Below are 137,144 nucleotides of genomic sequence, written 5' to 3'. Positions count from 1 at the left end.
ACCGAGGTCAGCTGGCTTTCCGTAGACAGAAACGTCTCACACCAGTTCTTCGGAGCTGCTACCGCTTGACTCATCGGGTGTTTCTTCATCAGCAGTAATCACTCTGCAAACCAACGGCCAACGGCATTGTTTTAAAAAGAGAAAATTCACGCAAGGAGAAAACACACCAGTGCAGCTCTTACCCTCTGGCAGGTCTGTTGGGATTACAGAACTCTTTTCCAGAATCAACATCAAAAGGGTCTGAGAAGGAATAATCAAAATGGTGAAGCAGTTGCATGGAGGCTCTTCGCTCAGGTGCTGTAACAAGCCCCCTCAGAAAATCAGCTCAGCACAGGTGGTCTTTCCCTTGTTCCCCCCCCCCCCCCCCCCCCCCCCCGCACTCTTTTGCACGTGTTTCTAGACCAGGTCTCATACAGGAAATAGGAAAGACAAACAAAAGGAAGAAATAATGCCATAAGCTCCACAAAATCATAGAAGACTTACTCGAAGCAGAGATGGCAAATAATTTCTCCTCTCCCTGAAATGAGTTCCTTATAGCGACTCACAGCACAGGAACATGAACTAGGTAAGAACTTGGACTCAGTCCATACAATCCATCCTCCTTTTGCCCAAGAGGGTTTGTCTTCCTTTGCCAGTGATGACCCAGAGAATCTCTGGAACAATCCAGGATATCCCCCAAAAGCAGCAGCCAACGTAAGAGCAGCCTTACCAATTTCATCATCATCTTCCGGGGTGGTGGCCAGAAATTCTCTTTCCACACTCAGAACCTCTTCTTCACAGCTGCAAGTTGCATATTTCTCTAGGAGGTCTCTGTTCAGATCAAGGAACACCATTCCCCACTTAAATGTTTCCAAGAGAGTTGTGGCAACGTCCGAGAACCCTAAAATAAGAAAAAGACAGTCACTCAACCTGCAACCGGGGCATCGCAGAAGGGCCAATGGAATTTTTTTGTATTCTCAATGTTCATTTTCAAAATAAAGTCTCTGGTCCTACTCATTGTGAATATAAAAGGGACATGCCTCTCCCTGTTTATATCCACAGCAAAAAGGACTAGTGATGTTTTAAAAAAGAATGGCAGTTGGGAATTCAGGCAAGCTAGCAGATCACGGCAACACATCATTTCCTGCACTATGGTGATCTAGCAATTGATGGTATTAAAAAAGACTGAGAAAAGGTCTCCAGGGCCAGGAGGTGGGAATGTTGGCTGAGGCAAGAGAAATAGCCCCACTGTGGGTGGGGCCAGGTCAGACAACCTGATATTTTCATGCGTCTTATCGCCTCACCTACAATATAGAAAGCAGCCGCAAAAGCTTCCACGCAGGATAACTTGCACGGCCGGCCGTAGTTCACCGGATTTGCAGCCACCAAGTACGGCAGCAGCCGGAGGTGATTTCCCCTCATCTTGTGAAACGGCATCTCGTGCAGCTTTGCCCAGGAGCCATCAATCACAGCCACTCCGTTCTGCGCCACAACCTGTCTAAAAACAGGAGGTTCAAACAGTTCTTTTTCCCAGCCTCTTACCTCGTTACCCGTCAAAATCAGGCACTAAAGATGAAGATGGCGTTCCCAGGTAGCCTTAGCGGAGCCGTATTGTGGAAACAGACACTTTTCCACCTCACCCACCTGTCTACGCTCTCCCCATGGGTGAAGCATCAGGGGCAGGTGGGAAGTTAAAGGGGCAAGGTACAATAACAGACAGAAAGGTGTACATTGAAAAAAATGAAATAGATTGTCAGAATTTGTCTCGTGATTCCCTGCCCCAAACAATCATTCCTGGGGAAAATAACTGCCGTACACATTGCATGGCATCTGGGCTATAATAAGCCATCCACAAACCACTTGTGACTCGCAGCCTATCAGAAGGCCACTGAATCAGAAGGCCACTGCAGGACCAGTGCAGAAATTGAAGGGGATTGGTGTGGTGGGAGGGGGTTCTTTGTGTCAGTTACAGCTGTTTCTTCTCCTGAGCTTCTTTGTAAGGACTCTGCAGGCTCAGTGGGGAGAAAAGTGGGACGTCACCTACGTGTGACTTCATACCCGTCTAATATCTCATTTCACATTGTTGCGCCCCCCCCACACACACACACACAGCGCGACCTCATGAGGTCGTCCAATGCAAATCTAGTCCAGACTACAAAGTTGTGCCAGGTTCCCAAAGCAGGCAGGCAGTTTGCCAGCTGAGTCTTGTACAGCTTTTTTCCCCCCTCGGTTCAAGCACGGCAGCTTCCAGCACTCTGCTGGCTTCATAGGAATCAAGTTCCACTGGTTCTGGTGGGTTTTCCGGGGGGCTGTGTGGCCGTGGTCTGGTAGATCTCGTTCATAACGTTTCGCCTGCATCTGTGGCTGGCATCTTCAGAGGTGCATCAGAGAGAGAAGGGAATGTTTAGTGAGGTATATTTTATATACACTCCCTTCTCACTGTGTGGACACAGTGTGCAACAGACTTCTCTCTGTGACACACACCTCTGAAGATGCCAGCCACAGATACAGGCAAAATGTTAGGAACGAGATCTACCAGACCACGGCCACATAGTCTGGGAAACCCACCACAACCAGTTGAGTCTGACCCTGAAAGTCTCTGACAATGCAAGGTCAATAGCTTTTTCTCCCACGAGACAGGTAACACAGGATTGAAACCTCAGTCCCTCGACTGTTGAAAAAAGCAGGCGTACGATTTCTGACGCTATTTGCAAGGCAGGGGGAAAGCATGAATTGGAAGCAGCTCCGGGTTTTCCCACTGACGGACAAACGGTGTTATTTGACCAGAAGCCGTTCCCAAGGGAGGGCCGTGCCCAGCGGAACCTCGGCCTCGCAGGCTGAGGAGGGCGCAGCTGCTGAGCAGGAGCCACAAAAGCATCGCTGCACGAGCAGCAAACGTCATCAGTGAAGGCCGGGGGTCGCGCACACGTGCATGGGAGACCGCCGGGAAGGGTCCTCCTCCCGTAGCACCCTCCGCGCCCCAGTGAAACGCTGAGCCCAGAAATGGCGGGAAGGGGGGAGGAGTCTCTCCGGCGAAGTCTGGTCGGCAGCCGGGAACTCACGGGGGTCTCCGGGGAGGAGGGGGCAGCCTGCGTGCGTGCGTGCGCGGAAGCTGCGCCCTCCTCCTCCTCCTCCTCCTCCTCCCGGGGCGGGAGGCACTGACCTGTCGGCGGGCGAGAGGCGGCGGCCGGCCGCGGGGCTGAGCACCAAGCCCCCGAAGCGCTGCCCGAGCCGCAGCGCCCGCACCAGCCCCCGCCGCGCCAGCCGCCTCCCCGTGCAGCGCCGCCGGTCGCACTGGCCCAAGTCCCACAGGGCCAGCGGGGGCCACGCCGGCCCGAACCCCCCCGCCTCGGCTGCCGGGGGGGGAGCAGCAGCAGCAGCAGCAGGCCCCGCCCCCTCCCCGCCGCCCGCCTCAGGCCCCGCCCCCTCCTGCTGCCGCTGCTGCTGCTGGCGGCGTCCCGGGGCCAGGCCCTTCGCGCCCCGGCGCTCTCGGCTGCGACCCATCCAGGAAGGTCGGAAGACTTTCCGCCCGGCTTCCGGGGCCCGGCTCCTACTTCCGGCGTGCGTGCGTGCGTGCGTGCGTGGTGAAGGCGGCTGAGCGACGGGCGGAAGGGGGCAGCTTCCGCGTCCCGATCATGGCTCTGCCGCTGCTGCTGCTGCTGCTGCGGGCGGGTGAGTCGGCGGGGCGGGGCGGGGCGGGGCGGGGCGGGGGGAGCCTCCTCGTGCCCCCCCCTCCTGCTTCCCCGTCACCCGCGGCGGCCTCTGTGTGTTTCCCCCGCAGCCTCCGTGGCCGCCGTGGGGAAGATGAAGGTGGTGGAGGAGCCGAACAGCTTCGGGTGAGCCCGGCTGGGGGGGCGGCGGAGAGGAGGGGGCTGCTGGGGAGGCGGGGGCTCCGTGGCCCGGCGAGACCCCTCGGAGCGCCCCCTCTGCCCACCGCCAGGGGTTTCCCAACGAGCCTCCGCCCTTGTCTTCCTCCCGCTCCCCTCGCAGGCTGCACAACCCCTTCTTGCCTCCCGCGCATCGCTTGCAGCCCAAAACCAGCCCAGCCCCAGCTTCAGGTGAGGACCGGGATGAAGGGGGTGGCGGGGAGGTCTTAGGCGGCGAGCGGGCTCTCGCAGACCTCCCGGGCACGGACGCCCCACATCTCCTAGACACGCAGGTAAGGGTGGTGGCTCTTCTGCCTGGACAGGCCCTCCAGGTCAGCCGCCCTTCCGCTCTCTGCCTTCCCTTTGCAGGCCCTGCCCATCTCCTGCGCCTGGCAGGCAAATGCTTCAGCTATGTGGAGTCCACGTGAGTAGCAGGGGTAGGGTTGGGTGTAAAGGAAATCCTGGATCGTAGACCCACACGCCCGCCTCCGGATTCTCTTTAGGTATAAGTATGAGTTCTGCCCCTTCCAGAATGTCACCCAGCACGAGCAAACCTTCCGGTGGAACGCCTACAGCGGAATTCTTGGGTGAGCACAAACTAACATTTTGGGGTTCCTTCACAAAGTCCAAGAAGCAAAACAATAAAGACGCACAGGAGAGTTTTGTGAAACCCAGAGCTTGGAACATGCGTACGTCATGTCAGTGCTGATTAAGAAAGGGGGCGAAGTCTTCCCCGACTTTACTTTGCGGTGATGCTGCAGACAGTGTTAAAAACAAGAAGAGGTAACACAAACGTTTCTGTCCCTACCTCTCCCGATTCAGAATCTGGCAGGAATGGGAAATCGAGAACAACACCTTTGTCGGAATGTGGTTGAGAGACGGAGACGCATGCGAAAGCAGGAACAGGCAGACCAAGGTAAAGCAGTCAGACGCTACAGAGAAGTCAGAACAGGTTTTCTTCTTCTGGGTTCAAATGGGTTTTCAAAGAAGAATTTGATGAGGGCTCTGCAAGTCATAGAGACAGTCTGTGGCCTGCTCTTTCTGTTTGGGCACAGGGAGGAGGAGGAGGAAAAGGGGCAGCCCAGGACTAATGACATGGCTGGGTTGACAAGGCACAGGTCCTTGGCACCACAGGGGAGCTAGATCAGCCTGTGCTTTCAGCAGTCAGAGCAGCAGTGGTCGAGCATGCGTTTGGGCCCAAAGGGACTCATCTCATAGCTAGCAGTCAGGTCACTTTGAGAAGTTCTCCATCATTTGCTTCCAGGTCCTCCTGGTGTGTGGAAAGAGCAACAGATTGGCTCACGTGTCCGAACCAAGCACCTGTCTTTATTCTCTGACGTTTGAAACGCCGCTCGTTTGCCACCCACATTCTCTCTTCCTTTTCTTAGGGTGTAAGGTCTTTGATGCTCCTGGAAGGGGGCGGCGGATGGAAACTTGCTAGCATCAATCAAGGACGAATAACTTGGTCTCTTGCCATTGGTGGATTGCAGGGAATCTGGCTCCATAGGCATTAGGCATGATTACCCCCTCCCACACCACACAAAATTCGGGGCGCTCACAACAAGGACTGCGGAAACTTTCCACAGCAGGGCCCCTGCACAGGACCATAGCCCACGTCCCTCATTAACCAGGGTTACGCTCCAGGTCCACTACCGATCAGGGAGGTCAGAAGTCCTACGGACCAAAACGTGGTGACACCATGCCAGAAGTTCAGGCCGAAAGGCTGCCAGAGCCCCCGGCAGCCATTTGGAGCAAGGGTCCGTTTCCTTTCGCAGCGTATCCAGCCTTGCCTGAAGCCCTGCAAAGGAAATGGGATGATCTGGAGCAGTCCCTTTATGAAGAACTGGTCACGAAACAGGTATGTCAGTCCGCTGTCGGATTAGTGGTCGCTCAACGTGAAGACGTCACACAGGTTAGCCATGTGCACCTTCAGGAACAGATGCTGTTTACACCAGAGCCCACAGCCAGACAGATTCAAACCCAAGAGGATGTTTTCACTTAAACACATAGGATTGCCTTTCACGTACAGCACAGTTTGTTTTTTAAAAGGAGAGGTTTGTTTCTTGAAGTGCAATTTATAGCATGCTTTAAGCTTAATATGTTTGTTGAAACCAAAATCTGAGTCCCAACATATCAGAACCCATCCTTTGAACAGGTGCACGAAAGCACCATGGATGTTTAGACAGAAGACACAATCTTCTCCCTCCCACAGAGAAACCCCTTCTGCTACATTTGTTACCGTGCACTTCCTCCTGTCCCAGGGGCAAGCCAGTTGTCATTGTAGGCACCAAACACCAAGGGGACATGCCATCTGCTTCACAGGCACTCTAGAGCTTTCTCCCTTGTCCAACTAGCTCATAGACAACTGTAGAAATCAGGCCGGACCCAACAAGCTTCCGCGTCAGGGTTAGACTCTTAAGTCACTCCGGAAGTTGCACTTGGTGAGAGTTGCAAGGAATTCTAAAAGGTCTTGGCCAAAACAACTATTCATATTATTTTAGGAGAGCCAGACCGAGGTAGGAACAGATCTCCGCAAAAGAGTTTGTAGAAACCACGTAGCCAACAATGGGCTAATTCCTTGGGGGGTGGGTGGGGGGAGCTTGGTTAGTCGCCTACAAATAAGTAAAGAGAGGATCTGGCTTTATTAGCTTAGCAAAGATACTGAAAAATCTGTCATGTAGACTGAGACACAGTTATGATCTGTCATTTATTTGCGTTTATATCGAGTCACAGAATCACCCCTCTTCACGGCAAGGTTGAGCTCGATTTAGTTCTGTTCACTTCTTCCCAGGGGTACGAGAAAAGGTTGAGAGAGATCTTTGAAGAAGCCACCTTTTTCAAATCTACAAGAGAGGCACAGATGGAACCCAAAAAAACCCTTCAGCGGCGGGAATTTGAGTCTTTGGAAAAGTGTAACGAGGTACAGATCGCCTATGCAGGTTCTTTATGTGTTATCCCAAAGACAGTCAGGTCCTTGCCTGTTGTAGGGTGCGGGGTTAGAACAGACACCAGAAATCAATCTGTAAAGACGAGTAGCCCTTTCTGTCATCGTGTGCATGGATTTCTTCTCTTTCCTGTATGACGGGTACAGAACTGTGTACTTTTTTGAGAGGAGCCTTTTCCCATTTGTTCCAGGAATATCAACGGCTTTCCAAAGACATACAGAAATTGAAAGACTTATTAACTCAGCACGGAGCAGCGTATGAAGTCATCACAAGTAAGCCGCCCCAATCGGGCAGCCCAAGGAAGGGAGGGGAGAGGTGGCTCCCAGAATCAGTGTCATCCACGTGAACAGTCCCCACGCTGGGGGGATAGGCAAACCCGGAGGCCAGCGAGCACCTGACAGCGGGGCAATGCCTGACCAAGAAGAGTCTGCTGCCTGCCACGCCCCTCCAGCTTAAAGGCAAACGCTGGCACAGCCGGCGCTGGGCAAGGGGCATCCTGGGGGCAGAGTTGCTTTTAGGTAGCTTCAAGAGGGCTTTCTGGCCAGTGAGAGCAGATATTATTCTCTTCCAGAAGTCGAGGCTTTCAGAATGTGAAACATTGCTGCAGTTTACAGGAGCTTTTCACTCATGAAATACCGTGACGGTCAGGGAGGGAAGTTGCTACAGGACTTATGCAAGATTTAGAGCTGTGCAGATTTCAACGTGTGGGTTTCGAGTCAAATCAGAACTTACTACCCTCAATTTTCCAGGCAGAAACAGCGACCCTAAGCACACCGTTCCAAAAGGGGCTCCAGAAATGACAGTTCAAACGGTTGAAACCAAAGTTGAGGCGTACCAGCACGGAGAGGCGGGACCGTGGAACAATTTCCAATGACCAGATTTCCCACTCAGCATCAGGTGTTTCAGAACAACTAAAAGTTATCTTGTCTTATTCTCTAAACCAAATCCAAAATCTGAAAGCAGTGGTCCTCATACAAGTCTTATGCAGCAGAATAAAGAATCTCCCCCACCCGCCAAAATAATATCTGAGTTAAAAGGGGCCAATGTAACAAAAATAACAGCAGTAATACATATCACAAAGAAACCTTTAAAAAAATCAATGATTATAAGCTTTTGGTGGGTATCTTCAGTCAGGGGAAAGAAAGGAGATGGCCATTGTACGAGAAGACCAAATAAGAACTACATTTTTACTATAGGAAGGGTGATATACAAATACAAAAGGAGCACAGAAATTACCATATAAGAAGGGAGGGGGAGAGAAATAATCTAAATTGCTGCTCTCTTTCAAAAGAAGAAGAGCAAAATGCTGGCACCCTCCCTGTGGCAGAAATATGCAAGCACAGCAGTCTTGGCTTCTAGTTCAGCCTGAGGGAGACCAGGCGTAAACCCACCATATCTGCTTACACTGGCACCCACCACCTTCACGGACCGGACTCACCCAATCTTGCTGTCCAGAAGACGAAGTCAAGAGGAGACTTTGCAAAACGCTGTCCTTCCAGGGTCCCTGCTCCTCCTCCTCCTCCTCCTCCTCGTGCTGCTGCTGCTGCTGCTGCTGCTGGAGGAAAGGGAGAATTCAGTTCAGGATCTTGTCAAGCCCAGGGCCAGTCTAAATGTTCACTTCTATTTTAGTACGTCCCTTAATAAATGCTGAATCCACCTTAAGCAGGCATGAGCCCAGAGCCTCATTTTTCGGTGAATATATCCTATAATTTAATGGGCTGAGTCAATACCTATTATTTTGAGTTTCTATGATACTCTCAGGTTTACTGGCAAAGCTGCAATTTTGTGTTTGCCATTTATATAGGGAATGCTAGTATCAATTATATCAAACATCCATGCCCAAATGGTAGAAATGCATAAGGAAAGGCTGAGCTATTGCTCTTATTTGAGGGGGTTGGATATTGAATTGGATCAACTCAGTACCTGGGTCTCATCCTTGAAGACTATGTTCCAAAGAAGAGGCTGATGTGTTCTATATGCTGTAATATACATTTAGAGTTGATTTAGAGGTCCCTCAGCAAACAAGTTGATAGCAGAACAAATCCTGGAATCCAGAAGTTTGAAAACTCACTACATTGAGAAATTTTATAGCTTTTCCCACCTTTGGCAACTACAAGACTAGTTCAGCAGGTTTTGGTTGTTGCTTTTTTAAAAACATGTCCAAGTCATAGTTCAACCAACACATTAAAAGGCAGGTGGAGAGTGACCCTGTAAAGCTCCTTGATTGCATGCAATTGTGTTTTTTCCCATCTAGGGTGAATGCAAGGCAGTACAGAGAAGTTGGCTGAAGCCTTCCATCTTTTTTCTGAAGTACCCAAGACAGATAGCACCATTAAGAAATTCCATCTCCTTTCACAACTGATTCCAACTACTCAAAACTATTGGAGACACAGCATGTAAACATCCGCTGTCCAATCTTTTTGTAATGCAATCCTGGTCAAAGCACAACTATAGGAACTGCCCATTGCTGTGTTGAGCAAAGGTGGGGGGAAAGAAATTCAAGGGCAAAGAACATAGGTGGGGCAACAGAGATGAGCTGGCGCTGCTGTTTTCTTGGAACAGATCAGCAACCGACAACCACTGGTTGCAACCTGTGCCTGCTTTATGTGATGCCCTCTAGTTCCTAACTGCCAGCCCTCGAAGCAAAGCACAGATCCACACAAGAAGCGTGGCAGCAGGTGACTTTTCTGCGGGGTGTTGGCTGATGCCATTTTGGGAACTTCTATTCCAAGCCTCGTGCACCTCTTTCCCCAGTCACAAGAATGGGTCACGGGTCCCCTTGAGAGAATAGGCCATGCATGCTCTTGTTATCACCGCCAAAGTAACAATTGATGGTGCCGAACCGAAACACTAGCAACCAGGCAGCAGCAAACCCGGCCCAGCAAGAGGGGAGGTTTCTTCAATGGAAATGGTGACAGACGCAAGAATCTTGAATGCGGGAACACTTTACTAAAACGAATGCCCCACGAAAAGCACATGTGAAACAATTTATAGGGGGAAAATTCAAAGTAAATGGGAGGCGGGCAAATAGAAAGGAGTCCTTATTTTCATTTGTTGAAGGCTGTGGAGAAATAGCTTTCCTCTCCCCCGCCCTTCCTATCTTCCCCTTTTGTCCCCAACCAGGCAGCATAGAGCGGGTGGGCAGAAGTTGCAGAGAGCCTGGTAACAACATCAGCAGGAGCCAAAAAAGGTGGGGGGAGATAAAACCAGCCCAGACCCTGTGGGTGGGTTCTTCCTGTCTTGCTGGGCTCTGGGAAGAGGGAGGCTCTGCCTGGGAGAGAAGGCAGCGGCCTTTTCCCTGCAGGCCATGTGCTGGGCCCAGTGATGGGAGCTTCCTCGTGGACAAGACCTGCTTAAGCCGAGGACCTACCCTGCTGTGCAACAACTAGTGGGCAGGGTGTGTGATAGCGACAGGGCCAGAGGGCTGGCGGTTTGCCTTTCTTTCATTCGTGTTCCTTGCTGTCTGTGGGTGCCGTGCCAGAAAAGTTCTCTTAAATGTTCTACTGTTATTAAATCTTAACTTCATTTAATCATTACCGGTAGTGGACCCTTCTCTGTACCGCGTATGTCTCCCCCCCCCCCCGGTTCGGACACGCTAGTGCAGGGGTCCCCAAACTACAGCCCGGGGGCCAAATGTAGCCCCCTGAAGGCATTTATCCGGCCTGCCAGGCATGGTGGCGATGGCTCCATTCATGTGCAGTGGGGGCTCGAGGGAGAGGAGGAACCGGCCCCAACGGCTGTTGATTGCAATTACATGATGGCACCCCCAAATCTCCATGAATTTTCTGACCCAGAGTTGGAAACCTTACACGTGGCAACTCCTGCTCCACCCTTCCCTCTCGGCTACTCCATGTGTTGCTCTCAGGCTTTCTGTTCCGCCCCACTCCCATTGGCATCAGCCAGGGCTGGTGTGAATCAGCTGCAGCTGGCTGCTAGGGAGGAAGAACCCAGGAAGATACCTAATCCTGGGTTAGATGGAATGTTTCATTGGGAAAGTTCTGCTTTTTTTTTTTTACAGGGGAAGGTATTCCACAGCCTCCCCAACAATATTTGGAGCCCACCCTATACTTGACATACTTTGGTCACTGTTCTAAAAATAGACCATGACAGAAAGGCTGAAAGGTGAAATCAAACATTTTACAATCATTTGTGCATAGGAATTTGTTCATAGTTTTTTTTTAGTCCGGCCCTCTAACAGTCTGAGGGACAGTGAACTGGCCCCCTGTTTAAAAAGTTTGGGGACCCCTGCGCTAGTGGAAGAGGAAACTGGGCGGTCCTGGCCCTTCCCAGTGGGCAGTCCTAAAACTGGCCAGGTGGTGGCAGCGTACCTGGGAATGAGATAGCCCTCTCCAGGGAAAAGGTGATAACCCTGGGAGAGGGCTGAGAGCGAAATAGGGCCTGCAAACCATAGGCAAGCCCGTTTCACCACAAAGGCGATCCGGAGGTGAGTCAAAGGTGTTTCCTTGCTGTGGTGACTTCACCAATAGCCTGAGGCTCCCTCCTCGGACTCTTAACTGATAAAGACAGTCACAAGAAGACCTGTACCCTCTGATGGTTCATGAGTCTCTTTGTGTTTTAAATCGTAGGAACATTGGAGCAGAGGGTGTAGCTTCTTGAGTCAGGCCTGGGTGCCCTCAACTCTCACATACGTGATGGAGAATTAAAAAAAAACCTGTCTGAACAATTATGACTAAATGAACAGAAAATAATATTAAAATTGTGCTTTTTTATTTTATTGCAGGTAACACTCTCTCCAGAAGGCTTGCTTCTTTATCACTGGATCATCAAGGGCTACATTCAAATTAAAATAGGCTCCAGGGCTGAGCTTTGCACCTGAAGTCCTGTGACTGATTGGAATATTACAGTCAAATACCTTAATCTAAGACAGGATATCTGCTGCCACTTTTGCTCACCTGCTCATCCATTGAAAATGCTGGGGGGAAGAATTAGGACTAATAAAAGGAAACATTTCTTCACGCAACGTGTGATTTGTGTTTGGAATATGCTGCCACAGGAGGTGGTGATGGCCACTAACCTGGATAACTTTAAAAGGGGCTTGGACAGATTTATGGAGGAGAAGTCGATCTATGGCTCCCAATCTTGATCCTCCTTGATCTGAGATTGCAAATGCCTTAGCAGACTAGGTGCTCAGGAGCAGCAGCAGCAGCAGCAGAAGGCCATTGCTTTCACCTCCTGCATGTGAGCTCCCAAAGGCACCTGCAAGTAGCAGAGGGCTGGACTAGATGGACTCTGGTCTGATCCAGCAGGCTCTTTCTTATGTTCTTAAAATGAGTGTACTTTGTGACAATGAGTGTGATGTGATTGGTAGCCGCCCCCTTCAGAAAAGAAGGAACAGGTTTGGAAAATTAGGTAAACTTTATTTACTAATTCAACAAACATTATTCAGAACACTGACCCCAAAACCCACAAAACTCCCCAAACATCCCTTCCCCACCCCCACAGAATGAACCCAATGAAAATTTACAAAAATAACTGGCATCATGATAGTGGTGCGCCCTCAGATGTGCGCCGGACCCTTGCCCAACAGCTGGTGAACATCTGTGGCTATCTCCCAGGCGAGGCGTTCGATGTTTGTCAGCTGCTGCTCCAATTTGCTAGAAGGGAAAGGGAGAGGGGTTGGTGCAAACAAAGTAAGAATCAAACAGATGAACGCTGCTGTCATTGGTTGTACGTTGGTTGTGAACAGGTGTGACAGGTTGAGGGGCTGCCAGGACATGCATTATTAACTCGGGCAGCTGCCTGTTGGGGGCCAGGCAGAAGCCTTCCTGTAGCCAGAGGGACTGGTGATAATTATGTTGTTTTTAATATAGTTTTGATAAGATATATAATGTTACTAGAATGTAGGTTTTATTTTGATTTTCTGTAAAACTTTCCTTCCTTCTGTAAAATGCATTACTAAGTCACAAGCTTGTGGGGGAAAAAGAAAAAAAAAAGATTAGATTATGCTAAAGGTGGACCCAGAGAAACAGGATGCAGACAGATAATGAATCAAGCAAACCCCTTCTGCATTTTGACATAGTACTTGTCACACACCCCCAGGATGCATAAGAGCCAGCAGGCAAACATCTGCGTCATCACAAGGACAACTATCCAGAGGTATTTCCTCACAAAAGAGAAAAGTTGTCTCGGAGGAAGAAGCTTGATGGCCCCCGATGGCCCTGTATTGTCATTGTATAGTTCAGTCTATGATGTAACCACTAGAATTTACTATAATAAGTCTGTATTTTTCAGTGTTGACAGCACTTAGCCAGGCTTGGCTGTGCGCCTTGCTTGGTGCTCAGAGAGCATTGGGCCTGTGTGCCCGTGTACACCCCCCCCCCCCCCCGAGCTGCTGACTTCACTTTCTACCAAAGAAAACTCTGTTGGACTATATTAAAACTTTATTTTTTATTTTTCAGTTTGAATTGTGTGGCTTCAATTTGCATTCAACACATTTACAGGTACTTGCTAATTGGACCAAATTTGTGTTTTGCAATCCTGAGGAAATACTGTTAGCATACCATACGTCAATGGGATCCGCTCAAAACTCCACCTAGTGTTTGTCCATGATGAGTAGGAGCAGTTAGACCCGTGAGGAAACTTACATTCAACACATTTGGGGTTTTACATGTACTTGCTATTTCAGCCAAAATTGTGTCCTGCAATCCTGAACAAATATTGTTAACATACGATAAATCAATGGGATCTGCTCAAGACTCTACCTAGCGTTTGTCCATGAGCAGTAAGAGCAGTTTGACCCGTGAGGAAACTTGCATTCAATACATTTGTGGTTTTACTGACACTTACTATTTCAGCCAAATTTGTGTTTTGCAATCCTGAGCAAATGCTGTTAACTTATCATAGATTAATGGGATCAGCTCAAGACTCTACCTAGTGTTTGTCCATGATGAGTAGGAGCAGTTTGACCCGTGAGGAAACTTGCATTCAACACATTTGGGGTTTTACTGGTACTTACTATTTCAGCCAAATTTGTGTTTTGCAATCCTGAGCAAATGCTGTTAACTTTTCATAGGTTAATGGGATCTGCTCAGTACGCCACCTAGTGTTTGTCCATGATGAGTAGGAGTAGTTTGACCCATGAGGAAACTTGCATTCAACACATTTGGGGTTTTACTGGTACTTACTATTTCAGCCAAATTCGTGTTTTGCAATCCTGAGCAAATGCTGTTAACTTATCATAGGTCAATGGGATCTGCTCAAGATGCCACCTAGTGTTTGACCATGATGAGTTGTAGCAGTTTGACCCATGAGGAAACTTGCATTCAACACATTTGGGGTTTTACAGGTACTTACTATTTCAGCCAAAATTGTGTTTTGCAATCCTGAGCAAATGCTGTTAATTTATCATAGGTCAATGGAATCTGCTCAAGACGCCACCTAGTGTGTGTCCATGAGGAGTAGGAGCAGTTTGACCTGTGAGGAAACTTCCATTCAACACATTTGGGGTTTTACAGGCACTTACTATTTCAGCGAAATTCGTGTTTTCCAATCCTGAGCAAATAATGCTAACATACCATATGTCAATGGGATCTGCTCAAGGCTCTACCTAGTGTTTCTCATTGATGGTTAGGAGTAGTTTAACCCGTGAGGAAACTTGCATTCAACACATTTGGGGTTTTACAGGCACTTACTATTTCAGCCAAATTCGTGTTTTGCAATCCTGAGCAAAAGCTGTTCTTATCATAGGTCAATGGGATCTGCTCAAGACGCCACCTAGTGTTTGTCCATGATGAGTAGGAGCAGTTTGACCCGTGAGGAAACTTGCATTCAACACATTTGGGGTTTTACAGGTACTTACTATTTCAGCCAAATTGGTGTTTTGTAATCCTGAGGAAATGCTGTTAACTTATCATAGGTCAATAGGATCTGCTCAAGACGCCACCTAGTGTTTGTCCATGATGAGTAGAACAAGTTTGACCCGTGAGGAAACTTGCATTCAACACATTTGGGGTTTTACTGGCACTTACTATTTCAGCCAAATTGGTGTTTTGCAATCCTGAGCAAATGCTGTTAACTTATCATAGGTCATTGGGATCTGCTCAATACTCTACCTAGCGTTTGTCCATGATGAGTAGAACAAGTTTGACCCATGAGGAAACTTGCATTCAACACATTTGGGGTTTTACATGTACTTACTATTTCAGCCAAATTGGTGTTTTGCAATCCTGAGCAAATGCTGTTAAGTTATAATAGGTTAAAGGAATCTGCTCAAGACTCTACCTAGCGTTTGTCCATGATGAGTAGGAGCAGCTTGACCCGTGAAGAAACTTGCATTCAACACATTTGGGGTTTTACAGGCACTTATTATTTCAGACAAATTCGTGTTTTGCAATCCTGAGCAAATGCTGTTAACTTATCATAGCTTAATGGGATCTGCTCAAGACTCTATCTAGTTTTTGTCCATGCTGAGTAGGAGCAGCTTGACCCGTGAGGAAACTTGCATTCAACACATTTGGGGTTTTACACGTACTTACTATTTCAGCCAAATTGGTGTTTTGCAATCCTGAGCAAATGCTGTTAACTTATCATAGGTTAATGGGATCTGCTCAAGACGCCACCTAGTGTTTGTCCATGCTGAGTAGGAGCAGCTTGACCCGTGAGGAAACTTGCATTCAACAAATTTGGGGTTTTACTGGCACTTACTATTTCAGCCAAATTTGTGTTTTGAAATCCTGAACAAATGCTGTTAACTTATCATAGATTTATTGTCGAAGGCTTTCACGGCCGGAATCACTTGGGTGCTGTGTGGTTTCCGGGCTGTATGGCCGTGTTCTAGCAGCATTCTCTCCTGACGTTTCGCCTGCATCTGTGGCTGGCATCTTCAGAGGATCTTAGATTATCATAGATTAATGGGATTAGATTAGATTAGAGGATCTTAGATTATCATAGATTAATGGGATCTGCTCAAGACTCTACCTAGTGTTTGTCCATGATGAGTAGAACAAGTTTGACCTGTGAGGAAACTTGCATTCAACACATTTGTGGTTTTACTGGCACTTACTATTTCAGCCAAATTGGTGTTTTGCAATCCTGAGTAAATGCTGTTAACTTATCATAGGTTAATAGGATCTGCTCAAGACTCTACCTAGTGTTTGTCCATGATGAATAGAACAAGTTTGACCCATGAGGAAACTTGCATTCAACACATTTGGGGTTTTACTGGCACTTACTATTTCAGCCAAATTGGTGTTTTGCAATCCTGAGCAAATGCTGTTAACTTATCATAGGTTAATAGGATCTGCTCAAGACTCTACCTAGTGTTTGTCCATGATGAATAGAACAAGTTTGACCCATGAGGAAACTTGCATTCAACACATTTGGGGTTTTACTGGCACTTACTATTTCAGCCAAATTGGTGTTTTGCAATCCTGAGCAAATGCTGTTAACTTATCATAGATTAATAGGATCTGCTCAAGACTCTACCTCGTTTTTGTCCATGATGAGTAGGACAGGTTTGACCCATGAAGAAACTTGCATTCAACACATTTGGGGTTTTTATTTATTTATTTATTTATTTTTATTTATTTCATTTTTAAACCACCCTCCCCCGAAGGGCTCAGGGCGGTGTACATCAACATCATAATACAAATATAAAACAATCTATAACAATTTTAAATTAATAGAATTTAAACAATTTACAATTTACAATTTACAGATGGCGACTTATCCCAACCCCATTCCCGCCCACGGGAGACCAAGATGGTATTGGGGTCAGATGGTCATCCCGGCTGGCCAAAAGCCATGGGCCCGGAACAGGTCCACTTTTACAGGCCCCCCCAAGCGGAAAGGCGCTCTGAAGGTCCAGCAGGGCCCTGAGATGCTCCTTAGGGAGCCTGTTCCACTCAGGTAGGGGCCAGAGGCAGTAAAGCCCTGGCCCTTGTTGAGGAGCCAGCCAGATCTTTTGGGCCAGGATTTCCAGCAACCGCTCCTCACGTTAGAGATGCGGAGGGCCCTAGTAGGGAGCAGTACGGGGAGATCACGATCCCACTCAGATATGCAGGGCCCAATGCTGCCCATCAATGGTCTTTAAAGGTCAAGACCACAGCACTTTGAAGATGGCCCGGAACTTCGCGATGGGCAGCCAGTGTAGATGGTATAGGACCGGAGTAATCCGGTCCCAACTAGCTGTTCCTGTAAGTAGTCCTGGCTGCCGCGATGGTTGAACGAAGTTTCAATTTCCGGATCACCCGACAGAGAGGCAGGCCAGCGTGGAGCACGTTACAATGAGAAATCCAGCCTAGAGGTGACCGTTGCATGGATCACTGTGGCCAGGTCCAGAACGGGACAGATCACGGGGCTAATTTGTCTGCAGCCTGTTGCAGAGATGCAGTAAAAGCAATTCGGGCAGTTTGAGTGACCTGGCCCCTCCATTGATAATGTCGGGTCCAAAGCCATTTAAGCCCAAGCTCTTAACAGTCGAGGTTAGATGTAAGACCCACCGGCTACGTTTAGCGACGGCAAGCAAAAAGTCCACCGGTCTCTCTCCTCGTCCCAACCACAGGACCTCCGTCTTTGCAGGGTTTAGCTTCAACCGACTTGCTCTCAACCACCCAGCTACGGCTTCTAAACAGCACTGGAGAGCTCCAGGGGCCGCAGACGGGCTGCCCTCCATTGCGAACACGAGCTGGGTGTCATCGGCGTACTGATAGTACCGCAGCCCGAAACTCCGGACTAAACTTGCCAGGGGCCGCATGATTAAAAAGCATTGGGGAGAGGATCGCCCCCTGCGGCACCCCACATTCAATGGGGTAGCGCCTGGAGTTCTCACCCCCCGATGTCACCTGCAGTCCCCTCGGTCTGGGAGGAAATGAGATGGCCAGCCAATCCAAGGCTGACCCAAGCAGACCCCGATATCAGCAGGGGTGGACCAAAAGGTCGTGATTCTACCCACGCTCGAACGCTGCGGTGAGATCTAACAACACCAGCAGCGCCCGACCCACCTTCTGTCCAAAGTGAAGCCGGAGTTCGGCCCACAACGGCAGCAACCAGCACCGTCTTTCGGTCCCATGGCCAGCCACGGAAACCCGGACTGGAAGGGATCCAACACGTGTGCTTCATCCAGAAATCTTCTGGAGCTGCTCCGCCACCGCTCACTCAATTCATTCCTTGCTCCAGGAATGGTAGATTAGAAACTGGGCGGTAATGGCTGGCCGGATCCTCAGGGATTTAACAACGGTCTTTTCAGGAGCCGGACGGACCACTGCCTCTTTTAAGCCAACCCGGGAAAGCTCCTTGTCTCAAAGAGAGCTGTTGATAATATCCAACAGGTGGCTCCGAGCACCTCCCCGCTTCGGCTTTTCACCAGCCAGGAAGGGCACAGGTCAAAAGAACATGTGGTAGAACCGTGCATAGCCGCTAGTGTTCTGTCAACATCTGATGGGTCAAGTCGGTCGAAGTGGTCCAGACGAGGACCCAAAGATGGCCAAGGGGCCTCTAATTCACTGATTGTATCAAATCCGTCGCGAGGTAGGGTTTGCATAAGAGCCAACACTTTGTCCGCGGATGAAGCCTTCGCGAATGTCTCACAGCTTACAGCCAATTTCTCTAATTCGACCCATAGCTGAGGCCGCCAATGACCGGATCACCCTAAACAATTGTGCGTTGGATGCGAAGCTAGCTTCTGCTAAAGAGGAAGCAAAAAATACCCTCTTTAAGCCTTCACGGCACCCTCGTAGGATTTCATAAACGCCCGATACGAAAGTGTCTTGTCTCCTCGGGTTAAGGGTCCGCCACCACACACGCTTCCAGCCGCCTCAGTTCCTGCTTCATCCTGGCCGCAGCTCCCTCAGTATACCAAGCGAGCCAGTCTGGCGTGGGAGCCGAGAGGGCGCTTTGGCTAACAGCCTCAATGGCTTCAGAGAGCCTGTTATCCTGTTTCCCCTCTACCAGCTCATCAAGGGTGCCGCCAGTGGGTGGGGTCTCCCGCAGAGCTTCCTGGAACCTCTCTGGGTCCAGTAGTCTCCGCGGGCGGGCTAAAATATGCCCGTCGCCTAGACAGGGGGGTATGGCAGCATCTATCCGGGCCTTAAGGACGAAAGTGGTCAATTCACGGCACTCTATCAATAGAGGATAAGCCCACATGCACATCCACCACAAAGATCAGGTCTAGAGTGTGGCCCTTCCTGCGATGTGGGACCTGCTGTGTTTCATTGCTGAGAGACTCCAGCTGCCGCTTACGGTTGCCACTCAGGATCAGCGGCTATCAAAGAGGAGGCCGAATCAACATGGACGTTAAAGTCACCCAGCACCAAAAGGCGAGGGTACCGCAACGTCCATTCAGAGACGACCTCCAAAAGCCGTGACAGGCTTTCTGCCGGCGCGCTAGGTGACCGGTACACCAGCAGAACTGCCAGTCTCTCCGGAGAGTCCCAAAAAAGTCATCAGAGCTACTGCAACGTGCAGCAGCTTCCGGTCGCCATCTTGCTTTTACACGTACTTACTATTTCAGCCAAATTGGTGTTTTGCAATCCTGAGGAAATACTGTTAACTTATCATAGGTTAATGGGATCTGCTCAATACTCTACCTAGTGTTTTTCCATGATGAGTAGAACAAGTTTGACCCATGAGGAAACTTGCATTCAACACATTTGGGGTTTTACATGTACTTACCATTTCAGCCAAATTCATGTTTTGCAATCCTAAGCAAATGCTGTTAACTTATAATAGGTCAATGGTATCTGCTCAAGACGCCACCTAGTGTTTTTCCATGATGAGTAGAACAAGTTTGACCCATGAGGAATCTTGCATTCAACACATTTGGGGTTTTACTGGCACTTACTATTTCAGCCAAATTTGTGTTTTGCAATCCTGAGCAAATGCTGTTAACTTATCATAGGTTAATGGGATCTGCTCAAAACGCCACCTAGTGTTTGTCCATGATGAGTAGGACAAGTTTGAACCATGAGGAAACTTGCATTCAACACATTTGGGGTTTTACACGTACTTACCATTTCAGCCAAATTCATGTTTTGCAATCCTAAGCAAATGCTGTTAACTTATAATAGGTCAATGGTATCTGCTCAAGACGCCACCTAGTGTTTGTCCATGATGAGTAGAACAAGTTTGACCTGTGAGGAAACTTGCATTCAACACATTTGTGGTTTTTCTGGCACTTACTATTTCAGCCAAATTGGTGTTTTGCAATCCTGAGCAAATGCTGTTAACTTATCATAGGTCAGGGGTAGGGAACCTTTAACACTCAAAGAGCCATTTGGACTCGTTTTCCATGGGAAAAGAAAACACTTGGAACCGCAAATAATTTTTGACATTTAAAATAAAGATAACACTGTAAATATTGGGGCTTTTTTTACTTTTAACTCCGCTCATTCTGAGAAGTGCATGGATGTATCCGCCTGCAGGGCGGGCAAGGATGGGGCCAGCGGGCCCTGCCCTCGGCTGGTCAGCCAGGGGAAACACTCCACCCCACCCTCAACGGAGCAGGCGCAGGAGGGGCAGCGCTGCGGTAGCGCCCAGCTGGCTGCAGGTGTTAGAGCGCCCGGCCCTGCTGCCTGCAGAGGCGGGCAAGGATGGAACCAACAGCTGCGCCCGTGGGAGCCGCGCAGTGCAAGGGCAGACAGAGCGCGATGCGCTCTTTGAGCCGCAGGTTCCCCACCCCTGTCATAGGTTAATGGGATCTGCTCAAGACGCCACCTAGTGTTTGTCCATGATGAGTAGGACAAGTTTGACCCATGAGGAAACTTGCATTCAACACATTTGGGGTTTTACACGTACTTACTATTTCAGTCAAATTCTAATTTTGCAGTCGTGAGCAAATGCTGTTAACTTATAATAGGTCAATGGTATCTGCTCAAGACGCCACCTAGTGTTTGTCCATGATCAGTAGAACAAGTTTGATCCGTGAGGAAACTTGCATTCAACACACTTGGGGTTTTACTGGCACTAAGTATTTCAGCCAAAATGGTGTTTTGCAATACTGAGCAAATGCTGTTCCCTTTCTCTCCCAGCAACAGACCCCAGGTGAGATAGGTGGGGCTGAGAGAGTTCCCAAGAACCGTGACCCAGGAGAGGAAAAACAAATCTGGTTCACCTCACTTAGGTGGAGGGTGGGGATTCACACTAGGTTTCTCTAGCTTAGAGTCCACCTGCTCTTGAGCACTATGCCACACTGGACATCTATGTACTTTAAAAAATTGCCTGTCTCTTGGAGGCAAATGGACGGTCAATGAAAATGGACCCTCCATGTCCTTACTACAGCTAAAAGACTCATTAAAGCACTGGAAAGATTTTTTTAAAAGCCTCCTGTAAATCAGCAGGCTGAGGACCATAGAATCCTATCAATATTTGAACGCTTGGCGTTTAGGCAACAATTGTGTGCTTACTTTTAGATCTTTGTAAACCATTTGTGGAAACTTATCTGTAGATCTGCCACCACTGGTGTTGTATTTTGTCTCTACTTTATGGATAACTTCCCCCCTTTCTATTATATGTAGTTGCTGGATCTCAAAACATTTTTCCTTTGTTCCTTTTTCGTTTTTTTTAAAGAAAAATTATTTTAAAAATCCCTGATGGGGAAGATTAATAACCATGCAGTTACTAAAAGGATGGAGGGGAAAATGTCAAACCCTTGCAGTAGCATTTCCCAGGTTGGTGAGTAGATGGCACTGCTGCCAAGATCAGGAGGGAGAAAATGCCTCACCCCAAACACCGGCTGGTCTTAATGAGAGTCTGTGCAGCTAGCAATCATTCATCACTTGCCTTACACCTTGATAAATGACAACTTAATCACCTTTGCACTTTTCCCTGCTATGATAATGCTGGCCCGTCCTGGTGCGAACTGTGAAAGCAACAACCCTGCCAATGTCTACGTAATGACTTGCCTTTGGGGGAAAAGGGGTGAGCCAAGCGCCTTAACCCCCCAAAACGCTCCCATACCCTGCCTTTCTGGTTTTCTCAGAACACAAGGCACCTTCCAGAAAAAAGAAAGAAACACGGCATCCGTGAAAACAGTGGGTAAAACTCAAAAGTAATAAATGCATAATCAACAAGTCATAAACACTTCTGCCTGGTTCTTACAGCTACAGTGCTCTGCGAATGCTTAGGACTGGGGGTGGCGAGGAGAGGTTTGGACAGGATAAAGAGGCCCCGTGCTGGTTCTCTTTTTACAAAGCAAGTGCTAGGGCCAGGCGCTCGTCCACTTGCCATAAAGGAATCTCCCTAAAGGGTGGCTCTGAGCTAAAAGGTTTTTGAGTCCAAAATCCAGCTGTTGAAGCTGGAACTGAGGAATAAGAAAGAATGAAGGGGTACAGCAGTCTAGATAGGGTCACAGCTACAATGTGAGCATTTTTTAAAATTGCGCAAGATCAGATTTGGGGGAGAAGTTGGGAAAAATAACACACAAGGGAAGGTGGATCCGGGAGGCAAAGAGGTGTCTCCGATGTGATCTGGATTCTCCACAGGAACAGAAGGAGGGCACCATGTTCATTCCAAGACTAGGAACGGAAGCAACCCCAGTCTCTGCCAGCTGAGCTCCTCTTGGACTTTCTCTTTTCCTTTTGGTTCTGACCCTGCCCGGGACCTTCAACCTTTCTTTGTTTGGATGCACCCGCCAAGACAACTGCTTCCGGGGCAAACTTTTGGCAGTGGAAAACTGCAAGTCTCATCACCAAGACTCTGAGAAACCAAGTGGAACATCCCAAGCCTGTACCAGAAACAGAACACAAAGCGCTTTATGTCTCCGAGGGAGGTAAAAAGCTTTATTATCATCAGAGCCATATTGATACAGGCAGAGGTAAGATTGTCAGCGAAACCCAGGGGTTGCTGAGCTGGAACATTACATTCAGATTGGTAACGCTTTTCCTTCTGCTTCCATCCTGGCAAAAAAGGCTCTACAAGTAGACAAGAGATCATCAAGTACCCTGGGAGTGCAAATTAACGGTTAACACTGCTGGCTGCTACCTAAGAGCGCACACTCACACACTCACAGAAACAAGCCCAGGGATTGAGGACATTTCCTGTGAATATTCACTGAGGCTCCAAACAAAACCTTATGGCCTCTTGATTTGGACTCTTACAGATGGAGAGTAACTATCAAGAACAACCTTGGAAATACCCCGAGTTTGATTCTGCACAGGAGGTTAACATGAGCAGGCTAGAGTCAGAAGATGGGAGGAGTTGAAAGTTGAAAGAAGGGTCTCTGCTTAGGGTGTGAATGTTCACCCTACTTCCACCTGCAATTCAAATAGGTTCTGCAGGTTTCCACCGCTTTTCATGAGCCTGCCAAACCTGTTGGACCAGAGGCTCCAAGCAAGACAAGCGTACATCCTGTAAAGCAAATCTGCTCCAGCAACTTTCTGCTCTGTTGCCTTTCTATGTTCACACCACTGAGACGATCACAAGCCCCCTAACACAGGTCAAGAACAAGCAGACCTTGAATAATACTGACAGAGCTGTGATCAATATTCTCCTGAAGATATACCTAAACCACAAAACCTAAACTGGATGAACCATTATGGGAGTCCTGGAAACAGTTTGTGGAGAATTCTCGCTCCTGGTGTGGAACTACAGTTCCCAGAGATCTCTAGAAGGACACCATAAACCGTCAAGAATATTGAAGCTGGCCGGACCATCTCTGCCCACAAAATGCTCCCTAAGGCCACAAAACCTTTTTAGACCAGAGACGATGAACAGAGAAAAAAAATCAGGCTTGTGCGACATAGGAAACGCCTCCTCGGTGCGTCCATTTTCCACTCTCTGACATTCTCCTTTCCACCTCTGAGGTAAATGTTCACAGTGTCAGGACTGATGAAGACGCAAGTCCTGGAACGCGTCCTCATTCCAGGCCCAGGAAGGAAGCTCGTGATATTAGGCAAAAAGGAAGCAAATCAAGTGCATTAGCCCTTTTCACGGTTTGAGAGGTCATGTTGTGCACAGAGCTGGTGTGTGAAGCCTGAGCAATGTGTTTGGGGATGCCAGAGCCCTCCTTCCAGCCCCCGGTGCCTCCAGAGGAGGCAAGTTGCCAGGGCAGAACCCAGGAGGCACAGGACGTTTCCCCACGACAGCTGTGTGGAAGATCAAGGACGAACCGTGTGCGCTTCTGATTTCTAGACCCCAGCAGGGATTCTCCGGTCTCATTCGGGATTTATAGAAGCCTTCAAACAGTCTACAGTTCTCAGGACAGGTGTGGGATCTGCTAATGCCCCACCTCGTGTGTGCCTTCAAGGAATCTAAAATGGGAATCAGGACCCCTGCTCTGCTTGAGCCAAAAGTGCAAAATTTACCCTAACGGCGGCTAGAGCGATGCAAACAGATGCCAGCACAGAGTGCAGCTGGCTGTCAAATCAAAACACAGGAAAGTTATAAAATCTGCTCTATGCAAAACAATTAAATGAAAACCACATTAATCCGCTCTCTCCCCACCCCCTGCCAGGACCTCAGTAGCTTACCTGCCTGCTAAAAAGCAGCCGTTCAACAGAAACAGCTTTTCCTGGCATGGAGGGAGAGGCTGGGGGTGGAAAAGCTACAACTTAATTCACGCACTTCAAGCAGCTAACACCCCTTACAGCCCTGCCCAAGGAGAAAGAATTCCCTGGAGATGCAGCATGAAGTTCCCTGGGGCATTTTTCTGGGGCAGATCATCCAGACCTTCCTCTCCCCTGGTCTCCAGAAAGGAGATTTGCAAGGGGCGATTCATACGATGATTCTGCCTCAGGAAACGGCCTCCCCGGGAGTTGGTCCAGGGAAGGGGCAGCATTTATGGGCCTCTAGAAGACGGCTTCAGATGTCACAGACTCCTCCTGGCAAGCAGCGGGAAAACAGAAAGAGGCTGGGACATGGGAAGGGGATGAATGGCATGTCGGAATGCCACACACTTTCTTAGGGCGCGTGGAGCCAACGGCCACCCTGGGACTTCAGTGTAGGGCGGGGTACGAATGGAACAAATACATAATCAGGGGACTTGAAGCAGACATGCTCGTGAAAGAGCTACAGGCCGGGGGGGGGGGGGGCTGCAGAAGGTCAGAGGGGCTCCTGCGGGCAATGTTTAAGATGACGCCCCAACATCACTAACCTGGCCACTAACCTGGATCACTTTAAAAGGGGCTTGGACAGATTTGTGGAGGAGAAGTCGATCTATGGCTTCCAATCTTGATCCTCCTTGATCTGAGATTGCAAATGCCTCAGCAGACCAGGTGCTCCAGAGCGGCAGCAGCAGCAGCAGCAGCAGGCCATTGCTTTCACCTCCTGCATGTGAGCTCCCAAAGGCACCTGGTGGGCCACTGCGAGGAGCTGGACTAGATGGACTCTGGCCTGGTCCAGCAGGCTCCTTCTTATGTTCTTATTAACATCCTCTGTAAAGATCTTAGGAACAAGTTCTTGGATAACCCTTATTATTCCTGACATCGTATGGTGGGGCTCAGTAACTAGAGCAGGGGTCTCTCCAGATGTTCATGGACTACAATTCCCATCAGTCCCTGCCAGCGTGGCCATGAACATCTGGAGAGCCGCAGGTTGCAGACCCCTGAACTAGAGACTGCTTGGTGAGGGTCAATAGCACATGGACGTCTACTTGGAAGGGGGAGGGCATTTGAGGTGCTGGCCCACCCCTTCTCCCTCTCCGCTCACAATGGCTGCCCAAGGGAATGAGTTACAGGCCAAACCCATTGCAGGACTTTGCGGAAGGGTCTGTAGCATCAGAAAACCACCTCGGGATCTAGTTTCAGAGGGCAGCTGTGTTGGTCTGCAGCGGAACAGCTAGAATCCAACCCAGTAGCACTTCAGAGACCAACAGCATTGGAGGGAGGGGATATGAGCTTTCCAAAGCACAAAGTGTCTGATGAACGCAGCGATGGCTCTCAAAAACTCATCCCTCCCAAATGTTGTTGGTCTCGACAGCTGCTACTGGATTCAAATCGAACCTTTGGACCTGAGTCGGCAGGGCGAGCGCGTCGCTCGGAACAGAGGCTGCCGAGTTAGTGTTACATTCCAGTGAAGGCCAGCACGCCGGTTGGAGCATAGCAGACCTTTGGACTTTGGTTGCTGACACAGCAGATGTGGGCCTTACTGAGAAACGGCAGTGTGGACAGAGGAAAACGGGTGGGAAGAAGAGAGCGAATAGGGTTCGGTCCGAGATGTAAGTCAAGATGGTGTGGTATCACCTGCCGCCGGTGAGCCATGAAGGTGGCTAAACAATGGTCTTGTTTCCCTTCTCATCTTCCAACTTCTGTCCTTTCAGGTTTTAAGGGCCAAACCGGTGGTTATCCCTTGACTGGTTAATCTGGAGTAGCAGCAGATAAGGGGCTTTAGAAGGCATGTGAGGGGATCTGGAAGACAGACAGCTACTCTGCCAAGTTCTTCTTGTCTGGAAACAGAGAGGAAAAGAGGGAGAGAAATCTGTGAGCAGGTCTCTTGGAACGGTTTTTCAGGAACAATTTGGCTAAATTTGCCCCTTGCTTGGGAGTCAAGCTCTGCGGAACTTCTTAGCCTGTTTACACAGAGAAGGTCTGCAGTTCTTCAAAGGACGCAAGCGGAGGCGACCAGAGCCAATCTATTACTTTAAAAAGACAAATTCTTGAAACAAAATTAATACAGGGAAGAAAATAATCCTTTGGAAGATTTTGCCATTCAGTCTTACCTACCTCGCTAACCTTAAGGGCTTCCCTACAGAATTTGTGTCTCTTCCAGATAAAATCAAAATGATTAAACTATTGAATAATTCTGAGATAGAAATATTGGAAGCTGTAGCCACGTTCCTGTTAAGAGTTTTGAATGTTTCGAAACAACGGTTCTCTTTTAATTGTAAAATTTTAAAATCCCTAATAAAGGCTTCTTTATGTTTTAACCTTAAGGGCTAGGAACTTGGTTTTTTTGTTTTATTTCTTCCTTAAACAAAACAAAACCCTTTACCAATTCTGCACTCGCAGGATAGTATCCCAGCGTTCATCCAGCCTGCCGCAGACTATTGGCTCCTTTCCATTTCCCGAAAGCGGCACCAGCAGAGAATTCTGCTGTTCTAATCCAGGGACAGAAACTAATTCTGCTGCTGACTCACCTTTTGGGACGAACTTGAGAGAGCTGCTAAATATTCAGAAGCGGGACTGGCCCTTTTTCGGGCCATCGTTGAGAAATTCGTGGCCCAGGCCGTTGCCACATTTCCCACACAGCACCTAGGAGGAAATTGAAACAGAGCCGATGGGCACGAGAAACTCACCCAGTCTGTGTCAGGGCCTATGTTCAAGTTCCAGAACGTTCCTGGGCCTTCAGACTGATTCCTAATCTCTCTGCAGTGGTGGGGGAAAGCACTCTGGGCATGCTCAGAGGCACCCCCCTGGACTCACCTTTAAGGCTCCTGGGCGTTCTTCATATTTGGAGACGCTGTTGCTGTGAATGGTTTCGGTGAAAGCCGGCCATGGGGACGAATGAGAGTATTTCGTTCTGCTGGAAAAGAGTTCGTAACCGCACCTGGCGCACACGTAGATCCCTGTGCACAAAGACGTGGAAAACTGCAGGGTTATTTGCTTGCTTACTATGTGTGTGACAAACAACAGACAGTGTACATGGGTCGAAGGGTTATTTAAAAGGTAGGCGTGAGCTATAATAATGTCTGCAGACCTAGGCCTAATTTAAACATGACACTGGATCGAGATACAAACATTCAACCTAGGACCTTAGTGCGTGCACTGTGTTTCTTGTGTATCGCAGACTGCAAAGCCAATTCACATGCCGCGTTATCTGCTTTGCACGCTCCACAGCCCAGTTTCACACCAGAGGTCCTGTGAGCGTGCAAAGTCCACAAGGCAAATGCTTTCGGCTCAGCCAGAGTCATCTTTCAACGGTGCTTGACCCGGCATGACGGCTTCGAAGTAAATCCCCAGCAAGTAATCTGGAATCCTCTCCTGGGCTGAGAAGCGGCTTTCACAACACGGCAGTTAGATTTCTCAGCTGCATCAGGCTCCTGCCGACAAGGGACTGTGGGACGGCCCAACTCTGCCCAATAAAAACTATTAATAAATCTGGGGTGCTGTGTGGTGAATAATTAATAAATAATCAATAAATTAACAAATTAATATTAATAAATCCTTTCCACCAATCTGAACTGGACCATGGGGGAATCCACCTTCCCCAAGATCTAGTGACCACCTGCAAAAGTAGGCTGGGGGGAAATCTGCCACCGCTGAACCCACCCCTCCTCCACACGCACACCTACACAACTTGCAGATTGACTGGAATCCTGCAATAAGGAGATCAACTGAAGTCAACAGCCAGGCTCATGGGGTGGGGGGGGGGGGGGGTCCCTCCTGTCCAGACAATAGGGTTGAAAAATTTCTGGATGTTTGGGGACAGAACTTGGAAGAGGGGAGGGTTTGGGAGGCAAAATTTCCACCGCTTATAAATCCCAGAGAGCCCAACACCAGTAGTCGAAAGTTGAACTGTCATTCCAGGAGATCTCCAGCCTGCACCTGGAGGCTGCTGCTGGCATTGGCGACCTTACCCTTCAGATTTAACTTAGGGGGCTTTCTGCCTCCGCAGATCCGGGAGAATTGGGGAGGGGCGCGCGACGCTGTCTACAGACAACAGGGGAGGGGGGGGGGCAGCTTCCTCTCCCTGCCAGTGGGTGCTGCTGCCGCCAATCTGCATCCCACGCTGATCCCCAACAGACAACGGGGACAATGGAGGCCCCCCTCCATCACTATGGAAACAGGGGCTTCTCCAAGGGGCTCTGCGGGGTCTCCCCTTACCGGTCTCGAAGTGGTTCTGGTAGACCTCCCCTCCGGAGAAGGAGCAGAACGACATGGCTGCACCGGCGCCGGGACTCCGCCCGCAATGCCCCCCCCCCCGCCGCCCTCGGCCCGCCTCCGGCTGCAGCTCCAGCGAGGGAGCCGCCAGGGGGCGCGGGCGGGGCGGAGCGGGCACCGGGCGGGAAAGGGGGGCGTTTTTAACGGGCTGCAACATCATGGCTCGACTCGGGGAGTTCCACAGGCCCTTCTGTCTAGGGTTGCCCGCTGGATGTCGGGGGAATTGCCGGAGATTTGGGGGCGAAGGGAGCTCAGTAGGGATGCGATGCCCTCCAGCAGGGCAGATCTGTGCCGCATGGGATTCCAGAACTCCAGGCTGCACCTGGAGGTTGGTGTCAGGCTCTCAATTTCTCTCCCTCCGCATTTACACATACTGATGCAGCTAGTTGAGTAATTACAGTTGTATCACCTTGTGGAAAATCCACCTTCTCACGCACATCACAATTTTCGCAAAATTCTAGCAAATCTTTGTGCATGTCTGGCCAAAAGAAACCTCTGTGCACTTTACCTCCATCCCCCTTAGCTTGAAGTGGAATGCTGCTGCTTTGGGCCGTGACAGGATCCGCCAAGTCAATACAGACTGCTTTGACTGGTTGTGTAGTCACAATTGCATCACCTTGTGGAAAGTCCACACTCTCCTTCAAGGGGCCTGCTTGCATCTCCAGGTATCCTGCTGTGCTCGGCTTTTCGCTAACTTCTGGCTCCTGTTGCAAATCACTGTCAAGTCCCTGGGGAATGGCATCCTTCCATCCTTCAGTAACATTGCCCTCCCCTACTAGCTCACTACAATTGGGCAAGGGCAATTCACTGAGAGCATCTACGCTCTGTTCAGGGACTCCCTTCTGGCAAAGTTGTTTCACACATCCCCCCCTGCTGCTCCTCTGGAGGGCTGGCGGCCGGAGTTGACCCTTTCTCCCCTCTCTGTTCACACAATAAGTCAATGCTTCCCCTAACCCCATCACAAAAACCAATTTCCTGGGGGTTAGTGGAAACATTCATTTGAGCATTTCTAAAGAGTAAAAGCCAATTTACCAAGTATGAAATCCTTATTACCTTTCTCATGGGTCAAAACACGAATTTTCCCATTACACTTTTTAAAACTTACATGTAATCCCACCAAATCCATTAATTTTACATCAACTTCACAAGGCAATTTAACATACATCTGCCCGCAATGTAGGGCTTCCCTTCCGTAGTTCCATGTCGATGGGGGGTAGATCCGATGCTGTCCCCATTGAGCCACCCACTTGAATGGGTTGTCCCCGACTCCACGGCTTACCTCCCATTCCTCCCATTCCCCCTCCCATTCCCCCAGCTCAGATCCAACTTTAGTATGTTACTCTTCGTATCTAGAAATAACGGAGACTGTGAAAAGGTTCTACAGCGTTTATTCTAGATATGAAGAGTAACATACTAAAGTTGGATCTGAGCGGGACGCTCAGATCTCCTCGTCTATGCTTTTTATTTCCCCACTCAGCCCTCCCCCCGTTGCAGGCCACACACCAAATGGTTACTAAAGCACGACAATACTACAACACATCAAAGGACTTGGGAACCTTTTCACACCTCTTTGAAGAGAGTGCGTAGGATAGCCGGTGCCCTGGAGGTTTCATTGAGAGAGGAAGTAAGAGAGGGACATTGCAATAGCAATAACATTTGCATTTCACTCACAGAAAACATCAAACACAGTCAGCATAATCCTGACAGTTGGCAAGCCACGTCTGGCCACGGACAGCATGCGTTTCCCTCAGCAGTCAGAGAGTCCACAGTCCCTCCCGCTGGACCGAAACTCCCCCGGGGGGGGGGGGGAAAGAGGGTGCCGCCTCCTTTGTGACATTTATTTGTTTGTTTACAACACTTTCTAAGTTGTGGACCTTCAGGCGGCTCGCAGTGCGACTAAAACAACGCTGACAAAATAGACACAACGGGCCACCATTGAACATTTCAATTAGGACTGTCAATCAATAAAAACGACATTAGTCAAATGCAGTCCCAAGTGAAATAATAAGGCCCAACCACAGGCAGGCCGAGGAAGGCACCGGCCACCCCGTTTAATGCCTTGCCTTGAAACCTTCACAATCCCGGCGTGGCGAAGTGTCCGTTGCGACTTGACAGCCAACAATTTCACACCCGCACGTTCTCTGCCTCCTCAAACGCCGCTCCCAAAAGAGTGTCAAACAATCAGATTTGAAAACATGACATAGTCACCATTAAGGGTATTTTTTAAAAACCTGGAACAAAACCAGTACACAGCAAGGGCATCATTTTTAGAATGACAGCAAGAAAGAATTATGACGAGCTGCAGCAACCCAAAGGGACCTGGAAAACCATAACTAGGCAGGGCAAACTGGAGAGAGGCGCTTTCCCGGCAGCATTTATTTTATGTATTTAATTCATCTTGTACCCTGCCTTTCCCCCAACGGGGACGTGAAACGGCTTACATGGTTCTCCTTGTGGCTATTTTATTCTTACAATGACCCTGCGAGGTAGGTCGGGCTGAGAGAGTGTGGCTGGCCCACCATCACCCAGCAAGCTTCCATGGCACCAGGGGGGATTTGAACCCAGACCTCCCAGATACTAAGCTGACAAAGATCAGCAAGGAGAGGGGAGGGGGGGAGGCTTTGCCCTCCCTTAGGCCTGGCCAATGTTCTCAGCCCAGGACGCAAGCTTCCAGGACATGCTGAGCTCTTCCTCTGGCTCTGCAGGAAACAGGAGTGGTTTGTGCATTGCTGTCTTGTGCGGACTGTAAGGGACTTGGATGCTGTCTTGTGCGGACTGTAAGGGACTTGGATTGCAACCACAGGCAAGCGGGTGAAGAAGAGGACCCTGGGACCCTGCCAGACTTTCCTTCCTATTTGCTAAAGCAATTTTGTTTTTCAAAAGGAGCACACGCTGCAAAGAGCCGTCCCCCGAAGCCCCCGGGGGGGCCAAAGGACCCACTGCCTGGGTGGAGATATTCTCAGCTGCCCTAAACTGACCCAGTGCTGCAGGAGGGGTGGGAAGGAAAGCCACACCTCTCCGCTGCCATTGGCTGCCTCTGCTTTATGATCTCTGTGTGGCGGCAGAAGTGGGGGATGGGGCTCAGCATTGGCGGGGCGGGGGCGGCGGCGGCGGGGGGGGGGCTTCGGAGGGTCTGCAGGTGTCCTTCCCACCCCTTTGTTCCAATGGCGCTGGGGTAAGTGCGGAGCCCCGGCCCCGGCCCTCTGGCCCCTCCTGACTCCCTTTGCAAAGCAGCCTGGGTTTGCACGCGTGAGGGTGTCGATCCCTCCCCTGCACGCCAGTCGCGCTTGCCGCTGCTAGGGCAGCATGGCTCTCCACCAGCCAGCCAGCCAGCTGCTGGGGATTTGTCCAAGCCCTGCCGGGAAAGCGCCTCTCTCCAGGAAGCCTCCCTTCCGCCCTGCCGCTGGACCGCTGCAGCATCAGCACCAGAGCGCGCGAAGGATGCTGCTTATCCCTGCATCCCTGGCAGGGCGCTCCTGATGCCGGCCAGCGCTGCTTTCCCCGGGCTCCCCCAGCCGGCCTCTGCCAGGCCGCGAGTGGCCGGAGCAGTGTCGTTGCAGCTTAAGCCTGGATCGGGTCAGGTGGTGATGCTCCTGCCCAGACCGGTAGATAATCCTCCGTCTCTGACAGCTGCTCTGCCACGTGAAAGGGATCACCGCCGCCGCCACAAGCCCGGCTCCGGGCCCCAGAGGCAGTGCCAAGCCCAGCGCCTGTCCGAATAAAGGAGCCCGGCAACCCAGAGGGAGCCCGGCCAAGATCTCCGCAGTGTATGTGAGCGCGGTTGATGTATTATGCAAACAGCAAAGGGGGTGTAGCTAGGATGGACCTTGGGGGTACAGGAGAGCCAGATGGACTTTGCCAGCGGCGGACGGAAGGGGACAACTTTTGTCAGGCCAACTGCGGCGGGGGAGAGGGCGAGCGCCAAGCAGAAGATCTGAAATAAGGTTCGTAATCGGTGGGCAGGCGGAGTCACCTCTTATGCTGGTCTGATGGTTTTCTTGCATGGGCTTCATGTCGTGGCTTTTCTCGGCTGGCCTCTGGAGAGGAGGCAACAGCGCCCAGAAAGACAGACAGATGGATGCGAAACAGCAAGGAAGCTGTTGCAGACAAACTAGGCGGTTGAATTCATTTGTAAGAGGATTAGCGGCTTCTTTCCCGTGGGGAGGCACACATTGATAAGGACTGGGAATCGGAGGAAGGCAGTAGCCCATTTGGCAGGGAGGTTGATGTTTGTCCCAGCGTAGGAGAGATTTGGGGGCCGGGGGCAGGGGAGCTGGAGGGGGGGGGGAGGAACAAATGCCTCTTCCTTTCTGACCAAGCAGCTTGCTCAGAGAACGTAGAAATGTGTCTTGCTCCCAAGGGACATTACAAATTGAGCCTTCTTTCTTCTGACCCCAATGAAGGCAGGGCTCCCTATTCACCTTCCCACCCCCCAACCCTGACTCTAGTGATCTGCAGTCTTTGCTGCCCACTGGCACAAGTTTGTCTCTGGCCACACACGGGGGGGGGAGGGGGGAGGGCTCCAGTGCACTGATGCTACGAAGGACCCCAAAGGCCCGTGAGCTGAAGGGCTCTCTGCTTTCCCTCCGGACTGCCTGACACAGAAAACAGGTCAGTGAGGAACCACTGCATGATGGGGCAGGCCCAGCCAACAAGGCTGGTGGAGACACATCTCCCCTGCTAGGGAGGCCGCTGCCCAGATGAAGAACTGGCAAGTGGGCAGCAGACACTGCCGGGCCCCTTCCCCGCTGGCCCCTTCTCAGGCCCCTGATCAGGTGAGCGGCTCAGAAAGTTTGGAGGTGGGGAAGGTTTCCCATTCTGGCCTGCCCTTCAGCAGAGGGATAGGAGGGGTGGGAGGGAGGGTTGGCGGGGTTGCACAAAAAGGGGACACCGGGCCGCTTAGTTTCCTGTCAGCATTAAAAGCACACACAAAGAATGGACGGCAGAGTTTTGCAAAAGGCAACAGAGGGGGTCCCGTCATTTCACCGGCTGCCCAGGGAAAAAATCCTCCAAACCACATGTTGGGTGTCCCTGCAGATTTCAAAGTGTTATTTAATTCGTTTGTACCCTGGCTTTCTTCCCAGGGGGGACCCCAGAAGTTTGCATTGTTGTCCTCGCTGTTATTTTAAATTCACGACAACCCTGTGTGGTAGGCTGGCCTGAGAGAGTGTGGCAGGTCCAAGCCGTCCAGCAAGTTTCCATGTCACGGGAGGGGATTCAAACCTGGGTCTCCCAGGTATTGGCCCGATGCTCTTAACCACACTTGGACCCACAGAGCTGAATCCACATGCACAAGTTTTAGGCTAATTTCTACCCAGCAGTGCCATCCAGGTTGTCACTGGGGCCCTGTTTGTCGCTTCAGGGGCTGATTTGTGCAATCAACAACTGAGGATGGTGCGCAAGTCTTTGGCTTCTCGCAAGGAAGCAGACGCCGGTTACCCAAAACTAAAGCCGCGTTTCTTGAGGGTGGAGCAGTATTGCAAACAACTCCACAACGTTTAGTAGCCTGTCAACAAATGTTATTATCCTGCCTGCCCAAAAAAGGCCTGTCCTGGTCACCTGTGACCTGGAAGGGGAAAGGCACCGCTACCGGGACGCTGAAACAGACTTGCCTTTCTGCTAACCGTATCCAGTTGCCAAGATCCAGGCAGGGCTTAGTCACTTCTAGGGATTGTAATTCATCTCCTGATGAATGAGGTCTGGTCCTCTGGGGGGGAAAGGCAGCTTTGGGAGGTGGGCTCTAGGGCCTCGTATTTCAGCGGAGTTCCCTCGGCTTCGTAACTCCCTCCCTCTCCAAATGTGACCCCCTCCTCCTGCCCAAAACTCCAGGAATTTCCAAACCCAGAGAAGGCTTCCCTACCAATCCATCTCTCTTCCAGCTCTCTTCTTACCTCTTCTCCTTGCACCCTCAGCTCAGCTGTTGCAACTTGCTAGGCTTTGGAAACGAGCTGTACAATCAGTCCAGACTTGGTCACCAGCGGAGGTCTTGCAAAGCTAGCCAAAATACTGAGGTGCTGGACTTCAGCTGGATCTAGCTCTTGCAAAACAACCTCATCTACCGTTGCTTCTGTGTGTGTGTGTGTGTGTTTTCTTAAAGAATCGTCAGTCTTGGAGAGAGACACGAATACAGGAGGTCTGATTTCAGTACCTCAAAGCATTTCCGTTGCCCAGAGAGAAAGAGCAGCCAGTCCAATCATACTATTTAACTTCTGTCTGGTGCCAAGAATACATTTGCTGCACTGGGCCCGGAGGTGGCCAAGACCAGAAGAACGTCCCTTTATTTAGAAGCAGTCACCCCACCTTTCCCCAAACAAAGAAGGTTTGCAAGAAGTCTGAACCCAGCTCAAGACGTTATAACATATGGTAAGAACAGCATAGAAATGCAGAGCTCGACTATCTAGCCACCTCAGTCCACAAACATTAGTGCCTTTGAAAGCCATTGTAGTATAGTGGTTAGAGTGTTGGACTAGGATCCGAGAGGCCCGGGTTCGAATTCCCGCTCCGCCATGGAAGCTTGCTGGGTGACCTTGGCCAAGTAACACCCCGTCAGTCTGACTTACCTCGCAGAATTGTTGTGAGGATAAAATGGAGGGGAAAGATGTGAGTTGCTTCGGTCCCCACTGGGGAGAAGGACTGGGTATAAATGAAACAAGCCAATAAATAAATGTCTTAGCTCAGTTGACATAACCTGGCAGACTGCTCCATGGTGACCATTTTGAAGAAGCCTGAGGCTTCACAGCAGCTGACCAAGAAGTCTGGAGGGAGGGTATGGCCTCAAGCCCCTCTTGCGCTGAATGGAGGTGCCTGTGGGGAGAACAATTCTTCCGAGACACGGGCCCCATCAGAAGCAAGGACGCCTTGCAAAGGCAGCTCCCCGGGAAAGTCAAACTGAAAGCAGTGCGGAGCAGCCCAGTCAGATGACTAACAAAATGGAGAATCGCAGCAGAGGCCAAGGAATAACTATGCCTGTTTTGGACGGCTCACTTGCTGCACCTGGTTATCGTCCCTAGATGGGACTGTTTTCCACACATCCCTTTTCAAAGCCATCTAACTTTCCAGGCCGTTACAGGGATGCCCTGGCATTGAATTCCACCACTGAATGGCTCTGTGGAATGACGGACTGCCTTCTGTTCAACCGGACTCTCTTGCCCGTCCACTTGACTGGGTGTTCTGGAATTACGGGACAGAGAGAAATAAATCTCTGTCTCCGCTCTGTACTGAATGTCACAAACACCTCTTAGTCTCCTTCTTTCTGATCCCCCAAGCCCCAGACTCCTTCCCCTTTCCGCACAGGAAAAAAAAACCACGTGTGTTTTGACTGCTGTTTGCTGCCTCTCTTCCAGCTCGGCAACCTTCTTTTCAACAAAGGCAGAGGTTTAAAACCTATGTGACAAAGCAGACAGACCGAGGCCTCTGAGCCCTCTAGAAGCTGCTGTTTCAAATCAGGTCAGTCGTTCATCCCGGAGAGATTTCTGCAGAGCTCTCCTGGCACTCTGTGCCGTGTGGAGTTTATTATCGGTAGTAGCAGGTGCCTCTGTTGCTGAGAGGGAGCCAAGGCCTCTTCCCTTCCACCTCTGCAACACCGGAGAAGAGAGTGCCAGATTAGCAGAGAAGTTAGGGGTGCAGGACAGAGAAGAAACTTGGAAGGTGGGGGGGTGGGGCGCTCATTTAGCAGTTTTGCAGTGCATTTTATCTCCTCTGCCCCAAAGGAAGCAACAGCCGCTTAGTAGCCGGGGAGGCTCAAAGATATTTTATTTGCCCTCATGGGAACTCCCAATTCCCCTTGTTAAAATGAAAAGCTGCTAGGAGTCCATTCTCAAAGGAGAGAGGCGCTGACTGGGAGTGTCAGCTTCCTACAAACTGTGCCCTGTCCTCCCAGAGGTATACGAGTGATCACAGCACTGATGACTCATTCATTCAGGAAGGACTTTTTCTGTGGTATAGCCCTGGCTTTGGAAACAGTTTCCGGGACTCAGCCCACAGGTTTCTCAGTTAAGGAAATCCACAATGCAGTTTTCCTGATCAGGAAACTTGGCATTTTTTTTAAACAAAATCAAACAAGCAAATTCAAAAGCCACAGAATAACTGGTAAAAGAAGCAAGAAGGGAAAACGTGCTGAACAGACTTTTGGCAAATGGTTATGTCTCCAGCAGAGTTATCTTTGTCCCCTTGCCTCTGTTGAAAGCAGACATTTTTTTAAAAGTTTCACACAGTTCGTGTTAAAATGATTCCCACCCCAAGAGGATTTTGGAGCCAGGTTGTTCTTGGCAACTTCCAGGCTGTGTTTCCACACTGAAATATCGCTCAGGCCTGAAAGCGGAGGTGAAGATCTTGCTGAAGTGGTAGGAAAGGTGTTGGTATGTCCTTTATTTTTAGTTCAGGCAGATGACAAACGCTTCAGCCTTCGGAGGTGAGGCCAGATATCTGTGCCGCAGTCAGCCTTCTGGCAAGAGGGTGCAGCATCAAACGCTCCGGCCACTGAACATTGTGTTGACATCAGTCTTTGCCTTGAGTAGATGTCACTGCTTTGTTTTATAAACGCCAGCTGCTCCAACTGGATGAGACAATCCTGATGTCTTCGAGGCTGTCCACGGTACATCTGGTCCTGGATAGAATGGCGGGAATCTTTTTTAAAAATGATGCTAGAGTAGGTGCACACCCATGCCATGAAGTAGCAGGTTTTCACTGCCTTTCATAACCTCCGTTTCTGAGAGTGGGAACATATACCTCCTAAACCTGGTGCGCATGTGCATAAGTGCACATACGTGAACAATGAAAGTGCTCTGGAGCACACAACCGTACATTTCTCATGTTGAAGTTGATGAGATAACTTCCAGTTTTTCCACGAGAGCTAACTTTCAGTTTTTAACTTCCATGAGAAAGCATGGCGTTGTGGTTAAGATCAGAGCCACAGGTGCAGGCAAAACATTAGGAACAAGATCCACCAGACCACGGTCACACAGCCCGGGAAACCCACCAGAACCAACAAAAACAGAGGAGTCCAATCTGGTGAACTGAATTTGTTTCCCTCACTCCTCTACATGAAGCCTGCTGGGTGATCCTGGGCCGATCACAGTTCTCTCTGAACCCTGTCAGCCCACCTGCCTCATAAGGTGTCTGTTGTGGGGAGGGGAAGGTAAGCTGCTCTGAGACTCCTTAAAAGTTGAGAAAAGCGGGGTATAAAAACCAACTAGTCATCTTCTTCATCATGATATCTGTGTAGCTGTCATTTTGGGCACCTTTATGGCCAAAAGAACACACACTGTTAGAAACGTGGGTCCAAGGACCCTCAAAATAATCTGGACAAAGTTGGTGAAGCAGATAACAAAGCTTTTATTGGTTTACGGTCTTGCAAGATCGGGTGTCCACTCAGTAGTAGGCACACCCTTCCTTTGTTCTACAGCAGTTTATATTACTTTTTCAGGACTACCCAATCCCTCCCTCACTTCTCCATTGGCTAGGAGATGAGGGCCATAGCCTATTACAATTCATCTAGTCATACTATGTCATATACCAGGTGGTATCTCTTCCAATTAATACATCTTTATATGGTCATTTCCCTGCTTAATTAATATTTGGTTCCTTTTAACTGTCGCAACCCCGTCGGTAGTGCCTTCATGATATATATCCATGCCGTGTCTTCATGATATATATCTTCATGATATATATATCCTTCCTCTGGATGCCCTCTGGATGCACCTGCCACGTCTTTGGTTCCCTTATCTTACTGTGAAGACACCATCATATTTTACCCCTTCATCAAAAGGCCTTCTATCTTGGCACAGGATCTTAGCCTTCTATAAGCGGGTATTTCTTGGCACAAGAATCTAGGTTTTCTTGACCCACTCCCCTGCTTTGAAGACACTATCCCAAGCTTGCTAGGGGCCCTCTTATCAGCAGGTGTCTGTTTGGCACAAGAACTCATGTTCCCTTATTATTTATGACTATTGAAACCAAGCTTCAGAAGCATCTTAGAAAAAGACTTTAGCTAGAGGCCTTAAGAAGCTTCTGAATGGAGTTTCTGCTTAATAGCACCTACTGATTAGGATCTAGAGAAGCAAGCTGTTTTAGCTATTTTACACTTTAAACTGAGAGAATAACATTTATAGCAGGATTCATTACACATGAAGCATTAGGATACATATATTGAACATGAGTGATTAACATATTATTTAAGTTTCATTATTTAGTTACAATATAGAAGCATTTTAAACGTAAAAATGTATTATGAACTTTCCCCTACTAAACTCTTAAACCCTACTAACGGACTTTAAAAGAGGAGACATAATAACCTTGGAGTCAACTGGACTTCTAACATCTTTAAAGTGAACTTTATATGAACTCTACATACACTTTTATAAAGCTAAATTATACTTAGTGTTCAACAACCTTTATATTTTCTGTGAAGGCTATATTCTTTGTGACTTCTAAATAATGCCTATATTTGTGCACTAAAATATGTTTATCTGTGAAAATACTTACTATAGGCTTACATTTTAGGAAAACCCTTAATAATACCTTCTTTGTGTAAAAGCAACATTTTGCCATCTCTCACACACACCATTCTGGTTTTGAATTATGCAATCCAATGCCAGTTGGAGCTGTCTCTCGGGACTGCGGTTCCTAGGTTTCCTTGTGAAAAGAAAGGAAATTTATGCCAGTTGAACCAATTTCGATGTGTCATGTGTGGATCTGCCCTTCATCAAGGGACGAGGAGAAGAGCTCTTGGTCTGGGAACCAAATCCCTGCAGCAATTAAGCTTTCAGCAAGGATAATTAGATAAGGGAGTTAAGTCCCTTTAAAGCAGAGGAAAATTTGAGGAAAGCAGAGGAAAACTTGAGTAGAACAGCTAAAAGGAGCCACCTTAGCAAGAAAAAGGAAGGGAGGAGGAGGAGGAGGTGCCAGAAATTAAGTTTTCTGTGTGGTGTCAAATGCAAAGTGATCCCAGCAATTCTCCCAGGATTCAAGTTTGGGGACTCTGAAATAGCTGGTCTGCACGGCAGGCATTAAAAACACAATACTAGAAGAGCTTTGCGGCACTTTAAAGATTAAGACATTTATTACAGGAGCTTTGTCTGAATTAAATGTTCAGCATGTCCACCAGGTAGAAGAGCTGCAGAACTTCCCTTCTAATTGTACCTTTGGATCTGTTCCCAGGGGCTGTTGCCGCGGCTTGGTTGAAGGACACCGGGGGGCGGGGGGATGGCTCTTGGCCCATTTGCCCAGGCCTTCTCAACATGCACAGGTGGACCGATCTGCCCAGAGCCCTCTCCCCAACGCACAGTCAGCAAGAGGCTGAATTGGCTGCAGGCTGCTTTGTATTGGAGGCTCGTTTTTGCTGGGCCCAAGCAGGGATTGCTGTGATGTCATGGAATGTTTGAGCTCCTTCTGGACAAAACGAGCATTCTAAATCTGGACTGTATCATTATTGTGTTATTGATCGAGCTTTCGGAAAGTTAATAACCTCTCAGGAGATTAAGGTTGTCTTTGGATTGTTTGGAAACTGCACGACGCAAGATGGCCGAGATTGACAGCAGACGGGAGTGCTGAGCCATCCGAAAGGCAGGCAGTAATTTTTTTTGTCTCCAGACAGCCGAAGGTTAAATGATTGGAACACTAGATAAAAAAACAGAGGGGTAGGAGGAGATAGCAGATAGTTGGCGAACAGCGTTTTTCTCTTGAGAGATGACCTCTCACTATAAAGCTACTTTTTTTTTAAGTATTGCAACTGAAGAGAGAGGGAAAGTATGTAGATTTAAAAATAACACGACAATTCATGAGTCACTGATTAAAGTCAATTACAAACACGTAGGCAGAAGGCAAAAAAGAAATCAGCAATAATCTTGAGTACTCGGGCAATCGGCAGTGCTATTAGGCTATGAAAGGATAAGAAGATTTGTTTCCCATTAATCCCATGCAACTGACGACATATCATGTTGCCACAAAGCTTAGTGGTTCCCCAGTGCAGAGTATCGTTTTGGATATCTGACATGGGTTTACTTGAAAGAACGCTGATTAAAAGCACGCAGATGGGAAAGGGTGGGAAGGGAACAGTTTGGGAGGTCTGCGAGCTGCTCAAGAAATCTGGTCTATTGCTGGAATGTAGAGCGGCAGGGTGAGCACTGTGAAAAAAAGACGCATGAATGAAGGTTCATTATATTGAAAGACCACAGATGCACCAAGGTCTCTCAGCTGCAGTTCTCCAGGTCTTCAGCAGATGCTGGGAATTGAACCTGGCACCTTCTGCAGGCTAAACAGATGTTCTACCACTGAGCCATGGCCTCTCTCCTGGAGGAACTTTGGGGGAGCCCTAGCAGCCAGACTTCAGCTAGTTCCCAAGTCAACCCATCTTCCCAGACCACTGTCATTCTGTCAAGAGGATCTAAGGCACAGGTGTCAAACTTGCGCCCCTCCAGATGTTCATGAACTACAATTCCCATCAGCCCTTGCCAGTATAGCCAATGCTCATGTTGGGAGGGACTGGTGGGAACTGTAGTCATGAACATCTGGAGGGCCGCAAGTTTGACACCCCTGATCTAAGGGATCTCTTGTAGAACAAGACTTCCCTCAATTACAACGGCCAGGATTCACTGAGGTGAGGAAGTCATGGCAGTTAAAGTGAATATAGCACAAATATAAATACATAGTATAGTTAGGGGTCCTCAACAGTGGTGGGATCCAAAATTTTAGTAACAGGTTCCCTCGCCAGCCCCACCTCAGCAAAGGGGGCAGAGGCAAACCTGAGCCCTGGGCAAAACCTGAGTTGGATGCCCCCCCCAATGGGCAGCCACCCCACCACGACCCCCCAAAATTTTTTTGCACCAGGTCATTTCTAAATCATTATCACATTATAGAAAATGCCCCAACTCACAAATCTGAGCACAGCAATGGTGAAACACACAGGTTCTTTGATAGAGACTGGGGAGATAAAAGGTACGAAAGGCTGAGAATCAATGAATTGCAGGACCTGAAAGGGATTCACCCAGTTCAGGGAGTTACATTATTAGTCGCAATTGCTATATGGAACCTTCACGTTCAAAGGCAGGGTGCCTCTCGGGGAGGCGAGGGCGTGGAGGTGGAAAAGCGGACCCAATTAGTAACCCCCTCTCGGCACACACAAATAATTAGTAACCCACTCTCGGGAACTGGTGAGAACCTGCTGGATCCCACCTCTGGTCCTCAACTTTTGACCCTGCAGGTACCTTTGGTGTTCTCACACATGACAGTGGACAAAATGGCTGCCACAGGAGGCAAAGCCAAACACAAAATGGCTGCCACAGGAGGCGGAGCCTAACAGAGGAAACCCAAGTGCAGGGGGAAAGAATAATAATTTTAAAAGCTAGATTGGGAATGAGAGAGAATAGAACAAACACTGTGGCAGCAGCTGCCACTGAAATGTTACTGTAACCTCCATAGCCAATGGATCTTCAGTAGCCAGTCGGAAGCCGTGCTGGACACGAGTGCCACCTGTTTTCACCCACCTCCTAAAAACCACTCGATGGGTGCCAAGAATAGTATTTGCAGGCCCCGTGGCACCCACTGGCATCCTGTTAGGGAGCCCTGGTGTTGGGATATCTGTATACGATTACAATGGTCTTGTGGATGCATTGTAGAAAGCTTTCAGGAGCCAAATCACTTCTACTGTGAGGTTCTACTGAGTTGGAGAGATTTCTGTTCCATGGGGAGGAGGGTCCCTCTCTGAATGCGCCCCTCTCTGAATGTGCGCCTCTCTCCCTATTTTGTAGGTTCAGCATCTGTGAGGATGTGAAAAATGGCTGACAGTCCTCAAACGCCATCGAGTCCTTCTGCAGCAAAGCCTCACTCCCAAGCCAGCTCTCAACAGGAGAATGCTACTTTTGCTTCCCAAAGAGAAGGCGTGGATGGGAATGAACTGATCTTTGCCTTGGACAACGACGAGGAGGAAGCTGTTGCTGATCCACCAGAAAGCTTCTCGCTGTGTGAAGATAGCGGGCAAGAAGAAACCCATCGTGCACGGTCCGTCCTCCACGTGCCGCTCCCTCTCCCGTCCCGTCCTCCAGAGTCAGATTTCTCGCCTGCTGCACCCCTTTCCAGCTCTCCTGGTTTCTCGCCTCAGAGGTCGACTGGATTCATAAACCCACAAGGCCCCAAGCCGCTCATCAACTTAGTGAAGTCTCTCTCGACCGAGATCGAGTCCCGAGACGGCTCCTCCCTCAAGCCCCAGCCTTTGTTGAGCTTGGTCAAATCCATTTCCACGGAGATTTCCCGCCTGGAGCCCGAGGTGACTCCATCAAAATCGGACTCCAAACTCAACGTCCACCGGTGGCGTCAGATCACCCACCCCAAGGGCAAAAATGGGGACTCCAGGACAGCTCCCTCTTCACCCAGCACCTCCCCTTCGGAAAGCAAAGGAAGCTTCTTCAAGGCCCAGGAAGCCAAGTTCGAGGACACCAAAAGGCGGTTTTCAGAGGCCATGCATGAACCACTCAGCCGGCTCAGCAAAATCATAGGAGAAGAGAACAACGCTTCCCCGAAACAGAAGTCCCCCCATTCTGGCAACCAAATCCACGAGGCTCCTTCCGGTCTCTGCAGAGATCCCTCGACTACGGAGGCCAAGAGCGAAGGCCCCAGCAGTCAGCACGGGGCCACGTTAGGCCAGTCCTGCCGAAGGAGCCAAGCAGAGGAACATTTGCCCGCGGAACAGAAATGGGGGCCTTCCTCAAACTGCCGGTATGAAATCTGCTCCTACGGCGACGTCATCCAGGTGGTGGAGGTGGCTCAGGACAAAGGGGCCAGCGAGGATGAAGTGCGGACCATCAAGCCTCTGGAGGTCTTGTGCCCCACCCAGTCTTGCAGCACCGTGCCAAGCAAAGCCCTCGCCTGCATTGCCCTGTTGGCCTACAACTACTTTGTCCTACCTTTGCCCCCCTACGTCTCCGGCCTCTTCCTGGGCTTGGCCTGCGGGTTCATGTTGGGCTTCCTGATCATCCTGCTCTTGGTGCCAAAGCGTTCCTTTTCTCGGCGGAAAACACACCACCCTTGGGACAAGATTCCACTGGAGATGCTAAATCGGCACCCTCGAGAACCCAGCGCGCTTAAGGTAAGAGAACCTACCTCTGGTTTGGAGGCTGATGTCTAAAGCAGATAGTCTGCACTACTATTTCCCTGCAAACTTCTGGATTTCGACTCTCTCTTTTTCAACCTTCCTAGTAATACATGAGAATGGGTTTTTATGAAATACAGGGAAACAGGATGCTTTGCATGATGGCCGTATGTTGCTGGAAGTGCCCCGCAGACAAGGAAGTTTGTAACAATTCTAACCATCCAAGCTATGTTGATATTCCTGATACAGTTGTTAATTTCAGTCCAGAAAGAATGCTAGCAAAATTACTTTTCCTGCAGGTGGCAACTCACCCACAAGTGATGTTCCAATTCCTTTTAGCAAATATTAAAATCTTCTAAGACAAATTTCCTTGAGGTGTTTGCTTAGAAAGCTCTTCTCTATGCCACCCCACACACAAGAAACCCCCACGCAATTTTACATGACATGGAGCTGGTAACTCTCCCACACTAAGCATAGACATTTATTTCCAGGGATGGATGAATGAAATGTACTTCTATGATCCAGAGATCTATCACCCTTCCATGACCCATTCTGTGTTTGTGACCTTGGAGGACTCCTCCGTGAAGCTCTCCTATCCCAAAAACAATATCCCCCGCCGGGCCACCTTTGAAGAAGAGATCTCAGAGGTGGCTTTTGTGAATCACCACCATTATGACCTGCACGGTGCAAAGGTAAGGCTCAGGTGGACAGGTAAGGCTCAACAGTGCACGACGTCTTCTCAATGCTCAGACGTCTCCAAAAATGGCAGGTGCAGGGGCTCAGAATTTGGATAGGAAGAGGCCAAAACTACAGTTCATTTGCTCTCACTTTTACGACACCTTCATTGAGAAACATAGCCGCCTTGAACATTCAGCAGGTCAGATCACAATGTACAGATGCAAGAACATCTGGAAGCAAGGAGGGTTTTTTTTTTTAAATTACTCCCTAGTTCCCAGTTCTGTGGCATGTTATACTTCAGATTTTCAGACTTTTCTTTGTGCAGGTTTAAGGTCTAGAAACTGAACTTTCAAGGGCCTTAATTCCATAGGAGTGTCTATGTCTTGTTTAGTGCTGTTATTTTGCACCTGGAGAATCTTGCAGCGCCGTAACAATTAAATGTTGTTATTCAACAATTTAGCATTGTTATTTTGCACCAAAGAGAATCTTGGAGTACCTTAACTCATTACAGCCTGGCCTCTCGCCGCTAAAAAGGGCTCTAATCTGCAAAAAAAAAAAAAAAAGGCATGTAACAAAAACTCTGTGAGGGTGCTGTGGGTTTTCCGGGTTGTGTGGCCGTGTTCCAGTAGCATTTTCTCCTGATGTTTCACCTGCATCTGTGGCTGGCATCTTCAGAGGATCTGAAAAAACTCTATTCATCCTTAAGATGCCATCCTTTTAACACCTGCAGGACATTCGACATTTGGGTTTCAAGCTGTCCTGATGTCCCACACCTAGCTGTTCCCCACTCGTCCCCTAGGAACCATCCATGCAGTCCACAAAGGGTGGGGCTTGACATATCCCCTTGGTATTCCAGGTCTTCCTCTTCCCACCCGGGCTGGCTCGGAAGAGAATGTGGAACAAAAAATACCCCATCTGCATTCTCTTGCCAGAGCAAGAGAACCTGAACAGCAAGGGATTGGCCGAGCACAATGTGGACCACCCAAAAGAGAAGAGTGCTAAGAAGCAGCAGCCCCCCAGCCAGGAGACCCCTCAGAAGCCCCCAGCTGACCCCCGGGAAAGGACGCTTTACCTCTTTGGCAGAACAGGAAGGGAGAAGGAGGAATGGTTCCAGCATCTCGTGACGGCCTCCCGGGCTGAGCGTTCTGAGCTACACAGCGCCAATCACAGTGAAATCCGGGCAGGTAAAGGATAAGAGGTGCCAGGCATCACTTTAATTGCCCTGGCTAGGGACTAAATATTTTGAAAGTTCATTTGGTTGATCCCAGGAGTTGGACTAAATCCTCCCCTTCTTCTACAGCTCTGTGACTTCTTTTGTGTCCTGGGTAGTTTCCACGCTCCAATGTTAAAGAGAAGTCATTCCCGCGAGATTCTGCGTTTTTACGCAAATTGTCATTATTCCGTTTCTTTCTGGCTGCATTTTAAACGTGACAAACTATGAAATTAATGTGCTACATTCAAAACAATATAAGATTCACAAACACGCCTGGCATTTTAAACGTGGAAATGTGGGACATGTTAGTTACACAGATCCTCCCGGTTCTTCAGAGTAGACCCATAAAGATTGACTTGGATCAGAACCATACATGCAGGGGCAGAGTTCTAATTCACGAAGAAGGTAGGTCCCTTAGGTGATAGGGCGTCACTGATGTCCTCTTGCTATTGTAAGTTAAAGGGTAAATGAGACCTCAAGATAATCACAAGATAGACAGGATTTTACCTCAGTATGCAGAGCAATGATTTAATTAACAAATTCCAATTCTCAAGAAGATCCTCAAACTTTTTTTATCCCTTCCCAGAAACGGACACACCGAGTGGCTCTGACTGAATGGAATGTGCTGATTTTGCTTTTAAATGACACGGATGTTTTCAGGCATCCAAATTCTGAGTCCAGCCATCATTTCTGTGCTTGCAGGATGCAGAACTCCGTTCTCGCTCTTGTCCCTCTGACTTCCTGCTCCCTTTTTCTCTCTGCCGCAGGGGCCAACCAGCTCAGCCCGCCAGGGAGAGGGATGCACAGCAGCAGCAGTAGCAGCAGCAGCCGGGGCAGTGCGGAAGACCTCCCTTCTTTGGTCAAGCCCCGAGATCTAGTTGGAAACGTGCGGGAGAAGCTGCTGCTGGATTACAATACCTACATGTCCCGAATTGTCCCGGTGGCCAATGGCTCCAGCTCTCCTGGAAGTCCCTGCCCCAGTGCGGCCGGCAGCCTGACTCCCAAACAGGTGAGGAATCAGCTAGGTGGCTGGGAACCCCTGAAGTTCTCCAAAGGACGCTTGAGAGCAGGGGTCCCCAATGTCTTGCTCATGGGGGCCACGGTGACCTCTGATCCCCTTCCTGGCACCCAACAAGAGTGAATATGGTCAGGTGGGGCTTTTGCCCAGCAAGGCTTCTGACTGGCTGTTCAGTTACTGCTTTGAGCATTTCTTAGAAATATTTCTGATTTCTTTAAGTAGAATAATAATAAGAAGAGTTGGATTTATATCCCCTCTTTCTCTCCTGTAAGGAGACTCAAAGGGATTTACAATCTCCTTTCCCTCCCCCCCCCCCAACAAACACCCTGTGAGGTGGGTGGGGCTGAGAGAGCTCTGAAGAACCATGACTAGCCCAAGGTCACCCAGTTGGTATGTGTTGGAGTGCACAAGCTAATCTGGTTCACCAGATAAGCCTCCACACAGCTCAAGTGGCAGAGCGGGAATCAAACCCCATTCTCCAGATTAGAGTGCACCTGCTCTTAACCACTACACCACGCTGGCTCTAAAGTGACTTCAGAATCCAGTTTTCCAAATGGAATCAGTACCTTCTGACACATACTAAACACAATGGCAGGTCCGAATCACATACTATCAAATACTAAATAACACTTGGGTATCAGCTGTCAATAATTAAGTATTGAAATCAAATAGCAGCAGCGGCGTCAAACTATTATTTGGCCATTATCCAGGGGTCAAAGGATGACATCCAGGGAGATACATTAAAACCCCTTACCACCTAAGGCTATGCATATGCAATGGGAACTGTGTAGACTCTATAGATCATATTCTACTTTATTGTCCACTTTACACAGGACCTAGAGTCAAACACCTGTCACCTCTGCTACTCAAAAAAGAGTATGCATCTGACTTGCAAAAGATCACCTTTCTGTTGGACAGCTCCAGTAGTGATGTAAACGATGCAGTCACCAAATTTTTGGACCTGTATATAAAACAACGTTTTAGGAGCAAATCCTGAACATCAGCCTTCTCTACCTGTCCATTTATTTTAGCTTCCCTCTATTTGGCTAAGTGGATCTGTGTATATAATGTTGTTATGCCAATAAAGGTTCTTTGTTTGTTGTTGTTGTGAAAGGATGACATCCAATGTTCCATATTTGACCAGGAGAGCTGCATTCATGTCTAGCAGCACCTTAGAAGCCAACAAGATTCTGGAAGTTTAAGCTTCTGGGAGTCAAAGGTCCCTTCATCTCCATTTGACTCTCACAAGCCCATAACCTAAAGGTCTTGTATGTCTGGAATCTGGCTCTTCTAGTGCAGACAAACATGGCTGCCCTTTTGAAACTATCTGACCAGGAGGATTCGCAGGAACAAATTAATTTTGGGACTTGTGGGTGACTTATGTCTCTGCCTCGGGTGACTGTCCCCATGCTTCGGGAGTCAATGAGAGACGGCGACCAAGGATTGTCTCCCATTCCAGTGTCTCGGAGACGAGAACCTCCCCAGCGAATCACAGACAGCGTGGGTCAATGCTGTTCTCGGGCGGATGTTTTGGGACTTCCTAAGAGAAAAATATTGGGCAGACCAGGTCTCAGACAAGATTCAGAAGAAACTGGGCCGGATCAAGGTGAGAAAGAGACGCAGCTCTGTTTCTTCCCCTGGGGTACCCTTTCTCACTGGATCCTGGCGTGGGAATGAACGAGGAGTGGGTATTTCTACCTGGCCTGGCTGATTTCCAGAGGGCTTATCTTGCTTCATCCTGTTCTTTGCTTAAAGTTTGGTTCTAAGACCACAGGTGGGTCTGGAAAAGCTCCACCCCATTCAGATTTCTGGGCAGGTAGTTAGCCCCAGAGGCAACAGAAACACCCCTCTCAATGCCAGTGGCCCTGCGCGTTGCTCCCAAGCAAGAGCCCATGTCAGGCTGGCCCTGGCTCAGGTTCCTTGTTTTGGCTCCTAGTGAGGGGCGATTTCCTTCTTCATCCTTCTCTCCCCTTTTGCTCCAACCCAGCTGCCCTATTTTATGAATGAACTCACACTCACGGAACTGGACATGGGGACTTGCATCCCGCACATCAGCAGCGTTTCCGGCCCAACCATTGACCATCGAGGTAAGTCCTGAAAGCTGGCACTTTACTGCTGGATTGATTGGATTTATATCCTCCCCCCCCCCGCCCCCCTAACAAAGCAGGTGTAGTCGTGCCGCGAGGTCAGCATCAGAACGAGACGAGACGCGGTGATTTCATCTGGTGGAGAGCGCCAGCAACGGGAGCGCGGGTGTCCGTGTTCCAAGCGACTCTCCCGTATGCTGGTTCCTGGCACCTTTTTATTGCGGATGATTCTAGCGGAGTGTAGGAAAGAGGCGGCGGGCAGAATTCCGGGAGAGGCAGGAGAGCGGGGGGACTGAGAAGGTCATCATGCTTCGATGCATGATCTCACCTGGCTGCTACGTGCGGAGAGGAGCATGCGTCTGGGCCTGAAGAAATCCTCACCTGAGGGGCAAGGCCGGTATTGTCCCTTTGTCCAGGACACCCCCCCCCCACAGGACTTTTACTCCCAAAGCCTTTTATTTCTGCGTCTATGGAATTCCTTACATTGTGGCAGGAATCTTAATTCATCTATATTCTTGTGCAGTGGACCTCTTGTCTTGAGATGGAGAGGTTGAATATTACTGCGGAAGGTGCGGTAGCCCCCAAAGAGGGCTCCGACCTTTCCCTTCTGGATCTAGAGAAACCGGCAGGAGAACGGGCCTCGCTGGTGGCTCTTTCCCGTCCTCGTATCAGCACGAGTCTTCCTTTACTCCGTTGGAACGAGGGACGTGACGACGACGATGGGGACTTCCATGAGTCGTTTGGGGCGCTGTCCATGGATCGAGCGCCTGTGGAACGGATCTCTACCCGTTCTCGTGTGGATTACAAACCTCAGATGCAACCTGTCATGGAGGAGACGGGCTTGACCACCTTTCATGCGGCAACCCAGGAATCCATTGAACGATTCCTGGACTCGTATTTTGGTGATGCTCCCAAGGAACCACCGTGGCACAGCACTGGGGCCCGTCCAAAGGACACCGGGACTCAACCTGGAATTGGGAGGGGTATCCGTACCGCTTCCCAATCGGACCCCCCCCATCCCGGTCCGGCAACCGCACCTGAGGTGCCTCGGGGAGCCACCGGTGGCTACGGCGGCTACGGTGTCTCCGAGGGCTCGCTTCCTGACGACGAAGAGTCTGAAGAAAGCCTGCATTCCCAGCCGGACCGGTTTCCTCTCCCATCGAGAGAAGACTGGGATGAGGAAGTAGGGCGACTTCGAGATGCCCAAGCGGCATGGAACCGTGAACGCCAGCTATGGGAGGAGGAACGGGCACAGTTGCAGCAAGAGCGCGAAACCCTGCAGAGGGACCGGGAACAGCAACGCAAAGAAGTCCAGCTCGAGTTGGACCGTGCCAAAGACGCGCTCCAACGGCAATATGCCCAGAATCTGTCAGTCCATGATAAAGTCCTGGAACAGTCCAGACTGGATTTACAACGGCAACGCGAAAGCGTTCAGGCTCTGCGCACGCAAAGTGAACTCACTGAAGCCCTTAAACGGGACGAACTGCTTAAATTAGGGCGAGAAAAAGCTGCTTTGCATGCGCACCAAGATGCATTGACTCGCAAGGAGAGGGAGCTGGCTGCTTTGGAGAGGGAACTAAGGAGGCAGCAGACCAGGGGGCCCCAAGTTGGAACCTATGCTGTTACTGATCATGCCGGTGCCAGGGGGGCCACGTACCTGGGTCCTGCCACCCAGGCACCGCCAGCGCCCCCGATTCCGGCCCCCCCCGTACAACAGCTGCCTGCCCAACCTGCTCAACCAGCGCAACCACCTCCCCAGCAGGCGCCAAGAGCCGTCGAACGGGGCTACTTTCGGCCCCCGATACCAGCCCGTTTTGATGGGACCGCTTCCAAACTTCCCTACTTCATCTTGCAACTCAATGCCCACTTGGAAGACTATGATGATCTATACCGGTCTGAACGCGAGAAAATACGGGACATCGGCTCAGTCCTAGATGGGGCGGCAGCCGACTGGTTCGTGACTGTTTTGGATTTGCAGGATGAGGACTCTCGCACAGTGCCCGCCTTCCTCCAAGCTTTGAGAGCGCGCTTTCAAGATCCAGGCGCCGAGAATGAAGCTATCCGCACCATCAAAACCATCCAGCAAGGCAACCGCCCGTTTGCAGAATTTGTCCGTGAATTTCGTGCGGCGGCTGCTCGACTTCCTCCTGAGTGGCCTGAACGCATGAAATGCGAATACTTCTCGGATGCTGTGGATAGCAAGCTACGTGAAACGGTGTTTTTAATTCGGGTTCCTCGTACCATTGCAGATTGGATCCAGTTGGGGTCTCAAGTGGCGTCTCGTTTGGAATACGCTCGTCAAGGAGGCCGCCCACGCCCTAAAACCACTACTGTGTCCACCAAGTCAAGCCCAGCCGCTCCTACCGAAACCACCTCTGAACGCCGTCGCCGACTTGGGTTGTGTCTTTACTGCGGAGGGCCAGGTCATCTAGCCGCCAACTGTCCCAAGAAGCAAAAACCAACCGCTCCAGCTCCGCGTACTCCGTCTGCCAAACCACCACGCAGGTCAGGGCCGCCTCCCACTGGCTCGTCTAAAGCGGTGACCGAAGGCGACCCAGAGGAGGGGGAAGCAGCTGTCTGTCTTTCTTCAGCCCCCATGGACATGGGCCCGACTCCTGACGCGGTGAGTGAAGGCAGCGCTCCCATTACTGTTCAAGCATTTCTGGCCAACCCCGCTAAACACACTCGCATTATAGCCTCGGCCCTTGTGGATTCCGGCTGCTCCCACTGCTTAATGCGGCCCCAGGTGGCAGAGGAGCTAGGTCTGGACCGAATTCCCCTGGCTAAGCCCATACCATTCACCCAAATGGACGGCAGCCCCCTCGGAAACGAAGGACCGGCCCAATTCAAAACACAGCCGGTGCTCCTCCGTTGCGCCGACCATTGGGAGAAAATTAGTTTCATTTTGGCGCCAGTGGCCAAACACTCCATAGTTTTGGGCATGCCTTGGTTATTGTTACATGAACCAAAATTCATTTGGAAAGAAAGAATCCTAGAATTCACTGACCCTCCCTGCGGTGAACACATGAATTGGGAAGAAAACCCAACGTCTCCTGACACACCCCCCTCTCTGGCTTCCTCAGTGATTGCCCCCGATTCTATTGACATCCCACCTGCATATCAGGATCTAGCCAGAGTTTTTCAGGAGCAGGAATGCGATCAGTTGCCACCCCACAGAGACACTGACTGTAAAATCGTCATACAACCAGGGGCGCAACTGCCCAAGGGTAGAATCTACCGCATGAGTCCCAATGAGGAGAAGGAACTTCGTGCCTTCTTAGACAAGAACCTTGCTCGCGGTTTCATACGGCGGGCTACCAAACACACACACGCTGCTCCTGTTTTGTTTGTCAAAAAGAAAGATGGGTCTTTACGGCTTTGCACGGATTATCGAGGTCTCAATGCGGTCTCCCTGTCCAATAAATATCCTTTGCCTTTGATCAAGGACCTTTTAGATGCACTCGGCAAAGGACGCATTTTTACTAAATTAGACTTGAGAGAAGCTTACTACAGAGTCAGAATTGCTGAAGGATATGAACACTTGACTGCGTTTAATACAAAGTTTGGACAGTTTGAATATTTAATAATGCCATTCGGGTTAAGTGGGGCCCCCGGAGCTTTCATGGCCCTTATCAACGAAGTTCTCCATGATTTACTGTACAAGGGAGTTGTTGTGTATTTAGATGACGTTTTAATTTACTCCCAAACTATAGAAGAGCATGAAATATTGGTTCGAGAGGTATTGAAACGCTTGCTTGACAACTCTCTCTTTGCCAAACTCTCCAAATGCTGTTTTCATCAGACCTCCATTGACTATTTGGGTTACCGGATCTCGCCCGAGGGCTTAAAAATGGATCCTGCTAAAATTGACGCAGTCCTCCAATGGCCTGCCCCCACCAACCGCAAAGAACTCCAGTCGTTTCTTGGTTTTGCTAATTTCTATCGTGATTTTATACCCCAATTTGCTGAACTGACTCTCCCTCTCACAGACCTCTTACGCACTAAGGGTAAAGATTCACTGTCCGCCAAGCCCGGGGCCCCCCTTTTCTGGTCTGAGGAATGCCAAACAGCCTTTCAACTATTAAAATCTGCGTTTACCACCGAACCTATCCTAAAGCACCCTGACCCAGATCTCCCGTTTGTGGTTCACGTGGACGCCTCGGACAAAGCACTTGGGGCAGCCCTGTTGCAGAAAAATAAAGATGGTAGACTGGTTCCGTGTGCTTATTTGTCTAAAAAATTCTCTGGTGCCGAACTCAACTGGACTGTGGGAGACAAGGAGACTGCGGCCATCAAAGCAGCACTCTCCACTTGGCGCCACTGGCTGGAGGGGGCTAAGCACCCTTTTCAAGTTTGGTCGGATCATAAAAACCTGGCAGCTCTTTCCACCCCCCTCAAGATGTCCGCAAAACAACTTCGTTGGGCCGATTTCTTTTCTCGTTTCTCTTTTACAGTCCATTTTTTCCCTGGGAAAACCAACAAACTGGCTGACGCGCTCTCGCGCCTACCCGGGGAGGGGGGTGGAGCTGCCTTGCGAGATATTCCACGCACTGTTCTTTCCCCCTCCCAGTTGGGGTTGGCTGTCACCCGATCTCAAACGTCCACCTCTCCTCCACCCCCCATTCCCAGTCTCGTCTCTCCTTTCCTGCGGGAATTGGAGGAGGCGGGGCTGCATGAGCCTCCAGCGGCCGAAGGGGACTCCCAATTGCGTTTGGAGAATGGAGTTTGGCGGAGGGGGGAATGTTGGTACGTGCCTCCCCCCCTCCGCAAGCAAGTTCTTGAAGCTTGCCACGATGCCCGTTCGGCTGGACATTTTGGCTTTTTGAAAACTCTACACTTAGCCCGCCGGCAGTTCTGGTGGCGCGCAATGCGCAAAGACATTGAGGCTTACATTAAAGGCTGCTCGGTTTGTGCAGAAGCCAAAACCATCCCGGGAAAGCCCCATGGACTGTTGAAACCTCTCCCGGTAGCTTCCCGTCCTTGGGAAGTCATCTCCATGGATTTCATTACAGATTTGCCCGAAAGTCATGGCAACACGGTTTTATGGGTGGTGGTAGACTTATTCTCTAAGCAAGCCCATTTTATTCCATGTGCTTCCATCCCCTCCGCTCCTAGGCTGGCACGGCTGTTTATTCAACATGTTTACCGTCTCCATTCCGCCCCCGTTAAGGTGGTCTCCGACCGCGGCCCCCAATTCATCTCAAAGTTCTGGAAAGCGTTTTTGGGGTTGTTGGGGGCCGCCCCGGCCGTCGCCGCCCCCTACCACGTTCAAAGTGACGGCGAGACGGAGAGAACGAACAGAACCCTAGAGCAGTATTTACGTTGTTACACCAACTACCACCAAGACAATTGGTGCGAGCTTATTCCGTTTGCGGAGTACGCCTACAACAATGCGGTTCATAGTAGTACAAAGAAAACCCCCTTTGAAATTGTGTCTGGTCGCTCCTTCCCGCCGTTGCCACAACTACCCGCAGCAGCTTTGGACCCCCCAGAATTTCAACAATGGATTTCATCCCTAGCCGAGGGATGGAAGTCGGTCCAGACCGCCTTACAGCAAGCAAAGGACTCCCAAAAACTGCAAGCGGATAAACACCGCTCAGATTTCCCTCTGCGTGTGGGCTCCTGGGTGTATTTATCTACAAAAAATCTCAGAGACGTGCATAAATTTTCCAAACTTGGCAAGAGATTTGTGGGACCTTTTCGGATTACTAAAGTGATTAATGATGTCACTGCCCGCTTAGATTTGCCTAACTCTCTTAGTAACATCCATCCTGTCTTCCATTCCAGCTTGCTCAAAGAGGCTCCCGCTTCCGATGCCTGGCACGACCCGCCGGAGAGGCCCCCCCCCCCCCCCCCCCCCCTCCCCCTCAACCCCCCCCCCCCCCCCCCCCCCCCCCCCCCGCCCACCCCCCCACCCCCCCCGACGCACCCCCCCCCCCCCCCCCCCCCCCCCCGGGGGGGACCCCCAGCGAACCGCCCCCCCCCCCCAACCCCCCCCCCCCCCCAACCCCCCCTTCCCCCCCACAGCCGCCCCCCCCCCCCCCCCACCCCCCCCCCCCCCCACCCCCCCCCCCCCCCACCCCCCCCCCCCCCCACCCCCCCCCCCCCCCACCCCCCCCCCCCCCCACCCCCCCCCCCCCCCACCCCCCCCCCCCCCCACCCCCCCCCCCCCCCACCCCCCCCCCCCCCCACCCCCCCCCCCCCCCACCCCCCCCCCCCCCCACCCCCCCCCCCCCCCACCCCCCCCCCCCCCCACCCCCCCCCCCCCCCACCCCCCCCCCCCCCCACCCCCCCCCCCCCCCACCCCCCCCCCCCCCCACCCCCCCCCCCCCCCACCCCCCCCCCCCCCCACCCCCCCCCCCCCCCACCCCCCCCCCCCCCCACCCCCCCCCCCCCCCACCCCCCCCCCCCCCCACCCCCCCCCCCCCCCACCCCCCCCCCCCCCCACCCCCCCCCCCCCCCACCCCCCCCCCCCCCCACCCCCCCCCCCCCCCACCCCCCCCCCCCCCCACCCCCCCCCCCCCCCACCCCCCCCCCCCCCCACCCCCCCCCCCCCCCACCCCCCCCCCCCCCCACCCCCCCCCCCCCCCACCCCCCCCCCCCCCCACCCCCCCCCCCCCCCACCCCCCCCCCCCCCCACCCCCCCCCCCCCCCACCCCCCCCCCCCCCCACCCCCCCCCCCCCCCACCCCCCCCCCCCCCCACCCCCCCCCCCCCCCACCCCCCCCCCCCCCCACCCCCCCCCCCCCCCACCCCCCCCCCCCCCCACCCCCCCCCCCCCCCACCCCCCCCCCCCCCCACCCCCCCCCCCCCCCACCCCCCCCCCCCCCCACCCCCCCCCCCCCCCACCCCCCCCCCCCCCCACCCCCCCCCCCCCCCACCCCCCCCCCCCCCCACCCCCCCCCCCCCCCACCCCCCCCCCCCCCCACCCCCCCCCCCCCCCACCCCCCCCCCCCCCCACCCCCCCCCCCCCCCACCCCCCCCCCCCCCCACCCCCCCCCCCCCCCACCCCCCCCCCCCCCCACCCCCCCCCCCCCCCACCCCCCCCCCCCCCCACCCCCCCCCCCCCCCACCCCCCCCCCCCCCCACCCCCCCCCCCCCCCACCCCCCCCCCCCCCCACCCCCCCCCCCCCCCACCCCCCCCCCCCCCCACCCCCCCCCCCCCCCACCCCCCCCCCCCCCCACCCCCCCCCCCCCCCACCCCCCCCCCCCCCCACCCCCCCCCCCCCCCACCCCCCCCCCCCCCCACCCCCCCCCCCCCCCACCCCCCCCCCCCCCCACCCCCCCCCCCCCCCACCCCCCCCCCCCCCCACCCCCCCCCCCCCCCACCCCCCCCCCCCCCCACCCCCCCCCCCCCCCACCCCCCCCCCCCCCCACCCCCCCCCCCCCCCACCCCCCCCCCCCCCCACCCCCCCCCCCCCCCACCCCCCCCCCCCCCCACCCCCCCCCCCCCCCACCCCCCCCCCCCCCCACCCCCCCCCCCCCCCACCCCCCCCCCCCCCCACCCCCCCCCCCCCCCACCCCCCCCCCCCCCCACCCCCCCCCCCCCCCACCCCCCCCCCCCCCCACCCCCCCCCCCCCCCACCCCCCCCCCCCCCCACCCCCCCCCCCCCCCACCCCCCCCCCCCCCCACCCCCCCCCCCCCCCACCCCCCCCCCCCCCCACCCCCCCCCCCCCCCACCCCCCCCCCCCCCCACCCCCCCCCCCCCCCACCCCCCCCCCCCCCCACCCCCCCCCCCCCCCACCCCCCCCCCCCCCCACCCCCCCCCCCCCCCACCCCCCCCCCCCCCCACCCCCCCCCCCCCCCACCCCCCCCCCCCCCCACCCCCCCCCCCCCCCACCCCCCCCCCCCCCCACCCCCCCCCCCCCCCACCCCCCCCCCCCCCCACCCCCCCCCCCCCCCACCCCCCCCCCCCCCCACCCCCCCCCCCCCCCACCCCCCCCCCCCCCCACCCCCCCCCCCCCCCACCCCCCCCCCCCCCCACCCCCCCCCCCCCCCACCCCCCCCCCCCCCCACCCCCCCCCCCCCCCACCCCCCCCCCCCCCCACCCCCCCCCCCCCCCACCCCCCCCCCCCCCCACCCCCCCCCCCCCCCACCCCCCCCCCCCCCCACCCCCCCCCCCCCCCACCCCCCCCCCCCCCCACCCCCCCCCCCCCCCACCCCCCCCCCCCCCCACCCCCCCCCCCCCCCACCCCCCCCCCCCCCCACCCCCCCCCCCCCCCACCCCCCCCCCCCCCCACCCCCCCCCCCCCCCACCCCCCCCCCCCCCCACCCCCCCCCCCCCCCACCCCCCCCCCCCCCCACCCCCCCCCCCCCCCACCCCCCCCCCCCCCCACCCCCCCCCCCCCCCACCCCCCCCCCCCCCCACCCCCCCCCCCCCCCACCCCCCCCCCCCCCCACCCCCCCCCCCCCCCACCCCCCCCCCCCCCCACCCCCCCCCCCCCCCACCCCCCCCCCCCCCCACCCCCCCCCCCCCCCACCCCCCCCCCCCCCCACCCCCCCCCCCCCCCACCCCCCCCCCCCCCCACCCCCCCCCCCCCCCACCCCCCCCCCCCCCCACCCCCCCCCCCCCCCACCCCCCCCCCCCCCCACCCCCCCCCCCCCCCACCCCCCCCCCCCCCCACCCCCCCCCCCCCCCACCCCCCCCCCCCCCCACCCCCCCCCCCCCCCACCCCCCCCCCCCCCCACCCCCCCCCCCCCCCACCCCCCCCCCCCCCCACCCCCCCCCCCCCCCACCCCCCCCCCCCCCCACCCCCCCCCCCCCCCACCCCCCCCCCCCCCCACCCCCCCCCCCCCCCACCCCCCCCCCCCCCCACCCCCCCCCCCCCCCACCCCCCCCCCCCCCCACCCCCCCCCCCCCCCACCCCCCCCCCCCCCCACCCCCCCCCCCCCCCACCCCCCCCCCCCCCCACCCCCCCCCCCCCCCACCCCCCCCCCCCCCCACCCCCCCCCCCCCCCACCCCCCCCCCCCCCCACCCCCCCCCCCCCCCACCCCCCCCCCCCCCCACCCCCCCCCCCCCCCACCCCCCCCCCCCCCCACCCCCCCCCCCCCCCACCCCCCCCCCCCCCCACCCCCCCCCCCCCCCACCCCCCCCCCCCCCCACCCCCCCCCCCCCCCACCCCCCCCCCCCCCCACCCCCCCCCCCCCCCACCCCCCCCCCCCCCCACCCCCCCCCCCCCCCACCCCCCCCCCCCCCCACCCCCCCCCCCCCCCACCCCCCCCCCCCCCCACCCCCCCCCCCCCCCACCCCCCCCCCCCCCCACCCCCCCCCCCCCCCACCCCCCCCCCCCCCCACCCCCCCCCCCCCCCACCCCCCCCCCCCCCCACCCCCCCCCCCCCCCACCCCCCCCCCCCCCCACCCCCCCCCCCCCCCACCCCCCCCCCCCCCCACCCCCCCCCCCCCCCACCCCCCCCCCCCCCCACCCCCCCCCCCCCCCACCCCCCCCCCCCCCCACCCCCCCCCCCCCCCACCCCCCCCCCCCCCCACCCCCCCCCCCCCCCACCCCCCCCCCCCCCCACCCCCCCCCCCCCCCACCCCCCCCCCCCCCCACCCCCCCCCCCCCCCACCCCCCCCCCCCCCCACCCCCCCCCCCCCCCACCCCCCCCCCCCCCCACCCCCCCCCCCCCCCACCCCCCCCCCCCCCCACCCCCCCCCCCCCCCACCCCCCCCCCCCCCCACCCCCCCCCCCCCCCACCCCCCCCCCCCCCCACCCCCCCCCCCCCCCACCCCCCCCCCCCCCCACCCCCCCCCCCCCCCACCCCCCCCCCCCCCCACCCCCCCCCCCCCCCACCCCCCCCCCCCCCCACCCCCCCCCCCCCCCACCCCCCCCCCCCCCCACCCCCCCCCCCCCCCACCCCCCCCCCCCCCCACCCCCCCCCCCCCCCACCCCCCCCCCCCCCCACCCCCCCCCCCCCCCACCCCCCCCCCCCCCCACCCCCCCCCCCCCCCACCCCCCCCCCCCCCCACCCCCCCCCCCCCCCACCCCCCCCCCCCCCCACCCCCCCCCCCCCCCACCCCCCCCCCCCCCCACCCCCCCCCCCCCCCACCCCCCCCCCCCCCCACCCCCCCCCCCCCCCACCCCCCCCCCCCCCCACCCCCCCCCCCCCCCACCCCCCCCCCCCCCCACCCCCCCCCCCCCCCACCCCCCCCCCCCCCCACCCCCCCCCCCCCCCACCCCCCCCCCCCCCCACCCCCCCCCCCCCCCACCCCCCCCCCCCCCCACCCCCCCCCCCCCCCACCCCCCCCCCCCCCCACCCCCCCCCCCCCCCACCCCCCCCCCCCCCCACCCCCCCCCCCCCCCACCCCCCCCCCCCCCCACCCCCCCCCCCCCCCACCCCCCCCCCCCCCCACCCCCCCCCCCCCCCACCCCCCCCCCCCCCCACCCCCCCCCCCCCCCACCCCCCCCCCCCCCCACCCCCCCCCCCCCCCACCCCCCCCCCCCCCCACCCCCCCCCCCCCCCACCCCCCCCCCCCCCCACCCCCCCCCCCCCCCACCCCCCCCCCCCCCCACCCCCCCCCCCCCCCACCCCCCCCCCCCCCCACCCCCCCCCCCCCCCACCCCCCCCCCCCCCCACCCCCCCCCCCCCCCACCCCCCCCCCCCCCCACCCCCCCCCCCCCCCACCCCCCCCCCCCCCCACCCCCCCCCCCCCCCACCCCCCCCCCCCCCCACCCCCCCCCCCCCCCACCCCCCCCCCCCCCCACCCCCCCCCCCCCCCACCCCCCCCCCCCCCCACCCCCCCCCCCCCCCACCCCCCCCCCCCCCCACCCCCCCCCCCCCCCACCCCCCCCCCCCCCCACCCCCCCCCCCCCCCACCCCCCCCCCCCCCCACCCCCCCCCCCCCCCACCCCCCCCCCCCCCCACCCCCCCCCCCCCCCACCCCCCCCCCCCCCCACCCCCCCCCCCCCCCACCCCCCCCCCCCCCCACCCCCCCCCCCCCCCACCCCCCCCCCCCCCCACCCCCCCCCCCCCCCACCCCCCCCCCCCCCCACCCCCCCCCCCCCCCACCCCCCCCCCCCCCCACCCCCCCCCCCCCCCACCCCCCCCCCCCCCCACCCCCCCCCCCCCCCACCCCCCCCCCCCCCCACCCCCCCCCCCCCCCACCCCCCCCCCCCCCCACCCCCCCCCCCCCCCACCCCCCCCCCCCCCCACCCCCCCCCCCCCCCACCCCCCCCCCCCCCCACCCCCCCCCCCCCCCACCCCCCCCCCCCCCCACCCCCCCCCCCCCCCACCCCCCCCCCCCCCCACCCCCCCCCCCCCCCACCCCCCCCCCCCCCCACCCCCCCCCCCCCCCACCCCCCCCCCCCCCCACCCCCCCCCCCCCCCACCCCCCCCCCCCCCCACCCCCCCCCCCCCCCACCCCCCCCCCCCCCCACCCCCCCCCCCCCCCACCCCCCCCCCCCCCCACCCCCCCCCCCCCCCACCCCCCCCCCCCCCCACCCCCCCCCCCCCCCACCCCCCCCCCCCCCCACCCCCCCCCCCCCCCACCCCCCCCCCCCCCCACCCCCCCCCCCCCCCACCCCCCCCCCCCCCCACCCCCCCCCCCCCCCACCCCCCCCCCCCCCCACCCCCCCCCCCCCCCACCCCCCCCCCCCCCCACCCCCCCCCCCCCCCACCCCCCCCCCCCCCCACCCCCCCCCCCCCCCACCCCCCCCCCCCCCCACCCCCCCCCCCCCCCACCCCCCCCCCCCCCCACCCCCCCCCCCCCCCACCCCCCCCCCCCCCCACCCCCCCCCCCCCCCACCCCCCCCCCCCCCCACCCCCCCCCCCCCCCACCCCCCCCCCCCCCCACCCCCCCCCCCCCCCACCCCCCCCCCCCCCCACCCCCCCCCCCCCCCACCCCCCCCCCCCCCCACCCCCCCCCCCCCCCACCCCCCCCCCCCCCCACCCCCCCCCCCCCCCACCCCCCCCCCCCCCCACCCCCCCCCCCCCCCACCCCCCCCCCCCCCCACCCCCCCCCCCCCCCACCCCCCCCCCCCCCCACCCCCCCCCCCCCCCACCCCCCCCCCCCCCCACCCCCCCCCCCCCCCACCCCCCCCCCCCCCCACCCCCCCCCCCCCCCACCCCCCCCCCCCCCCACCCCCCCCCCCCCCCACCCCCCCCCCCCCCCACCCCCCCCCCCCCCCACCCCCCCCCCCCCCCACCCCCCCCCCCCCCCACCCCCCCCCCCCCCCACCCCCCCCCCCCCCCACCCCCCCCCCCCCCCACCCCCCCCCCCCCCCACCCCCCCCCCCCCCCACCCCCCCCCCCCCCCACCCCCCCCCCCCCCCACCCCCCCCCCCCCCCACCCCCCCCCCCCCCCACCCCCCCCCCCCCCCACCCCCCCCCCCCCCCACCCCCCCCCCCCCCCACCCCCCCCCCCCCCCACCCCCCCCCCCCCCCACCCCCCCCCCCCCCCACCCCCCCCCCCCCCCACCCCCCCCCCCCCCCACCCCCCCCCCCCCCCACCCCCCCCCCCCCCCACCCCCCCCCCCCCCCACCCCCCCCCCCCCCCACCCCCCCCCCCCCCCACCCCCCCCCCCCCCCACCCCCCCCCCCCCCCACCCCCCCCCCCCCCCACCCCCCCCCCCCCCCACCCCCCCCCCCCCCCACCCCCCCCCCCCCCCACCCCCCCCCCCCCCCACCCCCCCCCCCCCCCACCCCCCCCCCCCCCCACCCCCCCCCCCCCCCACCCCCCCCCCCCCCCACCCCCCCCCCCCCCCACCCCCCCCCCCCCCCACCCCCCCCCCCCCCCACCCCCCCCCCCCCCCACCCCCCCCCCCCCCCACCCCCCCCCCCCCCCACCCCCCCCCCCCCCCACCCCCCCCCCCCCCCACCCCCCCCCCCCCCCACCCCCCCCCCCCCCCACCCCCCCCCCCCCCCACCCCCCCCCCCCCCCACCCCCCCCCCCCCCCACCCCCCCCCCCCCCCACCCCCCCCCCCCCCCACCCCCCCCCCCCCCCACCCCCCCCCCCCCCCACCCCCCCCCCCCCCCACCCCCCCCCCCCCCCACCCCCCCCCCCCCCCACCCCCCCCCCCCCCCACCCCCCCCCCCCCCCACCCCCCCCCCCCCCCACCCCCCCCCCCCCCCACCCCCCCCCCCCCCCACCCCCCCCCCCCCCCACCCCCCCCCCCCCCCACCCCCCCCCCCCCCCACCCCCCCCCCCCCCCACCCCCCCCCCCCCCCACCCCCCCCCCCCCCCACCCCCCCCCCCCCCCACCCCCCCCCCCCCCCACCCCCCCCCCCCCCCACCCCCCCCCCCCCCCACCCCCCCCCCCCCCCACCCCCCCCCCCCCCCACCCCCCCCCCCCCCCACCCCCCCCCCCCCCCACCCCCCCCCCCCCCCACCCCCCCCCCCCCCCACCCCCCCCCCCCCCCACCCCCCCCCCCCCCCACCCCCCCCCCCCCCCACCCCCCCCCCCCCCCACCCCCCCCCCCCCCCACCCCCCCCCCCCCCCACCCCCCCCCCCCCCCACCCCCCCCCCCCCCCACCCCCCCCCCCCCCCACCCCCCCCCCCCCCCACCCCCCCCCCCCCCCACCCCCCCCCCCCCCCACCCCCCCCCCCCCCCACCCCCCCCCCCCCCCACCCCCCCCCCCCCCCACCCCCCCCCCCCCCCACCCCCCCCCCCCCCCACCCCCCCCCCCCCCCACCCCCCCCCCCCCCCACCCCCCCCCCCCCCCACCCCCCCCCCCCCCCACCCCCCCCCCCCCCCACCCCCCCCCCCCCCCACCCCCCCCCCCCCCCACCCCCCCCCCCCCCCACCCCCCCCCCCCCCCACCCCCCCCCCCCCCCACCCCCCCCCCCCCCCACCCCCCCCCCCCCCCACCCCCCCCCCCCCCCACCCCCCCCCCCCCCCACCCCCCCCCCCCCCCACCCCCCCCCCCCCCCACCCCCCCCCCCCCCCACCCCCCCCCCCCCCCACCCCCCCCCCCCCCCACCCCCCCCCCCCCCCACCCCCCCCCCCCCCCACCCCCCCCCCCCCCCACCCCCCCCCCCCCCCACCCCCCCCCCCCCCCACCCCCCCCCCCCCCCACCCCCCCCCCCCCCCACCCCCCCCCCCCCCCACCCCCCCCCCCCCCCACCCCCCCCCCCCCCCACCCCCCCCCCCCCCCACCCCCCCCCCCCCCCACCCCCCCCCCCCCCCACCCCCCCCCCCCCCCACCCCCCCCCCCCCCCACCCCCCCCCCCCCCCACCCCCCCCCCCCCCCACCCCCCCCCCCCCCCACCCCCCCCCCCCCCCACCCCCCCCCCCCCCCACCCCCCCCCCCCCCCACCCCCCCCCCCCCCCACCCCCCCCCCCCCCCACCCCCCCCCCCCCCCACCCCCCCCCCCCCCCACCCCCCCCCCCCCCCACCCCCCCCCCCCCCCACCCCCCCCCCCCCCCACCCCCCCCCCCCCCCACCCCCCCCCCCCCCCACCCCCCCCCCCCCCCACCCCCCCCCCCCCCCACCCCCCCCCCCCCCCACCCCCCCCCCCCCCCACCCCCCCCCCCCCCCACCCCCCCCCCCCCCCACCCCCCCCCCCCCCCACCCCCCCCCCCCCCCACCCCCCCCCCCCCCCACCCCCCCCCCCCCCCACCCCCCCCCCCCCCCACCCCCCCCCCCCCCCACCCCCCCCCCCCCCCACCCCCCCCCCCCCCCACCCCCCCCCCCCCCCACCCCCCCCCCCCCCCACCCCCCCCCCCCCCCACCCCCCCCCCCCCCCACCCCCCCCCCCCCCCACCCCCCCCCCCCCCCACCCCCCCCCCCCCCCACCCCCCCCCCCCCCCACCCCCCCCCCCCCCCACCCCCCCCCCCCCCCACCCCCCCCCCCCCCCACCCCCCCCCCCCCCCACCCCCCCCCCCCCCCACCCCCCCCCCCCCCCACCCCCCCCCCCCCCCACCCCCCCCCCCCCCCACCCCCCCCCCCCCCCACCCCCCCCCCCCCCCACCCCCCCCCCCCCCCACCCCCCCCCCCCCCCACCCCCCCCCCCCCCCACCCCCCCCCCCCCCCACCCCCCCCCCCCCCCACCCCCCCCCCCCCCCACCCCCCCCCCCCCCCACCCCCCCCCCCCCCCACCCCCCCCCCCCCCCACCCCCCCCCCCCCCCACCCCCCCCCCCCCCCACCCCCCCCCCCCCCCACCCCCCCCCCCCCCCACCCCCCCCCCCCCCCACCCCCCCCCCCCCCCACCCCCCCCCCCCCCCACCCCCCCCCCCCCCCACCCCCCCCCCCCCCCACCCCCCCCCCCCCCCACCCCCCCCCCCCCCCACCCCCCCCCCCCCCCACCCCCCCCCCCCCCCACCCCCCCCCCCCCCCACCCCCCCCCCCCCCCACCCCCCCCCCCCCCCACCCCCCCCCCCCCCCACCCCCCCCCCCCCCCACCCCCCCCCCCCCCCACCCCCCCCCCCCCCCACCCCCCCCCCCCCCCACCCCCCCCCCCCCCCACCCCCCCCCCCCCCCACCCCCCCCCCCCCCCACCCCCCCCCCCCCCCACCCCCCCCCCCCCCCACCCCCCCCCCCCCCCACCCCCCCCCCCCCCCACCCCCCCCCCCCCCCACCCCCCCCCCCCCCCACCCCCCCCCCCCCCCACCCCCCCCCCCCCCCACCCCCCCCCCCCCCCACCCCCCCCCCCCCCCACCCCCCCCCCCCCCCACCCCCCCCCCCCCCCACCCCCCCCCCCCCCCCCCCCCCCCCCCCCCCATCTCCCCCCCCCCCCCCCCCCCCCCCCCCCCACCCCCCCCCCCCCCCACCCCCCCCCCCCCCCATCCCCCCCCCCCCAAACCCCCCCAACCCCAACCACCCCACAGCCCCCCCCTCCGCCCCCCCCCCCCCCCCCCCCCTCCCCCCCCCACCCCAAAAACCCCCCCCCCCCCCCCCCCCCCCCAGCACCCCCCCCCCCCCTGCCCCCCCCCCCCCCCCCCCACCCCAACCCATCATCCCCTGCCAGCATGATGCTGGCAGGGGATGATGGGAACTGTAGTCCATAACATCTGGAGGGCTGCGAGTTTGACACCTAAGCATTCGGCAGCGGGTGTCTCCAGGGTTCCTCCCCTTTACAATTTCTCACTTCGGTTCACGCATTCCAAACTTCACCACATGAGAGTCTGAAGAAAGAATTCGGCAGAGGACTTGGTAACCTTCTGCTCCCTTTCCCTCCTACTTCTTTACCTGTCTGTACTGAGCTACCCAGTTGGGAGAAAGATGGTAGGTTAGAACTGAACCATTGATTTGTTTCAGAACTGCCTGTACTTGGTCGAAATCTATCTTAGGGAAGGGTGTGGGCATAAGGACAGAATGCACCCCATCGCAAAAAGGTATCAGCGCAGTTTTCTCTTGCCTCCCTCTGCAGGTACAGTTTTAGGATTCCCCCGCAGTTGGATTTGAAGGTCCGTCCAAAACTGGGAGAACGGGAGGTCACCTTCATCCATGTGACTGAATGGATAGAGAAGAAACTCCAGCACGAATTCCAGGTACCCGCCCAGTTTTCTCCCAGAAACCGTCGGAAAATAACCATTGAAAGAGCCAGCAATACCTAATTTAAAATTTAGTTCAGAGCAAGATCCCAAATGCAGAGTGAAGAACAGGGGAAGGGAGATGTCTCCTCATCTGAAATCTCTCTGCAGCACTCAGTGGCAGGGAGGGGTACACAAACACATCAGCTTGGTGGCTTCTTCACTTGATTCTCTCTCTTTCTCCCCTGACTCCTTTCTTCCTACTAGAAAATCTTAGTGATGCCAAATATGGACGACCTCATCGTACCTCTAATGCATTCTGGATTGGAATCCCAGGAGCCTGTGGAGGAACCCACAAAGGACTGCCTGGAAGACTGCGAGAAGAAATGCTGAGCAGGGACCCCGTCTGCCCAAGACCCTTGATGGGGTCGGCCAGGATAACCCCGCAACCAGACAATCGAGGCCTGGGAAGGAGCATCGGCCGAGGGCCAGTCAGGAGGCTGGTGTCTGGCGACATTATTGCTCCATCTCTTCTACTCTTTCCCCCTTCCCTGACAAAACAAAGTTCTTCCTGTGGGATATTTCAACACATTTCACAAGCAGCAGATGGGTAAGGGAGATAGAAGCCAGCTTTCAACCTGACTGGCCCCAGCACAAGCGAGAAGTTGTTCAGCGCCATCCTTTCTGCCAGAAGGGTCGTGGGAGAGACTGTGACCCCAATGGTTTTGTGGCGTTCCGTCCAGGTTGAGCTTCCAAACCAGACTTTGCAAAAAAACATCCACATCTAGCTGAATTTAAATGCCAGACCCATCAATATGGCTGGGCTTAAGGACTGAACAAATGCCAAAGAATATGCCTGTTCCATTCAGTTTGACGCACTCCTGGGGGAGCCTGCACAGTAGAGAGGTTAAAGTGTTGGACTAGAACCTACAGATCCTTTCTCATGGATAAAATTGCTGCGTGCCCTTGAGCCAATCATTATTTCCAAGCTCAGCCTCCTTCAGAGGATTGTTGTGGGAGGATAAAATAGAGGAGAACCCCAAAAGCCTCCCTAAATCCCTAGGAGAAAGGGTGGGGCTAAAGACACAGAGATGGAGAGGCTCCAGCTTTTAACAACCCGGGTCTGGGTTTGAGTCTATAGGGAAAGTCAGTTTGGAGACTTGAAGATCCAGAGCTTGCAAGTAGCGCCCCCTCGCTTTGCCAGCCCCAAGGAGGAAAACAGCTGGAACTTCTACAAGGGTAGCTTTCCATTTTGGAGCTGTGCTGGTTTTCTAACAGGCCCTGGGAGGCCTTCTGGAAATAATGTTGTTGCCCGAAACCAGATGTTGCACATGGAGGCAACCAGGAAGCATTATGGGGTTGGAGACTTAAAGCAGGCATAGATGGTGCAAACCAGAACCAGTCACCGGAGCACGATAAAGAGCTGGGCTGGACACTGCAGAAAGAGAACCTGATAGCTTGGAGGTGGCCCATGTGCGCTCCCGTGCACTTTTCCTGCCTGGCAGACTGTGGGGCTGGGCTGTTAAGACAGTGCTGTGCTGCTCCTAGGTATTGTATTTATCCTCCTCCTGTCTTAAACCCCTTTCCCTTTCCCATATGCCAAACTCAAGGGGCGGCATTCCGCAACAGCGGGCAATGCCGGAAGCATCTCAGTGCAAAGGAAGCTGAGCTGGCCGTTTCCAAGAGATGGCCCGCACTGCAGCATGACAGGTGACTGTTTCAATTTTCCATGCAATAATTTAAAAAAAAAAAAGCAATAGCTTTGGGCAATTTAATTATGGGTTGCGCCTAATCAAAGGGCTTTGCAAACCTTATGGTTGACAAGAGGCGGTGAAACGGGTGGTGAACGTGAAGCAAATAAAGGCTTGCATCCAGCTCCTGGGGCGTGGCTGATTTTATTTATTTATTCGTACCCATTTCATTTGTGAAAGCATCAGACTGTCCAGGTGGTTGACTGGGGAACTGCGAAGCGGCCGATCCTCCTCCTGGGCCACTATAATGTTAATCCACATTGAAACCCAGAGAAAGGTGCATGTTCCATGAAGGGTTCTTTCTTCCCTGGAGATCTCCAGCCCAGAAGCAAAAGGATGTTTCCCAGGATTTCCTTGGCAGAGGCCCAAATAAGCTTAAATTGTTTGCACACACTGATGTCTGCAATCGCTTTGGGATGGTCCTAGCTTTGCAAATTTTTGGATTTGGAACAAGATTTCGGAGGATCTCTAGAGGTGGCAGAGCCAGCAGCTGTGTGTTTGCTAAATTCTTAAGTGGAAAACCTCAGGGAAGTAAACAACGCTGGCAGTACACCATCCTCAGAATTAGGTCAGGCAAGGGTGGTGAGGAATCAGTTGTCCATTGACAAGGAAGTGCTGCTGTTAACTAGCTGCAGAGAGCCAACCCCAGGCAGGCTTTTGAATTTGCATGGGCTGACTGAAAGAAAGACTCCCAAGGCCCACAGACCTAATCCATTAGTGGTTCATGATTAACATGGCCCCCTGAGGGTCACTCAGTCAAAAGAAACCCCAACATCCCTTTGTGGGCTATATATGCAAACCACTGGGAAGCTTAGAGGCTGGCTGAAAGCAGAACAACAGGGAGTCAACAACTGAGAACAATCCTGTTAGGACGACAGAGAGATTGACAAGAGATATTTCAACATTCGCAGCAGCTTGGGGCTGGGGCTGGGTAGAGCTTTGATCCAAAAGGGACTTTCTGAGAGAAACCTCTTACAATTCCTCCTGGGCTTCCGGCTTCCCTTTCGGCAGGTGCTTCTTCTGGGGGCCCTGGAACCAAAAGAAGAAAGGAAAAAGGCACATAAGGGAAGGACCACCTCCTTCCAGAACTGTGGCAAGAGAAGTCTGCGTTCAGTCAGGCAGCTAATCGGCCACTGATTCAGAGAGCCATGCTGGCCTTGGGGTGTGGGGAAGATGGACTGAAACCAAATTGCCTAGGTGACCTTTACTCCATTTGGAACATCAGATCCACGACATCAGAGAGGGGGGCACGGCAGGAAAAAACCCTTCTCCTAGTGGTTGGAAGGGGGACACTGAAACTCACCATGAAAGCTCGCTTCTCTTGGGCCGTCTGGAAATGGCCATGGCCAAACTTCGAAGTGGTGTCAATGAATTTCAGCTCAATGGGTTCCAGGGCTTTCCGGCTGGTGTGCACCAAGAGTGACTGTAGAGAGAAAAGAGGTCAGTCAAATGAAGCAAGTAGGGACTCCGCAGGGAACCATAGGAATGAAGGGAGGGGGAGGAATCTCTAACAATTCTGATCACCCTTAGTATGTTCAAGCAACGTCATGGGTATTTTTGAAGCATCGAAAGAAGTCCTAGATCTACTACCATCTCTACACTGCTGCAAGAAACCTTTAGCACAATGTTGATTACAATAACAAGGAATGTATAATACACTCCAGGATTTCTCCACGGGAAATGGTCACATCCTACTTTCCCCCGATTTACAGAATTCATGTGACTTAAGAACTTAAAATCATAATCTAAAATCCAAATACAATAATCCCCAAATGGATGTTAATGTACATAACATTGATGCAATCTTACAACAGAGACTAAGTGCCACCCCTACCGGGACTGTTTGGGAGGGCTTCCTGATTTCTAGCCCTCTGCTGCCCCCAAACACGGAAGATGGGGTGGGGGTGGGGGCTCAGCTGCTGCAGCCGCTCCGCTCACCTTGCGCAAAGTCAAGACCCGCTTTTTGGTGCCAACCACGCAGCCCTTCAGCATCAAAAAATCATTCTTGACTTCTCCGTACTGAGGGAATCCACCCTTTGAGGGAGAGAGACAGCTTTTATTGTCCATTCATTTTCATGGCAATGCTTATTAAAAACAAAACAGGAAAAGGGCCTGTCAAAAGGGTCACGGGAGGGCCAGGGAACCCACCACATCAGGAGAGCCATAAAAGCCGTTTTTCAGCAGAGGGGGGCAGGGAAGGGGGCTCATATCAGGGGGGGTTTAAGTCTTTCCCCATGCTGTTTTTCTGAGATTCCACCTAAACTTTAAGAAGAACTCCTGACACTAAGAGCTGTTTGACAGCGGACTATGCAGCTTCAGAGGATGGTGTAGTCTCCTTCTTTTGAGGTTTTTCAACAGAGGCTGGATGGCCATCTGTCCGGAGTGCTTTGATTGCGTGTTCCTGCAAGGCAGGGGGTTGGACTGGATGGCCCTGGCGGTCTCTTCTATCTCTATGATTCTAGGCAGGTAATGGCAAACTACCTCTGTTAGTCTCTTGATTGAAAACCCTACGGGGGGTCTCCAAAAGTTTGTTGTGACTCGACATCGCAAGTGTACATGCACAATAGTCACTTTTGTTTTTACCAAGGGAGTGATGGTTTTCTCTGTTGTGTCGTAATTGGTGGACGCGTTATTCTTCACCACTTTGCCATCTTCTATGTGGATCCCACGACCGATACGGTAAATCTAGGAAAAATAGATAAAACACCACTTGTGTGTTTATAAGCTGCATATCAAAGGCAGTTGACGGAGGGGACTTGAGAATGCTGAGGGATTTTCTTTGTGCAATAAATTTAAAAAGTTGAGTCAAACAGTTGAACAAAACCAGAGATGGAGTCCAGGTTTTCTGCATTGCTGAGCAAAAAACAATCAGGGCATGTTCCATTCCCCATTCCTCCACAATCCCCCCCAAACAAATATACTGAAGACGCCATCCACAGTAAACACTGAGGGCAAATAATGCACCAGGCAGGGAGTTCTGCCCCATTCCTGTGAGATCAGTTTGGGACACTGGTGTCCGCAGATCTCTTTGCCGCACATGCGTGTGCCTGTGTGTGTATGTAGGGGAGGTTACTGCTCTGGTTCATAGCACAGAAGCGGAAGGAATTCCCATCAGCTGGGCATCATACCTTCTTATTGAGTTCGGTGCGGTGATGGTAGCCCTTCTGGCCGGCCCGGGCAATGGAGTAGCCCACTCGGGCAGGATGCCACGCTCCAATGCAAGCCACTTTGCGCAGGCCTTTGTGAGTTTTTCTCGGGAGTTTCTTGGTGTGCCAACGGCTTGTCACCCCTGCATGAAGAAGGGTCTGACAACTACAGGGAAGGAACTCAGAAAAAGAATCCATCCCTTGACTGAGACACAAGTGACTCTCTGAGCCTTTAAAAGCAAAGGCTGCCTAGAAGTCCTCTGCCACAGAAAGAAACAGCATCTTGCTTGATGGAAGCTCCAGGATCAAATAAAGAACCCATTCAATCCTGTTTCCACATGGAGACAGGTTTAAACCTTCCATATTACATTTAATATTCCATATTAAACCTTCCATATTCCACAAGGAGACAGGTTTAAACCTTCCATATTAGCTCTGTGCCTGAAACGGCTGCTGGAAGCAAATGCAACCTCAATTCATGACCTGAACCACCACCACCACCTCCCCTTTGTACCTTTCATTCCGTGCCCTTTGGTGACACCGATAACATCAATCATCTCATTCTGGCTGAAGACCGAGTGTACCGGGACCTGCTTCTCCAGCTTCTCGTGCGCCCAGTCCACTTTGTCAGCCACGGTGCCTCCATTCAGCTGGATCTCCATCACGTGGGCCTTCTTCTGACGCAGTGACAGAAGCCTCATCTGCAGCCGGGGAAGCTCAAAATCAGGCGGTGCCATGGAGATTTCAAAAACCACAGGCTCAAACCTGCTCAAAGTTCCACTTCCTGGCCCTGGGATAAAGGACCCTGGCTGCAGCAAGAGCTAGTGTTCTGCACATGCTCAGGACTGCTAATACTTTCAACCAGTTTTCTGCAGACAGAAGCCCGCGTGAAGAAGCACCCACCTGCGTGTGCACAATGACACGGATGACCTTGCAGTACTTCTTCATGGCAGCAAAGTCCTTCTCCAGCTGCTTCTTCCCGGTTTCATCCTGCCACTTTTTGCAGTACTTGGTAAAGGCCTTCTTCTTGCTCTTATGCCTGGAGAGGAGGAAGGGACACCGTTGAGAACCCTCACAAACCCCACAGCCAGATCCAGAAGCACAGAATCCCCCCGCCCCCCCAGGGTGTTATAAGCAACCTGCTGCATGAGCAACAATGCTCATGGTCCCTGAAAACCACACCTCTCTGTCTGGACTGTGAGTGAAGAGTCCACACACCTCCAGATGTGTACATGCTATGGATGGACAGAAACACAAGGATCCACAAAGCCCAGCCTTCCTCCCTGGCACAGCCTCTCTCCCCATTTGAGAATGGTACTCAGAAGAGCCACGGGTGGCGTGTCAAAGAGCCAGGCTTGTGAACCACTAATGGAGTATCGCTGAACTAGACAAGCCTTTTGACCACCTGGTGGTGAGTGGGACATTCATACAGTGATAGTTGTGACGATTTAGCCTCTGTTGAGAAAGGGCAGAATAAAAGTCAAATGAATGAAATAAATGAAATGAACATCTTGCTCCCTGCCCCTTACCAGTTCTTGTAGAAACGTCTCCTGCACTCTTCGCTGATGTGTTCCGCAAAAATGGTCTTGAGATTCCTCAGCCCTCGGGGGGTCTCGATGTAGCCCACCAGTCCGACCACCACAAGAGGTGGGGTTTCTATTATGGTAACCGCTTCCACTTCCTCCCTCTTAGAGACCTCTGGAAGTCAGGGAATGGAAAACAACACCAAACTGACTTCCAGTTCATTGCGCAAAGATGATTCAGTAGTGGGAGACACTGGGGAGTTTCACAAATTCCAGGACACCATGTTTTTTGGACCAGCCTATTTAGATGACAGCAGAGGAGAAGCCTAAGACTTCATAATGGCACAGCCCCCCCCCCCCCGCCTTGAAACTGAAATTTTAAAAAATTGTTATACAGGCTGGTGTAGATTTTCTGGGCTTTGTGGCCGTGGTCTGGTCGTTTTTGCTCCTAACATTTCACCCGCATCTATGGCTGGCATCTTCAGAGGCATGTCATGGTGAAAACCATCAGACCACAGCCACACAGCTTGGAAAACCCACAACAGCAAGTTGATTCCGGCCTTGAAAGCCTTCCACAATACAAATCGTCAGATGCATTATATGGATTGATTTATTGGATTTATATCCCACCTTTCTCAGAGAGGCAAACTCTGCTCTCCTATCATCTGTTCTATGCTCTCAATCACCCCGTGAAGAGGGATAGGATGAGAGCCCATGGTCACCCAGCAAGACACAGGCCTCTCAGATCTTAGTTCAGGACCTCTAACCACTACACAAAACTGTCTCCATAAGCCCCACCAATTTGAACTTGGTGGGTGGGGGAAGGTTGCAAACATGTTATTTTGGGGTTTTGTTTGCAAAGCGAATGTGCGCGCACACATGCAAACACACACACACTAAAGGGCTGGGCGAGGGGCGTTATGGAGCGTAAGGCAAGTAGAGCACACCTGGCCAGGAAGTTTTCTATTCTACCTAAGAAAACTGAAGAAAATTGAATTTACTTAGCCCTGGCCGGTGAACTTCCCGTAGGATATGAGTCATGCCAGCTTTGTAGCCCAAGAAGGCAGTCAAGTGGACGGGTTTGCTGGGGTCGTCTTTGGGCCACGTCTTCACCTTCCCACGGTGACGCCGGCTCCTCTTGTGAGGGAGAAAACCCAGGTGGCCATGTCTGGGAGCCGAAAACTTCCGATGAGACTGGAGAGGGGAGGGAAAAGAAAAGTTCTCTGGACCTTCTGAGCACCACTGCCCTCTGGGCGGTGAGGGCCCACAGCTTAGCGGAACATGCTCCACAACAAGAACGGTCAACCCTCCAAGTAAAAGTCATCGGAATGGCAGATTTGGAAAGCCACTGCCTGTGGCCAATACCTGTGGTGTGGCTGAATTTTAAGAACTTTTCCCAAAGGATGTCTCATACAGCAAAAGAGGGAACACTCACTTAGTTTTTAAGGCAATACAAATTACAGGGGAGGGAAACTGGCATGGTGTAGCCTGATATTGTCAGATCTCAGAAGCTAAGCGGGGTCAGTACTTGGAAGGGAGGCCACCAAGGCAGGCTCTGCAGAGGCACCTGGCAAAGCACCTCTGCTTTTCATGTGCCTTGAAAGCCCCTAGCTGGGGTCAGCATTTGTTGGCTGCTATTTGATGTTGCTTTACACCAGTGGTTCTCAACCTTCCTAATGCTGCAGCCCTTTAATACAGTTCCTCATGTTGTGGTGACCCCCAACCCTAACATTTATCCATTTTACACATGGAGAACACTGATGCAGAGAGTCTTAGGCGACCCCTGTGAAAGGGTCGTTCGACCCCTAAAGGGATCCTGACCCCCAAGTTGAGAACCACTGCTTTACACGCACACAGAAATTATAGGCAGATTATAAGCAGGAGCAAAAGGAGCTATCTATGGTGTGAGAACAGGTAGGTAAGTGGAACCAGAGACTTCCTTCCTGTTTGTAAATTATGGGAACTTCCTTCCTGTTTGTCATTCATGTAGATAAAACTGGATTGAAATGTTGTTGGCACTGGCAGCCTATCTGGTCAGTTTCGGGCTTATTGACATTTTTGTAACTTTTTTGTTATTGGACTGATAAAATCTTTTTCTATTTTCTTTCTGTATAAAAACTTTATTGCGATATTATGGAATTTGATCAGCACTGTCAGCATTTTGTCGGCCCAGTAAGGAAAGCAGAAGATACTGCAGGACAGACTTGTAGATTTCGGAATTCATGTTAATGAAAAACTGTGTACAAATATCTGTGAGAAAGGAGAGTTTACTAACAGAAAATTTACTAAAAGACATAACAATGGCAGCCCTTCCTTATTTATTATTTTTTGATTTACTTACACCATGTAATCTGTCTTAAGTCTCAGTAGGACAGGTGAACTATAAACATACCGGTAGATTTAAAAAATTGGAACAAAGTTAAACAGTGGAAAATGTCAAAGAGGGTTTCAAATTTGCTTGTAATATTGTGGCATTTTTGTACATATTTTCTAATAATTTCTTATTGTTACAACTGCTCTTGGGTGCATGTATTTGATAAACAGGAGCCTCAGGAGGTATTTGAAAGTTTTCCTAATTATTATTACTATTTATGTAGGTTTCTTGTGTTGGATAAACTTTTGTTTGTGCGGTTTTAAAAGGGGAGAGAGGGAGACGAGTAAACCAGCGTGCCTCAGTTCTGATCTGTAAAAGATTTGCAAAGAAAATTCCCAGCCCAGAAACAAAGGTAGTCAAAACGAACCCAACCACGGGACTCCATTGCTCTCGTGTGTCCCAATCGTCAGCCATGCCCCCCACTTTCCCCAGCTATCCCCAAAACACCAATGCAGTACAGACCATGATCAGACGTCTTCTTCAGCCCAGGGCGAAGGCAGAGAAAGAGGCCACCAGCAAGGGCCTCCCTTCCCTAATGCCAAAGATGTTTCTCGGCCCCCAAGACATAAATTTAGCAGCTGGCTTCATTCTGATGCTATATTCATTTCATAGATGGGCAAGTTGACAGGGGGGGGTCTGACACCACCGGCCACGGAGTGGAGAGAAAAGGTCACTTGTGAAGTGGGCGTGGGGGGGGGGGAAGAGAGGTCTCAGCTTACCACCTATGGTTGCCAACTCCAGCCTGAGAAATTCCTGGAGATATGGGGGCAGGGGGAAATTTGGGGAGGGGTAGCGTGACCTAGAATATAATTTTGCCCTCTGAAGCTCCCATTTTCTCCAGGAGGACTGAGTTCTTGTCGGGAAATCAGATGTAATTCCAAGAAAAATCCAGGCCGTGGGAAAAATTCAGACCACTCGTGCCATGGAAGCTTGCTTGGAGTAGCCCTGACGCTGCCTAGTACTTGGATGGCAGTCCTCCAAATGCCATGGGCAGGATGTGGAGGCAGGGAATGGCAAACCACCTCTGAAAGTCTCTTGCTTGGAAAACTCCACTGGTGGCTGCCATAGGTCAGTTGTGACTTGACAGCTAAAAAATAATAATTAAGAGTGGTTTTTCTGGACTGCAGAACCAGATCCCCTCTTCCCTCTGCTCTGCCTGCTAGGGTATTTCTCTATCTTTCTTCCACCCTTCCTTCAAGGAACTCAGGCTCTGCTTCTCCTCGCCTCCATCTTATCCTCGCACAACGACCCTGCGAGGCACAGTAAGTGTGCCCTGCCTGCTGAAACACGGAGCGTGCGGGAATTTGAACCCAGGCCTCCCACATCCTAGCCCAGTCCTGAAGCCATGGTAGCCCCCTCATATTTAATTTAGGGGGGGGGGGGGCAGGAATCACATAGCATCATAAGGACTGCACCCCTCAAAAGACCCAACTGCTTTGCGCATGGTGTTGGCCGCTGGAGGATATGTACATTTACATAGTACATTTATTTATGTGTTTTATGCACTCTCTTGATTGATTTGACTGACTGACTTGAGGGAATCGCCCCAACTGTCACCTCCTGTCACTCACTCAGCCAGCCAGGCCCGCCCTCTTTTCTTTCGCCGCGAGCCGCGCATGCGCACTTGCGGGTCGCCCCCGACGTCAGCCAGGAGGCCGCCATTTTGTCCTCCTGGCCGACTGCGGGCGCCGCCGCCGCCGCCATGCCTGAACAGCCGGACCGGGACGTGCCCGGGGAGCCCCCGCGCCGCACGCCGGCCCCCAACCCTCTGTCGGCCATCCCCAACCCCCTCGACCTGGTCCTGAAGATATTTAACTACACGGTCGACGCGCCGGTGACTGCATGGAGGGGTGAGCGGAGGGGCGGGGCCAATAGGTGGGGGCGGAGCTTATAGGGCGGGGCAACCAAGAGGTGGGCGGGGCGACCAACTCTGGTCCTCCAGATGTTCCTAGGGGCTGATGGGAATCGTAGTCCATGAACCACTGGAGAGGCAGAGTTGGACACCCCTGTGATAGGGAGAGGGAGCAGGCGGGCATTTGCCCTTTGCGAAGGACGGGCTGATGCTCTTCATTCGTTGTCATGTATATACCCTGCTTCCTCCACCCACCCACCCAATGGAGATCCAAACTCTTGTTTTTATCCTCACAACAACCCTGTCAGGTAGGCTAGTTAGGCTGAGAGCGTGGGACTGGAGCAGGGCAGGGACTTTGTGGAAGAGTTCCTGGTTGGCATGCAGGTTCCACCCCAGCAGCTGGTTTAAAAAGGATCTGGCAATAGGTGATGTTAAAGACTGCCTGAGAGCAGCTTCCTGTCAAGAGCACACGGTGCTGATCTTGATGGGCCAAAGGGAACTTTCATGGCAGAATGGGGATTCATACCTGGATCTCCCTGTCCAGCACTCTTAACCACAACACTTTCCCTGTATTATACTGGGTGTGATTCCTTGCTTGGTGGAGCATGCAACTTCAGCATTATATTGTCGAAGGCTTTCACGGCCAGAATCACTGGGGTGCTGTGTGATTTCCGGGCTGTATGGCCATGTTCTAGCAGCATTCTCTCCTGACGTTTTGCCTGCATCTGTGGCTGGCATCTTCAGAGAATCCTCTGAAGATGCCAGCCACAGATGCAGGTGAAACGTCAGGAGAGAATGCTGCTAGAGCACGGCCATACAGCCCGGAAACCACACAGCACCCCAACTTTAGCATTTCATACGCACTTCCTTTCCCTAGTCTCCAGAAAGTGTCCTGTGTACGCTTTTACACTTACAATAGCATTTTACAGCAACCTTATAAGGCCAATTAATTTTACCCACCCACCTCGAGGCTGTGTAGCATCAGGATTCCAAAACTCTGACATGCATCTTGAATGGGACTGAATGTTTCACTTCCAGACTTTATTGAGCGCCAGCACGCAAAGCACAAATTGTACTATTACCACCGGAACTTCCGCCGTGTTCCAGACCTCACAGAGTGCTTGGAAGAGGACTATGCTTGCTTCTTTGAAGCTGAGATGCAGTGGGAGAGAGACATGTACGTAATTTGACAATTCAGTTTTGTTGACAAATGGTATTTGTGGGAGGGGGAGAGCTAAGACTTTAAAGCTGAAATGATTTGTCAAGGTAGTTTGTGTGTTTTCAGTTATGGAGGAAAGAACTGCTTTCAACAGTGTTTTGTTTTTACAAACTATTTATTTGGTGTAGGGGTTTCTTTCATGTGCAGGTGCTGGCTAACTGTATTTCTTACACCAAGCATGTGATTACCCCCCCCCCTCCCGCTTTTGACAGGAAAGTTGATCAAGAAATTATAAACATTGTCCAGGCGAACTTAACAGCTTGTTCACATCGTGAAGGAGAGAACAGAATCCAGAACTGTGCAAAGGAATTTCAGCAGTTTAAAGATGCAGCCAAAGCCTATCAGATCAAATGTGAGTAGATTTCCTGCAGGAGATTCCTCCTTCCAGCATGTAGGAATCAGATTTCTAGGGAGACCAGGTCCCATAATAATGCTTAAGGAGTCACAAGGCATGGGAAACTATGCAGCTGTTGGATGTTTGTTTCTTTAGCTGCACAGAAATGTTGCTCTTCTTCCTAGATGGGGATCTAGGAGCCTTTGGAAATGGTCGGAAATGCTTGATGAAACAAAAGCATCGTATGATTGCAGAAAGGAAGGCGGCCAAGGCAGCCACTGAAGCCCCCCACTGAGTGTCCAGTGACAACGAGATTGAGGTCCAAATTTTCTCAACCTGCTTGTTCAGAGCTCAGTATGGTACTAGCAGTTCATACTATACTAAGCCACAAAGTTGACTTTGGTGTGATAGTCTCTGGAACTGAAATAAATATACAAATGCAAAAAGATCAAGATTTCCATTATTGTTGTTTGTATAGAGGAACAAAATGGGAAAGGACAAAACGCACACATAGAAGGTGCAGGATTTATACTTACAGGGTGGTATTTATGGTCAGGGCATACGTCCTATTAGCCCTTTAAAAAGGAAACATAATTTCTACCTCCATGCAGTACATGTTGCTCTATTTAAACTATATACTGTTTCCAGGGTTAATATAGCAATTCTGCTTTCTCTTGCTTTTGGTCTAAAGTATACCTGCCCCATCCAATGAAATACTGGCTTGGGGATTTCCAAAGCATGCTTCTACATTCTGCTTCGTTGCACACCAAGAGTGGACCAGACTCTGCCCACAGTCTGAATGCATACTGCTGCTGGGCATTCCACACGGGACGCAAGGCCTTCAGGCACATTTTTTCAACCAGCACCCCTTCAGCATCCAGCCAGCTGAACAGTTCTGAACAACTCAAACCTCTTAGGTTGTTCTTCATGAAAGGTATTGTGGGACCTGGCACATTCGAAGCAACTGCACAAACAGCCGCAATAAGTTGTAGCCCACCCCATCCACAGCACATGACTGATGCAGAAATCACATAAGAACAAGCCATCTGGATCAGACCAGAGTCCATCTAGTCCAGCACTCTGCTACTCGCAGTGGCCCACCAGATGCCTTTGGGAGCTCCCATGCAGGAGGTGAAAGCAATGGCCTTCTGCTGCTGCTGCTCCTGAGCACCTGGTCTGCTAAGGCATTTGCAATCTCAGATCAAGGAGGATCAAGATTGGGAGCAATAGATCGACTTCTCCATCAATCTGTCAAAGCCCCTTTTAAAGCTATCCAGGTTAGTGGCCATCACCACCTCCTGTGGCAGCAGATTCCAAACACCAATCATGTGTTGTGTGAAGAAGTGTTTCCTTTTATTAGTCCTAATTCTCCCCCACCCCCACCCCAGCATTTTCAATGGATGCCCCCTGGTTCTAGTATTGTGTGCAAGAAAAATTCTGTCAACGTTTTCTACCCCATGCATAATTTTATAGACTTCAATCATATCTCCCCTCAGACATCTCCTCTCCAAACTAAAGAATCCCTAACATTGTAGCCTCTTCTCATAAGTAAGGTGCTCCAATCCCTCAATCATCCTTGTTGCCCTTCTCTGCACTTTTTCTCTCTTCGATATCCTTTTTGAAATGTGGCAACCAGAACTGCACACAGTACTCCAAGTGTGGTTGCACCACTGCTTTATATAAGGGCATGACAATCCTTGCAGTTTTATTATCAATTCCTTTCCTAATTATCCCCAGCATAGAGTTTGCCTTTTTCACAGCTGCCATGCATTGAGTTGACATTCCCATGGAACTATCAACTAAGATGCCCAAATCCCTTTCCTGGTCTGTGACTGATAGCACTAAGCCCTGGAGCGTGTATGTGAAGTTTGGATTTTTTGCCCCTATGTGCATCACTTTACATTTTGCTACATTGAACTGCATTTGCCATTTCTTAGCCCACTCACCTAATTTATCAAAGTCTGCTTGGAGCTCTTTGCAATCATTTGCGGTTCTCACCACCCTACATAATTTGGTATCATCTGCAAACTTGGCCACCACGCTACCCACCCCTACTTCCAGGTCATTTATGAATAAGTTAAAGAGCACTGGACCCAAAATGGATCCTTGGGGGACACCTACATCTCTCCATTGTGAGAACTTCCCATTTACACCCACCCTTTGCTTCCTGTTCCTCAACCAGTTTTTAATCCATAGGAGGACTTCCCCTCTTATTCCTTGATTGCTGAGTTTTCTCAATAGTCTTTGGTGAGGAACTTTGTCAAGGTATTGTCGAAGGCTGAAGATCCTCTGAAGATGCCAGCCAGATGCAGGCGAAACGTCAGGAGAGAATGCTGCTAGAACATGGCCACACAGCTCGGAAACCAGACAGCACCCCAACTTTGTCAAGCCTTTTGGAAATCCAAGTAGACAATGTCCACTGGTTCCCCCTTATCCATTTGCCTGTTTACACCCTCAAATAACTCTAGTAAGTTTCTAAGACAGGACTTGCCTCTGCAAAAGCCATGCTGACTCTTCCTCAGCAGGTCTTGTTTTTCTATGTGTTTTATAAATTTATCTTTAATGATAGATTCTACTAATTTACCAGGAACAGATGTCAAACTGACTGGCCTGTAATTTCCCGGGTCCCCCCTAGATCCTTTCTTAAAGTTTGGTGTGACATTGGCCATCTTCCAGTCTTCAGGGATGGAGCCTGATTTCAGGGATAAGTTGCATATTAAAGTGAGAACATCAACAATTTCATGCTTGAGCTCTTTTAAGAACTCTCGGGTGAATGCAATCTGGGCCAGGGGGTTTGGTAGCATTTAATCAGTGGCTGCCAGAACTTCTTCCTTCGTCTACACTAGTTCCTCGGATTCGCCTCCTAAGAAGTTTGGTTCAGGTGCAAGAATTTTCCTCACCTCCTCTTGGCATTACCACTACATTTTTGCTTTTGTTGGCCTCTCTAATTTCTTTTTCCATCTCAGAATCCTCTTGCGTGCTTTGGTCAGGGGGACGATAATAAATTCCTAATATTAAACTATCCTTCACCCCTGGTATTGATATCCACAATGCTTCTGTAGGGGAATCAGCTCCCGTTGCATTGTCTATTTTATGTGACACTATGCTCTCTTTGACGTAGAGGGCAACCCCACCCCCAATACGTCCTGTCCTATCCTTCCTGCGAGCCTGTAACCTGGGATAACAGCATCCCACTGGTTCTCCTCATTCCACTAGTCTCTGTGATGCCCACTGTATCAGTGTCCTCCTTCAAAACTCTGTACTCCAGCTCCCACATTTTAGGTCGAAGGCTTCTACTATTGGCATAGAGACACCCATATACTCTGTCTCTGTCTCAAACCTGGGATTTATGTGCTTTGCCCTCTAGCCTTTTGTAGACATTATCACTTATCACATTATCCTCGCTTGTATGAGGTTGGTTTAGAAAAATCTCCCTCTCCTTCCCCATGGAGACTGTATTCCGAACCGAAACCACTTCAACTCCTGTCGGCTTTCCCCCAGGGATTAGTTTAAAAGCTATTCTGCCACCTTTTTAATGTTGAGCGCCAGCAGCCTGGTTCCTCTTTGGTTAAGATGAAGCCCATCCCTTTTGTTCAGGCCTGCCTTGTCCCAAGAGGTTTTCCAGTTCCTTTCAAATCTGAAACCCTCTGCCTTACACCACCTTCTCATCCACGCAACTTTGCTTGCCTAGCTCGCCCTGCACATGTAACAGGTAGCAATTCTGTTCATTTGTCACTTTTATTTGGTCATTTGTCACTTTTATTTCCTTGTACAAAAGAAGGCATTAGGTGGTTGCCACAGCAGCCGCCTGGGTCCTCTGCACAGAGACTCTGCTGGCGTGGGTCTTGGCCAGGTGGTCAGTGAACTCCTGCAAAAGAAGCAGAGAACTGTGAATACACTCCTCCACCTTTGCCAAATATTCACGCAAACGTTGACACGCTCATTTTTCACAATCCAACTTGAAAACTCCAGCTAAACCTCATACAACAGTATATTATTAACATGAGAAAAGTGCAGGTCAGGGGTGAGGGAGATTCTCAGATAAAATTAGCGCAAAAAATGAGGTTAAATACTTTCAGAGTTATATTTTTGCTCCCAAGAAACTACTCTTCCTTTAAAGCCCAACATTGTTTCCTGGCCCAAGGTTATCCAGAGAGCATCACCAAACAATAACACTCTCCACTCCCTGATGCTCAATTAATTTCTTTACCTGGTAGGGAGACTTGGTGAACACGGTCTCCTTCCAAAGGTCCGGGGTCAGGTAACTGTAGGTCTTTGAGATGGCATCAAAGGTGGCCTTCGCTAGAAACAGGTAAAAAAATAACACATGTGAACAAAACATCATAATCGTACACACACATTTAATTGTTGGCTCTCCAAAGGAACAGGTAGGCCACTTTTCAAACCTCACTGCCGTGCACACAGGAAACCAGTTTGCTTTCCCTCTCGAAAAACGACAGGTGCCCCACTGAGGCCAGGGGCAACTGAGCAGAGCTGAGAGAGTTTCATCAGGACACGTCCCCCAAGGGCAGCATCCTTTGTTGTCACGCATGGTACAGCCATGACTGGGGACGGTGTTATTTGTCTAGCAAGCTAATTCCACGCCTCGTGTTTTTGCCAGCCTGTATCGCACGACCCACTCGGTGCTTTCTCAATGAACTTGGAGGCAAGAGGCACACAGAGTCACCACCCTGAGCCACAGTCCACCTGGCCACCTACTAGAGCAGTGATGGCGACCCTTTTCGAAACCGAGTGCCCAAATTGCAACCCAAAACCCACTTATTTATCGCAAAGTGCCAACACGGCAATTTAACCTGAATACTGAGGTTTTAGTTTAGAGACAACGGCAGACTCAGAGGCGTGCGTTACTCGGGAGTAAGCTTGGTGGTAGTCGGTGGCTTTGCTTTGAAGCAACCATGCAACTCTTGGATCAATGGGAGCAACCATGCAACTCTTCCAACAGAATCATGACCCTAGGAGGGTTTACTCAGAAGCAAGCCCCATTGCCAGCAACCGAGCTTACTCCCAGGTAAAGGATTGCGCTTTAGTTCATCGCATGAAAATCAATGGGGTTTAACAGTGCTTAACAAGGTTACCTACACTGGCTCCCCAAAACTAGGACTTAGGTTTAATGCTAATAATCCAGCCCAGCGGCCCAGGCTCTGGCACCCGTGCCATAGGTTCGCCACCAGTGTACTAGAGAAAATCAGTATTTGTGCACGGGACATGGCCCTGTAAAGCTTACGCCAAGTCTACCTGTACCGTCTTATTTGGGCAAGTTTCCTCAGGGTGTGACAGGGACAGAGCCCCCTATTATATGAGATGGTATTGAGCCCCCTGCTAGCTTAGAGGGTGGCAGCTTACCAAAGTTGCCCAGGGTAGCAGTGCATCCTCTGGCAGAGGTATAGCAGTCGTCAATGCCAGCCATCATCAGCAGTTTCTTGGGAACGGGGGCAGACACAATCCCAGTGCCGCGTGGCGCAGGGATGAGGCGCACCAGGACAGACCCACAGCGACCCGTCACCTAAAAAAAAAAAAGCCCCATTCTCAGAGGGCAGGCACCTTGCAACCAAACCTCTTCCCAAATCTGCTCCGGAGACCTGAGCTCTGGTCCTCCAGAAGTGGGGCGCTACCTTGCACGGCACGGTGTGGGGCTTGCCGATCTTGTTACCCCAGTAGCCTCGCCTCACTGGCACGATGGACAGCTTAGCCAAGATGATGGCCCCTCGGATCGCCGTGGCAACCTCCTTGGAGCATTTGACTCCGAGACCAACATGGCCGTTGTAGTCACCGATGGCAACAAAGGCCTGAAAGAAAGGAAAGAAACCTGCGTTAGATGCATACTAATGTACATACATTCCTTTGCCCCAACATATCAGAAATCCTGAATAACCCTTTCTAACGACACAGGCAATCTCTTAAACGTGTCATATCTATACTGCTCCTGTTATGGTCAATGGGATGCTTTACTCCTGAAACGAAAGGCCACGAATCCCTGTAAGAGAAACAGCTGAAAGATTCCGCAGCCTGCAGTTCAGAGCAGTAACTTCATCAAGACTATGTGCTAAACGGGTCAAGGGGCCTAGAGGGTGTGACCGGCCCAAGAATGGTTGTGGGTCATTGGTAGAACATCTTGTTCACACCCAGAAGATCTGAAGTGCAATTCCCAGCGTGGCAGTTACAGGCGATCCAGGTTAGGAAAGTTTTGAGGAAGAAGAAGAGTTTGGATTTTTATCCCCCCTTTCTCTCCTGCAGGAGACTCAAAGGGGCTGACAATCTCTTTGCCCTTCCCCCCTCACAACAAACACCCTGTGAGGTAGGTGGGGCTGAGAGAGCTCTGAGAAGCTGTGACTAGCCCAAGGTCACCCAGCTGGCGTGTGTGGGAGTGTACAGGCTAATCTGAATTCCCCAGATAAGCCTCCACAGCTCAGGCGGCAGAGCTGGGAATCAAACCCGGTTCCTCCAGATTAGATACACGAGCTCTTAACCTCTTACGCCACTGCTGCTACCAAGGGACCTTGGTAAGCTTTTCCTCTCAGACAAGTCAACACAGGCAAGATCAGACAGATTTCATATGATGTAGCTTCACGTTCAAAGACGCCAATAAGCAAAAATGAGTAACTGCCCCTGGATTATGGTCTGAAGCTTTCCCAAGGTTGTACCCCACCCACTTGCCAGTCTGATTGATGTATCACAATAGAAATACGTTATCAGAGATCAGTAGGCCTATACAAGTTTTAAATATTATTTGGTAAGGATGAAGTAAAATTGCAGACCAGGGGTCTGCAACTTGCAGCTCTCCATATGCAGGCAGGGGCTGATGGGATTTGTAGTCCCTGAACATCTGGAGAGCCGCAGGTTGCAGACCCCTGGTATAGCACAAAAGTGTTTCGGTTAGACAGCTACATGCATTCAGTATTAAAAGAAAACACGAGGTTTTTACCGTAAGTACATTAAACCAGACCAGGGAGGCAGCCAGAAAAAAAGATGCACGAAGCAATACCTTGAACCTGGTGCGCTGCCCAGCCCGGGTTTGCTTCTGGACAGGCATGATTTTCAGAACTTCATCCTTCAACGAAGGGCCCAGGAAATGGTCGATGATCTCCGACTCCTGCAAGTGCAAGGGGAACTTGTCAGCTCCTGCAGATCACCAGCCCAAATGAGCTTTCATCAGTGACTATTATTACCACAACAAACACAAACGGGAGGCAGCACAAACCCCGTCAAGTCCCCCCCAGCAATACCTTGATCGGAAGCGAAAAGAGGTAGATCTCTTCCAGAGACTTGATTTTCAGGTCCTTGACTAGGCGGCCGAGCTTAGTGACTGGAATCCACTGTGGGAAGGAAACCAACCAGTTAAAGCTATTCAAAAATTGGAAAATATCTCCCGCCCACCCCCACCCCCTGGCCAAACAAGCATTGCTGAGCAGTCTAAACTATCAAAAAACCCACAGTGGTGCATGTCAGCGTGCCATTTCTGAATTGCTCCATGAGATACAACAACAGAGTCGTAGCCTAGACAGGCGTGGCCACAGCAGAGGATTCAAGGACAGTGTCCTGCTGTCCAACATGGCCTAAAATTCTGATTCAAGTGCACAATGTCTTAACAGGCACCTAAATCTTTGTGACAGTGTAAAACAACGAACACCAAAACAAGGAGAGAAAAGTTAAGATAATTAAGGACACCTCCAGTAAACAACAACAGGGATCAGTAGGGTTCATCTTAAGAGACCTGATGCTAGTTGCTGAATTTGGGAGGCTTCTCAGCTGACAGCTCTTGGGAGTGAATTTAGCAAGGTCAAAGTTTTGGCAAGACACATGGACCCAAAGGAGACAAAAAGCTGCAAAGCATACAACTTACTTCCTTCTCTTCAGCTTTTCCACCACGGGCCCCGCGGCCCCGTCCACGGCCTCTTCCACGCCCCCGTCCACGGCCTCGCCCACCACTGCCAAAGCCTCCCCGGAAGCCCCCTCTGGCGGGTCCACCACCACCACCACCGGCTCCTCCTGCCCCTCCCGCTGCACCGGCGTCATCCGCCATTTGCTGTGAGGAGAAAAAAAAATTCTCAGATGATGCTTTAGCACTGTTAATTGAAAAAACTGACAGGTTCAAACAGCAACTAGAAAGAGTTTCAGGTTATTTTAGTATGTCTGCCAAATCACATTTGCACTGAGATATTAGAGACATTAATTCCAGTTCACAAGAAAAAAAGCATATTCAAATATATATTTTGTACTGTACTAGAAACTGTATATATTTTGTACTGTACTAGAATCTTAAATCACTTTTTAAAATGAAACTATCGCTTGCAACGGTTACGTACATTGTTTATAATTCATGTGGCAGATCATATTCTGTTATTACTGGAACCACTTTAAGTCAGATTGTCTGCCAATTAATATGTATTCCTAAATGATAAAATAATTAAGAGATTTTTTTAAAAAATTGCAAAACAACCTTCTCTCCTTTTTTTTTGACAGAAAACCTCTGCAAAAGCAGTCCAGGAGATATCTGTAGTACTTCGCTCTCTAGTTAAAAAAGCGAGTGTTTGGAGGGGGGCCGGGGAGTTGAATTCAGGCACATATCCCCTGCTATGTATTCAGAAATTAGTTATCAGTTCTGGGTTGGGAAATACCTGGGGATTTTGGGGATGAACCCTGGAGAAGGCAACATTTGGGGAGAGGAGCCTCAGGAGTCCCTGGGCCACAAAAACCACCTGTCAAAGCAACCATTTGTTCCAGGGCAGGGGTCTGCAACCTGCGGCTCTCCGTTCATGGACTACAATTCCCATCAACCCCTGTCACCATTTGGCCATGGTGGCAGGGGTTGATGGGAATTGTAGTCCACGAACATCTGGAGAGCCGCAGGTTGCAGACCCCTGTTCCAGGAGAACTGATCCCCGCAATGTAAAGATGCGCCACAATTCTAGGGGATCCCCAGGTCCCACCTGGAAACTGGCACCCCTAGCAAAAATCCTTCCTCTCCAAAGCCCCCCCCCCCCCAGCAAAAAACAATTGGAGAAATCAACAGGGTCATTCCATCCATTCCTCCCCAAAAGCTCCCACTGCCACTCCTGCGAGGTTGGCCATTCTGCAACAAACCTCTAACACCCGGACGGCACCATGTCAGTCTGCGGGGGTGTCCGCTCTGGTGCTGAATTCTAATGACAACCATAGTCATGTTATTGCGCTAAAGAAGCGACTGAGCAACCCTTTACCCCCGACGTAACACTAAATGGAGAGGTTTTGGGTGGATTGGAGGGGTGAGGTGGGGTTAAAAGGGTATTTCCAACCTGCCAACCTCCTCCCTCATTCCAAAATGGAACACGCCACCATCATGAATGGCGGCCGGTCTAGAGCCGGGCCTTGCCACGGGCATCTCGTCAGATTCAGGAGCGGCGCCCTAAAGAAAATAGTCCCCGTCCCAGACGCCCAAAGCCGGCATCAATCACCAAAGGACGACTTCAGCCATCATATCCCCCCGCGAAGCAACCGATGGAAACGGATTCCTTCTCTATACTACCGCCTACTTACGTGTTTGATCGTATAAAGAAGGCCGAGATCTCGCCGCCTGGAGTATTTATCCAACGCAAAAGGTCTCGCGAGATTTGCTCAACGGCCGCGTGATATTTCCGGAGCGAGAGCCAATGCGCAGGCGCAGGAAGGCTGGTCTATAGTCTGCCAGTGGAGGGGAACCCCGGAACGAGCATGATTTTGCAAAAACGTATAAAAGGTGGTGAAGGGCACGCACGTGGTGGCATTTTCCCACTGGCACGGGTAAGGTGGGAGAGGGATGTAAATGGATGATGGGGCTGAGAAATGTGCGAAAAGGGTGGAAGGGATGCTTGCTAGGAAATCCAGAAAACTTTAATATTAAGTGTTTATGGTGGCTAGCATCTTCAGAGGTGTATCACAGAGAGAAATATGCTTCACACTGTGTCTGGGGCTAGTATTTAGAATTAACTGTTTGCGAAATCTGGGTTTAGTATTCAGAGTTTTGCAAAAACTTCTTATGAGGATCTAAACTAGCACTGCTCTGTATAACCAATACATACCTCAGAGCTTGCCTTGTACATTAGTTGATCTCACAAGCCTCAGGAGAGTTACTCCGGTGTAAACCCATTGATTTCAATGGGGTTAGAGTGGAGTAGCTGCATAGGGTTGCACTGTAAGTATGGTAGAAGGTACAGTCATTGTATATTTGCTAAACTCCTTGAACTCGTGAGGCTCATCTCTAAGAAGCTGAATTGTGATTTCTGTTCCAAGTATTACTCTGAAATAAGAACATGAATGGTATCTGTTTTGTATGTAGGAGGTCTAATTTATGGCTCAGATGGTGTGAAGCATCCCCACCTGAGACCTTGCTGTTTGATGCAGAATACAATGCTAACTGGCAGGCTAAGCATTTACTGGCCTGCAAGCAGGTTTAAGGCACTGACTGAAAATCATCTCTGGCCTCTTCAGTGGCCTTGGGTGAGATAATGGTGCCTACAGCAAAAGGAGCATTAAGCTTATTGTCCTTAAGTATGATCTGTGGGCAATAAAACCCATGCTCCTATACATCCCGCATACGACCAGTAATATGGCTTGCAGTAGTTCTGTTTGATTTGGGGTGCCAAACATGAGTCCAGGGGAGAAAGATGGACTGTCAGTGATATAAATACATTCGCCAAGCTCAGGCAGTCATTGTTTCTCTTGCAGCATTACCGAAGAAGAGAGCATCTTGAACAACTCAGAGAGAGAAGTGGAGAAGCTGATTCATCTTGTACTGGGAAAGAGGAGTTGGAACAGACAACGATCCTTGAGGCTGCCTTCAGATTGCAGGGGATCTGACCTTTTGTTGCTCTGGCATGCCATTCTTTTTGCACTGATCAAACAGGCTAATGTAGGAGTGCATGGGGTTCATCAAATTCTTAAATAGGGGGAAAGTAACTGAAGTGTAGCTTGGAGAGTAAAGTTTGGTAGTCTTGAATTATAAGTCTTTGTAAGGTAGTTATTCAGTTGGTACATGTGGGTGACTGATGGGAAGGACTGTCTATTATTTTACAAATAAAATCAAACTGACAGTTCACTATGCTGCTTGAGTTTTTATGTACTTTGTTGTTCTGGTAGTGGGTAGGATTTAGTCTTCAAGGTTGTGTGGGTGATTCAGTCGGCTTTTATGTTTGAAACATGGCTTGCTGGATACAGTCAGCTACGTCTTATTTTATCAACGATATATAGATAATAAACAGGATTATTCTCTCACTTCATAGTAATGGTGTAATTGCTGTGTTTATAGCAGGGGTAAGAAAGCAACCGTTCTTTCCTCCTGGCAACCTTGCTCTCTGTATTGGTTCCTATAAAAATGACCATTATGTATTTCAACTGTCCTAGAAATCTGCGCAACTTCTGGGATAAACGATATAGCTAGGAGAAAAACTGCTTATTACATTGACACTTCCCTTGTGTATCATCTGAAGAGTTCTCCTCTGTTATGGTTCTATAAGGGTAACAAAAAGACAGAAGTGGGTAGGCATGTTCCTGTCTGCTGTGTTTCCTTTCTCCTAGCAAGTCTTGCCGGTTTCTCATAGCTCTAGAAATGCTTGCACATGATCCACTATGCAAAATGGGAATTACTCAGCATTCAGTATTGAGCATCCTGAGTACCGTTCGATACTGATCACTGGAGAAGAAGGAATACTGGACTAAGGTGGGGCTATGTTGTAAAGCCGCTATCTTTTGCCACCATCTTATGTTGGATCTTCCCCATTCCCTGCTGCCTTCTTCTTTTCCTGGCATTATTGTCTTTTCTAGCAAGTCTTCTCATAATGTGACCCAAAGTACAACAGCTACAGTTTAGTTTTTTTGGCCTCTAGGGACAGTTCAGGCTTGATGTGATCTGGAACTCACTGCCATACCTTTGGGGGGTTAATGGATACCACAATGTATTGTTGAAGGCTTTCACGGCCAGGTTCAACTGGTTGTTGTGGGTTTTCCGGGCTGTGTGGCCATGGTCTGGTAGATCTTTCTCAAAGATGAGGGGGATAGTGCGCAGGAAGCTGAAAGGGAAAATCAAGAGAGTCAAAACTGTCCAAGATGCTTGGAGGTTATTTAAAAACACAGTCTTAAAAGCTCAGCTGGAATGTGTTCCGCAGGTTAGGAAAGGCAGCGCCCAGTCCAAAAGAAAGCCACCATGGTTAACAAAGGAGGTTGAGGAAATTATTAGGAAAAAATATGTCTTTTAGAAAATGGAAGTCCAACTTAACTGATGAAGAATACCAGAGAGAACACAAATGGTGGCAAAAGAGAAGCAAGTTAGCTGTAAGGGAGGCAAAAAAGGATTATGAGGAATGCATGGCTGCGAACATCAAGACCAGCAACAAACAGTTCTTCAAGTACATCAAAAGCAGGAAGCCAGCTAGGGAAGCGGTAGGCCCGTTAGATGATGAAGGAACAAAAAATGTGCTAAAAGATGACAGGGAGATTGCGAGAAGCTGAATGAATTATTTGCATCTGTCTTCACCCAAGAGGAGGTGAGGAAAATTCCTGCACCTGAACCAAGCTTCTTAGGAGATGAATCCGAGGAAATAGCAAAGATAGTGGTAGTCAAGGAAGAAGTTCTGGCAGCCATTGATAAACTAAATGCTACCAAATCCCCTGGCCCAGATTGCATTCATCCAAGAGTTCTTAAAGATCTCAAACATGAAATTGCTGATTTTCTCACTTTAATATGCAACTTATCCCTGAAATCAGGCTCCATCCCTGAAGACTGGAAGATGGCCAATGTCACACCAATCTTTAAGAAAGGGTCTAGGGGGGACCCAGGAAATTACAGGCCAGTCAGTTTGACATCTGTTCCTAGTAAATTAGTAGAATCTATTATTAAAGATAAAATTATTAAACATGTAGAAAAGCAAGACCTGCTGAGGAAGAGTCAGCATGGCTTTTGCCGAGGCAAGTCCTGTCTTACAAACTTACAAGAGTTCTTTGAGGGTGTAAACAGGCATGTGGATAAGGGGGAACCAGTGGACATTGTCTACTTGGATTTCCAAAAGGCTTTTGACAAAGTTCCTCACCAGAGACTGTTGAGAAAACTCAGCAATGAAGGAATAAGTGGGGAAGTCCTCCTATGGAATAAAAACTGGTTGAGGAACAGGAAAGAAAGGAGAAGTTTGTTTATAAATGGGAAGTTCTCACAATGGAGAGATGTAGGGAGTGGTGTCCCCCAAGGATCCGTATTGGGACCAGTGCTCATAAATGACCTGGAATAGGGGTGGGTAGCATGGTGGCCAAGTTTGCAGATGATACCAAATTATGTAGGGTGGTGAGAACCACAAAGGATTGCGAGGAGCTCCAAGCGGACCTTAATAAATTAGGTGATTGGGCTAAGAAATGGCAAATGCAGTTCAATGTAGCAAAATGCAAAGTGATGCATATAGGGGCAAAAAATCCAAACTTCACATACACGCTACAAGGGTCAGTGCTATCAGTCACAGACCAGGAAAGGGATTTGGGCATCTTAGTTGATAGTTCCATAGGAATGTCAACTCAATGCATGGCAGCTGTGAAAAAGGCAAACTCTATGCTGGGGATAATTAGGAAAGGAGTTGATAATAAAACTGCAAGGATTGTCATGCCCTTATATAAAGCAAAACAAGGCAAAACATTAGGAACAAGATCTACCAGCCCAAGGCCACACAGCCCGTAAAGCCCACAACAACCAAATACCACAATATTCATAAAATGATAATGGATACCACAATATCTAAACAACTCCCAACATTCAACAAATCCATGACCAAAAGGGACATCTCTTCACTGCTGGAAGGCTCCTGCTTTTGCTGCAATGCATCTTTTCCATTGCATTTATTTCAGTGGTTCTCAACCTGTGGGTTGGGACCACTTTGGGGGCCGAACAGCCCTTTTACAGGGGTCGCCTAACACTCTCTCCATCAGTGTTCTCCATCTGTAAAATGGATAAATGTTAGGGTTGGGGGCAGTGGTGGGATCCAAAAATTTTAGTAACAGGTTCCCTCGCCAACCCCCCCTCAGCAAAGGGGGCAGAGGCAAACCTGAGCCCTGGGCAAAACCTGAGTTGGATGCCCCCCCCCCCCCATGGGCATCCACCCCACCATGACCACAAAAATTTTTTTTGCACCAGGTCATTTCTAAATCATCATCACATTATAGAAAATGCCCCAACTCACAAACCTGAACACAGCAATGGTGAAACCCACAGGTTCTTTGATAGAGACTGGTGAGATAAAAGGCACGAAAGGCTGAGAATCAATGAATTGCAGTACCTCAAAGGGATTAACCCAGTTCAGGGAGTTACATTATTAGTTGCAATTGCTATATGAAACCTTCACGTGGAAGAGGGAAAGGGGGGGGATATAAATCCAAACTCCTCTTCTTCTGTTTAAAGTAAAAAATAAACCAGAACATAATTCGTTGTGAACTAGAATTCACAATCCATACTGCATATTCTGCAAATATTTCACATTAATTAATCCAGGATTAGAGACACAGATTAGCATAACATTCTCACATACAGGAATACAGAGCTTTTAAGTGGCCAAGCATCATGGTAAATCACAATTTATCATAAAATGAACAGAGTTCCAAAATAAATAGCCTACCAAGCAAGTAAAGAGTTCCCTGGACCCAACAGTAGTTAAAGGGTCCCTCCTCTTACTAGCCGGCAAGCTCCGGGCTATGAGAAAGAAGAAGAGAGGGGAGGGGAGGGCGTGGAGAAGGAAAAGCAAATTCAATTAGTAACCCCCTCTCAGCGCACACAAATAATTATTAACCCACTCTCGGGAAGTGGTGAGAACCTGCTGGATCCCACCTCTGGTTGGGGGTCACCACAACATGAGGAACTGTATTAAAGGGGCAAAAAAGGAAGCATTAGGAAGATTGAGAACCACTGGTTTATTTGTTGGAGTTGGATTTATATCCTGCCTGATCCCTGAAGCACTCTGGGTGGGTTACAGCAAATTCAACAAATAAAATAAATGTATTGTTGAAGGCTTTCACGGCCGGATTCAACTGGCTGTGGTGGGCTTTCTGGGCTGTGTGGCCGTGGTCTGGTGGATCTTGTTCCTAACGTTTTGCCTGCATCTGTGGGGAAGCCTGTTACACAAGTCTGTCTGGACACAGCATGTAACAGACTTTTCTCTGTGATACATCTCTGAAGATGCCAGCCACAGATGAAGGCGAAACGTTAGGAACAAGATCCACCAGACCACGGCCACACAGCCCGGAAAACCCGCCAGAACCAGCAAAATGAATAACATCTCCAAATGATCAAGAAGGCCTTGGCTCACAAAAGCTGGAATGGGAATAAATGACTTTTGAAAGTTGCTAAATGCGTGTTTTCTTCCCTGGCTGCTTCCTGGGGGTTCCTAGACGTTTGCTGTCCCCCCTTTGAGTGTTCTGTTTACAATGACGTCAATTCGACGCGCCAGAACGAAGGCTAGCTCGGCGCCGGAAGTAACCGGCTGCGACGGGAAGCACGCTTTTCTCTGCGGGGAAAGTGAGTGGATCTGGCGTGAGGGTTCACATGGCGGCGGCGGCGCCGACCCTCCCGGTGCGCTTCAAAACCAAGTGAGGAAAAAGGGATGGGAACAAAGATGGGCGCGGCGTGGTTTTGTTATGGGCTGCTGGCGTCGTAAAGGGGGCGCCTCTGAGCATGTCCAAAGTGCATTTCTTCTGCACGCCTGTCAAGAACGTCTTTATCCTCCGTGGCACTTGGGCCATCGTGTTTGGTGCTCGTTTCTCTATTCCCTCCTCAGGCTAGGCTGGGGAAAAGAGACAGGCTCTGCGAACTTCAGGGCCAAATAAAGATTCTCCCTTCATATCCCAGCAGTATTTCTTTTTGGTTGGTTGCGGAGCGAACCATATGTGCTGCTGTGTCGACTTTAGAGAATGAGAGGATAAAAGAAATGCACGAAATAAATAGGTTAATTTAAAAGAAAATGGGAATAGGCTCAAGGTAACCAAGGATGCTACGGGATTTAGACGGGATTTGAACATCAGTTTCCCCAGTCTGATGTTATAGACATGCCCTAGATTGCAGCATAAAGCATAGGTGTGCATAATGGAAATAATATGGGGGGCCTTTGGATTGGCAGTTGTGAATCCTAGACTGTGCATCGAGTCCTGGACTAAGAATCGAGTTCTGTGCATCTCCCTTTGGGATTTAAGATCTGGAATAAAGCTGCTGAGGGAGAGATGTCCTAACACTGTGTCACATCCAGGGTTTCTGCTGGTATAAAATAGCTTTGCATTGATGTAGCAGTACTGATGCAAAGTGATTTCTTGAAGCTGTCACTGAATTGGTGTGTTGTTGTTTTTTCTGCTCTTTCAGCTATGCTGTGTCCAGGAAAATCGAGCCTTTCTATAATGGAGGGCGAGTTCAGGTAAGGCCAAAGCTGACTTTCTTTCTTTATTGACTGTTTGTACTAAATAGAATAATACAGTTGGAAGTAAAAATAAGAAGCTGAGCTGCTTTCCTGTTTCTGTTCTAGATAAGCCAAGATGGGGAATATATGTTTTGTTCTTGTGGGACCAAAGTTCATGTACTATGCATAGCAACAGGAGCTCTTGTTCACAGTATTGAACAGGTAATGTAGCATGTGTTCCTTTATTTCCAGATAAAGGTCTTCGTTTGGGCTGAAGGTCTTAGTTGTGAAACAGGGAACTCCCATCTCTGCCTCAAAATCTTTAGGTGCTCTTAAACAAGCTGCTGTCTCCTGGCATCACTACTTCTCTTACCCCAAATAGCAGTATGTTTGTAATAATGGTGGTCTACTTCACAGGTTTGTTGTGAGCTAATATTTTTGAAGCACTATGGATGTTGAATATCTCCATACAAGCATTTCTTCTTGTTCATATTACACCTTTGAAAAGTACTAGAGTTCACTTAATGAGGGAGGGAGATCAATTGAGGAGTGCTATTGAACCAGTCTTGGATCAGAGGTAGCAAAGCTGTCATCCAAGGAAATTTCAGTGTTACTTCTATGACTCAAGAACCAAGCTGTGTTAAGGAAAGCATGTTAAACTAAACTATTCATTTCTTTAAAATCATCAAGACCTTGAATGACTCCTGTTTTTTCTAGGATGACCAAGAGGATATTACAGATTTTGTTCTCAGCGACGATGATGCAGTGAGTGATCATAGCATTGCCAAAAATAAATTCTACAATGGGAAGAGCGGGCGGGGGGGGGGGGGGGGGGTCATGCAAGAGCCAAGCAAAAGATGAGTGTCATGAGACCCCTTGCATCAGCTGCAAGTATTAAACTTAACTCTCCATGAATACCTTTTGCACATAACCTGGAGATGTTGCTGTGTAACTTGAACAATAATGTTATACCTAAGCCCCACACATTCTGTAAGTTGATAACATGTTATTCAATTTTGCTTGTGTTAGATCCTTGTGACAGCTAGCAAGGCACTGCTGCTGAAGCAGTGGGAGTGGCGAGAGAACACGTGCACCCGCACGTGGAAGGCGATCCACGTGGCTCCCGTGGCCAGCATGGCATTCGACTCAACGTCCACTTTGTTAGTCACAGGTGTGGCCTGGTTTCTTCTTCCTAGACCTTTGGAGGGAATCTCTGAAGTGGCTTAAATCTGAGCACACTCCTCTTGAGGGAATCATCTCTCCAGCGGTCATAAGAAGTGTCAGGTGGTCTGGCATGCCAGAAAGGCACATTGTTCCTTATATGCTCTCCTGAATACCTGGAAGGGGCTTGTGGGCTTTGGATCCTCAAAATTTGGATTCTATCGCAAACTTCCTTTTGTGATGTGGATAGTTTTCTTTTCTCCTTTCTCTTTCCAGGTGGCTGTGATAGCACCATCAAAATCTGGGATGTTATCAAACAGTACTGCACCCACAACCTGAAGGGCTCATCAGGGGTTGTTCAGTAAGGAAAACATTCATTTGAATTTGCACTTTTAGAAGAAGTTGGGTCTAGAGGATTTGTCACACTGTAATACTTTGCAGTTCTTGTTGGTTTCAGAGCTCTCATCCATTCCAGAAGAAATTGCCGTTTGATTTAGGGCATTGCCGTCTTTCCTTTTTGAAACAACTAGATCAGTGGTGGCGAACCTTTGGCACTCCAGATGTTATGGACTACAATTCCCATCAGCCCCTACAATTGGCCATGCTGGCAGGGGCTGATGGGAATTGCAGTCCATAACATCTAGAGTGCCAAAAGTTCGCCACCACGGAACTAGATGGTCTGAAATTCCGTCTACAGGATTGTTTTAAATAGATCTCAGCCTCATCATACAGTTGTAGGCAGGAAGCTGGACGAGACAGCTTTGAGACCATGTCCCCAGTATTTGGTCTGTTTTTGAGAAAGAGTCTGTTTTTAGTACTGGAAATTGCATGGTTGAAAAGACCCTTCTCTCAGGAGTGTGCTCTTTACAACAAATTGTAGTTATGTCTAAATGCAGGTGGAGTAGATCAGGTAGTCTCTTGTTCAGCATCTTGTTAGAGCTTGTGAACTTCTTTAAACTTCGCATTGGTGACCCTGAAAGAGATACTACTGACTGATATAAAAGAAGAAGAGTTTGGATTTATATCCCCCCTTTCTCTCCTGCAGGAGACTCAAAGGGGCTGACAATCTCCTTGCCCTTTCCCCCTCACAACAAACACCCTGTGAGGTGGGTGGGGCTGAGAGAGCTCCAAGAAGCTGTGACTAGCCCAAGGTCACCCAGCTGGCGTGTGTGGGAGTGTACAGGCTAATCTGAATCCCCCAGACAAGCCTCCACAGCTCAGGCGGCAGAGCTGGGAATCAAACCCGGTTCCTCCATATTAGATACACGAGCTCTTAATGTCCTACACCACTGCTGCTTACACTGCTGCATATACCTGCTTACTCTGCTCCCCTTCACAAATGGCTCATGAGCAAAATGGCGCAAAAATTCCTTTCTGAGCATGTCCCCTGCAAGGCCTCACAGTGGGGGATGCTGGGAAGCCCATGCTGGTCTTTAAGACTCTCGTGCATCTTTGATGTGTCCCTTTCCTCAGCCTTGTCAAGTTCCATCCTGACATCTCTCGGCTCCAATTATTCTCCTCCTCCATGGACTACAAAATCCGCATTTGGGACTTGCAGACCAGCAAGTGTGTTGCCCTCCTTGATAGCCACTACAGCGCAGTCACCTGCCTGGCTTTCTCTGCAGACAGAGAGACACTCATCAGGTAAGATCCCGAAAGGGATTACTATCACATTCTGTTTCCTTGTAGAAATTGGCTGGTCCTGTGATTATAACTTTTAATGTCTGTCTCATTGTGAAGCTATTAAAACATAGCAAATCTCCAAGGAAGGCCCTTATATCTGGTTGGAGAATGGGAGTAGGAAACTCAGGCTGGAAGACCATCCGTTTACCAAAGACACACAACTGGTCATGGCATAATTTGAACCCATGTCTCTTGGGTTCAGGAGTGAAGCCCTTCTGTACTGATTTGCTGTATAATGGGTGTGACATTCACTATCTTGAGACAAGCCGGTATTTTCAGATTGGTTACAAGGATTCTTCAGGACTGCTAGCTTGGATTGCTTTGCAGAGTTTTAGAGGAATTCAAGGCAATTGATCATGATGCCACCATGGAACCTCTGTTTTCAGAGGCAGTGTACCTGAATAGCTGACCTGGGAAGCTTTGAATGCCATGCCCTTTTTGTAGACTATGTAAGCATGTGGTTGCCTAGTGTGAAATACACTTTGGGACTGTAGATCCAATCCAGCATAGGTAGTTCTGAAATCCCTGCACCTGTAATGGCACTGGGATTCTTTGGTTGGAAGAGACTGATGGAAATATTGTATTTCGTTGCAGCTCCGGTCGTGATAAAATCTGTGCCGTGTGGGATCTGAACACAAGAGCAGTCAAGAGGGTCATCCCTGTCTATGAGGTGAAGTTACTTTGAATGTCCTGCTTCAGTAGGGTTTTGAGACACTGGGACCACTCAGGACGTTCTTGCACGGAACTGTGCTTGACCTGTTAAGGAAAGATGGCGCCGCTGGGCATGTTGTGAATGGTCTTAAAGTCTCTTGTTGGAGAAAATGCAGTAGATACATTTCTAAATGAATAGTTACTCCTTTGCCTCTCCCTGCCTAGTTGAGTGCTTGATTGTCTTCACACAAACAGTTACTTCAGTTTTCCAGATTTAAAAGTCCATCTTTGTGGTGTGTGCCCACACCTTCAACCCTCACTAGAGAGTCAACCCACACAGAAGTTCTTAACCCACCGTGTCTCTTTGTGTACAAACACAACTTTCATGATGGCCGAAGATCATGTTTTGCTGATCACCAACTCTTTCTCTCTTCCATCTCAGAGTGTCGAATCTGTCGTCCTGCTGCCAGAAGGAGTAGATTTCTCATCCCTGGGGATTAAGAAACCAGGCCTTCATTTCCTCACCGCAGGCAGCAAAGGTGAGCCAAACACTTCATGCTTTCGTCCACCTGTCACAGACTGCAAACTTGGCAGGGGGGGGGTGGTGGTGGTGGTGGTGTGTGTGTCAGAAAGCAGCCTTGGTTTTTGTTGCTCATGTGATTTGTGGCCCTTCTTGAATCTTGTGCTTGTGGAAAAACAGAAGCCTGAAGCGGTTCCTGAGAATAGACTCTGAGAAAACTAGCTGTCACATGGGAGATCCCAAGGGCCATCCAGTCCAATCCCCTGCAATGCCGGGACACACAATCAAAGCACTCCTGACATATGTTCATCCAGCTTCTGTTTAAAAACCTCCAAAGAAGGAGATTCCATCACACTCCGAGGCAGTGCATTCCACTGTCAAACAGCCCTGAGAGTCAGAAAGTTCTTCCTAAGGAGCAGCAGTGGCGTAGGAGGTTAAGAGCTCGTGTATCTAATCTGGAGGAACCGGGTTTGATTCCCAGCTCTGCTGCCTGAGCTGTGGAGGCTTATCTGGGGAATTCAGATTAGCCTGTACACTCCCACACACGCCAGCTGGGTGACCTTGGGCTAGTCACAGTTTCTCGGAGCTCTCTCAGCCCCACCCACCTCACAGGGTGCTTGTTGTGAGGGGGGAAGGGCAAGGAGATTGTAAGCCCCTTTGAGTCTCCTACAGGAGAGAAAGGGGGGATATAAATCCAAACTCCTCCTCCTCCTTCTCCTCCTCCTCCTCCTCTTCTTCTTCTTCTTCTTCTTCTTCTTCTTCTTCTTCTTCTTCTTCTTCTTCTTCTTCTTCTTCTTCTTCTTCTTCTTCTTCTTCTTAATGTTTAGGTAGAATCTCTTTTCCTGCACCTTGAATCCATTACTCGGTGACCTAGCCTCTGAGGCAGCAGAGAACAAGCTTGCTCCCTCTTCAATATGGCATTCCTTCAAATATTTAAACATAACTTTCATGTCCCCCTTAACCTTCACTTCTCCAGACTAAACATCCCCAGCTCCCTAAGCCTCTCCTCATAGGATTCCAGACCTTTTCCCACGTTGGCTGCCCTCCTTTGGACCTGTTCCAGCTTGTCAATATCCTCCTTAAATTGCGGTGCGTACCTCTTAGGGATCCTCCAGGTCTGGGATGCATCTGCAGCTGTTTGTATGTACGGCCAGCCACTGCCCCGCCACCGAGCGGCTTCGGAGGAGGAGGCCGGCGAGCACAGTTTGGTGCACTGCGTGCTGGTGCCAGTGAGAGAAGAGGTCGTCACTGTCAGTGCGGAGCACAACATTGTCGTCTATGATTTCCGCACACTTCAGCTCAGGAAGCAGGTACTGACTCTGCGCCTTTGGATTAAGCACCTGGGCATCGGGGTTGTGGGTGTGGAGGCGATTCTAGATCTCTCTAACTCCACCTGGGTTGGTCCTTTCACGTTGTTCCCTGCAAGTGTGCAACCTCCATCCCCTTCGCCAAAGCTTATGTCTGCACAAGATGTACTTGGAGTATTTCTGTAGACCTTGGCGGCTTTCCTACCCAGCTGGCTTGGTGTAGTGGTCAAGAGCAGATAGATTCTAATCTGGAGAACTGGGTTTGATTCCCCATTCCTCCACTTGAGTGGCAGAGGCTTATCTGGTGAACCAGATGTGTTTCCATACTCCTACATTCCTGCTGGGTGACCATGGGCTAGTCACTGTTCTCTCAGAACTCTTTCAGCCCCACCTACCTCACCAGGTGTCTGTTGTGGGGAGAGGAAGGGAAAGGAGCTTGTAGGCCACTGAGTCTCCTTACAGGAGAGAAAGGTGGGATATAAATCCAAACTCTTCTTCTTCCCCCTCAGTTTGCAGGTTACAACGAAGAAGTGTTGGACGTTAAATTCCTGGGGCCGGGCGATTCCCATATTGTCGTGGCCACCAACAGCCCCCAACTCAAAGTCTTTGATTTGGCGACATCTGACTGTCAGATCTTGTACGGGCACACAGGTAGGTGGCAGGAAAGTTCTCAGTCAGTCATGGGAGATGGGCCAAGTACAGCTCAGCATGTTTTTAAATCAGGGTCACCGTCCAGGGGTGGGGTTATTAGTAAGTACTCGCTATTATGGAAAAATGGCAACGATTATTTTCTCCTTTGGGGCATTTTCTTTTTACAAAACTAACAAACTTGGAAATTCTCTTAAGTTGGCTTTGCGTGCCAGTGGTATTTTGGAGGAAGCATCAGATGTATTGCATGATTTGACAGTGTGAAAAGTACACAGTTTTCTTGTGACAGGATGTAGAGCGTAAAGCGGGTTTGGCAACCTGAGGGCAAAAAAATATCTGCAATACAAAGTACACAAAAAGACCTGTAGGCTCAGCTGTAGACTCACTGAACTATTTTTTCCCCCTTTGGCTATCTAGTCTCGTAACTGATCTGTTTTTGAAGCTTCATTGCTTTCACTTTTCACTTCCTTTCTAAAATCTGAGTTCTTTGTCAATGCACTATTAATGACGCATTTCCATGAGTGCTTAGGGGTTTCAGTGGATATCCTTCTTTAACAACTGTGGAGCGCTCCCTTTACCCACAAGTGCCCTGAGGAGATTTTCCCTCCCAAAATCTCTATCGTCAGCTAAGCAGCCCCCTTGTCCACTTTTATAAATAAAGCAGTGGCATGAATGTGATGATTTTAAGTTGTATTTTGCTTTGTGGTTTCCCACCTTTAAAAAAATAAAATGACAAGGAAAGACGTTCTCAGTGTGGGACCCTCTCAGCCAGGCAGAACAAAATAAACCCTTTCCTGTCAGAAATATAAACTTAGGCCCTTTCCGCATGGGCCAAAAACCGCCGCCCCCAGGCCGCCGTTCGCACAGGCGGTGCTGCTGCAACGCAGCAGCGCTGACCTGACTGTGCTTCCCCCCCCCAGGGCGGCGTCAGGCCGCCCTAAACAACAACCCTTTAAAGGGTTGTTGTTGGGGGGAAAGTGTCTTCCCGGCGGCGCGGTGCGAACCGCGCTGCCGGGACGACGCTAGCTTGGTTCGCTCCCACTTTGTCCCAGCGCCTGCTGGCCGTTGAACGCTTCATCGCCTGTCCTCCCACCCCTGGAGGTCAGAGGGCAGCGCATGGGCTTCACGCCAGCAGGCTAATTTATCGACAAGGTGAGTGGGACGGGCCAGGGAGAAGAGGCGGCTCCGTGCGGAGCCGCCTGCCGTTTGCCGGCCTCTGCTGCGGCCGCCCGCATGCGTGCATGCGAACGGCCTTCGCCTCCACGCCGGCGGAATTCTCGCCAGCGTGGAGACGACAGGGAGGCCGTGCGGAAACGGCCTTTGTCACCAGAGGCTTTATAACTTTAAAAAGGAGAAAAATGAAGTTTTTGTTTACAGGAACAGAATAACAAGAAATATGAAGCAGGTAAGTTGAAATGTCGTTTTGTACAAGTTGTTGTTGTGACTTCATATTTGGTTAGAATATCGTCCAGGTCTCTAGCTTCGTTCCTCTAAGATGTTACATTCAGACTGATATATACAGATATTTACACTCAGGTATTGGTGAAAGAATATTCAGTATTCAGTTTTCCTTTCTCTTAGTTAGAAAGTCCTTAGGTTACCCTCAGGCAAGTATTTCAAGACAGTTTTTCCTTGTGTGCTGTATTCCCCCTGCAGTAAATATGGTTGAGTGGTGGAATTCATCACGTCAGTTACAGGCTGTCAGGGCTTCAGGGAGTTTTACTAATATGTCTAAAACCCAATCACCCAGGCTTCTGCTGGTTCATCAGTCAGAGAGACGAGATCGTTGCTGAAATGCCGGAAAGACACACAGTGCAATCGAACGACATTCCACTAGTTCTGAGTGGAAGATCGCAACACAACATAATTTTTCTCTGTTCTCCCTGCCCCCACAGATACCGTTCTTGCCCTGGATGTCTTCAAGAAAGGGAAGTTGTTTGTCAGCTGTTCTAAGGTAAACACCTGTTGGATTTGACTGGGGCTTCCAGGGCTTAACCCAGGAACATCATACCTTGAGGGCAGGGTGTCATATTGGACCGTGCTCCCTCTAGCCTTAGAGCTGCCTTCGGCTGCACAAGGGAATCCAGTGACGCAACATCAGCTCTTGTGATCGGCAGACAGCGTGAAGCTTCCAAAGCTTGCAGGAGAGAAAGGGGAGATATAAATCCAACTCTTCTTCTTTCTCTTCTGGATTGGCTGGACTGGGTACAAATCCTCCTTCCTGTCCCGCTCCGTTCTCCCAGCTTGATCCAGCCCCAGTAGTTGGAGCCTCTGGACTGAAACATGTGCTCTTCAAGTGTGGATTGGCTGTGACCCTGTTCTGGCAACACAGATGCCATTTTGGAGATTTTGACTCTTGAGAGAGAAGAGCGAAGAGTGCGCTGGCGTGAATTAGCCTGCAACGCCAGCCCTGCGTGTGGAGTGTCTTGTCGTTCTTCGGAAAGCCCCAGAGGCCCCCCTGGCCCTTCTGTTTGCTTATTTCAGCCCATGGCGGAGTTGGGTAGTTGTCAGCTTCAGGTTGAAATAAATAATGAGTCTAATTCAGAGTGGTCTGAGGGGCTTCCCCCATTCTTCATGTCAGGCATTCTAGCGTTTCAGTTCTTAGACTGTACTGGGAAAAGGGCACGAAGGAGTGAAGATGGCGGCAAGCTGCGGTGCGGGGGAATCTCTCTACAGCCTGCATTTGCAGGCCCCCATGTTGAGGTGGTGGACATTTGACCCAAAGCCCAGCCCCGGCACCCCCAGGGATTGTGGCCAGCCAGCCCTTTCTTTCCCACAAGTCAACTCTCCCGTCCTCTCAGAAAGGAGGATTGGGGCGGCAGCATGATAAGAGGCCTCATCACTGCGGAGGGGAAACCATCTTTCATGGAGACACAGCCCTTGCTGCTGTTAATTACCCTTCTCTGTTGTTTGGTCCCCGGCTCTCTAATCAAGGGTGTCTCATTGGCCTTCGCTCGGGAGGGCACGGAGAGCACCTGTGCATGTTGGATCAATGGGAGCATTGTTAAGGGAAGAAGAGCAGCGGAGACGGCTTGACAGGGGGGCCTGGGGCCAGGGACATTCAAAACATGACCTCCCCAGCCTTTGATCTTTGACTGGGGCAGGAATCCCCTTGATACTCCTCAGCACAGATTGTCTCTGGCTCCTTCCGCACTTTCAATCCACTTTCACAATTGTTTGCAAGTGGATTTTGCTCTTCCACACCGACAAACCGAGCTGCAAAGTGCATTGAAAGTGGATTGAAAGTGCATTATTCTGCATGTGCGGAAGGGCCTCTAACCTATTGGTATTGATGGCAAAGTGTCTGCAGCTGTCAGCTTCCACAGGCCAAAGTGGGCATCGTTTCCTCCTTAGCTGGACAAGTTTTGTGCCGTAAAGCCAAACTACTCTTCTTCAAGTGACTGCCTAGGCAAGAGATTTTGGGGTGTTCCTGCAGCACCATCCCCAACGTGTCTTGAACCCTGTCCCCTCCATCAGGGCCCCTTTGTGCCTTGTTCTGAACAATCCACCAAGCTTTTTCTGCTTTCAGGACAAAAGCTTCCGACTTTGGCGGATGAAAAAAACTGGACAGGTTGTCTGTGTAGCCCAAGGATCAGGACACGCGAATGGAGTGGGTGCGATCGCTTGCTCCAGGTAAAGGGAAGCCCCTCCTCCTTGCTTCGTGCTCTGTGTTGCTGGGCAGGAGAATGTGGGCAGCGTGGCTCCCTTTGGCCCACTCTGCTGACTTGTTGTGTCTGAAAAATACACGGCAGGATACAAACCATTGTCTGTCTTTCTTGCAAGGTTGGACTCAGGAAAGTGGGTGGCTTAAAATGTCCCCATAACTGGGCAGAGCACAGTGTGTGTTTTTAATTTCCCCAGCACGTCCCAAAGAGACTAGGAGGGGCCCCTTGCTAACCCAGGGGTCTTGTGCTGTGTTGGCCAGGGGTCTTTGAAATCCTCCTTTGTGGTGCATCCTGGTCGCATCCTGTAGACTGAGGCTCTTTGGTCTTCTGAGTCTGATGGGAAAAAAAACAACAACAGGAAGGCCAGGAACTTATTTCAGACCAAAGATCATAACAAATACTGGGCCAATTTCACCATTCTTGGGATTTTCTTGGTTACTTCACCTGCTTGAAGTCCAGAGTCTGTGCTTTCTTTCCTTTTTTTTTTTTGACCAAATAAAGTTGTGTCATTTCCTGTAAAGAATCAAAGAATTGCAGCTGGGAATCTTTCAGTGATGACAGCGCGGAAATAGTTTAAGAATCTTAGAATTTGGCAAGGGCAGTATGGGGGAAAACATCTGCTCAGTACTAGTTGGGTCAAAGAGGGTTCGTTCTCTGCACAGGTATGCGTGTGTTTGTTTTCCCTTTTTTGGTTCTTTTTCGCTTCTGACCTTTGTTCTGACTTTCAGCAATCTTCCCTCCCCTCCGCCTCTCTTCTGTCTAGAATGAAAGAGAGCTTTGTGGTCACGGCCAGCCAAGATTGCACTATCAAAGTGTGGAATCTCCCAGAGTCCCTCTGTGCCAAGGCAAAAGCAGCTGGCCCCGAAATCCTTCATGCCCAGCTCACAGAGAAAGTGCATGACAAGGTAATGCAGGGATGAAATGTGGAAGGGGCTGGGTTGTGGATGTCAGTGTCTCTCCCACAGGGCTTTGGAAACATATTGGCCAATGGCAGGTACTACTGGGGGAACAACTTTGTAAACAATTAGGGCAAGGGTTGTTTTCCAGCAAAAAAAACCCCAAACCTACTCTTCTGTTTTCTTAATTGCCACAATGTCACTCTCAAGAAGGTTGGAGTAGATTCTTGTTCCCAGGGCAAGCATACAATTTCCCAACTGTTGTTTGGAGTTTAGATGTCTGCTGTAACATTCTTCCCTTCTCAGCCTTAAGTTTCCCTCTCCCTTTTCATTCTTGGGGCCAACTGTGTTGCTGTGTGACATTTGGAACAATTCCACCGCCAACCATGGTTAACTTCAAACCAGAATTTACAACCTGGGTTAGGAGCTCTGTTTGCAAACCCTGGTTAAAACTATGCATAGTTCGCACTCTAATGTCAGAACAATCACAGAGTTGCAGGTCTCCTTGTGAATAAGAGAGCAGCAACACAGTGTCTGGCTCACATTGGGTTTCTGTACAGCTGTCGCTGTTACTGGTTTCAGGAAGCCTTGTCAAGGGAAAACGCTAGGTAAACATTTTTAAAGAACTGTTATGGCATAGTGGTTCAAATCCCTGTTATCCATAAAACTCTTTGAGTGATCTTGGGCTAGTCATTCTCCCATGTCTCTCTCAACTAAATAAAGTTCACGTGGTTGTTGTGATAGTATGAACGGTTGTTGTGATGATAGTATGAAGGAGGACTGAACCACAAATTTCCCCCTGAGTTTATTGGTAAAAGATGGGGTAAAAGTGCAGTAAAACAAACAGCTGTTTCTTTTTGGAAGCGTCCAAACCAGATAATAGAATATTAATGTTCCTCTAGGGCTGTGATTAATGTCAGTTTTTGGAAACTGCTTCCTTTATGACTCTCCTTTTCTGTGGCTTGCAAAAGGATATGGCAGCTGATCTGTTCTCTTCATCCCTGCTTTGTTTAGGATGTTAATAGTTTGGCCATTTCCCCCAACGATAAGCTGATAGCCACAGGATCCCAAGACAAGATGGCCAAGCTGTGGGCCTCGCACAACTGCTCACTCATGGGGGTCTTCTCTGGACACAAACGGGGGGTCTGGTGTGTGCAGTTCTCGCCTGTGGACCAGGTCTTGGCTACCTCATCGGCAGATGGCTCTGTGAAAATCTGGGGACTTCAGGACTTCAGCTGTTTGAAGGTACCTAGGGATTGAGAGCCAGCGTGGTATAGCAGTTTGAGAACTCCAGCGCAGAGACCCAGATCTGAATTTTCATGGTGTCCTTAAAGTTCACTGCCTGACTATGGGCGTGCACTTTCAGCCTGATCTACCTCACTGTTGTAGGATAAATGCGGGGAAGGCTTATGCCATCCGGAGCTCCTTGAAAGAAGAGGGGCGAAAAACATTTTTGGTAGATTGAGATTTTACCTATTGGCTAGAGATTTAGTATTCTGCATTTTTCAAGCCCAGGTTGTGCAGTCTGGATTGAGTCCTCCTACAGACGAATTTGAGGATGGGTTGTTTTTTTTACAATATTAATCGGAAGTTAATATTAACAGGGAGTTAATCTATTTTAAGAAAAAAAAGTTCAATAATTGGCAGATAAATTAGTTGGAGAGAAAGATTAAAAAGATATGCAGGCCTGTCAACTTCTAACGCAACTGTTTTCTAAAATGGCTCATTGATTTCCAGATTTCCCCCCGCCCCCCCCCCCCTTAGCTGCCCTAAGAACTGGAAACATGTTCCATTACATTTTTAATAGAATGGCAGCCATGCCTACAACTAGAGGACTCCTAATAACAAATGCACAGGAGAGCATTTGAGTTTTAAATCACAGCCAAGGAATCTTGATGTTTGTATTTCAGAATTTTCAAATTCTGGAAGTATCAAGACAATTTGCGCACAATTTGGCGGACTTATTTTCTCTGAAGTGCCACTTGTAAATGTTAGTCTTGTTCTTCAGACTTCTAATAGAAGTGGTGTACATCTTTTCTCCATGAAACCTGTTGTGGGAGCAGCCCCCGTTCTAGCAAAATATCTCATGAGTTCTGACAGCAAGCTTTATTCACCTTGAAAGCTGAGTTATTAGGGAATAGTGGTTAAGAATGATGGACTCTAATCTGGGTTTGATTCCACATTCCTCCACAGGAGCAGGGGACTCTTGTCCGGGGAACCGGATTTGTTTCCCTGCTCCTATATTCCTGCTGGGTGACCTTGGGCTGCTCACAGTTCTCTCAGAACTCTCTCAGCCCCACTTATCTCACAAGGTGTCTGTTGGGGGAGAGGAAGGGAAAGGAGCTTGTAAGTTGCTTTGCGACTCCTTATGGTAGCGAAAAGCAGGAAATACAAACCAGCTCTCTCTCTCCGGCTCCGTTTTATTCCCGCTGCTCCCCAAAGGTTCAGGGCTGGTTGCTCGGTCTTATTTTGAAGCGACAAGAACGTCTGGATTGGCGCACACAGCTAAGGTGCCTTTGGGGCTTTTGCAGCATCCTTTTCTTCTGTTCATGCCGGTCTCCCTTTCTCATTCCCCTCCCTAGACTTTTGAAGGTCACGATGCCTCCGTCCTCAAGATCATCTTTCTGAGCCGAGGAACACAGGTGCTGAGCAGGTGTGTTCTCTTTTGAACATTGTGATTTGCTCAGGCTGGTGGCCAGACTGGTTGCACTCTGATAACCCCCACTGCCTGTCACGGAGGTGTCCCAGCAGACTCCAAACCTCCTGCTTTCTCTTCTGGTGGAGCCTCCGGGCAGGGAGAACCCGCAGGATTCTGCGGCAGGTGTTGAGATTTTAATCTAATCGAGGTTGGAAAAATTCTCACTGAACACGTTATAGTGGTGCCTGAGACTTTTAGTATCATATTGGAAGAGACCCCGAGGGCCATCTAGTCCAACCCCCTGCAGTGCAGGAACACACAATCAAAGCACTCCTGACAGATGGCCATCCAGCCTCTCTTTAAAAGCCACCAAAGAAGGAGACTCCACCACCCTTCCCGGCATTGCATTCCACTGTTGAACAGCCCTGAGAGTCAGAAAGTTCTTCCTGATGTTTAGGTGGAATCTCTTTTCCTTCCCCTTGAACCCATGACTCCTGGCCCTAGTTTCTGGAGCAGCAGAAAGCAAGCTCACTTCCTCACCAACATGACCTCCCTTCAAATATCTAAAACAAATATCTAAACGGTTCTCATGTCACCTCTTAACCTTCTCTTCACCAAACTAAACATACCTTTTGAACAGTCCATAAAGATTCCCACTTCTACTGTATCCTCTGTGGACTAGAAACTTGGATTGACATGAAGTCTAAGATCCTTGCAATGCTGTGAGAAGGAAACCTATATTTGCAAGCGACCCGAACACAATCTTTGCAACAGTTTGCGGATCTCTCTTCCTTCACATGCCTCGCCCTGTTTTGCCTGTTAGTATGCTGGATCTCAAGACATTTTGATCTTGTTCCCTTTCCTTAAAGCGGCTCTGATGGCCTCCTGAAACTCTGGACAATAAAAACAAACGAGTGCGTGAAGACCATAGATGGCCACGAGGACAAGGTCTGGGGGCTGCATGCCAACAAGCTGGACGATTTGGTGGTGACGGGATCCAGTGATTCTTGCATTGTCCTGTGGAAGGTAACAGAGTTCCATCCCAGCTGCCAGAACTTGGGCAGAATTCTGCCTTTCCGATGCCGCCATACTAATTGCATCGCGATTATGTCTGCAAGAACAGTGCTCTAAATGTTCTCTGAACTCTCCAGAATTTTCTGTCTCAAATCTCTACATGTTCTTAGGCAAATTATGAATTTTGCAGTCAATAAAATGTACACATTCTGATTTCTTCTTTCATCCTAATATATGCAAAGTAATATAACTATAATTGTAAGTTATCCTGACCTGGATAACCCAGGCTGTCCCCACCTTGATGAGATCTCAGCAGCTAAGGAGCGTCAAGGCTGATTTGTATGTGGTCCATCAAGGAAGCCCATACCAAAGCCGGCAATGACAAACCACCTCCATTCAGGAGCAGCAGTGGTGTAGTGGTTAAGAGCAGGTGCGCTATAATCTGGAGAACCGGGTTTGATTCCCTGCTCTGCCACTTGAGCTGTGGAGGCTTATCTGGTGAACCAGATTAGCCTGGGCACTCCCACACACGCCAGCTGGGTGACCTTGGGCTAGTCCCAGTTCTTCAGAGCTCTCTCAACCCCACCCACCTTACAGGGTGTTTATTGGTGCGGCGGGGGGGGATTGTTAGCCCCTTCAAGTCTCCTTACAGGAGAGAACCGGGGGATATAAATCCAAACTCGTCTCTTCTTCCTCTCTTGGCTTGAAGTTTGCCACATTATGGCTGCACCTTTTATCCCTGGCACCTACCTCTCTGAGCACAGATAGCTTTGAAGAATGATTGGTCATTCTCTTTGGCCATTCCCCCATAGCCCCTAAATTTATTTTCCTTCTTGTGTGCTTTTGTTCTGCAGGATGTCACAGAAATTGAACTTGAAGAGGAGCAGGCAAAGGAGGAAGAGCTAATCCTCAAGTGAGTGACCCTTGAGCGGTTTTTTTCACTGGGGTGCGTAGCTGATGGTTGGAGAGGCAACCTGTCTGTGAGAAGCTTGTACACAGATTCCTGGCTGCCCTGAACACTGATGTAAACATTGTTTTCACAAACTTGTTTGCAAAGCCTACAAAAATTACTCCTTGAGAAGCCCGCATAAACACAACACAGTAGCTTAGAGACAGGGGTACTACAGCTGGTAAACAAAGAAGGAGAAATGTATTGTTGACAGCTTTCACAGCCAGAATCACTGGGGTGTTGTGGAGTTTCCGGGTTGTATGGCCGTGTTCCAGTAGCATTTTCTCCTGAAGTTTTGCCTGCATCTGTGGCTGGCATCTTCAGAGGATTTTCAGAAGATGCCAGCCACAGATACAGGTGAAATGTCAGGAGAAAATGCTACTGGAATATGGCCATACAGCCTGGAAACCCCACAACACCCCAAAAAAGGAGAAACTCTGAACTGAGCCGGCACAGGGAGACATCTCTGCTCCTCCATTCCCTAGTGGCTGTTTTCCAGCCCACGATACTGGATTATCCATTTGGCTAATGTTAGTTCTGGTCTGTGCTGGATATTACATGAAATACGGAACTGTATCCCTGGTCGTATGATTTAGCCTCCAGATCGCCGACCTCAAAGGCAAGTAATGAGCGTGCCACCTGCATTGTGTTAAATGCTGTGGCTGATTGCAAAAAAGAAAATCAGGAGAGACAAGCGACACCCATGAAGAGTGGGTGGGGGTGTGAATGTGTGGGGCTGATCCCCGTCATAGCTGGCAAGGGAAAATCAGTGCCCTTCTTGGCCTCCGACTTGCAGAACCAACATCCAGAGGCTTAGGTTGGTCTTAACATTCGTGAAGGCTATAAATGCTGTGTTGTTTTGTGGCTGCTGCTGAGCCAAACCATCTCGTTCTTGCCTTGTGCTTTCAGAGACCAGGAGCTGTCGAATTGGCTGCATGAGAAACAGTACCTCAAAGCTCTGGGCTTGGCAATCTCCTTGGACCGGCCGCACACCGTGCTGACGGTAGTGAAGGGTAATGTCTTGCTGAGGAGTGGAGGCCCCTCCGTCTTGTAGCCTCAGTGAAATTCATTCCCTCCCCTCCTCCTCCACACTGCACTTCAAGGGCCCTGGAGGCTGATCCTACACACTCTTCGTTCAGTGGGGCTTTTCCCCACACATCTGCATAGCATGGCAGTTGCCTTAGCAATTTTAGGTGGGTTTAGAGGGACAGAAATGTGATGTTTTGAAGCCTGAAGGTTAAGAGAACCTGCTTCATTTAATGTCCACTCACATCTCCCCAATTTTGTGGTTGGGCCCGAACTTGAATAAGCAGCGGAGCATTTGCAGGAATGAATTTCAAGCAATAAAAGGACTGACCCAGCTGGTCACTCTGTCCCCTCTGCAAGGTGCAACTGGACTATTTCATTTTTCCCATTCTCTCTGGGCATCCAAGCAGGAGCAGGGCTGACTTTGGGGGACAGCTAATCTTGTTTTATATTTTTTGGCGTACCCTGAAATTGATTGGCTGCCTTGGCTGTTTTGTAGCTATCCTCAAGGAGACTGGGGGAAAGGAGGATTTGGAGAATAACCTCCTGAAGCTGCGGAAGGACCAGAAAGGTTGGTTGGGTATCATGGTTTGCCTTTGAAAAGCGTGTGGCTCCGTAGGGGAGCCTCTGCCTCACGTGCGGAAGTCCCAAGGTCCAGTCCCTGGCATCTCCGGTTAAAAGGTGATGCGAAAGAGCTCTGCCTGAGTCTGTGAAGAGCTCTTGCCAATCTGAGCAGGCAGTGCTGACGTGGGTGGGCCCAGGGTCTGTTCCAGTATAAGGGAGGTTCACGTGTGTGCAAGTGCCACAGAATTGGCAGGCTGCGTTTCCCCCTTTTGCCCTAGAGCAGACAGCATGTGGAGCGGAGGGAGAGTGATGGCCCAGGGGCACTCAGAGAGCTTCTCAGTGAACCAGGAGTTGAATCTGCGATACAGAATCATACAGTTGGAAGAGACCCCCAAAGGCCATCCAGTCCAACCCCCTGCCATGCAGGAACACACATTCAATGCACTCCTTGTCAGAGCACTGATGTAACATGTGTCTGATCATCAAAATCTAACTGACAGCTGACAGGTAACACCTGACAGCCTCATTCTGAGATTGATTGGCAGTGGGCTGTGATAGGCCAGTAAACCAGATATAAGGCTGCAGTGTACTGAGGACCATGAGACACTTGTCTTCGCTTTGCCTTGTGAAGCACTTTGCTTGAGTGAGTTATACTTGTGAACTAATAAATGTAGGACCCGCTTCTATGAAGCAGAGCTGCTGTGTGAGAGTCTGACTTCCTACACTGTTCCAGTATATTGTGCTACTCTGCTATAGGGGTTTTACCCCACACCTTCACACTCCTGACAGATGGCCATCCAGCCTCTCTTTTAAAAAACCTCCAGAGGAGGAGACTCCACCACCCTCCGAGGTAGTGCATTCCACTGTTAAAGAAGAAGAAGAAGAAGAGTTTGGATTTATATCCCCCCTTTCTCTCCTTGTAGGAGACTCAAACGGGCTGACAATCTCCTTGCCCCTCCCCCCTCACAACAAACACCCTGTGAGGTAGGTGGGGCTGAGAGAGCTCCGAGGAGCTGTGACTAGCCCAAGGTCACCCAGCTGGCGTGTGTGGGAGTGCACAGGCTAATCTGAATTCCCCAGATAAGCTTCCACAGCTCAGGCGGCAGAGCTGGGAATCCAACCCGGTTCCTCCAGATTAGATACACGAGCTCTTAACCTCCTACGCCACTGCTGCTCTTAACCTCCTACTCCACTGAACAGCCCTGACTGTCAGGAAGTTTTCCCTGATGTTTAGATGGAATCTCTTTTCTTTCACCTTGAACCCATAACTCCTGTTCCTGGTCTCTGGAGCAGCAGAAAACAAGCTCACTCCCTCAGGGTATTCGCACAAGATTCAAAGCTACCTTCATCTGAGAACCAGTGTGCCATAGTGGTTGGAGTGTTGGAGTGAGATCTCTGAGTGTCTCTGGTCTGCATGCCAGCTGTTCTGTGGGAACTTGCTGGGTGACTTTAAGCCAGTCACATACTCGGCCTGGCCTACCTCACAGGGCTGACATGAGGATGAAATAGCAGATGATATAAGCTGCTTTGTGTCCCCAAATGGGGAGAACGGCAGAATTTAAATGAAGTTAATAAATAAATACCTCCACAAGTCTGGTTGGTCTCTAAGAGGCTGCTGGACTCGAATCTAGTGTGGTGTAGTGGTTATGAGTGAGTGGACTCTAATCTGGAGAACTGGGTTTGATTCCTTACTCCTCCACATGAAGCCTGCTGGGTGACCTTGGGCTGGTCACAGTTCTCTCTGAACTCTCTCATCCCCATCTGCCTCACGAGGTGTCTGATGGAGGGAAGGAAGGGAAATTGTAAACCACTTTGAGGTTCCTTAAAAGGAGAGAAAAGCAGGGTATAAGAACGAACTCTTCTTCTGTTCTACTGGAGATCAACACCGTGTTTCTCCCAGTGTTGTTGTCTTAGAAAAGCACAAGCGTGATGCACATACCGATTGGCTGTCCATAACAGGAGCAGCTTCAGGGTTTTCTTCTGCCTGCCCCTTCCGTGCTTTCCTGACTGCCCATTTGTTGCCCCTCCCCCCCTTCCCTTTCCTGCAATTCTCCAGAGTCTGTACTGAAATATGCCGTCAGCTGGAACACAAATTCACGGAACTGCCACGAGGCTCAGACAGTCCTCCAAACCCTCCTCAAGCACGAATCGCCAGAGTCTCTCTTGGAGTTTGAAGGGATCAAAACAGCCGTAGAGTCTCTTCTGCCCTACACAGGTAAGCGATGCCTCCCACACAGCGGTCTGCTAGGTGGAAAAAATTCAGGAACCTTTCCAGAGAACCTCTTGAAGGCCAGGTCCTCTGTATCCGGTGGCGGAGCTGGAAAGGGCTAGTACAGGGGTAGGGAACCTGCGGCTCGAGAGCCGCATGCGGCTCTTCTGCCCTTGCACTGTGGCTCCACGAGCCAAGCCGCCGGCCCCATCCTTGCCCGCCCTGCAGGCAGCAGGACGGGCACACCAACTGCCCACGGTCGGCTGGGCCGTGCCACGGGCTTCCCCTCTTGCCCGCCCTGTTGGAGCGGGGCGGGTGCTTTCCCGGCGGCCGACGAGGCCGAGCCGCCGGCTTCATCCTTGCCCGCCCTGCAGGCAGCAGGGCGGGCGCATCCATGCGCTTCTCAGAATGAGCGGAGTAAAAGGTAAAAAAATCCCCAATATATATAGTGTTATCTTTATTTTAAATGTCAAAAATTATTTGCGGCTCCAAGTGTTTTCTTTTCCTGTGGAAAACGGGTCCAAATTGCTCTTTGAGTGTTAAAGGTTCCCTACCCCTGGGCTAGTAGCTTTGTTTGGTGGGAGTCCAAAAAGGAAGAATTCTTTTCTGAGATCCAGACCTTGCTGGTCGGAATGAGATCTCCCCACTCCCTAGCCTTAAAAGCGTGGACCCTCGAGAGCATGCCCACTGACTGTCTCTCTCCGTCCTTTCGTTTTTGCAGAGCGCCATTTCCAGAGGCTGGGCCGCCTGTTGCAGGCCGCCACCTTCCTCGATTTCATGTGGCAGAACATGCGGCTGGCCGAGACCTCCCAACAGGATGAAGACATGAGCACGTGACTGGGGTGAGGGTGGGGAGTCATCGTTTACTCAGGCACCCCTCTGCTAGCTGCCCTGCAAGATGTGCCTCTGGGTTGGTGTTCTTGCCTGTAGCAAGTTTCTAAATGCTTCTTTTATAAATAAATGTGTGTGTGTTTTAAAATAATGGTATCAGGCATTGAGTCCTTGTCGCTCATATGACTTAATGTTTGTGCCTTTCCTTGTGGTTCAAGGCAACTTATAATAATAGTTAGGACATATTGTGCCTTTCCTTGTGGTTCAAGGCACATTATAATAATAGTTAGGATATATTCTGCTTTTCCTTGTGGTTCAACGCAGAATATAAAAATAGTTAGGAGATCCCCAAAAATCGAATAGTAAACTATTCCATCTCCCCCGCCCCCTTCAAAGATGGCTGCCATTCAAACCCCCTCCAAACTCCCAGCAAGCAGGCAGGCCTTGTGGCGCCCCCTGAAGTTTTTTGAGGAGCCCCCCCCCCCTTATTTCTTCAGAACCGTGATAGAAGAGGCTGGGGCTCTAGCCAGTGCCACCCGAAGTGGTGGGTAGCCAAGAGATGGTTGTTGCCCATGTTTGGCGTGATGGAGCAAATGGAAGGAGGCGGCCTCATTCAGACTCCACCCTTCCCTCTTTTTAGTAAATACACTGGAGTCTCTCGTGTTCTGAAAAGCTTTAACGTACTCCATAGGTGTGACTCGGGAAGGGTGTTGTGTTTGTTTAGGCAGAAGCAGAGGCCTCCGGTGAGCTGAGGCTCATTGCGGCAGGCTGACCTCTGCACCCCATTCTGGGAAACCTGCAGCGATGTCCAGGAAACGTTGTCAAGCACGGTCAGGCGAGCGTGACCTGCAGGCAGCGACTGGAAGCGAGCTGACTCATAGGGTGGAACGTGGTGGTTACACAAGGAAGGAGATGGTGGGAATCCACCTTGGGGGCTTGGAACCAGAGTGCTGGGTGCTGCACGTTCAGCTCTGGGCAAGGCCAATGGAGGAAGAGGCGAATCGGGGGGTTTGTCAGGTGGTCTTTGCCATAGAAGGAAAAAGCCGCCCTTCCACCGAATCCCATAAACACACCCCAACTGCTTGACTTCTCTGGGCTCACGTCTGTTACACTCCATCTCCCCTTTTATGCACCAGCTGTGCCCCTCAGGAAACCATCAGTTAAGCTGACCTGCCACTTAAGGCCTGGCACTGACCAAACCCTGCCCTTTCCCCATCATGGGCCCAGCTTTGTGGAACGGGTTCCCTCAAGAGCTTTTGAGGGACAATGGAATTCACTGCCTCGTAGAGTGGTGGAGTCTCCCTTCTCTGGAGGTTTTTAAAAAGAGGCTGGATGGCCATCTGTCAAGAGTGCTTTGATGGTGTGTTCCTGCATGGCACGGGGCTGGACTGGATGGCCCTCGAGGTCTCTTCCAACGCTATGATTCTGTGATTCTATGAGTCTGAATTGGCAGGAGTGGAACAGTAGAGATTTTGAGTTGATTTTACTTTGTTTTTTTGAGCTGAAAATGTTTTTAATTCTTACAGCCAAATTGTATTGAATCACAAGGAAAGGTAGGATACAAACGTGTTAATAAAGAAAAAAATAAGGGATTCTTTGGCAGGCAGGAGTCTGCAGGCTCAAGAAGAGAACGTTTAAGAGGAAAACTTGATTCGTCTGCACATAATTTATCTGACGTTCCTTTAACACAACACTTTTGAAGATATTGAAACTCATGTGTTCGAAGAGGCTGCAGGTGTTTCTGCAGGTACTCTTCCTGCAGAGCGGAATTCTGTGTTGGGGTTCCCCAGAGCTTGCTGGAAGGAGCCGGGGCTCGCGGCCTGCCACCCCCCTTCTCCGGTCTTCAGACACTCCAGTCAGACCTGTGTACAGCCTGCTCCAAGACTGAGACCATAGAGTTCCCATACAGCTCAAGGCATTGAGCCAAACTGTGCTTTGCAGGGGGAAGCAGCCCCGTTGCTGGCATTCTGGCATGCTGAGAAACTGCGTGTTGCTTCCGGTAACTGCAAGCTAAAAACTGAGCTGCTGCTATCGGCGGAAGGAGTCTAGGGAAAGTCACACTGCAGAACTGGACCGGGTGGGGGGGGGGGGGGGCATTCTCACCTCACAGGGTGTGTGTGTGTGTGTGTGTGTGTGTGTGTGTGTGTGTGTGTGTGTGTGTGTGTGTGCACTTTTATGGTTATTCTCCAGTGTAAAGCAGAGCCTGCCAGTCTCTTCCAATTTGACATTTATTTTATTTCATTTCCAAAGCTTGTCTCTCACCTTTCTCCCCTTACAACGGCTGCCAAGGTGGCTAACAGTTCAAAACATACATAAAATTACATTATAAAACACTTCGTGACTTTATGAAACACTATAAACTTTATTACGTTATAAAACATTATCAAGACCTCTCCCAAACATGCATCATCGTGGCGGTGGTGGAAAGTACCGTCATGGTGCAGCTGATTTTTGCCGACCCTGTAAGGTTTTCAAAACGAGAATTCAGAGGTGGTTTGCCGCTGCCTTCCAACCCCTGATTTGCGGTCTCTCTTCCAAATACTAAGGGCCAATCCTGCATGGTGTAGCTCGGATAAGAGCAGGGGGACCCTAATCTGCAGAACCGGGTTTGATTCCTCACTCTTCCACCTGAGCGGTGGACTCTTAACTGGTGAACCAGATTTTTTTTCTGCGCTCCTACATCTTTTCTGCTGGGTGACCTTGGGCCAGTCATAGTTCTCTCAGGACTCTCTCAGCCTCACCTACCTCAAAATGTATCTGTTGTGGGGAGAGGAACGGAAATGAGTTTGTCGGCTGCTTTGAGTCTCCTTATGGGACAGAAGGTCTGCTGATGGTGGTATGAATCCAAACTCATCTTAACTTACAAGATCAAGCTCGCCTTGACTTTCCAGGTCAGGACACATAATCATTAAACCAATTTTAAAAGGAGATAAAAACAGAGTCAAGGTACCTAAGACATAGGTTAAATACATAACAAAGCATAAAAACATTGGTTAGGAAGGAGGGAAGGAAGGAAGACCAGGCAACGGGTTTCTCCAGCATCTTTTCACCTTGCACGGGCCTCCTTCATGGATCCTTGTCCTGGAAATGTGGTTCGTGGACCACTGGTTGCCCTTTTCTCTACTCGTGGCTTGAGCCAAGTTTGACGTAGAATGTGAGTCACTGGTGACTCTGAGAGCAAGCAGGCAGAGTGGGTCTGGGCCGTGCCCCCTGCATGGCCCTTCTGGTCACAGTGCTGCACTTCTGGAGGATTTCTTGGGCCGAGGGTCGTGGGGGCACCCTTGGGCCATCAGGCACACACTCAGAATCAGAACAGAGCGAATTATCTGCACAGACAAACGGGTCCTCTCCAAAGCCGGAGTCGCTGCGCTGCTTGCTGTCAAGAAGAGGTCTGTCTTGGGCCCCTGCGGCAGGTCGGGGGATGTTCCCCAAGCTCTGGGCCTCCGTCTTCTGGGACCAATACAATCCCTGCTCACTCACGTTTCCCGAGCTATCAGACAAGTTGTCGCGGTCAAAGGCCGAAGCAGCAGCGCCTGCGGTGGCTGCGGCCCCACTGAGAGACCGAGACCTCATTCGGCTGAGAGGACTGTCTTCCCCTCCCTCCATGTCGTTGGTCAAGTGAGACTGAGTTGCATCCAGGTGGCTGCCTTTCTGCTGGTCGGAGGTTTTCCTTCGGGAGAGGGTGGTGACTTCGGAGAGGTTTGGAGTGGAGATGCACAGGCTGCTGCTGGCCAGAGTAAGGAATTTACTGTGTGGGTTTTTGTACGGCCGGAGGAACATGGAGGGGATGTACCCAGCGCTTCCGTTATACCTAAAAGACAGAGATTGCAGGAGTGAAAAAGATGCCACCTGAAGGCCAAAGAAGATCTACAGCTAGCGGGGTTTGCTGGATCTGTGCTGTTGTGTGCTAAGGATCCCATCTACCCCTCCAGCATGGTGTAGTTGTTAAGAGCAGGTGGATTCTAATCTGGAGAACCAGGTTTGATTCCCCGCTCTGCTGCTTGAGCTGTGGAGGCTTATCTGGTGAACCAGATGTGTTTCCGCACTCCTACATTCCTGCTGGGTGACCATGGGCTAATCACAGTTCTCTCCAAACTCTCTCAGCCCCACCTACCTCACAAGGTGTCTGTTGTAGGGCGAGGAAGGGAAAGGAGCTTGTAAGCTACCTTACAGGAAAGAAATCTCCTGGGGTATAAATCCAAAATTCTTCTTCTTTTCTCCAGCTGCTTTCCCCTTTGCTGATCCAGGCCAGAGAGTGAAACTCCTACCTGGAGGATAATTTTGTGTGCGCCCCCCCCCCCCCCCGCAATGCAGGAAGTAATTCTGGTGCATTCAAACAGCACTTCAGAACAGCATATGCTGTCATAGTTTGGGGGTGAAAATAATTACCCCAGTCCTGCGCCAAGACAAAACTAAGTTTTGAAGGGTATGCGTAATAATGCCAGTGCCCCACTGGCTAGCAGTGAGATGATTTCCCTGGGCATGTTTTGCAGGCAGCCTCTCTAGAGCCTCCTCCCACAAAAGGCAGCTGGAGATTGGAGGGAAAACGAAATTTACTGTAGGAGCAGGTTAATTCCAGCCCTGCTGTGCATTGAATTCATGTGATCTAGTGGAGTAGTTTAAAACAGCGGCCTCTTTGACAACTGGTGAACAGCTGATCCGATGTTCAGGTCTGTCTTGTTCCCTTTTGTATTAACGCAGCTGGCGTGCTAGGAAAAAGCCAGTGGGCCAAAGTTTTAGATCTACCTCCTTCCCCTGCTTACCAGACAAGCCACCAGCCGTTGTCCGATTTCTCCAGCACTTCCACGACGACCCCGATGTTGACAGAGTGTTCATCCTGATTCTTTGCTTTGTAGGAGCGAGTGATGTAATACAGCAGCTCTAAAAGAAAAAGAGAGAGGGGAAACTTTAGCTACAGCAGCGGTTCTCAACCTGGGGGTTGCGACCCCTTCGGGGGTCGAACTATCCTTTCACAGGGGTCGCCTAAGACCATCAGAAAACGGTCTTTTTATATTTGATATATACCAATTTTATGATTGGGGGTCACCACAACGTGAGGAACTGTATTAAAGGGTCGCGGCATTAGGAAGGTTGAGAACCACTGAGCTAGTGTGGCTCAGTTCTCAGGTCTCCCAACACATAAGCAAGAAATTATAACCCATACTGGGGAATCGCAGTAGCCCATCTTGTCTCAGAGACTGTTTCCGCACGACCATGCTGGGGGACTGTTCACCCCCCACCCCAGGGACTGTTCGCACAAAGGGTCCCGGAAACTACTGGGAAGACGGCGCTGTGCTGTCGCCTGGTCGACTCACCTTCCCTGCGACCGTCTGGTGCATCGCCGAGGCCTGGGGACACGCCCCCCTGCCCTGCGCGACCGCACCAGAGTCACAGGGTGGGGGGGGCGTGTCCCCAGGCCTCGGCGACGCGCCGGACGGTCGCAGGGAAGGTAAGTCGAGTGGGACAGGGGGGAGGGATGGCGCCTTCCAGCCGCTGCCGTGCCGCTGTTTCCCAAAAACTGGGGAGGAGTGAGGGTGGCACGGCTGCAAAGCAGCTGCGCCCCCCCATGCGAACAGCTCCCTGGGGACGGCGTTTTTGCCGTCCCCAGGGCACTGTTTTTGGCCCGTGCGGAAAGGGCCAGAGTCTACTCAGGCGGGATGTGGTTTTCCAGGGTTTTCCAGGTCCCCTTAGTCTTTCTATGGGTTGAACATCCGTTCCCAACGAACATACTCTGTTGAGCTGTGGTGTTTCTCTGGCTCCTTCCGCACATGCAGAATAATGCATTTTCAATCCACTTTCACAATTGTTTGCAAGTGGGTTTTGCTATTCTGCACAGCTGCAAAGTGCACTGAAAGTGGATTGAAAATGCACTATTCTTAATGTGCGGAAGGGGCCTCGGACTGGCTAAGCAGGGGCTGCGGACGAAATGCAAATTTCATCAAGGGTTTCCAACTGTCCCTCTCTGCACAAGGCAACATCAGACATTTCTCTGTGTAAAAGAGTCAGATTGGGTAGAGCTACCTTCCTCGTTGGCTTCTCTGGCAATCGATGTCTGCTCGGTCTCCTCCAGGTATGGAGCTGGGAACCAGGCAATTTGCTTCTTGTCATTTTCCACGAGCCACCATCCTGCAAAAAAAGAAAATGGATTAAGTTACCACCAGGAAGCTCTTTTCTCTCTCTTCACTCTCAGCTAGGACTCTGTTTCTAAGAATATGCCAGAGGGCACTCTGCACATGCCCATAGGTACTGATTGTTTCAGATGTCCATGACATTCAAAAGTGGTTCAGAAGGTCCACTCCGAACAGTGTGCATGCCACTGGTGAACAGTAAGTAAACCCATTTAGTATTTATATGCTTTTGAAGTGTTCAAAGCTTTTAACCTGCACCTTTCCAATACTACCTGAGCATGCTTCATATTGCAGATTTGGGGTGGCTACTAGGTGGATGAGAATGCTAAAACCGCCTTGTGAATGTGGAAGTAAAATAAACCAGAGTGAACATAAGAACATAAGAACTAGCCTGCTGGATCAGACCAGAGTACATCTAGTCCAGCACTCTGCTACTTGCAGTGGCCCACCAGGTGCCTTTGGGAGCTCACATGCAGGAGGTGAAAGCAATGGCCTTCTGCGGCTGTTGCTCCCGAGCACCTGGTCTGTTAAGGCATTTGCAATCTCAGATCAAAGAGGATCAAGATTGGTAGCCATAAATCGACTTCTCCTCCATAAATCTGTCCAAGCCCCCTTTAAAGCTATCCAGGTTAGTGGCCATCACCACCTCCTGTGGCAGCATATTCCAAACACCAATCACACGTTGCATGAAGAAATGTTTCCTTTTATTAGTTCTAATTCTTCCCCCCAGCATTTTCAATGAATGCCCCCTGGTTCTAGTATTGTGAGAAAGAGAGAAAAATTTCTCTCTGTCAACATTTTCTACCCCATGCATAATTTTATAGACTTCAATCATATCCTCCCTCAGACGTCTCCTCTCCAAACTAAAGAGTCCCAAACGCTGCAGCCTCTCCTCGTAAGGAAGGTGCTCCAGTCCCCCAATCATCCTCGTTGCCCTTCTCTGCCCTTTTTCTATCTCTTCAATATCCTTTTTGAGATGTGGCCACCAGAAGTGAACACAGTACTCCAAGTGTGGTCGCACCACGGCTTTATATAAGGGCATGACAATCTTTGCAGTTTTATTCTCAATTCCTTTCCTAATGATCCCCAGCATAGAGTTTGCCTTTTTCACAGCTGCCGTGCATTGAGTTGACATTCCCATGGAACTATCAACTAAGACGCCCAAATCCCTTTCCTGGCCTGTGACTGATAGCACTGACCCCTGTAGCGTGTATGTGAAGTTTGGATTTTTTGCCCCTATGTGCATCACTTTGGAGAAATATTACAATGGTGAAGTCATGAAGGCCGGGGCGGGGGGGGGGCGGGGGGGGGGCGCTGTGGGCGCTGTGCTGTGAACTGCAAAAAGAGTGACTTTGAAACAAGAACTAACTGGTCTGCATCGACCCACCCCAGCTGCAGAAAAAAAACCCCAAGAAGTCAGTTTCACTAGCAAATTCCATGTTTAAGTTCTGGTTGCACATTCTTATCTGTGGGACTGTAAATGCAATTGAGAAAGGTAATGCCCCTCACCCCAAGAATCTGCTTTGCTGTCTCTTGCAATCGTATGATCAAGAATTTGACACCTTTGGGAATTATTTTTAGTTTCTTTCTTCCACATGAGTTTGTGGCATACTCAACTCAAGGAGTGCCTGGTTCACAAGCTGTGTAAATTTTAAAAAGTTGGAGATCTTGTTCCAGCTGTAAAACGCAGATTGCACCCTTAACTTCAACCTCGGTTTCGTTTTGCTAAGTTTAAAGGAGAAAAAGACTTGAAAAACAACAACATACATTCCTCTGAAGATGCCAGCCGCAGATGCGGGTGAAACGTCAGGAGAGAATGTGACTGGAACACAGCCACGCAACCCGGAAAACCCACAACACCCTACACATTTTGAATATTGATTGCAAAATAAGGGAGCCCTATTCTAAACAGCAAAACCGAAGATGGGTGAAGGGTTAAACTTCCTCTCGCTTCCCCGCATGAATCCTGAGGCAAATTGAAGCAGCATGCATTTACCGTGGACAAAATAAGAGGTGTTAAGCTTTTTTAAAAAATAAATAAATCTCAGCCACTGTAGCCGCTCTTCCCAGCCTGATGGGTTCCTGCAATCTGTGTCTGATTGCCTCAGAGTTTCATACCTGTGCCGTCCTTCATGAGCACTTCGAGCATTTCCCCCTTGGAGACTTGAAAGGGCCTGTTCTTTGTGTCTTTGGTTTCAAAGGCTTCAATGCATCTGTAGCTCTGGGAGATAACCGGCTGCGTGATCGTTGGGTTGGATGTCTTGGGTGTCTCCTCTTTTCTCTCTCCCATTTCAGAAGGCAAGATTATGATGCTGGGGGAAAAAGATGATGAAATAAACATGGGATTTTGCCTTAAAAAACTGCCCCCTCCCTTTGAAGCCTGCCTTTTCAGTCATTAGCTATATGGTGGGGGGTCTTCTGGAAGCTCACGAAAACCTGCCGAGTCTCACAACAGTCAGAGACCAATAACTTTTCTGTCAGGGAAATTGTTTTTGGGATGACATTCGGAGGGCTCTATAAAGGCATCATGTGGCTGACCTGAGCTGGAATACTAGCAAGACAAGTCTCATCCTGCCAGTGTTGAATCATTTTAGATCATTCCTATAATGGTTTTTTAAGATCACTTCTTCCCTCCAGAGCCAGTGTGGTGTAGTGGTTAAGAGCAGGTGCCCTGTAATCTGGAGAACTGGGTTTGATTCTCCACTCTGCCACATGAACTGTGGAGGCTTATCTGGGGAACCAGATTAGCTTGTGCACTCCCACACTCTAGCTGGGAGATCTTGGGCTAGTCACAGCTTTTCAGAGCTCTCTCAGCCCCACCTACCTCACATGGTGTTTGTTGTGGGGGGGGGGGGAGGGAAAGGAGATTGTAATCCCCTTTGAGTCTCCTTGCAGGAGAGAATGTGGGGGTTATAAATCCAAACTCTTCTTCTTTTTCCCACAGTCTGAAGGAAGAAATGCTCTGTTTCCACCTGAACAGGAACAGTCTTTCTGGAAACTGAGCCCGGTGAGTGGGTCCAGGTAGCTTGGCTGCTGGTTGCAATTTTTCCAAAGGCAGCCCAAAGCTCTCTGCATGTTCTCAGAGGATCTCCTTATTATCACTACATGGGGTTGAGCTTGAGGCAAAGCAATTTAGCAACTGAGAAATCACAGAAGAGCAAGGAAAGCCTGTGCTAGATTGGAAGCCGTCACACCGTCCTGCCTTCTCACCACGCAACACTTCCAACATTGTGTCAAACATTCAGCTCAGAGGGCTGAACTGGATTTAAAGCAGGGTCAAAATAGAATCAGAAACTATCTCAAAGCAGGGTTGTAAACCTTGACTTCTGCAGAGGGGAATTTTATGTGCTGTCTGTGCAGTTTATGGAAGTTAAAGTTCCCAACCATGGTTTTCCAAGCATTACATCTGGCAGAGACTGAACTGAGCTTAGGGAGCATTTCCCGCCGGTCCTTTTAAAATATATATGTTTGTAAATATTAGTACCTGTTTTCTGGAAAAGAAGGGTCCAGGTCTCGACTCTGTGCTTCAAAGAAACGGGTCACGTCTTCCCCCTGGGAGATTTTGGCCTTTGCTTTCAGGACTTCCGTGCAGTACACCTCGAGCAGTCTCAGTCTGCCCATGCTTCTGCCCAGATTTCTGTCCTTCCTGAGCCTCAAATGTGCAGCTGTGAAGGGATCAGAGGAGGAAGAAAGATCAAGAAATTGCCACCATTCGGAAGAAATACCTGCCCCGAGCCCGAAACATCACTTTCTGTTCTTGCAGGACTGTTTGGGGGGCTGGATAAGGTTTGTTTTTGTACAGTGCTGCTGTGATTCAAATCACAACAAAATCTGAGTAGTTTGCTAGCAATTCCTTCTTATCAGGCTGCATGTTGGGGGGGGGGGGGTTGAGGAGAAACATTAAAACACTGGTGTGGGGTTTGCTGTCCAGCCAAAGTTTTGTAGACTGTAACAGTTTTTAAGATGGCATGCTAGGGACTTGATGGCAGAGTTCATTAAGTAAGACTGTGCAGAGTCCCAAAAAGAGCTCAGGTTGCGCTAGATGTGTCTGAAAATACAAATTCAAATCTGCCTCTAGCATTAATCGTAACAACATTAAAGTTTTAAAGTTGCTTATGTTCATCCCTTACCCTTGTGGCTTCTTTCCTCCTCCAATTCCCTCTTCCCACCCATGATTTCCCCACGTTGTGAGACCGCAAGGCTCTAGGGTCTGGGTATTCCATTATTGTGCAAAGCTTTAGGAGGATTGCTAGGAATCCTCAGTGTAGCAAACATCCAGTTTCGTTCTTATCCAGTTCAATTATCAAAATCCATCCCTCACCCTTCTTTTACCTTGAAACTTTGGGATGGTGCGGTCAGATTTTTTCAGGAGGCCGCTTTCGATGGGGAATTTTTTCTTCAGTTCTTTCTACACCATTGGGAAACAAGCAAGGGCAAAATTAGTGGAGTCACTCAGGCAAAGAGAAGTAATTGCTCATGAAAAGGAACAATAACCCAAAGGCCAGCAAACAAACAACAATGCCTCTTGGTTCAGAAGCAAACTTACGTGGAGTTTCTTAAACTCTTCGAATGTCCTGTAGATGAGGATATTATTGTGATCTGACCAGGACACAGAGAGCATATAGATCTGGAAAAATTGAACAGAATGCAAAACCAATTTTAATATTAGAATGATCTGTCCACGGACTACCCAGAGTTGGGTCCGCTTAGTTTCCACTAATAGATGGGGTGAGGACACTGGGACAGGAGGGCCACATATGGGCTGGTGTGTAGCAGCCCCCGGTCATTAAAAAAAAAGGAGAGCCCAAATGCATCTTATGTATGTATTTTACGCACAAAATAACGAAGTTGGCAAGGGGCACAATTGTTGAAAAGCTGAGTGCATCCTTTGAGGGAATGCTGCATTTTGCTGTGCTGATATTTTTATGTCCTTAATGTCAAATTGACAGATTCATGTATTTTATACACTTTCTACAAAAAAAACTGCTTGTGGAGGTACCCAGGAGTCCTTTTTTCCTTGACTTTCCACCCCCCTCCCCCAGCAATTAGTCAGGAGGATGAGATTTTGGCCGGGCTAATAGCAAAATCCTGGCCTCATACAGCAGTTGTAGATTTGATTGACTTCAGATTTGGCAATGAATCACAGACAAATCCTCGATTCTTGCAGGAACCTGAGACAAAAACATTGTTCAAACTGCCCCATACAATTTCCACAGAACCTGAGACATTTCTGGCTTGTAAGGCCTTAGATCTGAACTGAACTCTGATTTTTAAAATGTATACAAGGCACGTCGGGGTCGATCTTAAATTAGACGTACAGCAATATGATGTGAAAGAATTAAGATGGAAGTTTATTTCCTATTAAAATATTATGTTGGCTTATTCAGTCTTGTTACAGCTTTAATTTGGTTTTTTGTATGAATTATAAATGCTAGGGTTGTAACTATGTAGTGTAAAATGCCTGAAAGTTCCTGGGTGCAGCTGTCAGTGAACAGAAGAAGCAAAAAGCACAATAGTAGAAGTTACATACCTTTTGATTTCCATGCTTCAGCAAACCGAGTCCTTTCACCTCCATGGGAAATCTGTTAGCGCTCATCTTTTCCTGTGGTGCTTGCAGGTGTCTTTTCAAAATCTGTTTGAAGCACCTGCCTCCTGCAGGCTAAGAATTTAAGAGCTCAGAGGGGGGAGGAGTCCGGCTTTCCCCAGGGACACCGGCTTGCCTGAGAATTAGCACTTTGTTTCCTCTTACTCTTAGTAACAGGGCAAGATCCAGAAGTTCCCCACCAAAAGAAGGTTGTTCTCTGTTGGAAGGAAACTTCCTCGATCTTTTTGAGCCTGTGGATGCCTTTTGGATTTTTAAAACAGGGTGTGAGCGTAAGCACAAAATGGCTACACACACATTCAAGTGCAGGGGAGAAAGGGGGTAATTTAAAAAATACACTGGGAAAGATATGTGAGGGATAATAAAATCAACACAGGCAATTGATGCTGAAACAAGGGCTATTTTTATCTGCACAGCCTATCTGAACCAGATCTCCAGATTAGAAGCCTTGCTTGACAACAGCAACTACTGTCTATGAAAATTTGGTGGGTGCCATGGGCAGCACATTTAGTACCCTTGTCTTTGAGACATTCTCTCACTATTGTGAGAAGGCAGTCCTAGGGACCCCCCCCCCACTGTGATTTTCTCAACTCAAACATATCCAAACACCAGACATAGCCTTGCTGAACGTGCGCCTTAGCATTTCCAAAAATACAAATATGAGAAAAGAACCCAAAAGGGATGCCTTCAAGGGATTATGCCAGAGGTTTATGAGTGGGACTGTATCAGCACATCCCAGAATGTATTCCCTTGTCTTAACTGGGGCTTCAATTTTGGGCATCTTCCCAGCACTCCCTGGTTCCCCTAATCCAGACACTGCATCCCATTTTGATTCCAAGTAGAACGCAGCGAAGATAAGCAGAAATCCCACAAAACTGGACAAAGTGAAACTCAACCTAGCAGAAAGCAGTGAGGACAACATTGCGAGTACACATGAATTACTAACACAACTATGAACTTTCCATACCGTCGAATGATTGCTGTGATAACTAGACTGGTAAGACACACACACGCACACACAAACTGATTTCCCCTTGTTTTGGACTCTTCTCGTAAACACGTATCTTATTGTTGGGGCCTGAATGGAATTTCAGAAGGGTGGGCGATGTGGATCTATTCCACTCACAATAGAGGTTCTCTCCCAGGACAACAGTCTTCTGCCAACACAAGAGGAGGGAAGCAAAACTATTTTATGACACCAAAGACTGAGATGTTTATTGTAATAAAAGCTTCTGTAAATCAGAACCCATTTCAGCACATGGACTTTACGCTGTCTTTGTAGACATTTATTGTGAGCCCCCATTTGTGTGGCGATAATTTACCCCTTAGCCAAACATCGTATGTCTGTCTTTCTTTTTTTGGAAAGGAGGTATCTCAGCGGGGTAAAACGCCGTAGATTCCACTTTCTAGAGGAACTGACCTCTATCATCTGGAGATCCACTGTAATATCAAGAGATCTCCAGACTTGGCAATCCTACTTCTGCATTCGGATGTTGTTCTCTGCTATGATGTCTAATGGCTCCAATCTGAATTCTTTAGCACCATTTTTCGACAGTGAAGCCATGACTGGCAATGACAGAATACGTGTTTGCAGAGCCATATGCAAATAAGCGCTGCTTTCGAAGTGAAACAGACAGTAACAAAAACGAATGTGTACCAACTTTGTTCTTCAGTGAATTCTTGCGATGCCCGGGAAACTATGGATTTATTGACAAAGCACAAGGAAGTGGCAGGAATCATAAACTTTTAAAAATGCAGCTGGGTTAAGAGTGAGTCAAAGGGAAGTCAAAGGCCTTCTTTACGGTAACATGATGTGCGGAGCTTTATCAGTGCACCACTGATGGCCTCTTTCAAGATTTGGGGGAACCCACTGGAAGGAACTGTTTCTGACCCTTGTGGGTGTCTTGGGTTCAAAGTAAGAATGGTGGTGCTATGCCTTTTGCTCAACTTAGGGGCCAAGCAGTCACTCCTCCTTGGCACATTGTGGAATACCCGGTTGTCTCATCTCATCATAATTAATGGTATTTTACAGCGTAAGCAAAAATGACAGGTTCCAGTGCTATGTAGTTAGCATATCAAGTCTAAAAGCTTGGTACTGAAGAGAATAAAAGGGTGAAAAGGGATGCACAGAGCCCTAGACTTTGGTCTACCTGGGGTTGACGAAGAGGGCATATGTACAGCATCTAATCTGAGGAGCTGCCAGGTTCGATTCCCAGAATCTCCCTTTAAAAGGTAGGTGGTGGAAAAGACCTTTCTCTGCCCAAAGCCTCGGGGACGCTTCGCGAATCCCAAGGAGACAGCTTTGAGTGAAACAGACCAATTGTCTAATTTGGAATCAGGGAGTTTCCTGTGTTCAGTGATGAGTTAAGCCCAAGGTTGGATGCTGTGTGATGTGAAGGGATTGAAGGAAAAGAGAGAAAGAACAGGGACAACGTGGGTCCTTTTTTTGGCAGGGATTTCCATAGATAAAGGAGGCAGGAAGGCAAGAATGGCTGCTGTTGTTTGAGGCAGTGGATATCACAAGCCGTCTTGGACTAAGATATTTGGCTGTCATATTCCAGTCTGTCACAGATGCAAAGCCTGTTTGAATTTGAATGTCTGAAATGCCTGATGATCCAGCAATGGAGGAGCAAGCCTTCTGACTTATTCTCTCTGGAGGACTGTGGGCCCATTTTTGTGCGTGGGGGGAGAAGAGCGCAAGACTTGGGCCCCTTCCACACATGCAGAATAATGCACCTTCAATCCACTTTCAATGCATTTTGCAGCTGGATTTTACTGTGTGGAAAAGTGTGCGGAAGAGGCATTGGAGTGGGAGTCCGTGGCTTAACCTTTCCAGGTGTTTTTAGGAAGTGGGTGGGGCTTCTGCCTGGCTTTCAAAAGGGGCCTTTGGTCCCAGCTGCCCTCATAGCTCAAAGAGCTTTGTGGCTGACTGGAAGCCTCCTGGTGTGTCTGCCAGAAAACGTTGTTTGTTTGCCAGAAAGCAACACTGTTCATTTCAAAAGATAACCCTGTCAAACAGAGCTTCTGCCTTAAAGACAGAAAAGCCATTTCCTGGCTGACATTTTGTGGTGGGTGGTGAAGCAGTTTATGGAAGCACTTTTGGGACAGTTTTGGACAGCAGACATTTTGGGGCTGCATTCCCCTCCCCCCCCCCCCATGCAGCAGAAGTAAAAAAATAAAGTGAAGTGGAGGCAATTTAATTTTTTTTAACATGAGGGGGATATGGAACTTGCGTTTTTGAGTGGTTTTTTTAAAAAATTTACAGTAAAAACATAGTTTAGCACAGAATTGCTGTAGGGTTGAGGGGACCTGAGGGGAGGGGAGGGGCTTATCTATCCAAAACGGGGAGCTTTCAAAAAAGGCGGGAAAGCGTCAAAGGCTCCCCTTTGAAAGCACCTGAGCCTAGAATATGCCTTTTTAAAAAATCTCTTTTAATTATTTTATGCCTTTTAGTCTGGCTGACACCTCAAAAGCCACCTTTGCAAAAGACCTGGGCTGTTCATTCTGCCCTTTGTTTTGTTTTATTGGATTTATATCCCACCCTATTCCCAAAGGGCTCCGGGCAGGTTACAACTTGAAGCATTCAATAAAGTTTACAATATAAATCCCAAAGATTTAAAACCAATGAACAAAATAGCTGAACCCACCTCCTATGAGGTAAGGGTTGTGAGGGGGGAAAGGGGAAACCATCTATCCTACGTGAAATTCCTTGGAAGAAAAGTGGGATTTTTTTTTAAAAGAGTAACATGCAGGGAGAAATACAAATTCTGGCCCTTTCTGCACGGGCGGAATATGGCGGCCTGGGGACGGCAAAAATGCCGTCCCCAGGCCGCCATTCGCACAGGAGGCGCAGCTGCTGTGCAGCCGCGCCGCCCAACTGGCGCCAAGCCAGCAATTCCAGAGTGCTCTGGGAAGCGCACTTTCTTGCAAACGCCGGCTGGAAGCCGCTGCCGTGCGAACGGCAGCCGCTTCCAGGTGCTTCCTCCCCCCCACTCCCTCCCTCCACTTACCTGCTCTCCGGCCCTCTGGCGCATCGCCGAGGCCTGGGGACACGCCCCCTGCTCTGCGACGCTGAAGCAGGCGCGCAGGGCAGGGGAGGCGTGTCCCCAGGCCCCGGCGACGCACCAGAGGGCTGGAGAGCAGGTAAGTCCATCGGGCTCTTTCCCGGTTCTTTCTGGGACCGTCCATGCGGACAGTCCCGGTGTCGTCGGGTCGGCGTCAGTAACGCCGACCCAAGCCCTTCCGCCTCCGTGCGGAAAGGGCCTCTGTGTGAGGGAAAAAACCTGCCCACAGCCATTGCCTGCATTGCAAAGCAGAATCACTGGGCAATTTAGAAAACTCATAAACTCCTCACTGAAAAGGTGATCAGAATGCATTATATACCAAACATGTTCACAAACCACCCACGAAAGAGGGAGTCCATTTTTAAAAAGTCACTGTCAAGTACGGGGGTGGGGGGGTGGGGGGGGGAATGGGACACCTTTTCTAAATTCAGTTTACCAGGCACTGATAATAACAATGACATTTTAAAAATGTAGAAAAAAATGGGCATAGGGAATTTGAGCTCATTAATAAAAACAGACAGAATAGGTTTGGAAATCTTGTATCAAACTGAAAAATGTACCCCAACAGCAAACAGGGAAAGATACATGTACTTTAATGCAGCAGGAGGGAAAAAATAAAAGTGAAATGCAGGCAATTTAATTAATTTTTTTAACATGAGGGGGATGTGGAACTTGCGTTTGTTAGAGGTTTAAAAAAATTTTAAAGTAGAAAATATACTTTACTTAATTGCTATAGGATTGAGGGGACTTGGGGGAGGGGCTTATCTATCCTGAACAGGGAGCTTTCGAAAAAGGCGGGAAAGTGTCAGAGGCATTTCTGGGGCGATTCTGTCGCCTGCAGCAGCTGTTTAAAAGCATTCCTGTTTATCATGGGAAAGAGGGATAATGCTGAAAGAGGGGAGATTTGTTGACATATTGTGGTGGGTGGTGAAACAATTTATGGAAGCATTTTTGGGAATGGCTGCACTTTTGACAGCAGTCATTTTGGGGCTGCATCCCCTTCACCTCAGGGTCAGAATTGCAAAAATGGCTGGAGCCTTTTAAAAAAAAGGCTGTGGAGACCTGAGCTTAGAATATGCCTTTAAAAAAAATCTTTTAATTATTTTATGCCTTTTAGTCTGGCTTACACCTCAAAAGCCATCTTTGCAAAAGACCTTGGCTGTTCATTCTGCCCTTTATATTATTTTATTGGGTTTATATACCACCCTATTCCCGAAGGGCTCAGGGCAGGTTGCAACTTAAAACATTCAATAAACTTTAAAACATAAATCCCAATATAAAGATTTAAAACAACAAAATAGCTGAACCCACCTCCTCTGAGGTAAGGATTGTGAGAGAAAAATAGAAAAAGGGAAAACCATCTATTCTACCTGAAATTCCTTTAATTAATTAAAAAAGTGGGAAGAAAAGTGAGTTTAAAAAAAGTTTGGCCCTTTCCACACGGAGGCGGAAGGGGTCGGGTCGGCGTAAAGCACGCCGACCCCACGACGCTGGGACCGTCCGCAAAGCGCCGGAGGGCTGGAGACCAGGTAAGTGACGGGAGGGGAGGGAGGGGGGGAAGGCGCCTTGGAGCCGCTGCCGTTGAACAAAAATACGAAGTTCCCCTCGTTGACAGTGACTTAAAAATTCAATTTACCAGGCATTTCTAAGAGTGGGAAACCATTGTGGAGGTCCAGGGTTGATATAGAAAGGATGACAATGGGAAACCACTTCTTGAATGTTTCTTGCCTTGAAAAACTTGAATCAATTGTGACTTGACAGGGAAAAAAGTTTTTTTTTTTTTAATTTTGATTGCTGAATCCCTGAAACAGTGCTAGATAAAATGCTCCATGGCAGGCAATCACCTATGGCACAGAAAGATAGCCAAATGTTGACAAAGAATATTCCGCATGTGAATTTGCTTGTTCTGATTCACTGCTATGTCAACAGAAATGTATTTTTTTCCTGATGTAATCATTCCTTTTCTTATTTCCTTGGGAAAATACCTTTCCGGCTCTTAAAAAATGTAACTGCACCTTGTCAAACAGTCTACCCTCATTGGAACTGTACAGGGTTTAGTCATCACAAAATATCCTTTCCTATATAGACAAGAACGGTTTCTAAAAAGAGCTTTTTCCCCCTTTTGTTTGGCTCACTGGAGAATTGTGACAAGGGTGTGTGTTAAATTTCAGAAATTTAAAGCAGATATTGGATCTGTCAAATGCTTGTGAGGTACAGCAACCCTGGGTGGTGGGTCGGAAATGGGGTTTTATGGGTGTTTACTTAAAACTGCACCCTCATTTCCAGGATTTTGCAAGTGCCTGGTAAGAACTGGGATTTCCAGACCTGGACCTACAGCTGGCAGAACATGCTCCTTAGGTCCACCAGAATATTCAGTATAGCCTCAGCATTGCTCAATGGTGCTGTGTGTCTTGGAGTACTTTAGAAAAAAGATGGAAGGTATAGCTATAGCCACTTCCTCTGTCCTGGGTTACATTCACCCTACCCCCAAAAAAATACAATTGTATGCAATCAAGGAATCTCGCAGGGTTACTCTCTACCTGCCTTTTGGCTGTTAAAAAAAAAAGCAATAACCAAAACCTGCTGAACTAATCTTGTAGTTACCAAATGTGGGAAAAGCTATAACATTTCTCAATGTAGAGTTTTCAAACTTCTGGCTTCCAGCATTTGTTTTGCTATCAACTGGTTTGCTGAGGGACCTCTAATCAACTGTCAATGTTTATTTTACAGCATATCAAACACACCAGCCTCTTCTTTGAAACATGGAGTCTTCAAGGATGAGACCCAGGTAATGAGTCGATCCTGTTCAATATCTTCCCTCAAATAACTGCCCAGCCTGGGTTTAAACAACAGCTGTGCCTCGTTGTAGTCGTGCACGCGGAGTCACCGTAAGAACGAGACGAGACGCGGAGATATCATCTGGTGGAGAGAGCCAGCAGCGGGAGCGCAGGGGTCCGTGATCCTGGCAACTCTGCCGCGTGCTAGTTCCTGGCACCTTTTATTAGGGATTCTCTGGGGGCGGGCAAAGGGGTGGATCGGCGGGAGGCCGGGAGAACGGGAGACCGGGAGACCGGGAGATCATCAGGTGATGCATGATCTCATCGGGCTGGTACGTGCGGGAGGAAGTGTCCGTGTCTGGGCCTAATCCACACCTGGGGGCAAGGGCCCAATTAACCCTTTGCCTGGGTCACCTGGTGGCTGTGAGTCAGGCAGTTCATGACCTGTGACTCACCGGGGTTGGGGATGGGGAGCTGGTGCGACCAGAAGGCAGAAGTTGGCCAGCATGCCAGCGCTTCTGCCTACGGTGCTGCCGGTCAGCGGCTCATCCCTACATCTCCTCCTTTACGCTTTTAGGAAGGAAGCCGAATTGGTTGGGATGCCTCAGGGGGACGCTCGCCTCCACAGCACTCTGCCCGAGCTGATCGAGCTGCTTGTGCAACATGAGAACTTGGTTGCGACGTAAGGGGAAGTCAAAGGGTTTCTTACACACGTTACAGGCAATATTAGAAATACATTGAGCAAGGCAAGTTCCGACAATAGGGCATACAATTAAACCAATGCAGAATTTGAACAGCAACACAGTATCTTGCAAACTCACGCACTTTCATATGAATCAACAATAGCAAACAATCAATAGCGGCATGATTGTCTAAGGTCGCTTGATGAAGCTCTTGCTGCTCGGAGGCCAGAGCATCCAAAGCAGTCGAGGTGGAGTTGATGGACTTCGTAAGGGCGCAGGCCAGAACGGCCGATAGTCTTGGCGTTACAGGAAACAAGTCCGGGGCTCCTAATGCGAGGGAGGTCGCGCGAGAAACATACTCTGCCGGGGGAAGGGCAACCGCGTCGCTCCGGCAAGAAGGGCCGAAGGGAGGGGCGGAGCGGCGGCGGCGCCTGGGCCCCCAGGGCGGAGCCTGAGGCAGGACGATGGTAAGGCGGCTGAGACAGCAGAGAGTCCCAGCAGAAAGATGATCGGGGATGCAACAACAACAAATAACATAACTTCTAAAATCAGGGCATGCAATAACTTCAACGATCAGTTGGGTTATAGTACTCAAGGATTCCTTTGGAGGTCGGCTCCAAAGGGCATAAATGGGGCAAGGCATAAATGGAAACAATAAACATTGATAAACAATACATAAGCTAGATGATGCAAGGCAGGGAGGCAGCCCGTGGCTGCATAATTGTCCAATGCATGGCTCTTGCTGTTTGACCACCAAAGCTACGGAGCAATGGCGTTAGAGTCCATGGATTTCTCAAGAGCGTAGGGAGAGCTACTGATAGTCTTTAGCATTGCAAGTTCCGTGACTCTCACGAGCAAAGCTGTGAGAGAAGGCATGTTCCAACAACATTCGAGCGGCTGAAAACAGCGGAGAGTTCCAAGGGTTAACCTATCAGGAATGTCCCTGGCTGCGACTCCAAGCTTCAGCCAGGGGGCGGCAGAGAGGGAGAGAGAATAGCGATTGTAGATGAGGAGCAGCGACACACAGCATCAACCTCTGAGCCATAGCTGGCCCAGGCTGCTGTTCCCCTGGGGGGGGCTAGCGAGGGCTGCGATCTCCGTGGAAGAATAGGTGTGCTGGCTCCAGGGAGATCCCTCCTGTCTCGGCCCAGGCTGGGGGGCGATCGTGCCCTCTCAATAGGGCCGGCTTTCCTCGTCCCTGGGATTGAGTTGGTCCCATCGAGTTGGAATCCTGTGTGGAAGAGAAAGACAAGCAAGGCTTTTTCCCCCGGGGGGTTTGCCTTTGCTGAGTTAGTTTGGGGGGCGAGCAATTTTGAATAATTGATAGAGAATAGTGCTTTGGATATGGTCTGCTGGATGAGACCTTGATCGGGTCGTAGGCCGATAGGGCCGATAGATAGGGGGGCGGGGGGACTACTCCCCTTTCTTTCGTTTGTTTGGCCAAGATCTCCTTAAAGATGCCGTTGGCTCATTCCAGTGATCAGCTTGCAGCATTCAAGGGATTAAGAACACATAACAAAGGAAAAATTTAGATTGAAGCACAAGAGCATATATAGTACAATGAGGAGGTTCGCAGTTTTGACTGAAGATCTTGCTTTCATGAGAGCATTTTAAACAAGGCAATTCAGTTATTAATATAAGCCGGGCTGAAAAGGAATCGGGTTAGTCTTTTGTCCCAATTCTGTAGGAGGTGTTTCCAAGCTGGATCATTTTTATTGAGCATATAGTTAGAGACATATCTAAGAGGAAACGACATGAGTTTAAACATCCAGGTTTCTTGTCTTCCCCCCTCCCCAGGAGGGGGGGGGTTGGCAGCTCTCCGTGTTGCTGTGGAAGAAAAGGTCAGGTGGGGGTCGATGGGGGAATTGCACAAGGCTTTGTCCTCTATGGGCTGGATTCCAATCTGGCTCAGGCCGGACCTTAGAGGCAAACACGTGCTGGATTTCCATGAGAATGGCTACACATGGACCTGCGAAGCTTACCTTCTGGACCTCGCAGGGCGGTTCCCTTGCGGGCTGGGATTCTGCCCTTCCTGGGGCACTGACGGTTTTGCTGCCACTGGGAGCTTTGAGCTTAGGGCTTTGCACAGGCTCAGAGGCTATGAAATCTGGTTTGAACCTTAAAGCTGGAGAGGGCCAAGGGGGCTTTTTCTTCATGAAGGACTTTAGGCTTAAAGCCATTCCCCTTTCCATGCCTCATTGTCCTGTAGATTGGCCATGGGGCATTCTGAGGAGGGTTCAGAACGGCAGTCCTCTTGATTAGTGAGACGGACTGGGCATAGTGCCAGAATGTTGGCGTTCTCTTCCGTCAGCACTTCTTTCTGTTGCAATTCAGTGATTATGGACTCTGCAGAGATTTTGAAATGCGCGCCACTCTGTGGCACTGGCGGAGGCATGGTGACTTTGGAAATAGAAGGGGCTAGCAGAGCAGGAAGTATAGACGTAGGGGGGGAGCAAGCAACGAGATTTAGATTAGCTGAACTTAGATTAGACTCAAGTGAAAGCATAGAGGCAGGATGATCAGATGAACTTGGCAGTTCCTGCAGGATGTTTGTCCACACCTGGATGTGGATGGCTCCCAGGTGCGTGGAGTTGATGACCCCTGGGATGATGAACAATCCCTGCTCAGCGGCGGAAGCTTTTGGCAAGACCAACCCAACGGTCTCCGTGGGGATGGGATCACTATACTGAGCTGGAGCAGCGAAGATCTCGTGGGGGAGCTCCGGGGGAAGGGTTTGAGGTGCAGACCTTGGTTCTGGGCTGGGGAGATGCCCGGGTGCGGGCCTCCCCAGCGGGCATTGGGGGCACCCGGTCCTAGACCTCCCTGGGGGTCTTCGCCCTCTGGGGGGAGACCCCCCCTCCGTTCGGGCTGTAGGCCCCCCCGCCGGGCAGTCTACAATCCTTACAGAAATGTCCTGGTTTGTTGCAATTGAAACACTCGTCTCGGGGCTGTCTCATGGCAGCGGAGAGGGCTGCGGCTAGAAGGCTGGCTTGATGGGCGAAAGACCCGATATCCTGGCAAGCTTTGAGCATGTCGGCCAGTTCGGGGTTCCTTCCCAGGCCTGTGACCGCTTTGCGGCACTCAGCGGAGGCGTTCTCCTTGGCTAGGCGCTTAAGGAGCTCGCCCTGGGCCTCCTCGTTGTCTACCTGCCTTTTGAGGGCCTCCTGGAGCCTGTTCACGAATTCAGCATAAGGCTCTTGGGGTTTTTGTCGGATGGTAGAGAAACTTTGGGTCGGCTGCCTGGCACTGGGGACCTTTACGAACGCCTTGTAGGCACAGTCAGAGGCGACCGCAAGGGTGGCTTCTGGCAGGACGATCTGATCATTGGGGTTAGCGAAGGCTTCGCAGCCGTAAAGCTGCGCGGCGGTGTAGGCGCTGCCAGAGGCTGCTCCTCTGCTTATGCACTGCTGGCGGTACTCGCTTTCCCAGATCACATACTGTGCGGGGTTTAGGAGCATGCGAAAGGTGGTTTTCCAGTCCTCCGGAACCATTAGGTGATTCCTCGCGACTGCTTCCAACATGCCTCTCACATAGGGACTGGTGATTCCTACGTCCCGCATTGCTTTGCGGAGCTCAGTGAGAATGTTGTAACCTAGGGGGCGGTATTCGACAACTCGCTGAACGATGCCATCCTCCTCATGATCGGTGTAGTGGACGGGGCACATGGCAACGATATCGGCATCGTCTTCCGTCAGGGTTTCCTTTTTTTGCAGATCGTGGCTAATACGCTCTGCTAGGGTTTTGAAACCCGCGCCATTACGTGGCGCCGACAGAGGTGCGGTGGCTTCAGAAAATGAAGGCGGAGCGAAGGGAGGAGGCGGCCGAGCCGCGGGAGGATTTGAAGGAGGCGGGGAAGCAAGGGAGGCAGAAGGAGGACAGGCGTCCAATTTAGTGGATAGAGAAAGTTCCGGGGGTGAAATTGAAGCTGAAGGGTCGAAAGGAGGGCGATCTATGGCAAGAGGGTCATAGACCTGCAGGCTGATGGCGACATAACATTGCCTCCACGTCAGTAGCAGTGACATCGGCGCGCGAGGCTCTCTATGCAGAGTGCGCCCGATGTTTTCCCAATCGTTAAGATTCAATGTCCCCCTTTCTGGGTACCATGGACATTGAGCTTCAATCTCCTCAACCAATTTGCGCAGCTCCCCTCTCTTTACGGAGACCCTGCCGCTTTTCACTAACGCTTTCAATTCGCTAACGTGCTTGTCATAAGCCCTGCTTTTGCAAGCTCCCATACTTACCGTTGTTTCATCGGACGAGAGAGTGTCCTAGAACTTGGGTTCCCTGGATGCATCTCAGCGGGGACGCTCGGGTACCGCCGCCCTTTCCCGGGCGACGGTAAAAAGCAGTGGGTGGTGGTTCGGAGGATTCCTGCCGGTTTCGGCACCACAGTTGTAGTCGTGCACGCTGAGTCACCGTAGAAGAACGAGACGGCAGACGCAGAGATATCATCTGGTGGAGAGAGCCAGCAGCGGAGCGCGGGGTCCGATGG

General features: G+C 51.9%; 9 protein-coding genes, 1 long non-coding RNA gene and 2 other non-coding genes across 12 annotated transcripts in view; 6 read left to right on the top strand and 6 right to left on the bottom strand.

The window, feature by feature from the left end:
- The window catches only part of TSR3 (TSR3 ribosome maturation factor), a 3,740-nt gene extending 242 nt beyond the window's left edge, over window positions 1–3,498 (bottom strand). Inside the window, exons 1-5 of the mRNA XM_048493367.1 lie at window positions 3,143–3,498; window positions 1,284–1,477; window positions 710–880; window positions 183–240; window positions 1–103 (exon numbers count right to left, since the gene is read on the bottom strand). The exon at window positions 1–103 is cut by the window's left edge and continues 242 nt beyond it. Coding sequence (XP_048349324.1) covers window positions 37–103; window positions 183–240; window positions 710–880; window positions 1,284–1,477; window positions 3,143–3,483 — 831 coding nt within the window. The 5' untranslated portion in view covers window positions 3,484–3,498 and the 3' untranslated portion in view covers window positions 1–36. The remainder of the gene's footprint in view (window positions 104–182; window positions 241–709; window positions 881–1,283; window positions 1,478–3,142) is intronic.
- The window catches only part of GNPTG (N-acetylglucosamine-1-phosphate transferase subunit gamma), an 11,058-nt gene extending 592 nt beyond the window's left edge, over window positions 1–10,466 (top strand). The window contains exons 3-12 of the mRNA XM_048494159.1: window positions 3,191–3,651; window positions 3,761–3,815; window positions 3,970–4,269; window positions 4,349–4,432; window positions 4,668–4,761; window positions 5,110–5,222; window positions 5,619–5,703; window positions 6,637–6,765; window positions 6,981–7,062; window positions 7,540–10,466. Of these exons, the coding sequence (XP_048350116.1) occupies window positions 3,191–3,651; window positions 3,761–3,815; window positions 3,970–4,269; window positions 4,349–4,432; window positions 4,668–4,761; window positions 5,110–5,222; window positions 5,619–5,703; window positions 6,637–6,765; window positions 6,981–7,062; window positions 7,540–7,664 (1,528 nt within the window). The 3' untranslated portion in view covers window positions 7,665–10,466. The remainder of the gene's footprint in view (window positions 1–3,190; window positions 3,652–3,760; window positions 3,816–3,969; window positions 4,270–4,348; window positions 4,433–4,667; window positions 4,762–5,109; window positions 5,223–5,618; window positions 5,704–6,636; window positions 6,766–6,980; window positions 7,063–7,539) is intronic.
- A 14,527-nt stretch (window positions 10,467–24,993) lies between these two features.
- MSRB1 (methionine sulfoxide reductase B1) lies at window positions 24,994–28,603 on the bottom strand. The gene is made up of 4 exons (XM_048494332.1): window positions 28,504–28,603; window positions 27,103–27,245; window positions 26,817–26,931; window positions 24,994–26,126 (listed from the first exon to the last, which is right to left on the bottom strand). The coding sequence occupies exons 1-4, from the start codon at window positions 28,556–28,558 to the stop codon at window positions 26,104–26,106; spliced, it is 336 nt and encodes a 111-aa protein (XP_048350289.1). The 5' UTR covers window positions 28,559–28,603; the 3' UTR covers window positions 24,994–26,103.
- Window positions 28,604–31,669: 3,066 nt separating this feature from the next.
- On the top strand, window positions 31,670–66,927 carry LOC125431396 (testis-expressed protein 2-like). Its single transcript, XM_048494157.1, has 10 exons — window positions 31,670–32,504; window positions 42,306–43,639; window positions 44,134–44,334; window positions 45,177–45,504; window positions 46,301–46,542; window positions 48,011–48,157; window positions 48,539–48,638; window positions 64,783–64,804; window positions 64,950–65,070; window positions 65,320–66,927. Exons 2-10 carry the CDS (start codon window positions 42,332–42,334, stop codon window positions 65,443–65,445), a joined length of 2,595 nt encoding a protein of 864 aa, XP_048350114.1. The 5' UTR covers window positions 31,670–32,504; window positions 42,306–42,331; the 3' UTR covers window positions 65,446–66,927.
- Window position 66,928: 1 nt separating this feature from the next.
- Window positions 66,929–75,489, bottom strand: RPL3L (ribosomal protein L3 like). The gene is made up of 10 exons (XM_048493452.1): window positions 74,309–75,489; window positions 72,474–72,666; window positions 71,479–71,647; window positions 70,853–70,988; window positions 70,464–70,650; window positions 69,932–70,092; window positions 69,387–69,488; window positions 68,742–68,837; window positions 68,107–68,226; window positions 66,929–67,832 (listed from the first exon to the last, which is right to left on the bottom strand). The coding sequence occupies exons 1-10, from the start codon at window positions 74,309–74,311 to the stop codon at window positions 67,776–67,778; spliced, it is 1,224 nt and encodes a 407-aa protein (XP_048349409.1). The 5' UTR covers window positions 74,312–75,489; the 3' UTR covers window positions 66,929–67,775.
- On the top strand, window positions 75,465–77,699 carry NDUFB10 (NADH:ubiquinone oxidoreductase subunit B10). The gene is made up of 4 exons (XM_048493453.1): window positions 75,465–75,696; window positions 76,737–76,875; window positions 77,130–77,269; window positions 77,437–77,699. Exons 1-4 carry the CDS (start codon window positions 75,549–75,551, stop codon window positions 77,544–77,546), a joined length of 537 nt encoding a protein of 178 aa, XP_048349410.1. The 5' UTR covers window positions 75,465–75,548; the 3' UTR covers window positions 77,547–77,699.
- Window positions 77,700–80,975: 3,276 nt separating this feature from the next.
- On the bottom strand, window positions 80,976–85,295 carry RPS2 (ribosomal protein S2). The gene is made up of 7 exons (XM_048494663.1): window positions 85,113–85,295; window positions 84,496–84,585; window positions 84,255–84,362; window positions 82,885–83,058; window positions 82,616–82,775; window positions 81,462–81,553; window positions 80,976–81,119 (listed from the first exon to the last, which is right to left on the bottom strand). The coding sequence occupies exons 1-7, from the start codon at window positions 85,290–85,292 to the stop codon at window positions 81,036–81,038; spliced, it is 888 nt and encodes a 295-aa protein (XP_048350620.1). The 5' UTR covers window positions 85,293–85,295; the 3' UTR covers window positions 80,976–81,035.
- On the bottom strand, window positions 81,615–81,755 carry LOC125432266. Its single transcript, XR_007244442.1, has one exon. It is a non-coding gene; the product is annotated as a small nucleolar RNA SNORA64/SNORA10 family (small nucleolar RNA).
- Window positions 85,296–86,584: 1,289 nt separating the features above from the next.
- Window positions 86,585–88,498, top strand: LOC125431662. The gene is made up of 2 exons (XR_007244327.1): window positions 86,585–87,028; window positions 87,953–88,498. It is a non-coding gene; the product is annotated as an uncharacterized LOC125431662 (long non-coding RNA).
- Window positions 87,685–87,814, top strand: LOC125432237. Its single transcript, XR_007244425.1, has one exon. It is a non-coding gene; the product is annotated as a small nucleolar RNA ACA64 (small nucleolar RNA).
- Window positions 88,499–92,692: 4,194 nt separating the features above from the next.
- On the top strand, window positions 92,693–113,549 carry TBL3 (transducin beta like 3). Its single transcript, XM_048495361.1, has 22 exons — window positions 92,693–92,839; window positions 93,603–93,654; window positions 93,763–93,858; window positions 94,354–94,401; window positions 94,666–94,807; window positions 95,074–95,158; window positions 96,271–96,441; window positions 97,075–97,150; window positions 97,574–97,670; window positions 98,756–98,961; window positions 99,468–99,609; window positions 101,502–101,560; window positions 103,136–103,239; window positions 104,035–104,176; window positions 105,182–105,412; window positions 106,750–106,820; window positions 107,675–107,831; window positions 108,674–108,732; window positions 109,678–109,781; window positions 110,294–110,365; window positions 112,415–112,573; window positions 113,289–113,549. The coding sequence occupies exons 1-22, from the start codon at window positions 92,796–92,798 to the stop codon at window positions 113,402–113,404; spliced, it is 2,433 nt and encodes an 810-aa protein (XP_048351318.1). The 5' UTR covers window positions 92,693–92,795; the 3' UTR covers window positions 113,405–113,549.
- Window positions 113,550–116,142: 2,593 nt separating this feature from the next.
- Window positions 116,143–125,150, bottom strand: NOXO1 (NADPH oxidase organizer 1). The gene is made up of 8 exons (XM_048495362.1): window positions 125,057–125,150; window positions 124,073–124,153; window positions 123,859–123,934; window positions 123,011–123,191; window positions 121,645–121,838; window positions 119,420–119,524; window positions 118,162–118,279; window positions 116,143–117,209 (listed from the first exon to the last, which is right to left on the bottom strand). Exons 1-8 carry the CDS (start codon window positions 125,120–125,122, stop codon window positions 116,558–116,560), a joined length of 1,473 nt encoding a protein of 490 aa, XP_048351319.1. The 5' UTR covers window positions 125,123–125,150; the 3' UTR covers window positions 116,143–116,557.
- Between the last annotated feature and the right edge of the window lie 11,994 nt (window positions 125,151–137,144).

This window comes from Sphaerodactylus townsendi, linkage group LG04, assembly GCF_021028975.2.
Source record: "Sphaerodactylus townsendi isolate TG3544 linkage group LG04, MPM_Stown_v2.3, whole genome shotgun sequence".
NCBI classification, from domain to species: Eukaryota; Metazoa; Chordata; class Lepidosauria; order Squamata; family Sphaerodactylidae; genus Sphaerodactylus; species Sphaerodactylus townsendi.
Note: the sequence above shows the minus strand (reverse complement) of the source record. Positions and strands in the feature narration are given on the sequence as shown.

Coding starts and splice junctions, on each gene's coding strand:
- LOC125431396 (XM_048494157.1), top strand. CDS start 42,332: ATGGCTGACAGTCCTCAAACGCCATCGAGTCCTTCTGCAGCAAAGCCT. Junction 44,335..45,176: donor ATGACCTGCACGGTGCAAAG/GTAAGGCTCAGG, acceptor TTGGTATTCCAG/GTCTTCCTCTTCCCACCCGG. Junction 65,071..65,319: donor AACTCCAGCACGAATTCCAG/GTACCCGCCCAG, acceptor TCTTCCTACTAG/AAAATCTTAGTGATGCCAAA.
- RPL3L (XM_048493452.1), bottom strand. Junction 69,489..69,931: donor GCACCGAACTCAATAAGAAG/GTATGATGCCCA, acceptor TATTTTTCCTAG/ATTTACCGTATCGGTCGTGG. Junction 68,838..69,386: donor AGAAAACCATCACTCCCTTG/GTAAAAACAAAA, acceptor TCTCCCTCAAAG/GGTGGATTCCCTCAGTACGG.
- NDUFB10 (XM_048493453.1), top strand. CDS start 75,549: ATGCCTGAACAGCCGGACCGGGACGTGCCCGGGGAGCCCCCGCGCCGC. Junction 75,697..76,736: donor GCCGGTGACTGCATGGAGGG/GTGAGCGGAGGG, acceptor TTTCACTTCCAG/ACTTTATTGAGCGCCAGCAC. Junction 76,876..77,129: donor ATGCAGTGGGAGAGAGACAT/GTACGTAATTTG, acceptor CGCTTTTGACAG/GAAAGTTGATCAAGAAATTA.
- RPS2 (XM_048494663.1), bottom strand. CDS start 85,292: ATGGCGGATGACGCCGGTGCAGCGGGAGGGGCAGGAGGAGCCGGTGGT. Junction 84,586..85,112: donor GAAAAGCTGAAGAGAAGGAA/GTAAGTTGTATG, acceptor TCCTTCCCACAG/TGGATTCCAGTCACTAAGCT. Junction 82,776..82,884: donor CCCACACCGTGCCGTGCAAG/GTAGCGCCCCAC, acceptor TTTTTTTTTTAG/GTGACGGGTCGCTGTGGGTC.
- TBL3 (XM_048495361.1), top strand. CDS start 92,796: ATGGCGGCGGCGGCGCCGACCCTCCCGGTGCGCTTCAAAACCAA. Junction 93,859..94,353: donor TTGTTCACAGTATTGAACAG/GTAATGTAGCAT, acceptor TGTTTTTTCTAG/GATGACCAAGAGGATATTAC. Junction 96,442..97,074: donor GACAGAGAGACACTCATCAG/GTAAGATCCCGA, acceptor ATTTCGTTGCAG/CTCCGGTCGTGATAAAATCT.
- NOXO1 (XM_048495362.1), bottom strand. CDS start 125,122: ATGAGCGCTAACAGATTTCCCATGGAGGTGAAAGGACTCGGTTTGCTG. Junction 119,525..121,644: donor GCTCATGAAGGACGGCACAG/GTATGAAACTCT, acceptor CTTTTTTTGCAG/GATGGTGGCTCGTGGAAAAT. Junction 117,210..118,161: donor AACGGCTGGTGGCTTGTCTG/GTAAGCAGGGGA, acceptor TCTGTCTTTTAG/GTATAACGGAAGCGCTGGGT.